The sequence below is a fragment of the Brachycentrus maculatus genome, unplaced genomic scaffold, assembly GCF_059751285.1.
Source record: "Brachycentrus maculatus isolate JH-2025_06_01 unplaced genomic scaffold, ASM5975128v1 h1tg000440l, whole genome shotgun sequence".
NCBI lineage: Eukaryota > Metazoa > Arthropoda > Insecta > Trichoptera > Brachycentridae > Brachycentrus > Brachycentrus maculatus.
The window spans coordinates 1,020,911-1,156,799 of NW_028281188.1; the positions used below are offsets into that span (position 1 = coordinate 1,020,911).

General features: G+C 32.7%; 1 protein-coding gene and 1 long non-coding RNA gene across 2 annotated transcripts; one reads left to right on the forward strand and one right to left on the reverse strand.

Annotated features, from left to right (window-relative positions):
- Nucleotides 1-15,154: 15,154 nt before the first annotated feature.
- Nucleotides 15,155-119,475, forward strand: sei (potassium voltage-gated channel seizure). Its single transcript, XM_088271397.1, has 17 exons — nt 15,155-15,427; nt 38,210-39,284; nt 54,096-54,336; nt 60,760-60,941; nt 72,825-72,845; nt 94,243-94,397; nt 96,311-96,555; nt 96,640-96,758; nt 97,006-97,196; nt 97,299-97,441; nt 98,642-98,835; nt 100,048-100,146; nt 100,925-101,066; nt 103,546-103,620; nt 107,482-107,728; nt 108,269-108,689; nt 108,776-119,475. Exons 2-17 carry the CDS (start codon nt 39,069-39,071, stop codon nt 108,887-108,889), a joined length of 2,805 nt encoding a protein of 934 aa, XP_088127523.1. The 5' UTR covers nt 15,155-15,427; nt 38,210-39,068; the 3' UTR covers nt 108,890-119,475.
- Nucleotides 119,476-119,477: 2 nt separating this feature from the next.
- LOC148302578 (uncharacterized) lies at nt 119,478-120,838 on the reverse strand. The gene is made up of 2 exons (XR_015838629.1): nt 120,327-120,838; nt 119,478-119,817 (listed from the first exon to the last, which is right to left on the reverse strand). It is a non-coding gene; the product is annotated as an uncharacterized LOC148302578 (long non-coding RNA).
- Nucleotides 120,839-135,889: the final 15,051 nt, after the last annotated feature.

The window sequence follows — 135,889 nt, forward strand, 5'->3', positions numbered from 1 at the left end:
CCGTCCTGCGCATTCCCGCTGACGCAGTACGCGAGAGGTCCCGATTTCAAAGCGAGATTTGAGCGGCAGCGCCTGCCATAGACAACTACTGCACTTTCCCACCAAAAGTTTTTCAAAAATGTCACAAAAATTTAATCTCAATAATACTCTTACTAAATCTAAACTATTTCGTTCTTATTCCGCTCATTTTCAAAACTTTCAAAACACGCGCGATGCGAAGTGACTTATTCAAATATTTATAATAAAATTGGAGTGGATTTATCGATGAACCACATGTGATATATAGCAAATTTTACACAATTTTTAATGGAAATTTTAAATCAACTAAATGTGGCTGTGAATAAATTAAACTCATCAAACAATGAAACAAATTAAAATTATAAAAAATTAAACAAAATTACAACGAAATCAAATTACAAAATAAACGTCGCGTCGTATAAAAGAAATAAAAATTACATTAGAAAATTGTGCATGATTATAATCAATAATCACAATTAATCAATAATAAATCGCAGTATTTAATAACAAGCAATTGCAATTACAATATTTAAGTAAGTATTCAAAAATAAAGTATTAAATTATTTTTTTAAATAAATTAGCATGGAAAAGATCGAATTCACGAATTAGAAATAAAAAATGTTATCAAGGTTACTGCAGCAACGCTATAACAAAGTATTAGCTTAAATAATTTAAATGTCAACTAAAGTAAAAAATATTTACATAATACTAGAAAACGTAGGTTTAAAAATATGAAAACTATTGATAAAATATAACCTTAAATTTATAATATTAAATTGAAAGTGATTGTCAATTTTTTCGTTGTTCTAAATTTGTCTGATGACATTCGTCATGGAAAATAGTGCCTTAAAAAATGGGAACAACAACAACGTGGACGCAGTCAGTGAAAAAGAGGTAAGTTACATTCATTATTATTAGTATTTCAATAACTTATTTGTACGTTTTTTATATAAGATGTTACATATATTATGTATGTATGTTTGTATAATATACAAGTATATTGATGGAGTATGGTATTGTGTTGTAAGTCGGTAAAATAATCTATTTTTTTAATGTGAAGATCCTTACAGAGTATTTATTAACGACGCATAATTTTTTTTAAATATTTATGTATAATACGTATTTACATATTCTACATACGAGCATATATCTTTACCTTACTCTGATGTAATTATATGCTATTCCGATATATATATATATATATATATATATATATATATATATATATATATATATATATATATATATATATATATATATATATATATATATATATATATATATATATATATATATATATATATATATATATATGTATATATATATATATATATATATATATATATATATATATATATATATATATATAAATATACATATTTATATATATATATATATATATATATATATATATATATATGTATATATATATATATATATATATATATATATATATATATATACATATTTATATATATATATATATATATATATATATATATATATATATATATATATATATATATATATATATATATATATATATATATACATATTTTTATATATATATATATATATATATATATATATATATATATATGTATTTAAAAAAATGATATGTTTAACATATATTTATTTCAATAACATACTTTTTTTTGGATATGATAGTTGGTTATTGTTATGTGACATTGTATGCTCATAGATAAATAAATAAATATTTTCGGATGAGCCTTTCCGGCTTGTGTTTAAAAACAAAAATCGATTTGCGGCGAAACGGCGTCGAACCTAGAACCTCTGACTAACCACCGGATTTCAACCACAGCCACGCTATGAACTCCATTACCACACAGATGGTGCTGAGGGTGCATTTAAAATTTTAAATAGAATAGAAGAAGAAAATAAATCGTCTTCAACGTCTTAATGTCTCTCTATCTCCACTCCTGAACAAAGATTTGTTTTCGCATACTTCACAATAATGCTGCAAACGTTAAAAACACTCAATTTTAAATTAATTGTTAAAGTTCGATAAATTTACGAAAATGATAAGACCTACCTACCGCAGTGTGACTGCAGAATCAAATATAATATGCGGTATACATATCTCGATTTTTTAAAATTAAAATCTCTAAAATATACCTTTGAAATGCATTTGAAATTTCCTTTTCACAAAATTTAATACCGAACACCACACCTCCTATTACTCTAAAAATATAGTTCTTCTGACTCTTATCCACACTCAAACGGTGCATAGGGTGTTGCGACAAAACAACGCGGTGTTAGCTTATTAGCGATTTACGAAGGCGGGGATATTATCAAACTGCGCCTATATATTGTATGTTTGATCGTTTGCGGATGAAGTTTGTATTGTAGTGAGCATATGGTGAAGTACGTAATTGATATAGGAGAAAAGTAATGGAGGAGGAAAAGGGAGATGAAGAATAGTAGCAATGGCTAGGTCACTCGGGGTTTCATAACCGTACTTGTTAAAATAAGCTAGAGCTCATGTACGTTATAAATTGCTAATACTTGAGACAGATTAGGTTAATATTTATTTTGAAAACATTTTTTTAAACCCTATAAATATATAAAATAGTTATTTTTGATCTCCTGTAAAAGTGAGTTTTTGTAAATACGAAATAATATAAGAGCAGAGTGGAGAAAAGGTTATTTTGCAAAAATAAATGCTTTTTGGAACAATCATTAAAAAAAAATTCATGGGTTTTAAATTTCTTTCAAATTTCTCGCACTTTTTCATGAACGACTTCGGTAGTACGAATAATATTTCATTAATAAGATAACTTCTGTTATTAATAAATGTCATTTTCTGAAATTATTCGTGGCCATTTATATACATATTTATTTTAATTTATTTGGATATTTAACAAGTTATACACATTTGTATATTTGAATATTACAAAATAAGTACTTGTACAGTTCCAATTAAGAAATACTGCAATTGTAAAAATACCTGGAAGAGGGACGGGATGGAGGACAGAGGAAAGGGAAAAGATCAAAGCTCAAGTCAATGGCAAATTGTACGAAACGAGGGACCCACCACGATATCAGTATCGAATTACAATGTCAGTGATCTCAGCGCTGACAATGTCAAGTTGAACATATCAAATTCCCCATATCCATCGCTAACCAATATTGATTAACGATAAATACATGATTTTTATTTAGTTAGAAGTGTCCCTTATTTTTCAAATCGATTATTTTTTAATGCATAGGGCGTTTTGAAATGCATTTGCCGTATTGCTTTAAAAACAATTGCACAGAATATTTCAGTTCAATTGAAATGCAGTAACCCGTGCCGACTTGTATCGGAAAATTTCATACAATTACGTTAGAGTACAAAGCGTGAGCGACACGCACTCACACCGTCATCAACCAATGCAATTAGTTGCGATTTTATTTTGCACTTACGAATAATGAAATATTTTGAACTATCTACCATTATATCTAGAATACAAGAATCACTTTTATTTTTTTATTTTGAAAATCTTTTGGGCCTCGTTGGCCTGAATAGATGATTTTTTTTAAATCAAGGGGTATGCGTTTTCATATTCGTTTTTTATACCGTATAAGGAAAACTTATACCGTATATGTACATATAAAAAAATAAAAATAAAAAAACAGAAAAACCAAACAGTTTGCCAAATACTTGAAAGTGGTCAGGTTAGGAGTCGTAATAATCGGCGGGTATGTATGAGGAGATGCATTAACGTGGAAGAGGTGAAGAATGTTTGCAAAGACAGAGTGGTGTGGCGTTATATTCTCTCTGCCTACCCGTGCGGGGAAGCGGCGTGATGGTTAGTCAGTTAGTTCAAATATATATATATATATATATATATATATATATATATATATATATATATATATATATATATATATATATATATACATGTATGCGTATCTAGGGGTGAGTGTGCGAGGGGGTGAGTTAGCGATATTAGTTGGCAAGTGTTCACCCTCGGCTGGCAGTCACCCTGCACCGCTTGGCACGCTGTAGCGCGGAGGTCGGCAGAGTCGAGCCATTAAACGCTTGACCCTAATAATCATTATTGTTTTAAATATTACATGGAAAATTCAACACTTTCCGGTCCTGAGTAGGATAATATTATATTGTATCTCTGTATTCAAGTTGTATTGATAATGTCTCGGTTTATCATTATGTTCTTCTTCCTGGCTACATCCCAACTTATCGTCTTTGTAGACTGCTGGGGTTAGCTCTCGTCGTCCTCGGGTTGTAGGTCCTTCTGTCGCGGACAACGTCACCTAGGCCATGTCTTCGATCCATGTTCTCTCTTTGCAGCATCCATGAATTTTTTTCATTTTCGGTTTATCATTATCATTGAGGTGTTTATATGACGGCTATGTAGATGACGTAAGTAAAGGACAATCAGGGTAAAGTAGATCACTACTAATGAGGAAAGAAATGGAGAGAAAAAGCAGAAAAACTGCAGTAACGTGGCAACTCGGGGTTACATGCCTTAAGTTGTGTAGGTTTAATGTAAGAGGAAATTACTGTCAAAAATATTTGTGAGAAAGTGTTCATAGTAAAAATGATTGTGACGAATCAATGTGAAAAAGTATACATAGTAAAATTTCGTGTGATAAATTATAGTGAAAAAAAAAACATATCGAAAATGATTGTGAAAAAGTATTTATAGTTATAATGGTTGTGAAAAATAATTTAGTTTTTTTTTATATAATTAGACAGGTATTTTTCGAAAAGTAACATTACTGTCGAATAATTAATGTATAATTAAAACTTCTTAATAAATTTAAAAGGAAGTTCAGAGAACAAGAGTTCAGCTAAGAAAGCTCCTTTTCCGTAGGACTTTTCTTATTATTGGATAGGGTAGGTATTAAATTTCCTAGAAATACGCCGGATTAAGTTCCTTGCCCAGACCATTACTGGCTTATTAATTCATAAAGAGCGCTTTGCAGAGTTACGTTAATATAGTTACGTATATTCTGTAAAATATTCTGTTATTTTATTTAAAAGACACGAAATAATTAATTAAATCTTTCGTGATTTTCATTTCCAGTACTCAACAACTTAGATATTGGTATTCTATTCTAAACACTGCTTTCTAATCATATAAAATAAACATCTAATTTAACTGTAGAAAGATCTATGGATATTTATCCATAAATAGGCGAAAAATATTTTTATTTAATTTTTGATTACATATTTTTCTGGTTAATTATATTCTTATTTTTATTGCAAGCATAATTTTTCGGAAATATTTTCTGATTTTTTTATTCTTTACAAGAATTATAATATAGCAAAATTCTTTGAAATTACATATATAAAAAAAATTGTATATTATCGAATTATTAACATTTCACAAAAAAAACGCCCGTCAACATTTATCAATTTCTCAGCATTCTTCCGTACAATTCTAAGAAAAAACGACGTTGGGAAAAAATAATGAAATGATCTTGTTATATAGAGCTTACGACTTTTAACGTTATTTCACAAAAATGACAATAAAGTGCGTCACAAAATATGATTTCTTATTTCAATATCTTGATGATTATTATTGATTGTTGGAGTTTCTAAATTCAGTCCTATAACTCCACCTCTTCATAAACTGCACTGGTTACGTTTTCTGGAAAGTAGACAATAAACTCTGTCTTCTTATCTATAAATCAATACATGACTCCAGAGGTCCAGAGTATCTAAAAAAATCCACTCATTCCAGACGAATTGGTCGACAGACGTCTCACGTTTCGATCGGCTACAACTACTATATTGGTAGTATATTGGTACTATAGGGCAGTGGTGGGATTCAGCCGGTACTCACCGGTTCGCTAGAACCGGTGGCTAAATTTTTTTTTTAGAGTTCGCCGAACCGGTCCTTAACTCTCTGTTGTCACACAATATTCCGATTGAGATTATGTATCGGAGCACGCTCGGTTTACTTGGTCCGCCACGTTGTAAAAATATTTGAACTTCACAAAGAGAAAAAAATGTTGGAAAGATGAAAAAAAATGTTGGGAAAATTCAGTTAAGTTATTGCACTTAGTAAAAATAATATCGTGAAAGATAACGCTTCAGCATTTGGAGCATTCTTAGTTGTTATGTAAATGTTCTGTGTATGTGTAGAATAAAAAAAATGAATAAATGTAAAAAATATTTTTATAGGATAGGGGGGGGGGGTAGTACCTAAAGGGCAAACCGGTTCTTGAAACTTTTGAATCCCATCACTGGTAAAGGGATGTTCCCAGCTCACAGCCGACGCACTTAATTTGATATCCTTTTCCCCAATTTAATCACGGTGAAGCTTGTTTGAGGTAGTTTTTTCTAAAATACCGCTACAAGAATTATCCAAAATTATTATTACATATTATTTCATTATCATCTTACCGGCTTCGTTTATAATTGAACAATATGAGGGTAGGTGGTACAAAGAAAACTTTCCCACGCATATTAGATATTCAACCTACTCCCCTTACAAACACCTACTTATGCATTTATTTCTCGATTATAATAAAATGATATTTTTCTGAGAATTCAGAATACGAAGAAACTAGCACTTCTCTGACACAAGGTTAAAATGAATATAAAATCGATTATATTTTCTAATCTATTACTCCTGACCTCCTTTCTAACAAGCTACAAAGGAGTCGCGTGAAGATGCAATTAAATTATTTTTACTAGATAAAAAGGCAATTCAATCCCTTAATATTATATATTTAGGTTGTGTGATTTACCAAACAATCGAGGAAGTCATCTAGAATATTGTACATCTTTGAGAATATAGATTGACGTGAAATTAAATGCGAAAAAAAGGAGATCATTATTCAAGGCGAAAATGTTCTAACATCCTGCGTTTATTTGTTTTATATTTCCCAATTCTTCAATGCTTGGTACACACTTCCAACATTTTCTAACAGGACTCGCAATATTTAATAAATCCAGCTGCCAAGGGATCGAGACAAGTCTATAATAGACATATGTAATATAGAGATGGTCGGCTATGGCCGAACGTCGGGGAGCAAATATTATTATTTATAAATATATTTGTTTTACTCTGTTATTTTCATATTTTATGCAACATAATTATGTATTCAAGTTGAATACCATCTTCAGACAAGCTTATGTAACTTGTATTTAATATATACTGGAGCGAGGTCGAACCAAAACCCTTTACCACGAGTTTAAAACTCGGAAAAAAAATTGAAAGAATAAGGTTGAAGTATTTTCCCCCGAAGTATTAAATATTATTTATAATTGGCTGTCGTATTTAGAAAAATATTTCTTCTACTTCTAACCTCTATCCGCACCCAATGGTACATAGAGCTCTGCATCGTATTGACGCAGTGTTATCTTAATCGTTACATGAAGGCAAGGTGATCACTGGGTAATATAAAATAAATATTAGAGTGTGAAACCACAAATATTTATTTTCGCGCCCATGGGAATCGAACCCGGAACCTCCAGCATGGTAGCTTAACACACCACGGAGACAAATATGTAGTTCATAATCAATATTATTTTTTCAGCACCTTATGCACCAATGGATGCAGAAAAGGGAGAGAAAAGAATAATAATAAAAGAACTGAAAACTGTCTTTCCACCTCGTTAATTGATTTTCAACGACTGGAGTTTGAGCAAAAATTTTCGTGATAGTTTCAGCGCTGAAAAACACCCCTTAACAGTGGACACTTGATTAAACCCATTTTGTCACCCCGCTGACAGTGGGCTGAAGTGTCACGAGGGTGCCATATTCGACCACCCCTACATAATAAATGACAGCTTTAGGGCCTCAGTCCAGGAGTTGATTATGTAAAATACACTGCGAACAGGGGATTCTAAAACAGGGAGTAGGCTCTAATTATGCTGAAAACGATACTCACTAATAAGGTTGTTTTTAACATTTGATTATCGATATAACAGGTTTTAGATTGAAATTATTTAAACATTTAATGGTATGACTTTATGGAAATACCCACCTACAAGTACAGTCAAAATGTATTCGTTCTGCAAGTTTGATTAGTTTAAGCGTAAGTAATTAAACTGGCAAATTAAATTGTAACATTATTGTACAACACATTCAATTATTATTCATTCAAATCAAGTGTTATATTCATAAAAATAAGAACATAACATTTATTAAAAATATTTTAAGCACTTTTTCGATAAATTGAAAGTGAAATAATTTTTTTACCTTCAACTAAAACTAAATAAAAGTAATTTGAAATTGATTGAGTAAAAGTAATTGAGAATTTCAATTTATTTAATTTTTATTTTAAAAAAGGCAAAATATAGTCTAATACTGCTTGCGACGATATTTTGATTTTATTAAAAACTTTAGATATTTTAAATTTATAAAACCGTAATAATAAATAATATTTTTAAAGCCTTCTAAAATAAATCCTCAAATCATTGATTATCGCTACTTAAAAAAGGTTTCATCAAAGAACCCGTGATTCTGTGACTTTTATTTATAATTTTATTTTAAGAATCGATCCAGAATATTTGCATAAAATAAATTTAAAAAAAAAACACCGGTATCGTGTCGAATCTATCTCAAAGTTCAGTCCAGGATATTGAAATGCAAATCTCATTATTATGTAAATTCGACCGATACCTTGTGCTAGTAAAGAGTAGGTACTCACCGCCTGTGAAGGATGTCAGCAAATTCCCTCGATAGTAGGTAAATAAACTAAGTTTATTGTATCTGCAATGCAACACTTACAAATCATTTTCTTCTTCTAAATGTGAGTGCTCAATATGATAGAAGTTTTATAAAATAAGCGAGTTTTAATTAAATAATAAAATATAGTAAATATTTAAAAGTATAACGTATAAGGTAGATTTTTTAACCCTCATCTGCACCTAATGGTGCATAGGGAACAGCACCGTAGTGACGCAGTGTTATCTTGATCGTTAATTGCATGAAGGCAAGGTGATCAGCCCTGCGCTTCTTGTACCAGTCTAGGGTGATATTAAATAAATATGAGAGTAAAAATCACCCATATTTATTTTGACCCCCGTGGGGATCGAGTACGGTAACTAAACGCACTGACCACTACACTACGGAGGTGTGTAGGTTATTAATGCATTAATAATAAGGGTGTGATAGAGATGAAGTATATTTCTTTGTGCGGAGGTAAAATAGAAACTGGAGTGGGGAAAGCTTATTTTTAATTTGGATGTTCAATAATTAGTCAGAATAGTGAACGTTACACGTTAATAAGTGATTCAGTTTACACTCGAACCAGATAATGCCACGCTGTAATCCGGAATGTCCATTATCCATCTTATAAAAAACGCTTTGAATCTTTTGAGACATCTATTGATGTTCATATATCGCTCTTAGGGGTTAAATACGGTGTAAAATGATTTATTTATTTATTTATTTGTTGACAAGATAGGTGCAGAATATACATTTATACAAAAATAAGATTTGTAGAGTGCCAACTGAGCGTTACATATTGAAAAATAGTTTAAACACATAAATTTAATTTAAATATGACTTTTCAAGGCATCAAAGTTAGTGTGCTGAAAAAACGAGAATAAAGTAGTGGTCACGTAAATAATGCAGAAAATTTCCAGCAGAAGGTTTTCTAAGAAATGTTTTGTAAAAAAATAGGTCAACTTTCTGCCATGTAATACGTTCGAGTTCCCCTCCATTAGAATATTTTTCATTGATCCATTTCCGGTTATACAGTTTCAAATAAAACGTTAACAAAAGAAATCAACGTACTATTAATGATTCTGAAAATGGTGGTGGTTCGTTCGAGGTGATAGCATAATGCATTGTATAAATTATATATATGCGAGTTAATGTCTCGTGATGTATATTTAGTATGTAATATGTGTCAGCATATACGCATCGGCTGCCCTAAAGCAAAACAAAGTTTGACATAACAATTAAGAAATATTTTATTTTATATTTGATCATTTTGGTTTTTAGTTGTATTTTTATTTTATATTTATAAATTCAACATAATATAAATTTTCCTCTAAATATTGTTTGAGTATATATATTTATATTATAAAATATTTTTATTTAATTTAAATACGTAAATATTACAAATATAATTTTAATATATACCTACATTTTCACATATTCGTTAAAAAATGGATTTTGTAATGTGTAATAGTTACTTGGTTTTGTTACGGGACAGCCGATGTATTAGTATATATCCGAGGGAAAAACAAAATAGAAAAATATAAAAAGCCTTTTCTACAACACACTCATACAAATATACTCATATCTACCCTCTCAACAACTTTTTTTTACTATTTTATCTTCTTCGTCCCTTTTGGGCATTATAACCCCGATTATAACACCTCTTAGGTTGATTCGGTATTTGTGTAAAACCAAAAAAAAAGTTTAAAAAAAACCCAGGCGATTTCTTAAATTGAGGTTTAAAATTTTTCGCAAGAAATATTAAAATACAAAAAATAAATGAAATTCACAAAGTGAAATCTTAAATGATCGTTCTTGTGAAATTAAAAAAATATACACACGATTTCAAAAAAATATATAAAATAATTGTTCAAAAATGCGATCACGTAAGCCAAAAAATGACATAATAAGGCTTTTCCATTGTGATTTTGTATTTTGATACTGTAAAGCATATCTCGTTCTTACGACATACTCATACACTTCAATATTTATTCCACACTGCGCTGGGATTCCATACGGAAAACAATATTTTGACCACACGGTGAAGATAAATTTAACATAACTTCTGGACATTGACTGTACTGTCATTTTTAAACGAATGTTGATCCGTAGTTGTAAAAAGTAAAAAATATCAACGACAAAAGTTTTTTACTGAACACATATACTCAATCCTCTTCTTCTTCACTAGCTTTCTGTCTTCTACTACTGGAAACAGGCCTCTTCCCGTATCCTTCCATTTTTCTTCGGTCGGTTGCTGCTCGGAGCCAATTCTTAACCCCCACAGCGCCTATGTCATTGGACCATCTTTTTTAAGGTCTTCCGACGCCTATTTTATTCTCCCAAGGTCTCCATCTTTACATTATAATGGTCCATCTTGTGAGGTCTTGTCTCGCAACATGTCCTGCCCATTGCCATTTCAGTCTTGCTACGCGATCCATGATATCCGCTATCATGGTTCTGCTCCTAATTTCCTCATTTCTTATTTTGTCTCTAAGGCTTATAGTACATATAAGCCTTATATCCAGTAATGATAATACCATGGATCGCTTTGTGCATTTGCGTAAACCTCATGTAAAACATACGTTAGCCAATAAAAAAAAACTTCAAATAAATACAAAAAAAAACTAATTCTATAATTATGTTTGGAGTCCCAGCTCCAGAGATTTAGAGGATTCTTCTAAGGACCCACATCACTACATACTTAACCGAAAAGTTCTTGGCTCAGCGCTTATGCGAATGAGATATAACGACGGACTAAGTGCATTCTCAGTCGGGTACTCAAGTCACGGTTAGAGAATAGAGGTCTCATTTTTAAAGAATGCATTCATGTCATCTCCATACTCTCTTTTCTTGAGATAAGTCCCGAATCTAATTTACCCATTTACCCAGTAACTGAGTAATTCGTTGGTTCGTTGTTAATGGAAATTTATATTTGCATTTAAATTTTTGAAAAAAATTGATTTGAATTTACGTACTTTTTGAACACGCCTCAAAATAGCTCACCATTTGACGTAACTTAAATTTTATTTAAACGTTTATTTCGTAAATGTATATAAATCCATGTCTCGCCATTAAAAATAATTTTAGACATTGTGACAAAAAAAACACAAGTATCACAAACATATCTTTGAAAAAGAAGTCAGTAACTACCAACATCTTCGCTGAACATTTTTTTTTATTAATATTTTTTTATAAATTATTTATTATAGGGTTTATTTACCCTACGGATGATATATCAATATAATGTAACATATATATATATATATATATATATATATATATATATATATATATATATATATATATATATATATATATATATATATATATATATCTATATATATATACATATATATATATATATATATATATATATATATATATATATATCTTTTATCTTTTAAATATTAATGCAATCTGGATGCTCAATAATGGGCAGAATGGTTAATGTTATACAAGTGTATAAAGTGATTACTTTAGCCAGCCAAATCCCAGGTCGTAAGCCATGAGATGATCCGCCTTCCATTTTCACTCACGTAAAATTGATCGACGTATCACAAATTGAGACACCCAAACTTCTTATGCTTGATTTGAAGGCCATGCTTTAGAAAAATCCTTTCAACTGTTATGTAATCACGGCCAAGGAATCTATAAAAGGAAGATTGTTTATGGAAGTTTGTTGTTTTTGTTCCAAAGTCTACAATTATTGTAGGTATTGACTTAGTATATAAAACTTCGGGTCGACTAATAATAAATATATTGTGTTCTTTATGCATTCTTTGCGAACAAACAAATCGAAGTTTCCCCAAAGGAATTATAAATATTATTATTTTAGTGTTTTTCCTTGTAACGTAGGTACATTTCTTAACTTTGCGTGTAGTCATATTTTCGTACGGTTTATACAAGAACATTAGTTAAGGAGATTAGTAAAATACTCCAACATTGATCGATATTACTGTTTTCTTCACAAAAATTCAGTAAGCGTTGCCTAAAGGAAATATGCGAATTGCGTGTTTTTTCTACAACACTTCGTCACGCACACTTATTTGACAGTAAGTTATTTATTGCTGGATTTTGACGTTTAAGTATAACGGAGAACGGAGTTGGTGGAAATTTTCTTTTGGTTAGAGCCCAACATTGCGAAATCGAAACCTTATTTTCTTTTGCAGAAGCTATTATGAATGCTGTTGTAATGAATATATTAAAAATAAATAAAACCGGAGATCGAAATAACATGTATGGAACCTATTATCCTTGGACATTTATTTAAATTTGTCTACCTCTGTAGTGAAGTGGTTAGTGAATTCGGATACCGTGCTGGAGGTTTGATTCCTAGGAGGCTTAAAATTAATATATAATATTGAGCACTCTACTTTTATTTATTTATTTGACAAAGCTCTCAAAAGATAGGACTCATTACCAAGATTTCAAAAAACGTCTTTTAGTGCGCCTCTTTTACAATGGATCATGTTTCCGTGACCTACGTCAACTGCTGATTGAGTCGACAGTTTTCGTCTGAACTACAGGACGCGGGACTGACTCGGATGATACGAAGGAACTAGCAGCATATACAGTTTGTAGATTCCAAATACTCTAAAAACATACATTTCTGCATTAAAAAATATTATTTTTTAAAATGCAGAAACGCCATTTATCAATTTTAAATACATAAATACCGGATTTGATTAATGTTTGAAAACTTACTCTGCATTTTTGAAGAGTTCTGAGGAATATCTGAAATTGGTTTATCTTTTATTTTCTTCAAGGGTTGTAAAAGAAGAATATGGAATATTTTATGGACAAGAAAAAGTTACGGACAAAAGTTTGCTTCCAACAGTGGGCGGAAAATTCCGAATACATAAATCCGGACTGGAAAATTTTTGCTTATCCCGTAGTTCAATCCAATTTCAACCCTTTTCTCGAATACTCGAGTACCAGGAGCACATAAAAGCCGAAGAGGTTGTCGAAACCGTTCTCACATATTCAAATGTATACTGCATTTCTTTTCATATTGGTGAGCTGCGCGCGCAGTCGATTCGATCGGTCGAGGCCCTACCTAGTTAGGTGGCAATTTGTACCCACCGGTCAGTGTGGCTATAGCGAAAACACTTTCCCCAAATTGAGGCGAATGTAGCTCGCACGCAAAGTAAAATGGTATCGTGATTTCCACGATGTTCGCTTTTTGTTATTATGTACTTTTATGTGTATATTCGGCTATTCGTGGAACGGAGCACTTAAAAGCGATCGCGAAGCTGTTGTTGGAAATAATTATGTATTCGCTTAGCGGTAATAACTAGTTTTTTCCCTTGTTTACCCGAGAAGGTTATTATACACTTTGATTTATCCAATCTTTTTATTTGTATTTAATATTAATAATGAGATTCAAATTAAAAAGCGTGACCACATTTAAATGATTAACTGAATAGTTTTTGTATTTAGTTGAAGGGTAGTTACAAACGGTCTAATAAATAAATAAATCCTAAATAACAATCTTTTAATTTGCTCGGTATGAAAATAGGTGTAAAAGAATTCATTTTTTATTAATATGATTTACTGACATGTACTAAATATAGATAAATATACAAAGATATGTATATATATGTATATATACATATATATATATATATACATATATACATATATATATATATATATATATATATATATATATATATATATATATATATATATATATATATAAATATATATATAAATATATATATATATATATATTTATATTTATATAAAAGATTTTGAAAAATCCATATTCATCCATTTTTGCTCACTCAAGACCAGTAAAAAAACGAATACAAAGGTGTCGAAATAATTAAATTGTATGAAAAAATAGGTATAATAATGCGCGTATAATACGACAGGGTTTTTTGTTAAAATCATTGAAAATAATGGGTTGCCTAGCACAAAAATAATTGAACTTTATTTAGTATGTGTGAAGTTCGTAAAAAAGGCTCATAAACGCGAAACGTTGGCCACAAAAATACGCATTTTATTTTATGGGGGCTTAAAAACACGCACAATCAGCCTTGAGTGGGGCCGAGTTCGGTGCCGAGTCCCGAATGAAATTATTAATTTAAACTCGGCGGAATACTTTTCGCGGTATGGCAACATGCGTGCACAAAATTTGCCGACATTTTCTGCCCTGCGCGGCGCTCGTACGGCGCGCCGCGATTTCCTTACTTCGCGCAAATCCCTTCGCGCGACAATGAGCCCTACACACAAGCTTAGAAATGAACACACAGGTACGGGGGTTGGAATAAATATTAGGTAGGCGTAGGCTGCCACGAGGCAAAAATGTACGTAGCGGTGAAACCGCGCCGCTAATGCGACCGCTCGACAGTTGACCACTTTTGAAAACCACGACGATTTCCGTGGAAAACTCTTTTCTCTCGTAAGCTCGCCCGTTTGTCTATGGATTTGGAATTCCTGCTGCGCTCTCGCTTGGCGCTTTGATTGAAATTGAAAACAGTTTGCAGAAGTCTCCGGTCGGGGTCGGTCGTTGTCCGACGCGCGCTCCTTCCCAATTTCAAATTAGTGTTGTTGTGTATGAGTGAACCGAAATAGCGTCGTTTGTGTAACTGTCGTCATGGCGGTTTTGGGTATATTTATTTCCCCGGTAAAATGATCAAATAAACCGGTAGAAATTTCGCTGGTTTTACGAGTGTGTAACTCCCCCGCGGCCGATTTTCTTTTGTTACCCAAATGTTGTGTTGTGTCCGATTCGGAGTGTCTCGTCAAAGGTCTGTGTTTTATTTTTATTACGTGCAATTATCGAAGCGATATACTGCAGTAAACGGCGTATATTATAACCATTATCGAGACTAAAATAAAGTTTCCGCAATTCAGAATACGTTTAATTTATAAAACTCACTTGCAGACAGCGCGGCCGAAATTCTCGCAACAATATCCCGCACAAAGTCGACACTTTTCATGTCCAAGATTTTGGGAACGCGATCTTTTGCCAAATATTTCTGGTTTGTTTTATTCGTAGTATTTAATTGTTCTATGTTTCATAAGGCGCGTGTGTTTCGTGTAACGGCAATTTAAAAATAAACCCCGGCGACATTTTTATTAATATTTTATATTGTAGCGACAAAGCGTCGCCTCTTCGCGTAGTGCTAACAGAAGCGTGCCGTGCCATTGGCCAAACTTTCGATATTGTTTTTAAAAGCGACAATTCAAATATATAAAAAACACAAATAACAATCCTTATTTATTGGTAAAAAAATCCTACTGTACTACGTAAATTAAAAACTCATTGTCTAGTCAAATACGCAATATGTTCTAATCATTTCCATTCGTTTATTGTCTTTTAAATTAGTTTATTGTCTTTGTCATTGCACAGGACATATAGTATTGCTGTAGTAATCATGTTACACCCTCCGAGTGTTTTTTATTATTCAACATATTTTCTTATTCAGTCATGACGGATAGGCGTTACATTTACGCAGGTAACGTAACTCGTTCAACCTTTTCTCTGTCGGGAGTCGAGGAACTCACGGGTGCGAAAATCGCGCTAACCTGTACACTACGAGGGGACGATATAACTTTATGTACCTAAGTTCTTCTTCCTTCTTATATTAGATCTGAAGATCTGTTTTTTTTTCAAGAAAGTGACTCCTCCTGTTATGTTGACGCACAGCTATCCTTCTATCTCTTTGATGGTCTTCGGGGAAGGCGGTGACCCGGTGCCGGTGGTATCTCGTTAGTCGTAATGTATGGGACCCTTGATTCATACATTCTGTTGCTGGTCTCTCCAAATTTTTCTTCTTTCTCTACTCCATCGCACGATGTCTTCGGTATCATAAGTCCGCCCAATATCTTCGTTTCAAATTGTGTCTCTGAGCGTCCTCCCAGTGATAACCCTTTATACTTTCATTTCCGATGTTCTGAGTTGGTTTTTGGTTCTGGTTGTGTCGGTTCTTGTCTGCACCGCATCATTGGTTTCACGCATGTTTTGTATATTCTAACTATACTCTTGTATACTATATTGTTTAGATATTCTATTACTTTTTGTGACCTCAAACGTGTCAGGACATGTATGTACTCATACAGTTAGTCTCAAAGTAATGTAAGTTCGCCATTTCTTTAGTCACCATCTGTTTCTTCATAACTGATAGTATTTGTTATGTTATATTTTGTATATTAAAAGCATTTTTAACTTTGTGGTATGGTAATATAACACTCTCCTTATCGTTCATCGTTCACTTTGTGTAATGCCACACCACGAAGTAGTGTTTTTTTTGTGGTGGTGTAGTGGTAAGTGGTATTACACAAAGTGAACGACAAATGATAAGGAGGTTTGTTGGGTTGTTTTGCCGTTCCTTTATGTATCTTCGCACATGCTTCTCTGCTTTTCTCGGCGTTTTCATGATGTTTATCTTTAAATAGCATTATCATCAACTAATTATAATTAACAACTAAGATAGTTGCTAATTATATTTTGTCTCTTTTCTACGTCAAACGATACATAGCTAACCGCGTCATGTAATTAAGAGTTTTGGGATTAAATTCCGTAAACGTAAGGTAGTAGGTAGGTACTAATCCTGGGTAATACATTAAATCCCACATGTTTTATTCACAAAGGGTAAATTTGCTAACCACTACACTGTGGAAGCAGACTCACTGGATCGTGAAGGTTAAAAATGATTTTTCTAAAATTGAATTATATATTCGAGGGCATTGTTAGAAAAAGTTTCAAAAGTTCAGAGACGAATGGTTAATTTGAATAACTAAATATTTTTCTGTGTTTTTATTTTATTTTAAATTTGTTTTTGAAGTGTGCTCAAAGCGAGCACGGAGAGAGTCTCGAGAGATGTATTTTTTTTATTTTATTAAAATCGATACTTCTTGCTAACGAAAATAACTTGCTCACTTCCGGACGGGAAATTGGAAGCTCAGATTTTCCGGAGCTAACACTGTACTTATATGCCAAACGGTATATATTTTATAATCGATGTCAAAATAACGTAAAATGTTTTGTATCCTGGGGTAAATTTGAGTGGTTGGAATATGAATAACATCTTTTATTAAAGAAATAAAACGATCAATCTACATACCTATTATATAATAAGTTCTAATTAATACAAACAATAATTAATTCCAAAAAAGCGATGATGGTTTATTTACAAAGCCTTGATATTATATCAAAATATTTTTAATGAAAAATAACTATATTTTTAATTGTTACATCGTAGTTTGGCACTCACTCTTATAATCACCGATATTTATTTTCACCCTTTCCTCCTTGGGAATTGAAAACCCAGGATCTCCAGCACGGTAGGTAAACACGCTAACCACAGAGGCGGACCTATCATATTGATATTACTCATAGATGTGTACTAGGCTTTTTCTGAGCTATATGCCAAAGTAATATTTTATTATTTAAGTTATTTTAATTTTATTATTTTTACATTTTTTCTAATCATAAAAAGTTTATTCAACATTTTTATCAGAAAGACATCTTTGATAAGAGATATAACGTTCACTTCGTCATTACATATCTCGTATGTTCTTCCTCACCAAAAACCAAATCCGACATTTGAATATAATGATAAAGTAGTTCTGAAAAAGGAGCGGTTTTATTCGAGACGCATTATTTATGATTTTCAAGGTTTTTATTTCAGCAGAGTGTTATTCCAACTGACATATCCGAGATTTATTGCATATTTGACATTGGACACTATTTCAGATAAAGTCACATACATAACGAATAGAGAACAATAAGGATTATGTTGTTTGCAAAGTTTGCGACATAAGTTATTTATAAATAAATTTTAGGCTACAATATATATTTATTTTGACCTAGATATTTTTTACAATGATTAAAGAAAACACTTGTTTTTTACCACTTGAGTTTAAAGTTTTTACTCAAGTGGTAAAAAACAAGTGTTTTCTTTAATCATTGTAACATGTCTTACTACAAAGTTAATGCCGAAACAATAAATAAAATAGATATTTTCTAACAATCGATTGTACAATCATTTGTTACAAGGACTCACTCAAAAATAAAAATAGCTCATTTCTCTTTATCCCGAGCTATTTTATTTTGAGTGTCATGAATTTATAATATCTTTCTTAAAATCCTTTCCAAAAGCGCGTCATATTCATATTAAAATATTCTAACACTCTGTTAACGCTTAACATTTCAATATTCGTATTATTTGTTATATCGGACATTGGATTATTCATCCTACGGAGAAGATATCAATTTTAAAGGTGTCTCAACTTGATACGAAACATGTAAAATTCTTTCTTTTTTATGAAAGAAGATGGAAGTCTGAGCTTCCAAGACGTTTCAAGAATTAATGCAATATAGATATTCAACACATTGGCGGAAGGGTGGAAGTGTATAAAGTGATCGCTTAAGCCAGCCAAATGCCGGGTCGTGTGCCCTGGGATGTTCAGACTTCCGTCTTCTTTCATAAAAAAGGGAAGCGCGATACATGTTTCATAGCTTAGTGTTTCCTTAAAACTCTCTTCTTTTCTTGATTTACTTTTCTTCGGCTAGTTTCCAGACGATGGTATCTTTTGCTAGCTATTCGTCAATCTCCCGTCGCCCGGGAAGGCGGCTGCTAGGGGAGGGTTCGAGACGCATCGCAAATTGGAAGTCGTTCACCGCCTGTTGTTTCTCCGTGTGCATGACCGTTTATGTATTCTTCATTCTCTCCTTTGTCTAACCACGTCCCGTATAAATTATAGGAATTATTTATGTTATGTAGTAGAATTCCCAATTTCGTAAAATACCACAAGGACGCTCTGTCTAAAATATTCTCGAGTCAGTTATTCTCAATGTGTGGGGAAGGCGAAGAAAATATTTTTGGGGGTAAAGGGGTAGTTTTAAATCATAAAAAATACATTGTTTTAAATCAGTTAGTCAACTCGGGTACATATGTGAGCAGTATTCTAGGTAGGCACATATTATTCGGGGTGTCATGTTTGTTTTCTATCAGCAGTGCTTATTGCGTCCATCAATTCACGTTATGTGGGGTGAACTTTACAGTAACTGGCCATTCAGATATTTCGTTAACTTTATTATTTTTTAAGAAACGTTTTTTCCTAAAGGTCCGAAAACAAAAAAAAAACTTTAATAATATTCAAATGTATTTTATAAATACGAATGTTATAGTATCTTCACACAAAATATTTATCCATTTTCAATTTAAGTTTTATATGGTAATACCATACCACTATTTCTTAAAATCTATTGTGACATATGCTTCAATGCGTTCCGCATAATTTTCAAACTTTTGTTTGAAAATGACGAGAAATGGAATTGTAGGTTCCATAGGGATGAGAAATAGGAGAATATCGGTAATGGCTAGGACACTCGCGGTTCCCGTACTACATAATTCTAGCGTAAGTGAGTACACTTCTATCTTGTACGAATCCTTTAATTATAGTTTATAGGTAATTATAGTTACTACGAAATACCCTTGATAGAGAATTGTTAGAATTTCCACTAAAGCGTGGCTAGTTACCGGTAAGGGTAGTGACTCTACGCTCTATCTCTACAACTTATTGATTTTGCTGTAGATGGGATGTTTATTTTCCTAGTTTATACATAAACACATACAACTTGAGTATCGACACTAACAGTAAACGAAGTGTAGATTTATAAAAATATAAACCCTATAACCTATTGGGCAGCCAAGTACCACACATGTAACTCAAAGAACTTAAAAATACATACATATGCGTAGGTTTGCGTATGTAATGCTCTTTAAGTGTTCTATTATATATTGTACATATAAGTGTATGTATCTGTATTAAGAAATTAATATAAAACGTTTTTTTTTCATTAAAATATTAATTATGATTAAAATATAAATATTAAATATTAATATGTTGAGATGGTTTGGACATGTAGAACGAATGAGTGAGGAAAGAACGGTAAAACAAATTTATGAGGCAAATGTTAGCGGGAAAAGAAGCAGAGGAAGACCGAGAAAAACATGGCACGATCAGGTATGCCAAATACTTGAAAGTGGTCAGCTTAGGAGTCGTAACAATCGGCGGGTATATATGAGGAGATGCATGAACGCGGAAGAGGCGAAGAATGTTTGCAAGGACAGAGTGGTACCCCTACGGGGAAGCGGCGTGATGGTTAGTTAGTTAAATATTAATTAAAATTATATCAAAAGCATAAAAATAACAAAATATTTTTAAATAAGAGGATTTTTAAGCTTGATACAATTATTTTTATTTAATTTCTGTAAACACGGCCCAAATTATATCGATATATCGACTCTTAATTTTAAAATTTATTTGAATTGCTAAATGTGTATGTGTGTGTTTAGGTGTATACTTATGTAAGAAAAAAGTTTTTACACTTTTTTAACGAGCAATTACCGTTTTAGCCGTCATAAGTTGAACCTATAGAGCCCTTGTATTTTATTTTTAGACTATCTATGACCCTTTAACGATTATAAATAAACTGCCGCATTTAATAAACACAATTTATTGCTTTTTTCTATATCTGGGTAACGGAGAATTAATTACTGAATAAAAATACATTGAAAAATAACCTCTAAAATTATTTTCATTTAAGAAATAGTGTGGAGTTGATTGAATATATTTTTTAAAAATGTATAAAGAGCCCGAGGGATATTGCATTTGAACGATATTTCAATAATTTTTCAACACGTTTCAATCTAAAGCGCGATAAGTTTCAAAGCTTTATTATTCCTCGTGTATTCGCGAGAAGAATATTTAGTTCGTAGTGGGGCGCAGATAATGGCTTATGAGATCCGAAACTCTCCCGCACGTTTCAAATAAAGGCATTATCACGTGCATATCATAATAGTAGTGACATTCTCATTTTATTACGGAAAATATTTATGTATTTCTCATCAGAGAAAAGTTATTATTGGAGAGGTACTGACTACTACACGTCGCCATCTTTATAATGAACTTTGAAATGGATATTCCGTCGTCAGGTTATTAACATCACACGTATATGAACGTGTGATTGGGGAATAATACTTTTCTCATCGTATAATACATATATTATATATTTTACAATTTCGACCGGTAATCTTTTTTATTTTCAATAAATCTTTTGTATATAAGATATGTATATTGTCAGGTTTATTGATATGAAGCTATATATGCCATCCAACTTTCAAATTCACATTTTTGGGTGTGTCCAAAATTTGAGTAGCGTGAGTAGAATGGTGAATAGTACACTTGTGTAAAGTAATTACTTAACCAGCCTGTGACAGGTCATAAGCCCTGTAAACACCCAAGATTCTTTATTCTCCTTCGTCTATGTTGAGATGTCAAAATTATCAGCAAATAATTAAAATATGGGCAAATAATCAAAAGCGAGATTTAAAATTCGTAGCAGTAATGAAAATTATTGCTGAATTTGTCCAAAGGGTTGGCTCTAGGAGAAATGTAGTGACATCAGTCGGAAAGTAGGATATCTTGGTCACGTGCTACGATTAGACAAGCATTATACTTGAGCTGATTCTCAGACGCCATACAGAAGAAAACGTAGCATAAGTAGAAGGTAACTGTTCAGGCTCGGGAATGGTGGCCACTAGGCTGAGTTTGGAGGACTCCAATGGGTCAAAAACCAATAGCAAAGCAGGTTTTAATTGAATGAGGGTAGGAACAAGTAAATATTAAGGCAGAGATCTAGAACGTTCAAGTTCAGAACGCAATCGGCCGCACTAGGGGTTAGACGTCTTTCCGCGCTTAATTTTTTTGGTATACTCGTATATTGGAATTTGAGTTTTTAAAGAATATACTATATATTAAGAAAATATATTTATATTTTTTTTTCTATTATATTCATCATATTTTAAACATTTACTCAATACCTTTCAATAACTCTTTTCTTTTCAAAATCACATATTTATTTCGAAGAAAAAGCGTGGATTGGCTTCACCGGTTTTCAAAATAAGGTCAAATTTGAACAGGATTCGTGAATACGAATAACAAGGTTCTATACCCGTGCATGCGGCGTTACGTGCACACTCAGTCTGTAAACAAATGGGGAAATGAAACTAGGAATTACAAAATTAGTCATAATATAGACAAAAACGTTGATACTCGGAATTTCGTAATGGGCGACCTTCTCGGTGTTTTGTAGCAATCCATTTACAATTTAAATTCCGGAGAAAAGTGAAATATGGGCTGTGCTATCGCCGTCAACATTTTTTGCTGTAACTGATTCATGCACATTATTTATAAATTGAATTTATTGAAACGTTTAGTTGTTTTTCTACTATTTGCATTTGAACATGAAGCGGAAACAGCCTTATTTAAATTAAATTCCAGTTGACCTAATTGCATATTAAGGTTTTCGAATGTACCACAACGCCTTGATCATTTATCGTGAACTAACTTAGCAAATATATGAACCTTTATGACCATTTGTCTGCTGCATTAGATATTATACGAATATATAGTACTTACATATGTACATACATATATATGAGTTCAAAAAATTTGAGGAGTGTAGTTTTCAATAATGGGTAGAATGATGAATGTTACATGTGTATAAATGATTTCTTCAACCAGCCTATGACGGGTCATAAAGGCCTGGATATACTCAGACTTCCAAATTCTTTTTCATCTATGATTACCCATAATTGAATACTAATTGAATAATAATTAAAATCTACACTCCTTAAATTTTTGAATCTCATATATAATATGTATATATTAATGTCTAATGGTATTTTTAAGGAATAACCCACAAAGCCTCTGATTTCTAGGCTCGACTGCAGGTAGGATAGTAAGGAAAGGGAAAAATACATTACCCAGACCAATTGAAAAATAATATTTCTTGAATTCATTTTGCGATTGGCGGGAATCGAACCCGCAATGCCAGTTTCGCAGTCGAACGTCTACCCGACTACGCCGCGGCGTATGTTTTGTCAAAATGTAAATGTTCAATAGTCTATATACACGAGATTTCTTTTGTAATATACATTATAATAAAACTTATTGGATGTTTTCATTGCAAAAACAATATTTAGTAAAATCTTACGAAGAACCATCTTCCTTTGCCATTCTTTTATATTTTGTTGTCAGACGACTGGTCGTCTGGAGTGAACGATCGATCAAGAAGAAGAAGAAGAATGATAAAGAATGAGCGGAGAAAATGGTACAGACATTTCAAGGAAAAGTTTTTATCATTTCGTCTTGTCATGTCAAGGCATTTATTTGTCCAGTCAGATTTATTTGCAGACGTTTTCTTGGCGTGCTGTAGCGGTTTATTGATTATAAAGAATGCAGAACAGGACACCCTGTGTTACACTAGAATACATATGTACGTACGTTATAAGAAGTAGAATAGTTACGTTTGTATGTAAATATGTTCGTGTTCACAGTGCTCATGTTATATGCATGGGTCACAGTGGCGATGGCGTCCGTGTATGACCTCCGCGACTTGCTCCGTAATCAAAACCATGTATTATTTCTAAACCTAAGAATTTATAAATACCTATTTCGGCAAATTACTGCTAAAATACGAACACTTCCAATAGACAATATTTCAAACCCGGAAACTTAAAGCTTCCGTATAATTATTTAACATTGTTGTTCTTCGTCCAAAAAGTTGTAAGCATAGAAATGTTAATGAGTTGGATTATTCTGAAATTAATTTCTAAAATTGTCGTAGTTCATAGACAAAGATGCTTATTGATGTGGAAAAATTAAAGTATGTATTTACAGGGCTTACGATTTGTCATTGACCAGTTTAAACGGCCACTTTATCCACTGTGTAACATTCTGCACTTATTCAGAACTGGGTGAACGATTGTCCGAATTTGTGGGTAGGAAATGGAAAATTCTTCGAGTTGACTAAAAATATTTTATAAACGCCCTTTGAAATACTACACACATACGTATATAGATATAAAATGTTATATCGTAGTAATCAATAAAAATCCAGTTACACTAAGGTCTTAGAAAAAAATCTAAGTCAATAAATTGTTGGGTAAAAAAGAGAAAAATTAACGATCTTACATCATTAAAATAAAACGATAAAATACACGATCTTATATCATTTGAGGAAGATTTTTAAATATTATAACCGACTAAATAATTTATTTTAAAACCAGCTTGAAATCAAAAGCATTTTTTCTCATTTTAAGGGTTTCCGTAATTAATTGCACATACATATTTTATTTTTTGTCACCTTTGATCACCTTTCCTTCATGTGTTAATGATCAAGCTAACACTACTAGCTCAGGCTAACATTGCTAGCTAGATCAAGCTAGCTCTTATATGGCAGTGTCCTATGCACCATCGCGTGCGGTTCAGGATTCGAAGATATATTTTTTTTAATAATACGATTTTTTTTATAACAAACTGCACCGCTTTTTTTCTATTTATCATTTGTACTCGAGATATATCGTTTTTGAACTAGTTTTGATTTAAAAAAGGGTCTCGGACCCCCGCGCCCGCCTTTATGCAGATGAGATTCCTTCCTGCCGTCGGAAGGTCGGCGAGGAGTTACGGCGTCACTTCCGGCGCGTGACGTAACGCAGTGGCCTACCTGTATTACCCGCGCCCTTTGCCCTATATACTGCGTGACTTGACAAACAGACCCGCCCCCTGACCGAAGATTACAATTCAATATTTAATGATCTACCCGCTTCTGTTTGTGCCCCCCTCCCCCTCGTACTCCCCTCAAAAACATAAAACATTTGGATCCTTTTTATTAGTTTATTAACTGGGCTGCTCCGTGACTTGTTTTTCCTTATTTGTATTTTTTGTACCCCGCCTCCATGGTTTAATAAATAGCGTGTTTAGCTACCGCGCTGGAGGTCCCGGGTTCGATTCCCAAGGGATTAATATAAATATTAGTTATTTTACACTAAATTTTACAAAAAATTACTTTATTTTTTCTTACGCTGTTTCTTTTCTTTATTTTTTTAATAATTTGTTTATTATAGTAATTTTAATTTCATTTTATAAAACAATGTTGTAAAACATATATGGCAGACTAAGCATGGCACCCACCACTTAGTCAAGCTGGAATAAAAAAAATTATAATTTTTATTTTAATTATTATTATTAATTTGTGCGGTTCGCTGCTACTATAGTAAATCGTTGGGGTAAGATAATTGCTACCAGATTGTTTTTACGCTTAGTTACTTACTTTTAGCTGCAGTATACTTATATATGCTAGGAGTGTGTGACCGCATATTCCGGTTGCGTGTTGCCACAGGGCGACATGCTGGACGGCCGAGCTGGCTGCTGGCCTATCACACTGCACTATTATTATTTGTTTAGCGCTTACCGACGGTCCCTAACCACCACAAGGAAACTAGTTTATTTAAAATATTTACTTTATACTTTGGCTTTCCCTCGGTAATGGCTTTCACTCAGTAATAGAAAAAATACCACTTCCGAAAGGTCCAACTCCGTGGTGTAATGGTTAGCGTGTTTTACTACCGTGCTGGAGGTCCCGGGTTTCGATTCCCAGGGGGGGTGAAAAGAAATATTAATGATTTTACGATATAAAATTTATTTAATATTGCCCTGGACTGGTTCCTGAAGCGCAGGAGCGATTACCTTGTCTTCACGTAAGTAACATCAGAATAACACTGCGTCAATATGATGCAGTGCCCTATGCACCATTGGGTGCATAGGACACGGTTAGAAGAATTGAGAATAGAATAGTAGGTAGAAAAGGAGAATGATAGCGATAGGCAGGGATACTCTGGATTGAATTGATAATCTGTTTGAGATTTATGAATATGTTTACAGCTATTTCATGCAGTGCCCTTTGCACCATGGGTTAGAAAAAGATAAATTTAGCAATCTAAATAATATAATAAATAAATGTCGTCGTAAACGCGAACAACATAACTCGACATAACTCAACGCGTGTATGTTGTAGGTTTTCCACCGTATTTCTGAAAAGCTCAAAAGCTCGTTATCCTGGCGTAATTTGCATTGTAGAAAGTTCGTCTTCTTAGGTTTCTCAGCTGTAGAACGGTACGCTAACACGCTGATAACGCGTAATTTTGCATTGTAGAAAGTTCGTCTTCTTAGGTTTCTCAGCTGTAGAACGGTACGCTAACACGCTGATAACGCGTAATTTTGCAAGTTACTAAACTTCCATCAGTTTATACAGTAATACAAGCTGGTGGGGCGATGTATTATTGAAGGTAATCATTCTTCAAGCTTTGACGGCAAATCGATATTTCGTACTAATCGTGATACTCGCGGTGCAATTTGGAATCATATGCATGATTAATATCTTAATTATATTACGTACTAGTATTTATATTTTTAAACAAATAAAAAATATAACGAAATCCCTTTTATGTATGTTAAATCCTTTATTTATCCTTTTTAAAAATACTGTACAGTCAATGAGTTGTAAATATAAGCCATGTTTAATTGCGTTCATTGTTAGTACTTGAGTTTCACTGCCAAATATTTGCATCAAATTTATTCATTATTTATGCATGCAAATTTTGGTTAGAGATTGATTGATTTTAGACATTTTAGAGCGCATATAGAGATAGGTAAGATTCAGTCATTCAGTTGATTTGTATCACCTAAGTGATCCGGTCGTACCGGATCTATAAAATAATGGATCCTTTCGGTTTTTCTGTTATTCGTTCATTAATTGATTCGTCCGGTTCATAGTATCGTCGAAATCAAAAACAAAAATTGTGATGTCAAACAATAACGCGTCTGCGCATCACAAATCCTTTCGAGGACGACAGCCAACAGTGTATCGGAGAATCAATAAGTCAAGAATCAACAAAAGATCGTTCATCTCCCAACAGATCAGCTTTAGTGAATGAAATTGTCACTCCATCAGGGTAATAGAACGGATCTTTAAAATCCGATCCTTCCCGATTCACATCCAGTAGCAATTTGGATATGTGGAAGGATCCGCTTAGTTATTTTTTTGTTTAAAATGTGAATTATTCTTAAAAATGAGACATTGAGAATCGCACCATTTTACTATGGTATAACCCTCGACGTTTTAATATTTATACGAGTAACTAACTCTTTCAGGTTAGAATCATCAAATGTTGAAATATCAAAACAAACAAAGGGGAATTAATTAAAAAATATTTTTAGAAGCACTGCAGGAGAATATTGTTTACTCAGTGAAAATTAATTACGAGCGTTGGGAAAATGAATACGGAGGAAACGGATACTTCAAAATAAATAATATTTTTATGTAGGTATATAAAGTACATGAATGGGGCGTAATAATTTACCAAATTTCCACTAAGGGTGCGAGGGTAACTTGAGGTCTCTTATTCTATTATCTTGTGGAATTTTTATTAAATAACACAGCTTGCTCATATGTGCTGCATGCATTTGCGTTATTACCGATGTCTTGAGAAACACAGTTTGCTAATAAATCGCCCCAGAAATGTCACGTTAAGTCGTGATGGAGTTTAAAAACGGCGTTCATCGACAAATTTTAAAACTGCATTTTACGAAATTTACCATAAAATTACAGAGTATGTAAAAAATCTTTAAATAGTGATTTTTGATCGAAATACGAAAATGAAGTCGAAAATGATGTCAAAATAGTATTTTTTAAATGATCCACGAACCCTAAAGATCGATCTAATAAACAATATATTTTAACATACTTCTTGTTGATAGAAAATATTTGCCAGGTGAGCAAAATCGTCCATTCAATTGTAGGTAAAGGTGGTGTAGGACAAAGTCAACAAATTCATATAAGGGATAATTTTTAGGCTAGTCGGACTGGTATGATGATGTCGGTACCAACAAAACTCGGCCACTGGTTAAATAAAATAAAAGTGAAAAAGAAATATAGTTATTGTTCCATTATATACGTATAAAATCAGTTCTGGTTGTCGCTTTTGTTAGCTTTCGAATGATTGTAAATGGCGACGCGTAAATTGACAATCTTCTAGTGAAACTTAAGAATTTGCGACGCTAGGAGACAACTCCACAGACGTAAGATAAAAATATGACTGGCTTAAAGCCAAAACGCTCCACATACCCGAAATATACAATATTTTTTGAAACGTGTAATTTCACAAAATTACAAAAAAAACTTTTGTTTAAAGTGATATACTTATTACATTTCATATTTATTATAAACAAACAGTTATCAATACAACGACAAAATCAAAGCGTGGAAGTACGCGCTGAATTCAAAAGGTCATTTTTAATTGTGAAGTTTAAATAAGCAAAATAACTTTTTTCAAATTTAATTTAATAAATTTCATGAAAAACCATAGAAAATCACCGAAGCCATCCAAACACGAGATCTAATTAAAAACGGAATAATATTGTAAAACGGTACTTCCGCCCGTGAACAAATTTAAAACAATTCGTACTATACGAATTCACGCCCAAATGATTTATAAATACAACTAGGTTTTTGAATAAAATAGTTTTGTTAAAAGTCATAACATATGTAGGCTCTTAATAAAGACTTAAATATTAAAAAAAGTGTAAGTGTAAAAAGAAATGTGTTAAAATTATTAGATTTTATTTATTTATATTGCTACATTAATATACGTTCTATAATAACAATCCTTGAAAAATTATTTAAAATTAAATCAAAAAATTTTTCATTGAGTAAAAGAAAAAGGGCAAATTTGAAAGAGCTCCAATTTTTATTAATAAATCAGTCTCAACAATAGAATCTTCTTTTATAAGTTCATAATACTTTCCTCCCGTTTCCTTTCCGTTGTGAAATTAATGATACGAAACACGAGCGTATAATTCAATACCGATTCAGAACCGATGCGATCTACTTTGGATCAAGATCATTGAATTATTTTGCCTACACGCAATTTAATCAGCTTGCTGAAAACTGCAATAAAAAGTATTTAATTTCATTAATTGTTTCGGCAGTCACTTTGTGATAATATCTATTTTTATTTTAAGTTTACTCAAATAATACTTTATTATTAGATTAAAACCAATATTTTTAGCTTTTCCACTTTTTTATATAAAAAAGTAGAAAAGCTAAAAATATTGGTTTTAATCTAATAATAAATTAAAAATGCAATTCCATCACGAAGTGTCAGTGGATAATATAAATCTATTTCAAATAATACTAATAAATAAATAAATACTATTTCTTCAAATCTTTTGTGGCACGTGTTTCAATGCATTCCGCATCATTTACAAACACCGTATTAAAATGTGAATATGAATGTTGGAATACGGTGTTTGAAAATGATCTGGAATGAATCGAATTACATGTCACAATGGATATTAAGAAAAAGTGGTATTTACCAATTTAAATTTAACATTTAAATTAAAAATAAAAATATATTTGTGTTAAGGTTAAGATCCTGTTTGCTGTTTGCCTCCGTTTGCCCCGGTAAGCACGTTTGGGTAACATGCCGGAGGTTCCAGGTTCGATTCCCAGAGGGGCTAAAATATACAAAAGTTATATTTACTCTCATATTTATTTAAAATCATCCTGCTACCAGTACAAAAAGCGCATGACTGTTCATGCGATCTTACCTTCATGTTATTAACGATCAAGATAACTCTGCTTCAAAACGATGCAACGCCCTATGCACCATTGCAGATAAGGGTTAGAAGAATAAGATTCTTCGATATAAGAACTTTCTTTTCTTATTTACTTTGTAATAATTTTATTTATTATTTTCAATCATTTAATTTTTTCGTAATTTTTATGTTTATAATACGTTAAATACTTTTAACTGCGTTCCAAGTTTATATTTTCTCTATTTGTGTATGATAAGTATAAGGTTGTTACTGCGCATGAAGGTTTTTCATTTTAAAAACACATTGATTTTCAAACGATATTATTTTGGAACACTGAGATTAATAGTACAAAATTACACTAACCTAAAAAATCAAATTTAAACTGCGGCCGAATTGGAATAATTAGTTTTTGATTTTGAGTAGCGGGCGTAAAATGTAAATTGTATGGTGCACACGTGCCAGCCATCCGTATTTACTTACTAACGATCTTCCTAAATAAATACAGCACGCATTTTTTCATGCATTGCATCATTTGCAATTCCGTAACTGGAACGTTTATACTACAGCACCACTTAATCCGATTGGATTCTATGTTACATATGGCCGCATGACACATACACCCATTGGGATAAACCCAGTCAATCTTGTCAAATATAAAAATAATAATAATAGGAAAGTTCGTTATGAATTTTGGAACAGGTTTTTTTTATATTCTTAACCTATTCAATATTCAAAGGCATTTCCGGTAACACCCTGTTCGATCCGTGCTCCTATTTAAAAATGAAAACTTGACTGTTTTTTTTTTACCAGATTATAATAGACCTATTATTTTATTATAATAAGACTACATATAATGTAACGTGTCTCAACATGTGCGGAGTCGTTTCAATTCGCTCAGTGCATTCTTTAATACTGACATATATATGTAAATTTTTGAACGCTCCTCATAGGTACTATTTTTATTTTTTGTACTTTATTCATGAAATAAATACCACTACTACTAATACCATCCATTTCTCTGCAGAGGTAGGCAGAGAGTATGGAACGCCACACTATTCTGTCCTGACATCCACCCCTAGCTTTCATCACATCTATACAACTAGTCATACATGCCTTCCGATTACGCGGACTTTTGACACTACCTTTTGACACAATTTAAAAATGATTAAATCGAAATTAATTTGTGATTTTTATCTGATTTAAGTGTCTCCTCCTATTTTTTCTTCTTAAAAATATTTAATTATGAATTCAACCGATGAATACGTTTTCATTTTATTTTAAATTGAATTGTAAAGATATTAAGACTCACATTGGTGAATGGCAGTCTTAGTTTTGTCAGTATTGGTAACTTTTAAAAGTTTCATTCGTCCCATGTCGTTAAAGGTCTATTGAACGCAAGCAATTAATTTAGCATAAATATCTCCTATTTTTACCCTAAAGTTGAGAATACACGTAATGAAATATGTCTGCTAACGCAAGAGAGCCGGTGTCTCAAAATCTAGATTTAGACTATTGATGACTCTTCTAACGATTGTAAAAGAAACACTGTTATATTAATATATTTCATGCAATTTCAGCATTTTGTTGTGATTGTTCTTAGTGACTGGGTTCTAACACGTTATTATTATTGAATTTATTTTAATAAAAAGAGTAAAATTCTTTTAAAAATGTGTTGAATGTAAGTACTTTATTAAATGTATTCACATCGCGTACGTTTCAAGGTTCCCGAGAAGAACTCGCAAACTACAGAGAAATTTTGAATACACTGGATTTGCATAACAATCTTCTTTTGTACTTTTCCATTCATCATTTTGAGAATCCTTGTTTTCTTCCTACTTTTGTAGACGAGGGATTTCTTACAAAAATCTTTTGAATTGATTGTTCGTATTATTGGATTTGTTTTCGCACGATAAACTGACGACATTTTTCCACGGTGTTATTTCAAAATTAAGATAACAGTAACATATTTTTTTTATATCGTCATTTTTTATGAGAGTATAATAAATAATAATAGAATATATTTCAAAATATAATTCAATACCAATGACAGCTATCTTGGTATGATATTTAATTTTTGTACCATGATTGTCAATTACACTACTCAAAATTTTGGAAAATGAGTTCCATATAAGTATCATAAATTTCATGTCGCTTCATTTTTGAGTTCATGGCTGTATCCATGGTTAGTTTGAGGCTCTTTTACTTAGCAGAGACCAATTTATTTAAAATTAAGTATGCAATATCCTGACCGGTTTCAAAAGCAAGATTTTAAGTTCTTATGAAGCCATTAATTTCACAGTTTATTTATATTTTTGGTATATCCAAATCCTTGTTTACAAATCTGGAACAAGGATTTGGACACACTCAACTTGTTTTGAATATTGTTGGTTGGAAAACCAACAGACTAGAATAAAACAAAAATTTAAATCCAATGCTTTATATATTGTATTTTCAAGTATAAAAATTGTTTTAAAATAATTTATTTAACAAAAACTATTTCTTTATAGGTTTGAGTATTAAATTAAATTTCTAGATATTTCGCTGCATCTAGAATCTTTTGTTAGTTTTCTGACATCTTTGACATGATTTTTTATTCATTTATCTACAATAGAATTTTCCGTATATATGAATAAGAATTTATAAAAAGAAATTCAGGCAATCAGCGCGATAGAAATAAAAAGCGCAGAACTAGCCGCAGTTTGAAAAATACACATATCACCTATACAAATGCAGTAGTGGCATGACGCGACGCCGACGCCGGAACATCGTCTCGACGTCACGGCGTCTCTGAGTACACGATGGATAATAACGAACTGCATTATTTTATTTTAGTTAAAAAATAAAAACGCGAATCTGTCAATCATTTCACTTGTTTTGTTTTCATAAATGCAATGCGACAGAAATCTTAAAACATTGGTCAGAAGTTACTTTTATGGTAGTAACACTTTATCCACAGATAAATTAAAATCAGGAAAATTCAATAAAATCTGGAATCAGTTTTTTGCTGGGAAAATGAAATAAAAAAAAATCAATTAAAAGATTTCCTCATTTTGAAAATACTTGTTTAAAATTCGGCTAAAAAAACGATATTAAAAACAACATATACCACAAACGTGATTATACTAGTATATCTTCTTCCTTGCTCCATCCCAACTTATTGTCTTTGTAGACTGTTAGGGTCAGCTCTCCTCGTCCTTGGGTTGTAGATCCTTCTATCAAATACAACTTCACCCAGGTCATGCCTTCGATTCATGTTATCTTTCTGTAGCATCTATGAATTCCTTCAACTCTACAAACTCGTTTATGAAAACATTATTTGTTTATTTAAAGACTATTTAGCCGTGTGATTTTTTTAACAGTTTACATCTACGTTTTTTTAGTGATTAATTTTTATTATCCCCCTGTAGTAAGTGGTGTTCCAATTTTATAATGGCAGCAGCTCTGTTCCAAATGTGGAAGTGACGTCACTTGCACGTCATCTGACGCAACTGTCAACAGAACGAGCGGTAGTAGACTCGGTCGCTTTTCGTTGAGTAAATATGTACTTCTCCTGTTCTTTTTCGGGTCCGCGGCCGTAAAAAGGGCCATTAACAGGCGGACAACTCGTCGGACGGGAGGTGTGCGACTTGTCAACTCGTTTTATGCCTCCAGTGAATAATTAACTTCGTTTGAACAAACATGTACACCACTCGAAATGTTCAGTCAATTGTCCGTTATTGTAAAATGTAGTTTGTACCCGCCCCGCCCCCCTGAAAAAAATCAAACCGAATGTCCCTTTTTTCAGTCACAGTTGATTTTAAAGATCATCAAAGACGGTAGGAAAAATACATCATTTGACTTAAAATTTACAAAAAAAAAACAAAAAACGTCTTTAAGATGAATTTAAAAAATCTCATTGATTTTTAACATCTCTTCAATAAATGGGGACCAGTAAAGTATGGATTAAAAAAAGTAAAATTAATTTTTACGAAAGTAATTTATTTTTTACTTTATTTATTGACTTGTCAAATAATATTACTAATACCATACATGTAATGTTTCGACACATAAAAAAAATTGGCATGATTTATTTAAACATAAGAAATAAATAAATTTGAAACCTACGTTTGATAATAATTGGGTATTCTAAAAATGCCGTTGATGATTATTTTGTACTAACGAAAAATAGCTTTAAAAACACGACCCTTTTATTTCACTCGTCTTTGAAGTTTTTTTTAAAGATTTTCGAATAATAATGACACTTTGTGGCACATTTTATAAACTTTATAAATTAAATAAAACTCAAAATTTGTTTTTAACCTCTTTAATTTTTTATACTTTTTTCTTACCGGTTTTGACAACGGTTGGAAAAAACTTTTTGTTGTTGTATTTTATTACGACTTATTTGAACTAATAACAAAAAGTTATTGTCAAAGTAATTGTCTTGAATAAACGAAAGCATAGACAAATTGCAAAATTATGTGTGTAGTTATTTAAAAAATTGTCTTCAGAAATATTACTAAGCGTAATGAAACTGATTTTGTTTATATAGATTTTTATATGGAACGATCTTTGTCTGGATGATGGTAGGATAGAGGGCCAATGGACCATCCTAATCAATTTTTTAGTATGGACTTTTAGTAACAAAGTACAATTTTGACAGGATTTTTAATAACTCCTATATAAATATCTGAATAAATCACCTGAAGCAGATGTGATCTTTTTTTTATTAATTGCGTCACTCACTCGTTGATTCTCTGGAATTGCTGTTACAAACAAATACATTTGTTTTAAAGTTCCCAGTAGAATCACCTACAAAACTAACTCTTCATAGTCAGCGCTGAGATTCTTCATCAATTGATTCGACAATAATTTAATGGCAATATCTATCCATTTTTAATTTAAATTTCACCACTGTTTATTTGAATTGTGGATGGGATTTTCCGACGATGCGAACATAAATAAATTTAAAAAGCAATTTGACGAAAAAAGTCGCATTGCGAGAACGAACTACAAAGAGAAGCGATAAATCAAATTTGTATAACATCCTTATCGAAGATCTCAACGGAAAATATAGCAAAGAAAGCAATTTTATTTTCTTTGTGTGTGTGTGTGAAGAAACATTTGTTAAAGTAAGATGTTTAATTTATGTTATTTTTTTAATTTTGTTTAATTGATGTTGTGTTTTGTCTTATTATTGGTAAATTTTTATTTTCTTTGAACATAAAATTTTTAAAATATTAGATATTGAGATATAATAGTATACGGTTGGAATTGGTAGCTACAAAAAACTTGTTTTTGTAAATGGCAATTTTTTTTAAAATTCACTCGTAAAAAGAATCAAAGTCAAAAAACAATCGGTACTATTCTCGTCGAAAATTCTAAAGAAATAAAGGAGGTAAAAATGATTAAACTGTCTATATTTCTATTGGAAAACAACAAAAAAACAATTCGCGACGTCATAAGTTTTTTCGATAGTAAAATTCGGAAACCAAAAACATGCAATCGGTGTTACCGCTTAGTTTACATACCCTGTAGTACAGAATGCGGGGGATTGAAGTAAGAACTTTTGTGTGCTGGTTTAAGCGCATAGCTACTAACTTCTTAAAAAAATGCACAAAACTAATGATACAAATGTTTCCAAATAACATAAATTTAGTATTTTGATAAACGAATTTGCAAACGGAAATAATCCGGATTCATGAACAAGTATTTAGACACACTCAAAATGTTGTTATATAATTAACTGGGCAAATTATAAGTTAAAATAAATTGAAAATTACGTTTTCAAGCGTTTCTCATGTATGTGAATAATCTCGTATAATCCAGGATTCGGACCTCACATACAAATGAAAAGATTCTCTGCTTAATACAAGCTTTACTCATCCTACCATAGATGGCTATTGTGAACTCGCGCATACTGTGTTAAGAGTTTGATAACTATATAAAAATGTTGTAAAAAACGGAAATAAAATATTTAAAAACGAAACAAACGATATTTTGGATTTATACAATTACGTGAAAACTCTTTAAAATTCTCTTAAATGCACAGTGTGTTAAGTCCGATATTCCTCTCGAGTGAAAATAGCCCATTATAATAATGGTTAGTACGTTGTTATGGAACGAGAGAGGGTCTGACTTCGATTTAAAAACGATAAAACGTTTTAATAGCGATCAACCTATTTCCGCAAATGTTCAAGAGTATGTCAATATGCAAGTTGTACAGAAATACGTACGTATGTATGTTGTTTTCAGATCTTGGTGTCTGATCAGCTTGTCTTTGCTTACTTTATAAGTTAATACTATATATTCAACAATACCTGCGTTAAAATAAGAAAATAAATTAATAAATCCACCCCTCAAATTTTTACACTACATTTCATTTGACTAGCTAACGGGTTTCGTCGTTATCGACTTCATGAGTCTGGCCATAAGACGCCAGCGTCGCAGTCCAGTGTTTATCCACTTATACCACGGCTACTGTCACAGTTACTAGAAACAAACACATATAAAACTTAAATAAATTAGAGTAATAGAGTTGTATAAAATGAATTTTATGCAAGATGAAAAATGATAACACAAAAAAGCAAGCCCTATGCAAGTCCTCTAAATAAGCTTTTATATTCCCATATCAATGAACTTCTTCATCGAGATATTATTATTTTTTTTGCATTTAAATTATACTTTATTGTTTGATAAGTTCATAATAATTTATAATATTAAACATGTATTTAATGATAAGTTTATTCGTCAGCCACTAGTTATATAGACCAATCTAAGGCCCCAATAGACTGCAAAAGTAACATGATTAAAGTTATAATATTAATATCATTTAAAAATGTATACTTATATTCTAAAATTAAAGTGTACGTACATTCTTAAATGAGGATGTTTAAAAATATCCAATATTCGGTATATTTTGCAACCAGTTGCCTAAATGAGAAGACCGATGATCTGATGATAGCGTTCACTGATTAGTGTTCACTGATCACTGATCACGCTCAAGCTGAGCGTAAAATTGTGTTTAACGAGAAAGGTATATTCGGTAGGTAGGATCCCAAGAAAACCGAAGCACCTGAGGCTAAAAATACCTCGTTCCGAAATTCTACATCACTTAATAAATTTGCTATTAATGAAGTAAATAAAACTCTTTTTGCTTTAAACTTTGCGGGATGCCAACGTAAACAAAAATGATTAGTCTCGGTATTAATACGAGCGAATGGGAGCTGGAAATCATTAGGCCAAAACAGACTTACCGACCTGTCATTCCGTAGTCGGCTACTACCAGCACCAGCAGTTACCTGTCATTTCCTTCGATGGGATATTTTTAAATCGAATATTACCCAATAAAAGAAAAAGGGCCAAAAAATAATCGAATTTTTAATTGGTCTTAAAACGGTTTTTGTAAGATTTAGCACGTTATATCATTTTTATAGTTAACATAAAATCGTGCGTCATGCGTAAAGTGACGCAAATATTTAATCAATCAATAGAAAATGAAATACACAAGGGACAATTCATGAGATATGGCACAGCTAGGTATAGATAAAATATATATTTAGAGATCTCGTTATGTTCAACGAGAGAGGTTACGTTCGCTTAGAGTTTTTTTACACCTGGGTCTTTAGTGCTGGTAATCTACAGGATAATGAGGGTAGGATATAGGGAATGGGTATCAATCTAATATATTTTATAAAGACATTTCTTTATGATGTAAAATTTTGACGCTGAATACCGCAACATATGTATATCAGAAGTTCTACGTAAATTGTTAGGTCGGGTCAGTTAGTAACCAAAAGTAATGAAATATTCATGTTTGATTTTAAAAATCTGTTTTATTTTTATGAATCTGCTCTCTTAAGATTTACTAAAAAATACATTTAAAATATTCACAATACCATTTTTTTCCATTTCATTTCAAAGTTCACGGGTAGACCTTTTGTTTTATTTTTTTAAATATATTTTTGCTGTGGTTACCAACTTTAAAAAATCAACTTTTATTATAAAATAAATATATATTTATTCCAATGTCGTCGGGGTTAAACTGATTTTTGTTGTTGTTACATTTAGATATAATAAATGACGATTCATTATTATAGTATACGGGAATGATAAAAAAACCTATAAAAAGTGATTAAATTATGTGAATTTTATGGTAAGAACCTTTTGAAGATATGAGCAAGTTTTATATTGAACGAGGAGAAGTGAAAATTCAAGTTGAATTTTCTTCCAATAAAAAGCGAGTGTAAAGTAATAACGAAAAAATTAAAATTGATAATTCAGTAAGCAATAATTAGCATACGTAAAACTGTCGAAGTCTTTTTAAAAACTTGAGAAGATTGAAGAAAATAAAAACGCACGAGAAAAGATATTAAAGTTTCACAAAGAACTTGCAGCAATAAAAAACTTTGTGCTCAAACATACCGACGGGTCAATATCTGACAAGGTTGTGATTATTCCTGCCTGTAAGACTGCCAAGCCACGAGTTACACGAGATCCTAAACAATAAAGACGTTGACGGGATAGAGTTTGATGAGAGCATAAGCCAACCAGATAAACGAAGTTGTGTAATCGCAAGAACTACGTAATGCGTATTTTTGAGTTTTTGATTCCAAGAGCGCAAAAATCTGGTAAAGCTGCACCGCACGGGTGTAAGTTCAAAGAATAATATCGGATTATAAAGAAATTGACAGAATCGAGAGATATTTGGAGTCGCGAGTTTGCAGCAAGTCAGAAACATTAGGTCGGTCGGTTCGGAGGTCGCGGTCGGCGGTCGGCGGGGCTTGAGCGTCAATAATTGGGTCCGCAAGGCTGCCAGCTCACGGAGTGTCGGAGATCTTGGAGGACAAGGGAGCGTCCGAGAGCGGGAGCGGGAGCGGGAGCATCCGGTCGTTCAGCTCGCTCGAGCCGGCCAGCCTCCGCAGTGGCGGGCGGCGGGGCGGCCCGCATGGCGGCGACATGAGCGAGCGCGCCGGCGACATCCCGCTGCTGGCGGCCGGCGCGCAGGCCGGCGGCGCGCAGGCGGGCGCGGCGCGCTGGTCCAGCGTGCGCGTGCGCGGCTCGGCCAAGTCGCTCGTGCGCCTCGAGCCCTGCAACGGGCTCGGCGCGCAGCTGCCGCTCAACGGGCTGCTGTCGCCCGGCGCGCCCGGCGCCCAGCCCAGCCTCGGCAAGGAGGTAACTCTCTTCTCTCCATACACAAATCTAGAGTTCGCATCCACCTATCTAGCTAGGATGATGGATACTGAATGTGCTGGATAAGGAGCTCACGAGTATCATCTTCTTATATATTTTGTTCTATTTTTATTTATTTTGTTTGTGGTTTTAAATTTAATTTGTTGGTGTAAATTAATCTCATTAGAATTTTCCAAATATTTTGATGTACACGAATTCTGAAATTCGGTTGTTAATTTTGATGTATTATAGATGTTCGAACAAAAATATTAATGAAGCAATCCGACAGGTGTAAATACAGTATTTGTGTTCACAGATTTATTCATACTCAAAATATGGTTTAAATGAGAATGTTTACATTGTCCTTTATTAATTATAATTAAATATAAGTATATTTTCCATCACAATTTAGAAGATAGTATGTTAGCTTAATTACGGTAAATAAAGCGTGTTACGTTTAAGTATAATTTACAGCACATTTATATTCCTAGTATCAGCACTTAATAACTAACTTGCGAATAAACAACATTACTGTCAAAATAAAGCTCTCGGGATTACATAGGTGTAATAAAACCAGAAAAATTAATGTTTTAACGTACGAATAATATTAGGTGGAAAAGTGAAACTATTAAATTATTACCATGTTAAAATTTGATAGTACATATTTACTTTAAATTACATCATTTATCATAATTAGCTACATATTTCTAACTCTTTCAAGTATACAGAATAGTCGCAAGATTTTGTTTGCCCTATCATTTATTTATCTAGGCATTATTATGGCATGTGTTATCAAATTTGGAACAAAAAAGATAAATATTTTATAAACAGTGTAAAGAAAATAGTATTTTCGCTAACATATTAGGTGAGAGAAATACGAAGTATTAGTATTAGTTTCATAGAAAGAAAGCGCAAATCCTGGCTTAAGAATTTGAGAGATTGGTTCCTCTACCATGTGCACTAGGTAGCTGGTAAGAGTGGCTGTGGACAAAGTAAAAATATGCCATGACCTCCACAGTATATAGATATGAAAAACATGTATATAATGTGTTATATACATGTATATAACGTATGAAAAACACATTAAACTCTCACAAAAAACTTGGTAAAATACTGCATATCAATCATAAATATTTCTATAGAATGTTATTTTCGTTAGTATTTTACCACTCACTGAGATTTTAGTCAAACGTTTTCGAGATGTACACGTCTCTTCGTCAGGACAATAACTACATCGGCATGCAAATAACACCACCACACAATATTATCACAGGACTCACAGAAAATTCCAAGCATAAGCATTATTATTCTTTGTGAAGACCGACATGTATGTCGCAACTAAAACAATTATACTAATGAAATTTCTGATGAAAAATATTTTTCTCTCTTAAAAAATAAGAATTCAGTTAGTTTTAATTTTCTAAAGAGAACGTTTGCCTTTGTTAAAATATCTTTGTTTGAACAGACTCGCGCTATCTGGTATTTAAAGCTAGAATTATCCTTGTACCTACTTAGCACAATACTAGTGTTACACAATTGAAAATGGAAAGATCTAATCTGCCTAGTGATTCTCCGTGTTTAATTAAATGGAAAGATCTAATCTGCCTAGTGATTCTCCGTGTTTAATTAAATGGAAAGATCTAATCTGCCTAGTGATTCTCCGTGTTTAATTAAATGGAAAGATCTAATCTGCCTAGTGATTCTCCGTGTTTAATTAAATGGAAAGATCTAATCTGCCTAGTGATTCTCCGTGTTTAATTAAATGGAAAGATCTAATCTGCCTAGTGATTCTCCGTGTTTAATTAAATGGAAAGATCTAATCTGCCTAGTGATTCTCCGTGTTTAATTAAATGGAAAGATCTAATCTGCCTAGTGATTCTCCGTGTTTAATTAAATGGAAAGATCTAATCTGCCTAGTGATTCTCCGTGTTTAATTTAACCACACTTTGTACTTCCGAAGTTACCTTTGTTTATTATAATATCCCGGCGCCGGGAAAATTAATTCTGCGAGAACAATGCACTACTTTTTCACATTTTTTTTAATTTTTCATACAATTATTTGAATGCCTTTGAAATTACGTGTCCGTTGCATTTCTTTGGATTTCAAAAAAACATTAATTCTAATTGAGTTTGTAAATCCGAGTTTAAGCGTAGTTTGAAAAGTAGTTGTATTTATATCAAGTTTTGATTGAAATTGTGATTACCAATATTTTTACTGATATCTCATCATAGATGACGAAGTTTGTTGAGTTGGGCATGTATGTGGAAGTGTGGTTGTTAACAGGGCTTTATCAGCACTGCATCGTATAGAATCAGTGTTATATTGATTGTTAAATACAACATTTCTTAATAAATTGATAAATGTGATCAATCCTGACCTTCACATGCCAATGGAAAGTATTATTTAAAGATTATTGAAATTAATTCGACCCTTCTGGGAATCGAACCCGGGACCTCCACTACACTGGAAGTGGACGAAAAATTATTGATATTAATATTACTTTATTTTGTTATGTATATTTAAACTTCACGATTGATATTGTTGATTTAAAACTGTTTATAATTACTTGTTAATGTTTAGATATTGATAAAAATCTTGTAAGGAACGTCTTCTGAAATTCGTCATTTCACGTGTGCTTGGATCTCCGACATGTGATATTGGAATTTCCTCAACATCCGTATATCTGATAAACCGGTTACATGACGCTTGGCATGAGAATATTACAGGGGTCGATATGGCGAGCCTTTCTTGTTCCCTCGTGCAAAACCATACAGTTTTTTTAATTTTTATGTTTAAATAAATAAAAGACTAACGATATAAAAATAAACAAAAAATATTCTACAGATATGTGTATTCTATCATTATAGATAAAGGATGAAATTTAAAAATGGACTTTGGTTATTTTTTTGAGAATTCGTTTTATTTTACTTGACCTCGGAAAAAGTGGATAGCGAAGAATTACGCACTCTATACGCCTTCCTAAGTGGAGCTTATGACAAAAAAGCTTTCTCCGAGCCGCCACACATGTTTGTACCCACCCTTACATAAGCCGAGAAAAGCTGGCGTTAAAATAAATATTATTAAGCACACATATATGTATATAGTGCTATAGTATACATGCTAAAATAAGTTCCATTAGCGTTCCAACCTCAGTAGGTGATATGGGAAGATTGGCGTCTTTCTATAACACACAGTGATGAACTTTACTTGGCGCTATTTTAGGAAAATGCTAAGGGGGTAGAAAACTAACTCACGGGTGGAGGTTTTTACTTTGACACGATTTTATAAAGAAAGTTTTAATGAAGGCATTTCAGATTTTTAGAGGCGTATAAATTTGAATGTGACCTAATTTTTTTGTGAATGTATTCAAGATAGGAAAATTGTATTCGTAATATGAATGGTAAACGACCAATTATCTGACCATATATATATATATATATATATATATATATATATATATATTATATATATATATATATATATATATATATATATATATATATATATATATATATATATATATATATATATATATATATATATATATAAATGTATATATATATATATATATATATATATATATATATATATATATATATATATATACATATATATATATATATATATGTATATATATATATATATATATATATATATATATATATATATATATATATATATATTTATATATATATATATATATACATTTATATATATATATATATATATATATATATATATATATATATATATATATATATATATATATATATATATATGTCGTTTTATATACGAGACATTTGCATTTAGACTACTTATTAAAGAACGTTAAACGAATAAAAGTTTATCTCATCCTTACTTTTTACTATCAATTATTATATATAAGGTTTTTTCATATATGTATACCATGTATATAAATATACTAGGAAATATTTTTTAATCCATAATTTTTATTAATTTATGTAGCATCCATTTTCCCTTCTAAAATCCTCAGTTTTATTATATATCCAAGTACATTTTGCAATGGATATGGCGATATATTATGTAACAGTCAATGCATTAATAATTTGATTAAATTACTAGCATTGTCGTATTGATTAGATTTCCACGAATAATGACAGCGTCTACTAATAGAGCCCCTTTGATGATTGACACGACATTGATTTGAATTTTCCGATCACTTCCAACTGACGCATTATTATGTGAGCTTTAGATTTCCATTCATTCTCAATCTCAAAAACGGCAAAACATTTGTAAGCTTTAAATCATCTGGATATATATACCAAATATAGAGAACCAAAATAAAAATATTTGTTCCGAGGCTTCTGGCGTTGCGGTATACTCGAATCCCTTGCTGTGCTATTTGCCTGACAACAAGGCGCGTGGCCTGTAGCCAACTGTACTATATTCAGTGAATTCACATACATGTGTAATGTAATATATACGTAAGGTGAATGCGCCTGAGAAAGTCGAAACTAAAGCCACATAAGAAAATAATATAATATTTTGAAACCCTAACTGGTCATCACGACATTTTTTTTTCCTTTATATCTTCCGTCTTGAAACCTCCAAACCATGAAATATGTACATGTAGTTTTTTCTAGCCTATGACAGCTCGTCAGCTCCGTAAATGCCCAGACTTCCATATTTTTCTTCATATTTGTTCCTAAACATAGATGAAGAAGTGTATTTAATTAGTATAGTCATCAATCTATCTAAATGCAACCAGCAATTGACCATATTTACACCAACTTGAAAAATTGTAACATTATACACATATAACATTCTCAGTATTAACTTTAAAGGCTATGTTTTATATCTATATTCAATATCCTTAATTGAGTATTGTAATTTTTAAAAAAAACATTTATTTTTACTTAAATAAAGCTACCGTACATAGGCCTGCTCCTGGGGATGCCTCGTATGACGTTTCACGCTTTTTATTGTTCTATCATTAAAATATTATTAGAAAATATATTACAGATGCATATTAATATGAAACTATAGAAATATATTTTTTAAAAGGAATACTCCGCAAAGCCTTTACATTTAGAGACTTGTCTGCAGGTAGGATAGTAAGGATAGGGAAGGTAAATGTAAAAAATGCATCACAAACACCCGGACCAATTGAAAAAAATTATTTCTTGAATTTATTTTCGAATCGAACTCACGGCGCCAGTTTCGCAGTCGAGCGTCTACCCAAATACGCCACGGCCCTGCCGACAAAAACATAAAATGTCTTATTATCCCAAATTTGCTAAGTGTTGTTATCATTAGGGTGCCATTTGTTCATTTGAGTTTAACTCGGAATATTTTAATGAGTGAGGATAGTAAGTTTTTATTTCAGAACCAACTACGTACTTTTTACAAAGTTTTTAAAACATTTGTTTTAAATTAAATAAGTAAGCTGTCTGCGGATTTTTTCAGGCGGCGCCGGCACGTTCCGCTGGCGAACAATAAAATAATGTAAATTTTGTGGTAATATATAACATTATATACATTCTTATGTACATAATACAGGGTGTGCAGTAACCCACTTGGATGCGGTCCAATATTTTTATTCCTGCTCACAAAATATAGTGTAAAATAACCACAAAGTGTAAATTAAAACACGCCGCTTTTTGTTCTGTGAAATGATTATTTAAAATGTGTAATGTTGTATTATTCAAATTGAAAGATTTTTTTTCTCAAATGAATATATAGCAGACATTATGTTTAACAAGAAAAATGTTATCCCAGACTTCACTTTAACGATGAAATATTAAACAACTTAGTTTTTTTAATGTTTTTTGTATATTTCAAATTATTTTTAAATAGAGCTTAGTAATGTAAGGCGGGATATAGATAATAAATTGCCACATTATTAGTTAATAACTAGTTATATAAGATAGGCAAGATAAGAAGATCGGCAGCCAAATCAGGATTTACAAAACTTGTGTCCGACCCATCATGACGTATGGAAAGTAGAGCGGACACTGTTGGCACAAAAAAAACGCACTTAGAGTGTCAGAAATGAAGACTCTAAAAAGCATATCAGGCAAGAGTCTCCGAGATAGAATAAGAAACGCCAGGATCAGAGAAATATGCGATATCGAAGATGTCGTTAGGTGGGGAAGGCAACGAAGGAGACAATGGTATGCGCATGTGAGGAGAATGGAACCATCCAGACTCCCCCACATCGCACTATACGGCTAATACCATGGTAGACGACTCCCAGGCAGACCACCAAAGAGATGGGTCGATAGCTGGGAATCGACATCGCAGGAGGCTAATCCCTCTTAAAAACAGGCCACAAGGCTTTTAACAAGATAAAGAAGAAGGAGAAGTAGTTATAATAGATACATGTATGATCCTGGCTAAAAAGAGTGATAGAGGGAAATATAAATGATTTTTTTCGGAGTAGTAATATTTTATTCACTCTACGAAGGCGGAAAATACATATTTTTTGATTGGTGAAATATAGCTACGAATAAAATATGTACGCAAAAATAATTATATTTAAAATATATATCGTTGACGCGTCATCAATTTGTGGAGACCGAGAACGTTTTGGAAGAGGTCTACTCTCTCGAGAGCTCTCGGGAGAATAGGAGCGCAGAAGTCGGTATTGTCCTCGAGAGTAGTATGAAGCTAAGGTTCACCTATAAATCACGTTTTTCTACGATTTTATCTGCGAACTCGAGACTCGAGAATACGCTTTATTGCATAAAGTCTACGGCTACCCGCTGCATAAAATGCTTTACTATTCGATGAACCAATATTGCAAGGAATAAAATATTGTGTTTTTCAAAATTCTATCCACTTACCAGGCTACGCCCTTAATTTGAAATGTTTTATTGCTATATTTTTTTCTTTGATTGAGTTGAGTGTTTGATTGATCGATTTTTAAGTTTAAAATTTAAAATTTTCTTAAGAGGATAGTAATACAATCATTTTTTTAATAAAAATAATACAACATAATTTACAAAATCCGATACAATTAGCCTAAATTTAAGATTTAGATGTATTGGTAGGATGTCCTGCAAACTAACGATAAATTGGTTCCGCACTCAGGAAGAAAAATGGTCTGTGTTGCCTGGCTCTAACGTGACATACGGTACGCGCTATAAGATCAGTCAGAAGCTTACAAAGAGACATCTCCGTGAACCAGGGTGGGGATTTTAATACAACTTAATTTGTCTGATATTAATTAGCTATTAATTTCAGGCAGTATTAAGTATAGTTGTTGAATTAACAACTATACCAACACTCACGATTATAATAAAGAGAAATCAATATGATACGTTTCTTGACTACGAAACTGGCATCGCGGGTTCGATCCACGCTATTTGGAAAATAATTTTATTGATATATTAATTTTCAGTCAGCCTTGAGAGTGTTGCGATGTAAGTTTTACTTTTTTTATTACCAAGTAAGGGTTTTTCTGAAAACGGTTTTTACGTTCTCCTAATTTTTGGTAGGTATTCATCTAAGACGCACGAATTTAAATGTTACTTTAATGTTAAAATTGAAATGTCAAAAAAATTAAAGGTTAAATTGAATTTGATTGCTTCTCATATATATTATGATTATGTAAGCTCTACAAAAGGCTACGCACATACAAATCAAACCTTTTCCCCAAATTATCGTCATATCAGTTAGGTAAGGATCACTCCGTTTTAGTATTGTACATCTAATCTAAATTATTTTTTATAATTTCAATCCATTTTCTAGATATTTTTACAATCTTAAAATTAATAACGCAGTTGTCCCCAATAAAAAGACCTGCAATGAAAAAAGAGAGAAGATGATATATCCTGTTATCTTATCTTTTCTATTTTCTAATGTTTAGAATAAAGTTTTTTTTTAGTTTCAGTGTTCTTTAAATCTCTTTATTTGAAACTTTTTTCCTCCAGACAAATCATTACGATAACTAAAACACCCTCCATGCCCCTTTAACATCATTCAGATTTAACTACATTTGAGTACTATTTTTTTATCATGTAACAAACCGAAATTATTCGTTAAAAACAGATCGTTATAATATTGTATTATATTGTGTAGAATACAAAGGGTAGATTTATGACTTTCATATTTTCTCATAAGGCTCGGTAAGAACTAAAAACACTACTTGAATATTAAATTACGAGGCAGTACTAGTATAAGATATGAAAAACAAAGTCTTTATTATTCAATATGGGTAGAAGATTGGTGTTCCGTAATAGAGTCTCGTGATATCATATTGTGTGGAAGTCGGTCGTGGAAGCGTGATTGGGCTTATCTCTTCACATTTATGCGTCATCCCAAACAAGATATACGAAATGCAATATTATATTTTATAAACACGAATGTGCATTCTGCTACTGCCCGGATAACACGAGATATTGGATTTTGCGAATGAAGCGTGAGATTTGTGTGGACAAATTAACTCGTTTATTTTTGTTTTTTTTTATAAAAACATTTCTTTAAATGTTGTTATTTTTGTTGATATTTCATATGACTTATAACGATTAGCGATTATCACCATAGGGCACTGCATCGTATTGACGCAGTGTGTAAAATCACTAATACATACATTTTCACGTATTTATTTGATATGATTTTCAAATAAATGTGCTCGGCCCACTAAATAAGATGTGTTTGAAATAATTATTATTATAATATTAACTTAAAAATAAACATAAAAATATATTTATATGCACACATATATATATATATATATATATATATATATATATATATATATATATATATATATATATATATATATATATATATATATATATATATATATATATATATATATATATATATATATATATATATATATATATATATATATATATATATATATATATATATATATATATATATATATATATATATATATATATATATATATATATATATATATATATATATATATATATATATATATATATATATATATATATATATATATATATATATATATATATATATATATATATATATATATATATATATATATATATATATATATATATATATATATATATATACAGTATCTACTCAATGAATTAGGGCCACGCAGAATTTCGCGCAATTTCTCAATTCAAACAGGAATAACTCAGAGAAAACCTTGAATAAAACAACATTGAATTTTATTTACACAAGAACACTTTATTACGCTTAAATTATGCATATATTTTCATATAAATATAGTTAGTATTTATTATTTCCACCTTTGGCAGAAATAACTGCCTCAATTCTTTTTGGCATACTTAAAATGCACTGTTTTATCGTGTTTTTTATTTCTTCGTCTTCTGACCTAATTTTTTGAATTTTTTTTTTAGACAGTCTACTGTCGGATTTGGGAATGAGTATACCTTATTTTTTAACATGCTCCATACGTTTTCTATAGGATTAAGGTCCGGAGAATTTCCAGGCCAGGGGAGCAAAGGCAGATTTTTGTTAGACAAAATTTTTATTATTGATTTAGCCCGGTGGCAAGGTGCCCCATCCTGCATGAAGGTGTATGGACCTTCTGTTGGGTCGAGTGTATGGTAGAAGGGCAATAAAATTCGTTCGAGGACCTGCTTATAGGAATTTTGGTTCATTGTTCCTTCCACGAAAAACAACGGCCCAGGTAAATTGTTAATAATACATGACCATATCATTGTTGCAGGGGGGTGTTTGATAACTTTAACCACACAGGCCTCATTGTAACGTTCCATTGGTGTTCTCCTGACGAATCGACGGCTCTCTGTCACGGCTTCTAACCGGCACTCATCACTAAAGATGACCTGAAAAATAATGAAAATTTAAGTTTAATTCAAATATATAAGTTTATTGACTAAAATGATATGTTGAAAATTCAATTTAAATAAATACCTTTTTCCAATCATCTACCGAGTAATTTCGATGTAGCCTGGCCCATTTTAATCGATCCGCTTTCATTCGTGGTGTCAATTTTGGTACTTTTACAGGGCGCCTGCATTTCAGATTTACTTCGTAAAGACGTCGCCTCAGTGTTGATACCGATATATTTATACCCTCTTCTTCCAATTTTATTTTTAATGTTTTTGCTGATGCACTTCGGTTTTCTAAGGCACTTTGAACGATTTTTTGATCAGTCCTCGGTGTTGTTTTTCTAATCTTACGACAGTTCTTTCGCTGATTGCTGGTGGCGGGTGACTGATTTTTTATTGATTTTGAAATTTTGTCCACTGTTTGACGAGAAACGTTTTCTTTTTTTGAAATTTCTCTATTAGATAGTATTCCTAATTTCAGTAGCACTATAACACTAGACTTTTTTTCCTCAGAAATGTCTTTACTTTTTCCCATTTTGTCCTTTTCAAAAAAAACACTTGTGTTTACAAAAAAAAATTATACTTTATGAACTAAAATTAAAAATTAAGTTTTTTTCACAAGACACGATAACTATATAACCTCTCTGAACAAAACAACAATCAAAACTCAAGAAACTTCACTAATAAATGAGATAGGGCTTTTTTTTGAACTTTCAACTATCTGTCTACCTGTGCTAATTAGGGACCTTTCTCAGAAAAAGGGTTTAAAATTTTGTAAACGCTTAAATAATCCAGGTATATTTTACATATTATTGAAGGTAATATACATGATATTAGATGTCAATAAAAAACTTAAAGTATTTATGTAAAATAAATGTAATAATCCAAAAGATTTCAGAGTATTCAAAAAAATAATGGGTGGCCCTAATTCATTGAGTAGATACTGTATGTATGTACGAGTATATCTGCAAATATATTAAATTATGCATAAAAGTTTAGGTGAGTTGCAGTGTAAGTTGTAGTGTACTTTTCTGGGAGAAGATTTTTTCGTATTTTTGAACTATACCAGTACACCTATAAAGCAGAACCATAAATGGATTATCATAAATTATCCGGAGAGTTTATTTTATAAAATTACTTGCTAACAAAACCCCTCTAACTTTAGCTGCTAATATCCAATCTAAAAAGAGATGTTGGGTTTCTCGCAACTCCGTATCTTTTACGCTAAAAACATGTTTGTTGAACCAGAAGTTACAAACCTTTGATTTGCTAATAAATAATACAATGAAAAAGAAGAAAAAAAAATGAAAAAAAATGACTCGTTGTTCTTGGGTATTTAACTTTGTTGAATTATTAAAATATACATGTTTTAAATTTTTTTCAACCTATGTAAAACACAAATACTATATCAAGTACCCATTTGTACTACATATAAATTTGTACTTATAAAACCTTGTATCGACATTCTATTACATCGAAGGATCCTTGTATTACATACTCAAAAAATAAGTTTAACGGACGTTATTAACTACTGTTACATTTTAATATTTCCAATCTCTCGCTAATGGATTATACAAAATTAAGTTCAGTGTCTTTTATATCCTTATCACTTACATAATAGTTTAATGAGTATGTTGTATATAACCTTTTCATTTTGCTATATATCTAGCTTGGTTAGTAAGATTGAACAGTACGGCCCTAAATCGCCGCACCTCGCCAGGACGCCCGACCCCGGCCTCCGGCTTAATGCGGTTCCCATTGTCTCATCATATTTTGGCAAAACACCTCTCGTCCAACACATGCAATTCAATATGGCCTTATAGTGTATAGCGTGTTATGAAAACCTTTATTTATTTTTATACACACTATCTTACCATCGCTTGTATCTTGGTGAATTACAAAAATGTGGAACTTCCCTTATAGATTTAAAGCTATGCAGAGATTTCGCTTGAGCCATGTTAAATCCAGTCTCTCTCCTCTACATTATTGTAGCGCTCACGAAAGGGATATTAATGGTGAAGAAGCTTAAGAAACAGAAACTATGCCAACTTCTTTCAATTTCTGCTTTCTTTGGACTGATGATGTAAATATAGTGTATTTAATATTAAAATAAATAAGAGCATGATAATTTCACTAACGAATTATTAAATAACCACTGGTTGACGACTACAGCAGTAGGACCTGGGGTATAATTTAAAGAGAATCTGTCTGGAAGGGTTGCAAAACCTTTTAACAATGGCTCGCGTCTGCTGTTTCGTTCTGGGATCAACTTCCTAACAAACTTACGAGTAGTTATTTCTTCAGACAGAGTCTCGGAAAATGGAAATGTTTATGAAGAAATACCTCTATAATAAGAATTTATATTAACGTATTCGTGCTCCGAAAACCTATTAAAGCGTACGAACAATTTTCGATATCGACTTCCTCTTTAAGGTGAGATTGTAAAATCAATTAAAAAAATTACGAATAAAAAAAAACTACAATTTTATGTAAGATATAACATCAAATCGAGGCCATATTACTTGTTGGATAGTTATAGAATGTAGGGTGAAGTCCTGCGCTTCAGATTCTTAGATCTAAGAGTAGAATATACTTTATGAGAAGTGGCTCAGGGTTAATCACTTTTCCACTATAAGCGAAAATACATAGAGGTGAATTACCAGAAAATTAATTAGATTCAAAAAAGAAAATTAGCAATCGCTATCGCCCTTTGGGGTTACATACCTGTACTCGTGAAACTAAGTAATAAGGTTGACAAGCCACTGCTAATATGCACGAGGCTCTTGACTACAAAAGTAAGGTAATGGTCCTTAAGTCGATCAATAAACGCGGAAAAATAGGCCCACTAATATTTCAATATTGAAATTTTGTACAGTAGATAGTTTTTAGTATTCATTAGTCTTGAAGAAGATGCTGTTTGCTTCAAAACCAGTCAACATTATAATTTAGCTATATTAGAATGTATAATGATTTAAAAGCAAAGTTTTTTAAAGTTTAGACTCCGAGTTCTCGTCAGTAACCACTGGACCACAAACGGATTATTTAACTGATCGGTACCAAATATTAAATTCAATTTATTATCTTTGAGTAAAGAAGATATCAATCTTTCGGCGCAGTGACTTGGTGCGATCGATATTATTATATGAAACGAAGAAGCTTTAATCATTAACAACATCGCTTGGTTAGCTAGCGTCGCGACGTCAAAATGCTCACACAATATCTATCCCAATTTGCCAATATCTGTCCCGATATTCCGCATTATAATATGGAGTTTATGTTCTGCCACGAACCTGTAGTCTATGTAAGATATAGTGGCGCAGTGCATTATTCGGTATAGATATAGTACGTATGCCGGTATACATGCATTCACTTGCATGACCTATGAATTCGTATGAATGATAAGTAAAAGAGTGAACATGTGGAAAATGTGAGAATTTTTTAGTTGAAATAAATTTCGTTATTAAAGATTTTTAAATGAATTTATTTTTTATGGTGTTTTATACAGATTCTTAAATATAAAATATACAAACTTAATAAAAACTGACAATATCCATGATATAATAAACAATGAGTATTTATTACATGAAAACAATTATAGTTTAGTTTCTAATTGAATTATTTAAAAAAATATATATATATTTACAGTTTATGTGAGGTGAATACAATTGATGAATACAATGAAATAATTAGTAAGATGAAAGTGATATTTGATTTGTTTTTGTCGATATCAATTTACCCTCTTTTCAAATTGTATTTTTGTTTCTTAACTGGAATCTCCAAATGTCGATAGATATGTGTGTTCATAATAAACACTCGAATGTAAGGGGCTATGTGGACGTCACAGAAGCAGGTTGTTCAATCTTCGACCCCCTAAAGCCTTTTTTAGCCCGAGAGAAAGTTTTCTCACCTGTCGGACCCTCTTCAGAAAAGAGCCCCTTTATCTACATGGGATAGCTCAAATCGGAGGGTGGAAGCAAATTGATGTTTTCTATTTGTGGAAACCGAATTGACGATTTTAAGGGATCTTATTTTTTATTCATTTTTTATCATACAAAATAAACAGGGAGTATGGAATAAGTTTTCTAATTATATTTTTTCTTCCTATCTACATCCGGTTATGCACGGGGGGCAATTGCATTTATTTTTAATTTAAGAAAATAGGCTATAAAATTATTTATTATTATTTCTTGATAAACAACGAATTTGTATAAAGATATTTATCTTTATGCAAATTCGTGCGGAGTAGTTATAACAGATATTCATTACTGTAAATCGAATTTGAGACTTTGTGGATGATGGCAGATTCGAAAAATAAATCTCAATATTTCATGTAATTGACTTTTTAAAGTTGAAATATTTTTAAGACCAGTTAAAGCAAAATTCTGAATCTTGATAAGAAATTAGTAAAGCATTAATTCCTTTGAAGTGATTGGAACTTGAGATAAAACCGATTTATTCATTTTCTGTTTATGCCGACACTTTGGAATGTCCTTCTTAAAGGCTTACTCAGCGAACGATGCGGCCTCTTTAATTCGTTTGAGATATTACTAACTCTCCACTGAGTTTCAGTCATTCATGAACGCTTTGTTATTACTTCTCTCCACACAACTCTTTTCTCTATTTAATTTATTTTACCGTCATGTTTGAAAAGGGGTTAATTTTATTTTGTATTTTGTATTCAGATTTTATGTCTTTTACTAATAGAGTTCTTGAACCCTTACAAGCGGAGTCTAGTAATGCGCATTCCAAAACCGAGGTCGTTTTTTTGATTATTTTAACTGTGGATGAAAATTTTAGAATCTTTTTCTTTGGAGCCTGTAAGAATTGGAGTTAGTAGATCGTATTTGAAACTATTTACCTCGCAACACGACACGTATATCTTCTTCTTCCTCTGGTCCAAGGGCCAAGTGCGAGTCCGCACTCTAGTAGCGCATACAGGACCGCATCGGAATTTGATGAATTTCAGAGATACAACTTGTATAGAAATACAACAAGAATATAATCCTTCATAAATACTAAAGTCTAAGTTCGGTTGTTGTTCAGGTCCTGACGCTGGGCACGCTGGCGCCGCAGTACCCCGCGCCGCCCGCGCGCCTGCACCGCTTCACCATCCTGCACCACTCGCCCTACAAGGCCGGCTGGGACTGGCTCATCCTCATGCTGGTCATCTACACGGCCATCGTGACCCCCTACGTGGCCGCCTTCCAGCTCAACGAGCCCGAGTACAGCAAGCGCAAGACGCGCCGCTTCGGCGAGGACCCCATCGTGGTCGTGGACATGCTAGGTGAGTTCTGCCCCATTTTCATACATACATACATGTCCATATTCATTGCCATTCTAATTATGTATTGTCATCTCCGCGCGTCAAGAAGCCGCGTTTTCAACTAAGCCAGGCCTTTTTTAAAAACTTTTTTGTCTGTTTTAAGTAAGCTCAAGAATTATTAAGGACATCGGAAGAGTCTCTTCTCTAATTACAAAATAAAAGGATGTCTGTTGCGCGGAAATTACAGGATAATTAGGGCTCTAGTTTCCATTGGAGGGAGCGAGAGAAATAATTAAATTATCGTCGTAGGGCGACACGACCAATGATTGGCAGATTCAGATATCATTTGGGAATTATTCTGGCAAGGAATGGGTTCGATCTTAAAATTTCTTACATTTATTTTTTTACTAAAAAATATCCTTTCACATAGAGGTAAATTTATGATCTCTTTATAGAAAAGTATTTTCATTAAATATATCTTTTTTCGATACATTTTAAGCTTTTTCAAGCCGGAGCACGTTCCTGTTTTTTGTTTGAACTTTAGTCGTCAAGAGTGTGAAATGACGCCATCTTTGAAAGAAAATCTCGAAAATCTATTTTCAAATCGTTAAAATTCAAATAAGAGAGTAAAATTAAATATTTCATTTTACCCTTGTAAAACTCAAAAATTGTATTTATCAGGTAAACTTTGCCACAAAACTGACGTTTTAACAACGTAGCTTAGATATGTCAAACATTTTTTTGGTATAATATATATATATATATATATATATATATATATATATATATATATATATATATATATATATATATATATATATATATATATATATATATATATATATATATATATATATATATATATATATATATATATATATATATATATATATATATATATATATATATATATATATATATATATATATATATATATATATATATATATATATATATATATATATATATATATATATATATATATATATATATATATATATATATATATATATATATATATATATATATATATATCATTTTAAACAACGCATAAATTCACAATCTCTTGCCCTATTATACAACATTCTTCACGACCCCAGTGCACCAATTTATCTTGTAGAAAACTTCGTTTACCTTTCTGATCATGGTCTATCGCTTCGCTCTTCCCAAGAGAGAACACTCTCCATTCCTTGCCACAACACAGCATTCCTCAGTAATTCCTTTACTGTCCAAGCGGCTAGACTCTGGAATGAACTACCTCTACATGTAAAAAATGCACCTTCTATCTTAACCTTCAAAAAACGCCTGAAACATCATTATCTTACCTTAGAACCCTAACTGTCCATCTCCTCCTCCCCTGACCCCTCCTCTCTTTCTTAAACTTGCTACCGAATTCTACCTATTTATCATTAGAATCCTAGAATACTTTTTTGTCTAATTGTTAATTAATTGTTTTTTAGTTTTTTGATAAAATCTATTACATCAGACAATAATATGTATTAACTTTTAAAAACGTCTGAGACATTACTATCTGTCATTAGAATCCTAACTGTCGATCAAACCTCCTCCCTCTACCTCCTTCCCTAAATTCCTTCTTCCTTTGCCCTCCTTATTATCGTCTTTTGTTAATTTATGTTTCTTTTTAAATGTCAATTTGTAATTTATGTTTTTTTTAATTGTTCAAGTACTATCTGCCCACTGATTGCAAACGGCTATATATGGTATCAAACGTTTTGATCAATATCACTAGTCCGTCTTTGGTCGGTTGGAAGATATTGCTTTTTAGCAATAAGCCCGCCAATGTACTTTTTATTTTCTGTACATGAAGTTTAAAATAAATAAATAAATAAATAAATAAATAAATATATATATATATATATATATATATATATATATATATATATATATATATATATATATATATATATATATATATATATATATATATATATATATATATATATATATATATATATATATATATATATACAATATATATACAATATATATATATATATATATATATATATATATATATATATATATATATATATATATATATATATATATATATATATATATAATATAAATTGTATATTCCTTTAAAAACACGATTACTTTAACTTCTAAACAAAACTGATCAACCACTGGTTTAAAAATCCTTAAGTCGCAAAAATCCATACTACATAGTCAAAGAGTTAGAGACTAGGCTTTTGCAATTTGATATAGTATATTTTTATACCGTAAAGTGGGTATACTTTGCACCATGGGTGATACTTTGCACCACCTTCTGTAAAGAAATTGTGGAGCTGGTCATCTCTGATACATGTCATTTTTCATTCTTTTTTCTATTGTTTCTGATAGATGGCACTTCAATCTACTTTTTTGTTTAAAGAAGTAACATTCGGTCGCTATTGCTTCAATGCGTATTTCCTGTCCGAACGTAAAGAAAGTTTTCTGTCTGAAAATTGTGTCCGAAAAAATCCAATGTAATCAGTATACTGAAACAAGTTACAACAAGTGAGTGGTCTCTAAATCGTAGGTAGGTAGGCCCTGCTTTTCTCAAATGTTGTATTTTTTGGTTACGTTGTCAAGTTTATGTAAAAATTATATTTTTTTAAGAACTTACTTGTATTGACTACATTTGGGGTAACATTGCACCTGGTGCAAAGTATCCACAAAGGGCCATAGTTTATCAATTTGATCAAAAGTCTTAAAACGGCTAATACAACTTGACATTTTCCTAAATATCTATAGGTTTAGTGTACTTACTTAATTCCTGATGGTATATTTTTTTCAAAAATGTCAAGAACACACAAGCAGCGGCCTTATGCCAGACGATACTGCGATTTTACACCGAAGAGAGTGGAGCAGTGTTTGGAGGCTATTCGAAATGGTACAATCAGTCAAAGAAAGGCTGAAAAAATTTTCTAAATCCCCAGAAGGACGATTAACTATAAACTCAAAGGTCAGCACACAAAACCTGTGGGAAAACCTCCGATATGTGACAAGGGCGAAGAGCAATCTTTCGTAAACTGCATAGTAGACATGAGTGAGTACGATTTCCCAGTGAGTGTTTTTAACATTCGCTACATTCTAATAGCCTATTTGGATAGATTTGGCAGAAGAGTACGAATATTAAAGAACATCGTACCAGGCTCTGAATGGATAACATCATTTTTGCAAAGACATAAAACCTTGACTGTTGCTAAAACTAGTCAGTTGCTTAATCGGTTGCCATTAAAAGCGTATGACGATGACGCGCGCCAGAGTTTTCAACAGTTTTTGGAAGAAAACAGATTCAACCCAAAGAATTCAGTCTTAAAACGCAGGAAAACGATACCGATAGAACCAGGTAAGAGCATTGCTCACGATCCAAATGTCGAAATGAACGTTGACGAGACACAAATGCCACCTGAATCAACTACATCAATGATCCCACCTTCCGCATTGAAACTTCCAGCATATCTAGCATTAACTGATAATAGTTCACACGGAAGCTTTGAGGAAGAGGGAGAAGAACAAAAACGATGACTGAAACCAGTTATCGTATTTGTTCCTCAGTGTCATTAGGACCAGTAAAAAAGAAGGTGGGAGAATAAGTCGTATTTCATTATGGAGGATAAAATTTTCCGGGACAGATTTTAGAAATAAAGAAAAATAGAGTTGTTAAATCCATGCAGGAGAGTCTCAAATCGTATAAGTGGCCCATGAAGGATGACTTTCTTCAATATTCTTGGAAAGATGTAGTGGGTTCCATAAAAGAACCGAAAATGCAATCCAAAAGAGGTTTCTTTACCGTCCCGGAACTTGACCATATTTAGACCTAATTTAATTTTAATTCCTATTATCTATGTAGAACGATATGTTTTAATATCCACCTTTTATTTTATATAATTTTAAACCTTCAGTATTGGAAAAAAAACATTTTTGTTAGATTTTTTAATATTTAAAAAAAAAATTCTATCAAGTGTCTTATTTTTCCATAATTATACAATAATATAATCTGCATTTAGTGAACTGTGAGCCAAAATCCTTCACAAAGTGCAATGAAACTTGTAGGATAGCCTTTACTTTGCATAAATTTGGATTCTAGTACGAAAACTGTAGAGAAAATATCATGGTGCAAAGTTGTACTTTACCCCGGGATACTTTGCACCAAAATATAAATGTAAAAAAAAAATACAGGCAAAATAGATAAAAATTTAAAAACGTATCAGACATGTTACAGGTATATGTGTTATTACATTGCAATAGTTGAAACCTCAGAAAAAGTAAAAAACCTGATCTGAATAGACAATTTTGTGAAAAAATGCAGTATTTTGGTGCAATGTAAACCCACTTTACGGTACTTAAAGCGCAGGGTTGATCATCCTGCTTTTAAGTAATTAACGATCAATGTAACACTTCGTCGATACGATGCAGTGCATAGCGCACCGCATCGAACTTTAGAAAAAAATATGCATCCGTAAAATATTTTTAGGTCTAAATCAATTACGAATCGTGAAATTCAATTTATTTTTTGATGACCAGAGATTTGTACAGATGAATATGATACATTACTAATGCAATGCAATTAGTTGAGGAATAGGCCTCGAAATACAATACTGTTATCGCTCTTCTATTGCGACTGTATGTCTCTGTGTCTACTCAACTAACGAGATGAGAATTTGTCGCCCGAGGCGAGTAATATTATGTATGCATTCATTTATAGCATGGCATTATATAATATAATCTCGTACATATTGTCACATATCACGATTAACGTCATGTGGATATCTGTTTTATTGGAGAGTAATTTGAAAATGTTCTTTTGTATGTGCATTTACTCGTATCATAAATTTTGCTTTAGAAGAATTGTGTTTTTCTTTTTTCTACCATATTCGTGACTCGTTCGCCCTCATTCGACCAACTGTCCGTTAGCGGAGTGGGCAGTGTATCACTCAAACTGTGATGTCTATATGTCATAGTTTGTCATTTATAATATAATCAAATGTCGCATATTGTTATGATTTATTGTATGCCAAGCAATCATTACTCATGTTAAGTTTGAATATAAGCACCATTAGTGCCAGCGAAATGTTATTGTTATACATATCTCTTTCGCATGAATTTAATACATGAAAAGTCTATCATCGCAATGGACGTCTTGTATGGTAGCTGTGTGGTTCAGCACTCTATTATTCTAGAACAATCCAATATGGATATATCATCTAAATTTGTATATTCTTATTTTACAAGCTAGGCATGCTGCATATAATTTCACAAGTGTTTTATACTTCATTTGAGTAGTCCACTTGCAAACCACGTTATGTTTTAAAAAAAAGTTTTTTGGCCATTTGCTCCAATCGGTAGAAAATTGAAAGTTCGTTAATATAGGAATGAAATGGAATAGAAAAATCAATACTCTTGCAAAATTCGCTATGCCGCCGATCCAAAATCTCTTTCTTAAATCTCTTTAAAAAAAAGTCCAAATCGGTAGAAAATTTAATATTCTACACGCTGTTGACATTGGCTAAAAAACTTATTTTTTTAACATAACGTGGTTGGCATGTGGACTACTAATTTCATATTCATACTTATTTTTCCGTTTAAATTTACGGATGTTAGTTAATTTTCGCTTAAAGTAAAAACAAAAAATCATAGCACATAATGCTGATGATGTCATTTATATGTTGACATTCATCGGATCTGAATACAAGAATATTTGTCTCATTATCTCTGTGAAAATGATTAAAAGTTCCATCATTATTTGTCTGTTCTAATTCAGGTGGATATGATTCAGCCATTCAAAAAATCCACATCAGTAGTCCTAAAGACCGGGTGGACGATGAATCTTTTTGGTTAATCCGTCAGTTAATTTATTAAATCGGATCAGTGTCGGATCCCAAAACAAAAAAGGGTTGTCGAATGTATTTGAAAGGATCAGCATCCGTAAACGAGATCCGTCCCTCAATCTGTGTAGGTTCCTAAATGGATGTTTAAATCCAGTACAAAATACGTACTACATAGACACAAACTACGACACCTATGGTTGAAAATTGAGAAAATTGCGAAGTGTGTCATCACTTGTAACATATATTCTTCTTCTAACTCTTATGTGCAACCGATGGTGCATAGGGCACTGCATCGTATTGACGCAGTGTTATCTTGATCGTTACGCACATGAAAGCAATGTGATTTTCTGCGCTTCAAGGACCATTCCAGGGTAATAATAAATAAATACATATTAGAATGTAAAATCACTAATATTTATTTTCACCCCCTTGGGAATTGAATCCGGTACCTTCAGCACGGTAGTCAAACATGTATTATATTATATTTTAACAAACTATTCGAATTAGATTAACATTGTTTTCAGTGAATGAATGACAGGTTTCTAACCCTTCAAATGGATATTTTAGAATAGGATTAGCGTATAATGGCGTTGTTGTGTTGTTCCAGTGGACGTCACTTTCATAATCGACATCCTGATCAACTTCCGCACGACGTACGTGAACGGGTGCGACGAGGTGGTGTCGCACCCCTACCGCATCGCCATGCACTACCTGCGCGGCTGGTTCATCATCGACCTGGTGGCCGCCATCCCCTTCGACCTGCTGCTCTTCGGCACCAACACGGACGAGGTACGCTCGTCCTTCCACTCTCCCTTGTCGTTAATTACTTGGATGTTTTCTTCCTAGTTATTATCTTATTCCCTCCTCAATCGTCTCCCAATCATTTTTGTAATTAATTTATTGTTGTTTTAACTGTTTTATTATCATCATTTGTTTTTTTTGTTGTTGTTTTGTCTTTGTATATTTTGTTGTTTTAAATTCTTATGTATGATAAGTTTTTTTGTTAACATTTTGCATTCGATTTATTGTTTGATCTTTATCATCTTTACAAAACTTTATTTTATAAACATTATTCAAATTATACAAATTCTTTTAAATTCAAAGATACCATTTATACGGGAAATCTAGAGAGATAATTTGAGGCACTGATAACAAATATATATATTTTTAAATAAATCAATTATGTTCATCATATTTTTATTAATTTCAATTTAAATACTGATACGTTATCATTTACCAGTTCAAAAATGACCAAAATAAATATGAAGCGATATTTACATATTAACGAGGACCATCTAAATTGGTTATTGTTGAATTGTAGAATAAAATCCGGTCACTCAGTTGATTCGATCAGTGGATCTGGATTACTATCATTTTATATTGCATTAAGTGATCGGGTAAATAACACGGGATGTATCGAGCGATGGACCTATTTATTCGTTAAATGAATGCAACAAAGGTTCCTTTAATCAGCATATTAACTATAGAAAAACGTGGACAAAAAGATTACATATACTAATGAAAAATAAACGTCGCATCATTGGATGTTTCATCCTTTTGAAAGTTTGACTTTGTATTGAAAATTCATATTAAAAATTATAAGCGAATCTTCATCGTGCGTATCGTGAGTAATTTGTAAAAAGTATATGGGCATTTAAAAAAATGTTTTTAAAATTAACAATGATTTATGTAAGCATCAATAACACTCGTGGGGAATTAGATCGCGGTGAATAATTAAGATAGGACCAGTAGACGAGCAGACTAGTATTATAGCGAAGGTAATGATTCCCATCGGAATACGTTTAATCGATGACGTGATTACCTAGAGATATAAAACCACTAATTGCCTTTTACAATGCGACCGCCATCACGAGTACACGGCGCGCGGCGGCGGCGTCACGATACGGTTAGCTTTTCGTGGCAAAACACTACCATGCTTCAGAAAAAACGTAATTTACATACACGAGCATAATACACTTCAAATCAAACCAAACCTTCCGTCCATTGACGTTTCAAGAAGCCGAATAAATATTTAATTATTGATCGCTAAAGGAATTCTTCTAAGATGCTCTTCGGATCATATCTCCTTTCACCTTTCAAATTCCAAATGAGAACTCGGGTCAAATGGTGTTTCTTGACAGAGAGATTGATAAAAAATTGTAAACATATAAATTCTTATTTTCATTGATTGATTTTTTTGTAATTTATAGTAATACCTATTCATTTTATTGAATTCTAAGCGAGTCAAATCCACTTCATTAATAATTATTGTACTGCATTACGATGCGTGTTTAAATGCACTCGTGGTGTATGTAATTATGTGTTAATTAATTGTGTAAAAAAAGCGGTCGGATTCCTGGTTAATACTAGAAGGTCTAAAAATCAGTTTTGCGGTAGACGTTCCTTAATTTCTCAGTAAATAAGCTTTAGCTTAGTAAATAAAGCACCCGACATTATTTTTTCGGTGACATGATAAATTCACATTGTTACAGGGATTTTTCTTTTTATGCTAAATGTATAAAAATATTTCATTAAAATCAAAATGTAACGCATATGCTTTATTGGATACTATTTTTGAAACAATGAGTTCGTTTTTAAAGGAGAATAGATATATACATAGTTTCGATAAAATTTTAAAAATATGCTTTATTTTATCTCTTAAGTACGAATGAATAATAAACGAATCAATAAGCGGAGTTCACGATGATTACATCGCGTAGTTGCGATTACTTATGTATACTTGACCGCAATCATTCACCCTAAGGGCCCATTTCTTCATTCCAAACCGATAAATCGTTCTGTACTGCAGAACAATATACAGCTCGGCTAGTTGTTTAGGCAGTGCGCCTAATATAATATTTATTCTTATGTGAACAAAAAACAACTCTCTCGTGGGAGAAAAGCCTTCAATACAAGTTATAGCCTTGCGGGGCGCGGGCGGCGCGGGGGCCGAGCGCTCGGGCGCCCGGGGGAGCTATAGCAGAAATCACTACCCTTTCCACAGGGTTGGATTGTCATGCTGAACTTGTATATAAGAGTGTCAATTTTCTCAAAAATAAAATAACATTTGGGGTGAGATTACGAAGCCGTATCTAAATAAAATCCATTTCATTTTGCTTTTATTTGGTAAAAAATCAACTTTAGCATTCATTTCGTTAAAATACGGTTTACAAATGCCAAAGTCATAAGAAATAAAAGTGTAGACGTATAGATACATTTATGTATACTAGTTCTTCTTATTCCTTGTTCCATCCCGACTTATCATGTAGACTGTTAGAATCAGCTCTCCTTGTCTTCAGGTTGTAGGTCCTTCTATCATGTACAACATCGCCTAGATCAGTATTCCGTAAAGTGTGTGCCGCTGCACACTGGTGTACCGTGGAGATTAGTTGGTGTGCCGCGGAAAAAAACGTCTAGTTTTGTGAAAATCACACAGCTTTATCAACAATTGCTACAAATTTTGATCGCCTGTGCTCACTTAAGCAGAATCACATTTCGAGTTGAACATATGTTATACATATATGTTTTCGCATTATATTATTTTAATAATAAATCAATATTTAATAAACTTTAGTTGTCTATTTGGTGTAGGTACCATTAAAATTTATTGATTTGGAATGTTTACCTTAAACAGAAGTTTGCAAAACACTGAGCTAGATCATGCCTTCAAATTATGCTATCTTTTTGTAGCACCCATGAATTTTTTGGTCTTCCTCTAGATGTCTTTCGTGAAAGATCCATAGCCATCGCCTGGTTTACAATATGTTCAGGTTCTCTTCACCCTACGTGCCCAGACCATCCCAATTGTCTCTCCTCAATCTTATTATTGATATTAGTTTTACCCCCAGACTTCCACGAATGCGTGAACATTTATTTTTTCAATTCAAATAAATTTATTTTATTTATAGATAATATACACATTACAAACTTCAATTTAAATCGTATACATTAACAAAAATAGAAAATAAGCAAGAATACTATTGCTATTTACATACTACGTACGCAGAAAAATGAAACCTTTCCTCTAGGGGTCTAAACTAAAGAAATATAACGGGTTAAATACGTAGTGCGAACCTGAAAATGTCCCTACGGGTTCTCTGGAACATACGTCATAGTGTAAATTGAACATGTTAACATTAATTATACCTTTCCACTTTAGTGAATTGTGAGTCCACTTTACTGATAATTACTGTTTACTTTTGATAAATAGGCTTCAATGGGAATATGGCTCTCTGTTGCCTCGAAAAAACTGCCCCGAGAGAGGAGACAGCCTCCCCGGGTAGGCAGATACTCCCCCATGTAGTGAAGGTTCTACTTTATATTACCCCCGGAAACGTTTTGTCAGACCGAATAATAAAGAAAGTTCCGAGAAATTATTACATAACTGTATTTATTTTATGGCGCACTGCTTCCCCGACGTAAAATGCTTCCCACGGACAAATATTTATTTACTTACTATGGTACATAATATTACGAATATGGCCATTAAAGTATATATAAGTTTTTTTACGTGTCATGACTTATCGTCGTTATAGGCTAAAAACCCAGTTCTCCAAACATGCTACCTTTTCCGGTAATTATGTGTCTAAAAGGATATTTTCCTATAAAAAATACTTTACGTGTACAAGTATGCGATCCTTGAGTGCCTTAGATATTGTTGCTGTTCTCCGTTTCCTCCGGATGGTTAGTACAATTGTTTCAGGACAATGTAATGTACTAGTTTAAATTTTTTTGTGGTTGCTATCAATGTTTGAAGTTTTTATGTCCTATTATGCATTTCATTATTTATTATATGTAGGTAGGTACATAATGTTCAATAATTAATTACAGAAAATATTAATGAAAAAATAAGTTGATTCTATTTAACAAACAAAAATTATTCTTGTATTTTGTCAAGGAGTCACAAAATATTAAGTAAGAATCACAATTTAATATAAACAAAATGCTTGTATTAATATATAAATACCAAATAAGAACAAAAGGCTATTTTGTGATAATATTTATTCCACAATATAACGTTCCCTTAGACTTAAACCAGAAGTTTATTAATTCATCTAAGGGTGCGGATAAGGAATACAGAAAAAGAGAATATTATTTAAATTCCAAATAAACTTTAAAATAAAATAAAGTTTTCGAATATGTTGACATTTTCTAGAAGTCTGAACGCGATTGCCAAAAAACGGTAACATGTCTCAACGTGTCTGGACGAATAGCAACCCTCAACTAGAGACTAGATAAATGGATGTATTTTGAAACGTAGGAAAATATTCACGGAAAGACGTGTACTACTATTGCTTTTAAAAGTGAGATGATGGTAAGAATATGAATGCGTATAAGTTTGTATATATTTATAAAATTGTATATTTTACTCACACAAACCGCGTTTTCCATCTCCTCAAACGTACAGCTATAGCGGTAAAATAATATACAATATTTTATCAAGGAAATTGTAGATATAACATAAATGTGATATGGTATATTAATAAAACATGAAACTAAGGATGCTTTTCCCTCCGTTCACGAGACATCTGACAGATCTCACGGGATGTTTTCGTTTATTTCATTTCAGTATAATAGTATATGTCTAACATTTATTTCCTCGTTCAGGATTTTTGACATTTATATTACTATTTTAAAACGTAGGTAGCTTCCGTTTTTATTGCGATGTGCAACAGAACTTGATTGTGAAGGGTCAATGGAATTTTCAGATACGTAGAATCAAACAATATTTTTATGATTGAAAATGACTTTATGTTTATGTAATTTGACCCCCTCGGAAATCGAATCCGGTGATTTATTTTATTGATACAACATTGGGTTAAAAAATTACGCACCGTAAGTATATCAAAAATATTTTTAAGGAGTTTCTTAGTAATTAAAATAATAATTTAGAATGAATTTCACACATAACATAAATAAAGGTTTCAGCAATCGATAGTTTTTAAAATATATTTGAAGCACCAAGTTTGTGATTTTCCATTTTATAATTAAAATGTAACTTTGTTTTAAAATCACTATAAATATTTTATTATCAATTATAATGTCTACTGGTTTCGAAACTAACCGCTTCATTATCAAGACTGATTAATACTAGTATAATAGTATTAATCAGTCGACAAAGAAGCGGTTAGCTTCGAAACCGGTAGACATTATAATTGAGTTATAATAAAATATTAATAGTGATTTTAAAACCAAGTTACATTTTAATTAATCAATAGGTTTTTTAACATCAAAATATCGCACCACTGAAATTTGTTTTGAAAATGTAAAATATTTTTGTTAAATGGATAATAATATATTTAACTTTCTAAACTTCAATCTCGGGTTGAATGATGAATGTTCGCTTAAACCACTTTATGAACAGCAAATAGCCAGTTTCTTCGCTCTTTAGGTACCTACCCAGAAAGTTGGTCAGTCCCGCGCACATATAGCTGGGACTAGTTGTAGCGATGGGCGCTCCCCGAATCAATGAAAGCCCTGTTCACAAATCTCCGAGCTCGCGGATCCTATTAGGCTGATATTACTTCGGGCAAACCCCTTTAACCTCCAATACGCAGTACTTATAGAATATAGGTCCCCATTCCCTATCCTCATTTCCTGCCTAACCTGGGAAATTGCGATATGGCGATGTAATGGAAATGAAATAAAATTATCCAATAACTGAAACTTTAAATAATGTTGTCTTCGTTTATTTTTGCAATCTTATTGTCCATTTCTGTAGAATATCGAATTGAATAAATATTTTAATAAGCTTTTGAAAGTTCACATAATCTATCTTCGGTTTTATAACTGAATTAAATTTAGTTTTAGATAAGTATTTATTAATAAAAAAAGCAAAAAATACTTCTGAGTTAAAATGATAATTTGCTTACTTTTAAATAGTCTATTCAATAAAGTACAACAAGAATATATTAGCCGTTAACATACGAGTACCTACATAAATGATAAAATTTTGTTTAATTATTATTGAAGAACTTTGGTTTCGGATTCTTGAAAACAATTCATTATTAATTATATACATCAAAACACTTTATTTTTTACAATTAGTTTTGTTTTCGTCGGCTTTTCTCCTTTCAGAATCACTTACTAACGTTATACTCTTAATTTCTAAAAATGTAACACGATAAAAGAATCCCAAACACACATACAACTCCATATCTTTTTATTATAAAAAATATAATTTCATATCAACTTTTAAAACGTCATATATAATACCCTTTTCAACAGTTATAACGCGGGTTGTTAATTCGTTTTAATCCATTTCACACGTCCTTCATTCGAGGATCTCATAAAACACACATTTTTCCCGTTTTACTGCCCCAATGACGTCAATGTTACAATACGGCACCGAGTAATAAGCGAATGCACTACCAAAAATAAAGTTATCAAAAATAATTCAATATAACCATTTTCCAAGATTTCCACGTCACTGTTTATAGTTAAAGAACTTTTACTTAAAAACTACGATAGTTATTGAGAAAAGTTTAGTTCGCCGTAAAAATAATTAAACAAGTATCAACACTTAATATTTTTACATTTATTACAAAGCTTTACTGTTAAATTAGTTGTAATTTGTATTTTTGTGATTTTTATAACTTCAGTTTTGAAAAAAAATTGCCAAGGATTTTTTGTTTTGTTTGTCACCATGCAAAAGTAAATATTTTATAAATATTTTTTTTGGTAGTCCTGAATTTTTCATTCTATCCTAGAATACTTCTCATGATAATCAAATTGAAGATAATTAAAACGTATTATTTTTTTTAATTATGAGATTCATAAATTGGGGTAATGGCAACTATCGCATCGAGCCGTTGCCAGCTCGGCTCCAACATGGATGGTCCATCCACCCCCGTGTTCTCTTGTTACGTTTCACATCCACTTTTGGCCGCAGGCAGATTTCGTTTTGGCAAATGCCACCCCACCCGAGCCCGAGGCAATCGCGTTCGATAAAAAATATTATCACAGACCGGACTCGGGTATACTCGTACCTATATTATTTATATTATTTCATTTTCTTTATGAGATTTCAAACATTCAAGAGGGAAGTAGGGTTTTTTAAAAGTAGTCAATAAATTGACGAGTCGTTAGAGCATCAGTTTTCCTCACTCGGGACTTCGGGTTTTGGAGCGGGGGTTAATGCCCGGACTTAAATATTCCCGTCTCATGAAAATTGTTCTTATGACATTCAACATTTGCTTTAAATAATATATGTACGAAGGTGTGTTTATCCATAATTATGAAATTCTGAGGAGAGAACTACAATGGCTGCCTTTTAATAGGGTGGTTTTACTACAAAACACACGCTATTATTCGTCAGAGAAGTTCAAATCATAATATTACTGTACAAACGCATTCGTTGTGAATAGAACGTTGCGAGTCGCGTATGTAGAAAGGAGTTGTTTTAATTGGAGCGAAATATCTGCGGGTCTGTGGGAAAATTAAATTTCAGTAACTGAGAGAGAATTTTGAATCCTTATACAGAGATTGAATAATTGCAGAAGGTTTAACGCTAAGTATTCCAGATTAATTCGTTTAAAATATTAACAATTTATGTAGATCATTTTTAACTCGTTCATTTATTCGGTAATTATTTATTATTAAACCGTTTAGTCTACCCGGAAAGATACATACATGGTAAAAAAAACTTACAATTTTATGTTCTACGTATACAAGATAATTAAACAATTTCATCATAAGATTGAGTTATTCCAGTATATTCGCTTTTTTACAAGTTAAAAGATCATGGTTCAAATGTGGAGTAGAAAATGTTTTACAAAATGCGATAAAAATATATAATGAAAATATTAACCCTAAAAACCGCAGCTGTCAAAGGGTCATTCGTTATTGCCTCGAGAGGTCTGTACATACAGTGTACAGCTGTGACCGCATCGATTAAGGTTTCAAATTGTTCCTATTGATGAGACGGAGGCGGTGTTGGAAAATTGTCTTCCAATTTCTATTAGTTTCTAGCTTTTTTAGTCTTTCAATGTCTGGTAAAATAGATGTTTTACATATATAGATTTTACGTGCCGAGTCAATTAATTAAACATCCGCATAAGTATGTCACCTTTATATTCAAACCCTCGTCCGCACCCAATGGTGCATAGGGCACTGCATCATATAAACGCAGTGTTATCTTGATCGTTAACGATTAATGAAATATTGAATAAATATTATAGTGAAAAAAACACTTTTTCAATTTATTTGACCCCCCTCCTGGGAATCGAACCCGGGACCTCCAGTACGGTAGCTGAGCGTGCTGATCATTACACAATGGAAACGGTATGACATACCTGTGTAATAATAATAATATTTATCTTAAAAATAAAACAACACGGAAATAGTCCATCGTGAATGCATTTGAACTGAGACGTTTAAACAGCAGCATTGTATTTGAAAGGTTAAACGAATCGTATTTGATATATTGTGTTACATCATATAATGTATTCGAGTAGCGATATTCGATATTGGGGTAGGAAGGAGCTCTATACAAACAGTCGTGGTGAGTTATGTGCCCGTAATAATGGCTTTCTGATTGCTTCACCACATCATTAACTGAAAGCGTATATTATTTGAGTTGACTTTGGGTACAGGGTGCTGTAAGTAATATTTAAGTCAAAATTTACTTAAAATATGGTTTGTGGCAGCATTATATGTTTTTCTTATTAAGTCCTGTCAAGAACTTGGACTCACTTTTTCAAAAAAAGCAAAAAAACTTTATTTCTTTCTTATTAATTCATCTTCTGCACACAATGACACAGGCAAGGTGATTAGTACTGAGCATCGGGTACTAGTATATAACAATACTTTAAAACTGTCGCGGTAAAAACCTTCCAATATTGATTTTTGCCCTCCTTGAATCGAACCAAAGTCAATGCATCAGTCAGATTAATAATTTATCGACCATTGTTTAAATTTATGTATTTTTAATAAAAAAGTTCATGTGTTAATGGGGTGTTTAAATATACGATTTTTCGTGTAACATTTGTTGTTTTTAAAAGTACTTATGGGCCACAATCAATGTGTTAAATCAAAGCGTGATTATGGAATGTCAATATATTAAAGGTGTTAACTTATTTTTACTTTTTACAACTCTAGAATAATACGATAAAATCCTGTCAGAAGTGGAGAGCACTAGAGATAATACATACTGGCTTCAAAAATCAAATATATTCAGTATAATATACTTTTTGAACCCTCTGTATTTGAATTTGATTTTAGCTCAAAACACTTTCGTCCCTGGCCTATTTATTAAATAATATAATGATCATAATAGCGGCAAAAGTTGGACGCAGTTGACGCCATGCGCCACAGGCTTCCGGAATAACATCGCTAACAGATATTAATGGCAGCCCTGATTGATATTGATGGTTAGGTACCTTGATATTAGGAAAGGCCGACGAAAAACCACTACTTTCACGAAAATATTGTATCAAACAACCCCTTAATAATGTCTTGAAAAACTATGATATAGAGGCTACTTAGTATTTGACTAAATTACTATTTAAATCTATCAGCACAGTTATATGATAGCAAGGTCAAACGATTTAATAAACCAGTAATATTTTTGGTATGAAGAAAACTATTAATGATTTTTTTTAATTATTCACATTCCTTATAATTTCCGCACCTATCGGGGTATCAAATAATACGCATCCTATTAGATGGTAGCGAGCGTTTACTCTTTGCGTAAAAAATATACACTTTGTACTAAAACGTATTTGGTAAATGGGGCGCTAGACATGCGTGTGTAGCATATATGGGTTTATATAACATCTTTTAATTTAGGTACCATTCAACCTTGAAAAAAAAGATCTTTATAACGAAACATCGCTATCTCGCTAATTTACGATATTTTTTAAAGAATTTTACTGGTTATTTTTGATATTATTGTATCCGTTTATAAAAAAAGTTCAAAATATACATATTTTTCAATTGATACATTTTCATATAATTTTTTCATTTGTCACGTCTATTTTGTTGATACTTTCGATTTGTACATTAATTTTTGTTTGTTTTTATTTGTATATCCCAATTCCAAAATCCATTTCCAAAGCTTGCAGACGTTGGACCACCAACACAGACACTGACCAACTAATCCGCATTTTCTCATAAATATTATATTGTACTTGAATGTTGTTGTTGTAACTTTTGTGTTCTGTATGTTCGATGTTATTTTTCTAGAGATTTTCGCAGAACTATCGCTTGAATTTTAATTGGTTTCCCTTTATTTGCTCCGATGTTTTCCTGGAAAATTTCGTCTGGCGGAAAATTGAGCTTTTGAAAAATGCCCGAAACGAATAAAATGCTTGAACATAATTATCATCGTTTGAGAAGTTTTACTTTAAATATGTCTTATCATATTTTTTATATATTTGAAGATTCAAGTTCAGAAGTTTTAACTCAAATTCATTGACATTTTCAAAGTGATCAATATAAAATTATTCTTATTTTAGGTAAAACTCTTTTGTTTTTTTTTTACATACTGAAGCACTAATTTTGTGATATTCATTTTTATAACCAACAAAAAAATATTTTTACAAAAACACCATTTACATAAAAATATATTAGTATGCCACCTTCTGGCATTGCAAACATTCGTTTCTACCTTATCAGCATAAAAATTGCAATTTTAGATTGGAAAATTTATTATTTTTATATAAAGTTATAAAAAAAGTGTTTTGAAAAGTATATTTTTCAAATGTAAAAAATAAGTAAAAACTTTGGGCTAGATTTATGTTTTGTTAATTATTTACTCATTCATGTTCAGACTTAGTTATTTATTACTTTATTATTCTACTATATGGTTAAATTTAAACTTAATTACTTAAAAATATATATTGTTACACATTGTTATGCGACCATTTGTGTTTCCGACATCCTCCGATTTCATGGTCAATCAGTCACCGAAAGTATGGTAAATTTTAGCCCAGCATATTAACTAACCAATATATCATTACAGAAGCATATAATTTGATAGATTGATCTTTTGTAATTATATTCAAGCATTAACTATTCGTCAGTTTTAAAATAATTTCATTCATATAAGGTAATACACTTTAGAGAGAGTTTGTTTAATCATTTACATCCAAAATGGACCAAGTTTTCAACTACTTGTTAAATAGAATTTAAAATTAAAATTTAATATCAGATTTTAAAAAAAAAAACGGTGGAATAAAAATGATCAATATTATTCATATTTTAATTTGAATAAACATGAATTTGTATTTCTTTCTCCCTTGTCAGTCGTAAGGATTGGTTCTTTTAGCGGATGATTTGTATTCAATAAATTAATCTTAACGATTAAGCGATTTTATTTTATTATTTTGAAATAATTTTTGAGCTCGAAGCGTGTCATTTGAAAGTTATAAAGGATGGACTTTGACTAACGACAACCTTCTAAAAAATGATAATAGACAGCATTAAGCCACACCTCAGAGGTAAAACATCGGAGCATGTTTTTATTAGTTCGTGTTACTGGGATTTATTTTTTAATACCAGGACAGGCGAAATTAGTGAGGGAAATCAGAGGCGGTGCGAGGGATTTGTGTAGTTTTTTTTTTAAATCTTTTTTTTCTATGTTCACACCCTTCTCTTCCCCCACTGCCCCTCCCCTTTCCATTTGATGTTTTTTTGTAGAGGATTCAGATGTTTTTGTTCTACTTTCCACAGCTGGGCATGGAGAACGACGAGGTATATAGAGATTGGATTAATTTAACTAATTTTTGAAACCTCCGCTGAATTCCGACATAAAATTGATTCTCCTCTATGAGAGAACTGATTTTGTATACGATACGTATTTCGAATAAACAGTTTTTATTTCATATTATTTCGAGAAATAAAAATACTTTGTGTTTTGATCCACTCACATCCACTCATATTTCTCGAAATAATATATCAATATGATCCACAAAGTTAATGCTTTCAATATTCAAAACAGTTTTTATTTCAAATCATATCGCTGTAAAATCTAAATTTTCAAAGATAAAAGTATTTTTCTGTTTCGATAATTCAACTTTCAGGAACACGGGCATATTAAAAAAATACGATCGACATTTTATTAAAAATAATCTATTCCTGCACTATTTTTATATAGTTCGTATTATTTTTAATTCGATATTTCCACAAAATTTCATAAAATACTCGAATCATAAGCGAAATGATATTAATTTGATTTGAAATGTATTGGATATAAATATTCGAATAATAAATATGCCCCCCTCCGTAGTGTAATGGTTAACGTATTTAGCTACCGTGCTGGAGGCCCCGGGTTCGATTCCCAGTTGGGGTCAAAATTAACGTTTTTAATATGATAGTTAACAACCAATGTAACCTCATAACCATATAACTTAACTAAATTGTGAAGCTCGTTATATGAAATCGCTGGTTTCGTGAAATCGAAATATTTATTGATTGATGTCTAATTTGAGACGTTACTTATATGAATAAATCACTGTTTAATTACCTACTGTGTTAAAACGGTATTTTACAATACTTTAAAATAATTTTTATAAATCATCTCAATAAATAATTTACATTCATAAAAATATTAAATGAGAAATATTTTTAATAAAATAAAACATAGATTTTTGATGAATATTTTTGTTGAAGTAAGTGAATAAAAATAGTTCGTACAGAATTCAGCTGGGGTTTCAGTGTTACTAAAACATTTTTTGGTTAATTACTTTTATAATTTATTTCTGATTGATTCCATTTTGTTTTGCATATTATATATATTTGACCACACGCAATTATTAACTTGTACCATAAACAATGCTGGAATGAAAACTAATTTTAAGAGAAGGAGTGAGTATCACAGGAGCACAGGATATCTGTTCTTTAGGACATGAGCAATGAGCATGGTGAGGATAAGCCAACAGAAAGATAGATAATACTCATGAACTGTACATTCAAATTCAGAATTAAATCAAATTTAATTGAGAGAAAAATGCTATATATTGAATAATGCTAACTCAGTTTATATCGAAATTTATAGATAACCGCTATATTTTAGTATTATGTAGGTGTATTATTTCGCTGAAACTAGTTTATAATATTGTACACGAAATATTTGATAAATGAACGCTTTTCACGCTATCATCTTCAGATTAATAAATACTGTAGAAATCCAATAATGTAATGTAGTACTTCAAAATTGCCATCATTTTTTATCACTCTCCGTTTGGCGCTTTTTGTGATTGGTTTCCGTGTTTTCGAATTCATAATACTCAAAAGAAATAAAGATGTCTCAATTATATAAAATGTATTATCAAATCTGTGTTGATACCATTTTTTGTGGATTGCAATAAATGTCATTCATTTGGTCTGAAGATAAGAGAGAACGACAATTGGTTGATTAGATTGTTCTACTGAACCGAAGAGTTCCATAAAGAAATTATGTTTAATACAAAAGTTATCACTACCCTTTCCGAGAAGCTCGTAGTATATAACAAAATATTAGGTATGGTAGACACACCGACACTTTAGTCTACTGGTTTCCAGACTCTCCCGTCTCTTCGTACCCATTCTCTCACAACACCAGCAAGTATCACAAATATAGCACTACTCGCACACTATCACCTACACAATATGCTAATCACGTGCGTTGTTAGTCTGTCGGATAGTCACCATGCACCAAAGGTGTCTGCCAACAAAAGTGGTTAACGATATTTTTTAACTGTCAAAAGTGAAAAAACTCAATTGGACTATTCAGTATAGTTTTGAAACTTTGATTTGAATTGTTCCATTTGTACTTACTTACATCAGCCTTCTTCTTGTGTCTAGTAATGAACAAAGACCTCCCTCTTGGACATGCACAGTGCACGTGTCTGTTGGACGCAACTTTTGTCCAGTGCAGATCCGCCACTTCTATTTGTAAATTATTATAAATGGGATACATATTTCAAAAAAGAAAGGCGTACAATTTTTTCCTAAAAAAACTTAATTTTTTGAGTAGGTACCTACTCTTCCCATACAACAGTCTCGTTTAGTGGTTCAGTTGGCAGCCCTATGAGTCTTAGATTGTCAGGTCTACAATATCATATTTTGCCACGCATATTAATTTTAATTTATTTGTAAAATGCTGGAAAAGAAAGGAATGAATTAGGTATGAACAAATTATGAATGAACGGTGAAGTTTCTACTTTGCAAGGAAGTTTTGATGTTTTTACTCCTACTGAGGTATATCGAAGAAGACATAAATAATAATCTATCGTTTTACTAAACATAAGACATGGTGCATATTATAATGAAGTCAATGGGACATTCTCAAATTCATTGGAAATGGAATTTGAACATCTTTTAAGACAAATGTATAAATTGTAAATTAATAAAATAAAATAAAATAAAACAAAAAAAGGCTGCTGCACTTTTTTATTTTTATTTTCAATTTAAGTATAAATCGCTCATTGTGATTTTTCTCTCATATAACTTTTAAAATAGCTACCATACTGGATTCGTTTTAATTGAAGCGCGAAGTTTGCCAAAACACGAGCAATTAACACTCAATTCCCATTGTTTACGAAGTAATTTATTCGGGATAAGAAGAAATTATCGAGAAATTGTATCTCGGTGAGTATAAATTGTTTCTGTTGGCTTATTTTCTTTGCTAAATACTAATTACAAAGCATTTTAATCACGGCATTACAGCTTTTAGTATTTTTATTGCGTTGATATTTTGAAATATTGATTATTGGATTTTTGTATTAACAGCTGCACATATTTGACTAATATTTGAAAGCGTTGAGTTGTTAGAGCTAATGCTTCCAGTGAAAACATTTTAAATTTACGACTATACCAATCATTTAAAGAAGGTTGCAACTGTATTTGGATTTATTATTTCGTGACTTACACAGGGTGTTTCACGAAATAACATATATTAAAATTATACCGTACCACGAGGGTGCTCACTTAAGATTAAGTGAGCACCCTCGTGGTACGGTATACCCCATGCGTACGCAATTAACTTCCACCAACGAATCGTTAATAAGATTCGTACTAGGTGATTTTTGTCGAGATAGTAGTCGGGTACGCAGTTCGATATCGATTATTTAAGGAATGCGTCGGGCATGAAATTGATCAGGTAGTTAATGGAAAAATTTAGATAAACTAGTTCAACAATCAATATAACAACCCGTCGTCTAAATAGAACTGTCAGTCGCCGGAAATGATCGACTCGTCCACTGATCCTCTATTGTTTATTATGTGTAGCTTCGTGAAGGCCTCAAGGCCGAGAGGGTATATTCTGGTAGGGAACTCTTCCACTGTGTGTCGGACAGTCGTGGATTACTAAAATGAACAAATAAATAAGCATTCTACAACCAGGAAATTATTCGGATTCATAACTCTGATGTTAATTTTTTTACGTATTATTATAACATATTTAAAACTGACGACTTTTCATAAATTTTCAAAGTTAAAAATGTTACGTAAGACACCCTACACAATGAACATTCTCCTTTAACAAAGGAAACCGTCCCGTAATTGACTACTAAAAAACATCATTATATCATTGAAGATTTAGTGCAATTTACAAAATAAAGTTGATTTAAAAAACAAAATACCGGTGAAATAAAACTTGGTGCCAGTGAATTCTCATCTAAGTAATTTATAGATGAATTTTTATTGGTTAGTTTCATCAGTGAATTTCGTAATCACTTTAGAAAACACTAATTTTTATATAATACCTGTTGTTCCTATATATTTTTAATTATGGACTGCGAAAATTGCAAAAATTATATGTATATTGAGTTATAGTTTAACTTAAAAATCTTACTTACACTCCAGCGTACTTAAATATTATATGACAAAAAGTTTGATCGTAAAAAAATCTACTTGAGATATTATTACTTTCTACAAAGAGATCAAATTTGCGTGGAATCGGAGAAACTTTTGTAATTAATTAGTCTGGGACTTCTAATTGATTACTAAACTTATCTAGAACTTAATTTGGAATCATTTACTTCTTTCCTCAATTAAAATACATAGACTTTCCACTTTGCCTTTAAACAATAAAATTGAAAACTGTTAGCATTAAAAATATACTATACTTACGTACCTACATTGATTTACATAAATAAAATTGGAAGAATCAAATACGGTGGTGGATTAGGATTACTAGATGTATTGCAAAGATAAAATGGATAAAACTATGATGTGTAGGGTTAGAAATACGTAAAATGTGTTGTTTTATGTGTTTTATTTGATTTTATTAACCAATATTATAAATACGTCTCGAATTCCAAAAACCGGGTTGACCGATTCAAACGCAATCTGCAAACCGTGTTACGCATTTACTAAGGTACCAAGTTTATTCACGTTATCTTTTGGAAAAACATTCTAATGTAAACCGATTCTAATCGGAATTTCTATCTTTGATAATAAAAAAAATAGGGCTCAAAGCTCTATGTATGGCCTCAATTTATTTTTATTCGTTTTTCAAAATAAATTATCGCAATATTTAATTTTTTTTACTACTCTAGTTATCTCTTTTGTATTATGCAACTTACGATTAAAATAAAGTTAAACTTATTGAAAAAAATATGTTGAACATATTATTTCGGTACAGATAAATTGTTTTGACTGAATCAAAACTAAATATTGAAGCTGATGTTTTTTTTATTTTTTTAATTATAAAATAAGTTTTTCTTTCTAATTCTTCAAAAGTCCATTAGAAACAAAAAAACATCATCTACGTAAAGGATGAAATATTTATCGATACGGTTATAAAGTGAATATATTTATTTGAATAACATTAAGTAAAAGATAAAATAGATTAATTTAGGTGCGGTGTAAGCGAAATTTGATTAAACAAGGACACGATGAGATGATAGTGATGCGATTTGACAAGTAATTTTGCTGGCGGATGGTGTTTCTATAGAGGGAATAGCATACCCTTTATTTTCTAATGTTAGTTTCTCGCTCGATTGTTTGTATAAATTGTTGATTTTAAATCAATCAACTAGTGCGGAGAAGAATAAAGCGAATTTATTTTAATTTTAATTGAATTTAAAAAATACAAATATCAAAGTCAACGCTGAAATCTGGCAGTCAAAAATGGAGTGAGTGATTAGAGCTTAATACAGGCTTCGTTGTCATTATAATTGTATAGTCTGCAAGCTTCTAGGGGATGTTGATAACCGGGTAGGTACTTTTATATAAAATAATGAGCTTTAAGGATGATTTAGTAACCCGCGTGTTAATTCGGTTAACTAGGAGGGTCGTGACGTTATTCTCCGGTTTGTCGCATTGCCGTAATTCAAAATTATCACGAAATATATACAGTTTCATTTGCTTTTTATTTGCACATAACAACGGTATTTTTTCATAAATCATATGATATATTCTCACGCTTTTGATATACTATCAGGCAACCTCGAAAAAGCACGTGAAGTGTTATTTAGAGCAAACAACAATCAAACCGCTGAAAAATATTTACTAAAGTGCTTGGAATCTGTATTCGCAATTTAATACGCGTTTAATTGTAAAATGAAATGATAACGGCCCGAATCAGGATTGTTTCTATTAAATAATTACTTTGAAAAATACTCTCTGAAAGATTGAACTTAACTATCAAATATTTAACAACTTTTATTTTATTATTTTTCAATATTTTAAAGCTTCGAATAATAAATTTAATTAAATATTGCTTTAAAAAAGGCTGTTAATTGTTTCTTTATTTTCCCCCAACCAAGTCCATAAATTGTTTCCACTTGTCACTTTTTTCTTGGTTTTTATTTAGTTTTCAACTATTTAACGTATTTCACTTCTAACGTGAAGATTATTTACAAATAATTTTTCGATTGGCTTTCTAAAACTAGAAAACTATATGTAGATTTCCTGATCACGTGGTTGGATAATAATTAGGATTATTTCTATAATATTATTTTGCTACATTTCTTAACATGAATTATTTTGCTTTGCGGCTTCTCTACTTTTTATGACTATAGACAACAAGCTTTAAATTTTTAATAAATCGCTTATCTTTACACAATAGATATGTAGACATTTTTTAGTTACTAATTTGGTAATGTTGACGTATCTTACATTGTCTTCCAAATAGGTACAGTGACAATCAGCAAGGTAATCCATGTTATTAAATAACACGTGATAATCAATGTGATTTTTTTTGTAGAAGACCCAACCCCGACGGATAGAAAATTACCATTTATATTACAAAATTTATGATGCATCCAATACGATTTAAAGATATATCAATAACTTTTTTGAGAAGGGAATATTGAGGTCTAAGCATAACTAGTGCTTAAGACCCGTTATTCTTTCCATAATTTACTTTGATATTTATATTAAATTTATATTTTACTTTGATTCCAAAACTTGCTAGAGGAATGGAGATTTTTTAATGCCTAGACTTCTTCGTGTCTCTTGATATAAACTAATAATAATAATAAATTATTCCGTAATTACTAAGCGGTGGGTACAACGCTTAGTTAAACATACATGGTGTATATTATAAATAAAATGAATACAATATAAAAGGATAACATGAGAAAATCAAGAATTATAATAACAATTTTAATATCAATCCTTCTAGGGTAAGGATTTGGACATTCCTAAAATGTGAAACATGTATGTATGTATATTTTACGCTATTATGTATTTGCTTTTGAATGTTCAAAGTATATCGTGCTATGTAGGTAATTATTATATCGTATAATTAGGTATCATTCCGTTTCCAGTACACAAACGAATAATGTGACAGCCAACACTTCCGGTCGTCTTTCAGGAAACTCGCCACTTCCGCAAGGTACTCTAACCCGTCACGGCCTTTGAGGGTAGCTCCAATTAATATTTAGTTATTTCTATTATTTCACTTTTGTGAAATTTTATTTAAAAATACTCTACATTCTTAGGTTAGGTGGTTAAATACAAATGAATCAAATGATGAGATACAGATTGCGCGATCAACGGAAATTATTATGAAAAAGGAAATGGAAGAGGATCAGTGTGAACGAAAAGGTAAAAATAACTTTTAATTCAATTGGGAATAAGATTTTTTAAGCGTGTATTTCCTAAAAATATTGCAAATAATTCATAAATATTACTTACTACTGTTACTTATAGTTGAGTATTACCACTCATTGAAAAACCATCTACCGTTTTTTAAAGCAAAATCACAAAATATTTTTAAAAAATATATGATTTTACGTGTACAATTGTAGGTACGTGTACGTCCTACAGTTTGAATTGGCTAAAACATTTACCATTTAAGAAATAATTATGTCCATAATATTTGTTTTGTATAATGGATATACTTTATTAATGCTCATACATTTTTAAAAGGGCCATCTTGAAATTCCACTTTATCGATACTTACACCATGACGGCTCTCTATTTGTAAGCATCTATCTCCTCGCGTGTCGGTCACTGGCGTGGCGGGGGTGCACAGGACGGGGGCGGGGGCGGGGACGGGGTTAGCGTCTTATCCGAGACATTTATGGGTTCGGGACCGCCGAGTGTCGAGTGTCGAGCGCTCGCTGTAAGGGTGGGCTCTCGAGGCGCTGCGGGATCGAGAGGAATTGGGCGCACAATGGCGCCCGGCGCTAATCCGCTCTCCGACTGACAATGCCCGAGCATTACAACCTATTGTGAATGGATGAATAATATTCCAACTTCGACACATCGTTAGCCTGTCACAAATATGAGATATGTATATTTAACGAAACATGTTTCGAGATGTCGAGGTTTGTCGGTTTATAAGTATCTTACTAATAAAGCGAGTTATCGTACAATGCGAATCTTGAATTTTTTTATTTCGGATCGTTTCGTTATATATCGTTCGTTCGGATGCTAAATAGCATGAATAATACATGGAGTAATTTAAAAATATGATGTTATATGACTAGAATAGTGAGGACCGTTTAAGAATTAAATCAAGCGAGGATACTAAACGTCTTTACCTATCAAGTTGAATTGCAAATGAGAAGTTGAATTGAAATTGAGAAGGAGTCTCTCAATAACTCGAGCTTTTTTATTTACAATACCTCCCCATCCTTACACTGAACTTAAGTACGAATTAAAAACGAAGTATAAAATGAAGCAAGTTTAAAAAAATACACACTAAAAATCAGAGAATACTGAATGCAGTTTTCAGCAAAAGATGAACAATTTTTAATAGAGCCATTTGAAGTAAAAAGTCCTAAGTGAGACACATATATATCGCAGCCTTTAAAATTTCACGAGATTCAGTGTTCCTTATAGAAAATACGGCCGTATTTTATACGTACAATCCACCCCGTATATCCTTTTTAGTACATTGACGTCACGGGGAGCATTCATCGGGTATTGACCAATATGAGTACAATACGGACGCAGACTTTATACAGAATTCAATGCCTTTTCATGGGATACTCGGACGTTTGTATCCTTTATCCGACCTAGGAGCCAAAAGGGATGGACTTTCTGTTTTATCAATAAACGAAAACATGAATTATTACGCGAACTTTTATGCGCAGGGTCTAAGAACGGGATCTTGGGAGTCTCTATGACTGACGTTTGACCGGGAATCAGAAAGAAATATTTGGTTTCATCGTAAGAGCTGGCAGATCGTAAATCCGTTTCGAAAAGTCCGCAGAATAAAACGAACAGTTTTATTAGGATATGGTTATATAAGAACACGAAAGTGTTGTGTTCCCGTCCTCTTACAAGTTCGTGTAAGTTGATGATGAATACGACTCCCACGAGGAAAAACATGTTTGAAAATAGTTCGTACGTGTGTAAAAACGGTTTTACCCGATCGTTCAAAATAAAGCTTTCCTACTAGTTTAGTAGTAATAAAGCAAATGCAATATTCGTATTTAATACTGACCGTGCTGGGAAATAAAGCAGAATAGGATGGCATACCAACTCCTGCAGCACGGATAGCGGCTACAACCTACGCACGATGTAAATACATAACATACTCGAACATTATTATCCTCGTTACTTTAGCCTAACCTTCGTCAACATTCTCTGGGTTACTATGCCGTGAATATAATGAGCTGTTCAGAAGCTGAAATAAATGAAGACCGTGGATTTTATAACCCAATTTGCATAATTTATTACTCCGACCGCTGGCTCCTTTATGTTGTTTTGTGGGTAGGAACTGCCGCTTTTTTATGTCGCGTGCGTAGATACTCCTTTATCCTGAAATACCTATCCACTACCCACTACCCGCTACCCATTATAATTAATATTCCTGTTCACGTGGAATATAGACGCAAAAGTTTAACAATTTCGTTAATTGAAAAACGAATAGTAAGAAAATGGAACGTATTTTTAGCAAAAAAGACTACGTAAATCGTTTCGCTTAAAGTTGAACTTTGCAGTCTTCTGGGATGGAAGGCGTAAGGTACATGATTCGTGTCCATTCCTCCTTGTCAACGTAGGCAGAGTTAAAGAGGACTCCGTTAACTACTCTATTTAGGAGACCTTCAACTCTCCTGTAACTACCAGCTTCTGGATACTTACTCTCCTCGTTCCTTCTGGCAATTTGCCCCGAGTAGGATAAATCCCTTTTCTGGATGTAGTCAAAAGTCTTACTGATAATTCCTGGAGCATGTGTATCTTGGTGGGAATGCATTTATTACCAATTGAATACATATTGGAATGTACAATAAGTCAAAAAAATAATCAACAATAAAATTCATTTTGGTGGTTGCAAGCGAGTATTTTAGAGTAATGGAATTTGCTCGATTCTTGATGTTGTCCCTTTTTCGTGCACTGGGATTATTATATATGTAGGTACATACTGTTATATATTTCCTTATCATTATGTGGTGGTACTTAGGGGAGGCTAAAGTGGAGTTGGTAAGCTACAAAGCGACAAAGGCGTCAGAATTTCTGCGGACTCTTTTAAAGTTTTAATTAAGTCTACGTAATCACTTCTCCGACGACTCGGATGGATTGTAGATATGCCCTGTAGCCTGTAGCTATAACGTCAATTGGGTCGTTTGTGCTGTCTTGTATTTTTATACAGAATGATAAAATGTCTCTAGTGTAGGAGATAAACAGATTTATGTAATATAAATTATGCAAGACCTTCTGACTTTGATATCCGATGGGGAAAGTATAGAACGATATTTAGTCTAAAACCCAAGGTAGGTGCATCATCTTGTTTTCACGTTATTAAAATACTCATAAATCTGAATTAATTTGAAGTTAATTGTGATAAAAATATCTTATGTATAAGATTTTAAACATGTATTTCTTTGAACGCTTTCCGCATCTAAATGATGCATAGGGCAGGGTAAAACATTATTTTATTTACGGTGTATAGAAAACTGAAAAGGAAATAAAGGATAAAAAATTCCTTTAAAAATACATAATACTTTCAATATAATTATATAATATGTAATATTGACATATAGCACATAAAATTTTGAGGAATAAAATAAAGTATTAAATAGATTTATATTATCCACTGACACTTCGTGATGGAGTTGCATTTTTAATTTATTATTAGATTAAAACCAATATTTTTAGCTTTTCCACTTTTTTATTTGACCAGCGACCGGGTTTCGTCGTTACCGACATCCAGTCTGATGATGTCGGTAACGACGAAACCCGGTCGCTGGTCAAATAAAAAAGTGGAAAAGCTAAAAATATTGGTTTTAATCTAATAATAAATTAAAGTATTAAATATATTTCCTGTAAAATATTTTTAAAAATCAGTATTCGTACGAATTTATGAACATCTGTGAACAGAAAAACGTTTTCACATTTCCCAAATTGTTCCCATTCTGTAAAATTGTAAACATTTAGCCTTTTTTCGGTGGAAATGTTTTCCCTGGCAGCACCTAAAATGAAGATTTAGAAAACTTCAAATCGCTTCTTCGTAAAGTGGCCATTTTATAAATTACACTTTACATTGTTTAGGTTTTAACAACATTTTTTTACAAAATTAGACATTTCAACCGGATGCTTTAATAGATATCAAGTAAATTAAAGGCGTAAATAGAGAATAATTAACATCAATATGAATATTGAATTACCGCTTTCACCGTAGTTATATAAAGTTACAGCCCTAATCGCCTTCATTCAGCCCGTGTAATAATCCCCATTATAAGGAACGTTCGCACAGGATTATTAGCCGACTACAGTATCCGTCCCTATTACTCCACGCGAAAGGAAGACACAGACCCGTTTATCAAACAGTTCATTAGCGCGAATAATCAAAGTGTTACTCATTAACTTACTTACTATGTACATACATGTATATCGTGGGTGTACTGGCAAAAATCGTTAACTCCAAAATATGCAATTTTGACTTGATGCATATTATAATTAATGTTTTTAACGTTCTTTTGAAAGATGCCGGTTGACCGCCAAAATACACTAAGTAGTTTGAAATGCCATATATATGTGGTTTAAGTAACAGAGAGCTTTAACTAACAGAGATTGTTCAAACAGGGATTTTAGAGTTAACGTTTTTTGCTAGTATACCCACGATATATTAGACTCGTAACTGTATCCACGATGGTATATCTATAACAAAATAAGATCTTTGTTTCGACTAAAATATTATTCTATCATAATTCAGCATTATTTAAATCTTTTTCTTCGAGTGCCTTGCCTAATCACCCGGACGTTGCCTCCCAGTGAGGCTACAGCCTTTCTGTGCTCGGGAAGGCTTTCACTGGTTTCTTTAACCCTGGTCCGCGTTCCTTTCCGGACTAGCCTTACCCCAACCTATCTCACCACTGAGAATCGCCTGAGAAGTATTGTGATATACTTGATTAAAGGCATTTTGCTAAAATCATTAATTCTCTACCAGGGGCAGTTCTCCCGAAAACTTGGAATTTGCGATGCAATATGTGTGCAGTAAACCAAACTTTATTTTTTGAGATCGCACGAACTGTAGGTAGAGTGTAGGTAGAGTGGCGGTACCAAACTCGATTAATTTGTATTGTATTATGTAGTAGGTATTTGTCTTCTATCCTGAAATCCTCACTTGTCTTACATACCTACGTATATTTTGCGGTGGATATGGCGATATATAATCTTGCGTAACAGTCGATGCAATAATTATTCCACTAAATTACATTGAATATATTCGCATTAACATATTGATTAGATTTCCACGAATAATAACAGTATCTACTAATAGAGCCCCTTTGGTGATTGGCACGGTAATTTAAATTTTCCGATCACTGACGCAAAATTATGCGTAAGATGCAGTTGATTTGCATTAATTAATTAATTAATTGCACAATCTAAATGGCGCAATATATGCATATATACTAGACTTTGACACTTCATTTATATTACAATTGACGGGAATCGAACCCACGACGCCAGTTTTGCAGTCAATTTTATCAATTTCGCAATAACTCATCTTGATTGCAATTTTTGATTGAACAATAAAGTCGTTTATAAATTGATTTAAATCCAATTCAAATAAACGAGCAATACAAAATTGACGTGCATTTTCCTATTGGTAAGGAAATCGCTCGCTATAACAAATATTCCAATATGCATTACTTACATTAATTTACTTCATTGAGAGACGTCTGTATTGTTCGAGTTCTATGGCTTATTGCAGCTGGAGGAATGAGAAAGATCATCTAATAAATGCCATCCGGTAATGGCGTTTCGCAGTATTATGGGGGTGCCTATGTATAATTTATAGGAAACCATTCCCAAGGGCGCTTAAGTTATACTGTAAAATATCCAGATCTTTTATATAATATTGTGTTCAACTCTTCGTTCACAAACTCTGGGTTTGTCCCCATTTGGGACTTATATATATTGATATCTTATCATGGGTGAAGAAGAATATGCAAGTAAACGTATGCAAATATTGGCTATGAATACTGGCTGTTCCAAATATTGTGGTTAAATATAAGTTTCATTTAAATAAAAAATGAGTCTCCTAAAACACAAATTACTCATCAATAGATAGTTCCCAAGAAGAAGCGTGCGCGATAAGGTGTCATTTGTAGCATAACATAAGTTCCCAAATTTGAGTAGTTTAGTTGTTCATCATGGTTAGAATGGTGAATGTTATACGCGTAAAATGTTACCAGCTAAACCAGGTATTGACAGGTCGTTTACCCTATAAATAACCAGACCGCCAATTATATATGCATATTTGGGAATCATATATTTTTTCTATATGTGTATGTACATACATACATAGTTTATTTCTTCGGTAGTTTATTAGCAAATCGATAGGGTTTTATTACTGAACCATTCACGTTTCCGATATCAAAGGCCCTATTCGCTGACTCCATTACTCGATCGATCCGAGACCAAATTACCACGACACGGCCTTATAGTCTTATCGCTTGTCGTAGCTCTACACCGATAAAAGAATACTGTCTTTCTTTGCCAGCATAATAATATAGGTATTTCCATTTTCTCCTCGAATGATCCGAATAGATTAAAAACTAATTAAATTTTTGAGTAAACAATATTGTAATTATCTAATTAACCAGCTAGTAGGCTGTATCCGCTCGAGTAGTCAAAGAGGATAGGAAGCTATATGTAACCCATTCATTACCGTAAATTCATACAACACTAGCGACATCCTCCGACCGCTGCGATTATATTGCCTCCTAGGCGATTGAACGAAACGTTTAACTTGCTGGCTATCGGGCAGTTCTGTGACGCAACGCCTTAGAAAATTTAATCTCACTATGAAAATAGCTGATGATGTCGCCTGTATAAATTTTTCCATGTACGATGTATATATCAAAATATCTTATGTACGATGGCCTCTCCGAAAAATATGGCAAGCGTGATGCAGGACTCATACCAAGATCATTTTGCTTTGTGTTTCGGCTTATCAACTTTCATTTATGGCGTTTACATCAGTATTTTAGAATTTTGATGTACGTAATCCTTACTAAAGATTATCCACGCTTATTACCGAGAAACTTTCTTTTACAATGGGATTACGTAACTCAAATATCTCTTTACGTATCCATATCTTTTGACATTATGTAAATTTGGAGAACAGATCATTTCGGATAGTGGGAGAGAGGAAAATTATGTATTTATAAATCATGTAATTTTTTACGCTTTGTTCACAGTAAAGTATCCTAATTTTCTCAGATAAGCCTGAATAGGAGAAAAATGTAACTTTATTTGACAATTTAAGATCAGTTTGTGTTCATTAGCTTTTTAGGGTTTTAAAGAGGCCATGAAAAAATGATTTTAAAATGATAGTCACGAATAAAGACATTAAAGAATAATTAAAAAATTGCACACGTTTTTATTTTTTTACCTGTATGCAGTCGGATATTGTGTGTATAAAACTAGTTTAAAATATTTCGACTAACGCTGAATTGTCCATTTGTATTTTCCAGGATCAATATGGCCGGTTTTACTTTGCGGGCTGAAAATATGCAAAAATACTATCGTAATTCTTCGTCATAAAAGATATACAGATAATAATACTGAATGACATATACATACGTAGATCGCCATTTTCGTGAAATATTACCTGCAGGGCACTTTAAACATTTTAATAATTATAAATAAATCTGTGATTCTATTCGATATATGTACATGATAACTATATAATTATTTGTTGATTTTTTAAATGGCTGAAATTGTTACCTTATCTGGCCGGGAAATATGGTCGCATTTTTAGTTAATTATTTTTATTGAACCACTGTAAATTTGTATTATGTATACACTTGTTATTCAATGGTGATATTTGATTTGACGATTTGACAGGTGTTTTGTGATTTTTTGATAAATATGTGTTCCTCCCTTTGTTCCCCATTGCTACTTCTTTTGGGTGAGTGAAACAGAATGTATTTATTTTCTTATTCTTACGAGTGCACGAGTGAATGATTTCTTAGTTTTGTTTTTATATACTTAAATGATCGGGCGATACTAGAATTGACTTATCACTTTAAGTGGATTTATGTATCAACTTGTCAGTTTATTCGTATAAATTACTTTAAACTTTCACCAAGAAATTCTATTATTGCACTCTACCAAAATTTTACACATAGTCCATATTCAATTATATCTTTACGATGTTCTGTTTGGTTTTCACTGATCTTTTTGCATTAGCTTTGCTTTCTGTCATACTGCTAATATAAAAATAAAACTAAGCTTATTTTAGATACTTTAGATTTAAGCATTTTTACAGCTTAGGTAAATAATAAATGGTGTTTATGATAATACTGGCCACTGGTAAATAAACAATATATTTACAATATGAATAGAGCCTACGGAAGTCACGAACAAAATATAATTACTTTATTTTGTTGAAACATTCTGTTAAAATATATCGTTACAAAGAATATAGATATGTTTATTGATTTTTTTTAATATTACTTACTCCCTATATTTCCAAAAGGCCTAAATGCGCTTAAGTTAAGTAAAACATTTTAATTTATAGAATATTTAGGTAGGTATGTTCATCGTGCGAATTAAGTAAATAATGTAGGAAAATAATAATTTAAATCGTAGCATGATACGAAACATTACTTATTAACTTTTGTAGCAAGTTGGAAATTTTAATCTCGTATTTATACTAACTAGGTAAGATCCATTGTGAATTTTCTTGTAACCTAACGCTTATTAGTTCAAGATTTAGTCGCCTATTTAAATATGACATTTGTTGTTAATGTTTATCAAGTTCATGTCTTCTTGTAATGTAGTTTTCATGTTTGTAGGTAGGTACTTTGGATCAGTTATTAACATTTAGATAATTTAGGTACTTACCTGCATACGAATGTGTCAAACAAGTTATTTTTCAAGAAAAATTAAGGTGTTGATATTCTTATACGAATAAGCCTTCGGTTATTTTTAATCGATTAGAATAGTTGGGTAAAAACCGATAATGAAACAAAATAAAATCACACGCTTTGGTTTAATGCAAAAATTAAATGTATAAAGCTAAAAACAAATATTTTACATTTTAAAATCAAAATCAACGTACTATTCTATTAGTTGCGCTCATTTCAATGGGCTGTTGTCTTGTACGGGTGGTCTCAAACGCTTTTTCTGCCCTTTATCCGCATCTAATGGTGCACTGGGTACCGAATCGCATTGACGTGGTGTTACTATGATAGTTGACTCCAAGAAGGCGCGTAAATCGGCCCAACGCACCAAATTCAGTAAATATTTTAATGAGATATTTAACGACATAAGTGGAGGAACATAGGTTGAAGGACGTAACTGCTATTTAAGAAAGCAAATTAGGAGACATAGTGGGTAATAAAATTTAAAAAAGTAAGCCTGGGCTCAGGCCTAGGGTACCCGGGGTTGAATAGCCGGATTCGTAAAATCTTTTGTTATACAAGCTTCGAACCCCTTAGAGAAATAACATAAAATAGGACATCTCAAATTGTTTTTACAGCATCTGCATTGTCATTGATAAAAAAATTGTCATTAGAATCACAAATCCATTAGAATCATAAATCGTGTTTCGATTGCGCGAAAATAAATTAGATTCTTCTACAATGTACTGTGCGTATAATTTAACCAATACCTTTTTGTAACCCTTATCCGCACCTAGTAGTGCACAGGATATGACACAAGTCCTGCGCTTCTGATTTATATTAAAAACATATCTATGTGAAAAACATGTTTATATTTATTTTACCTCCCTGATAATCGACCCTGGGTCCTCTGGCACGATTTTTAGACTATGGAGGAGGACAGACATTATTATTTCTACATACCTTAGGTTTTATAAAGACTTGCGAACAAAAAAACTACATAACTGTTTGTTATAAAAACTCACCTTTAACTCAGATGGTAAAAACCGAACGTCTTTTGTGCAGCATATTGTTCACACCTGATTTTTAGGGACACAAAATGTATATTTATTTTTCTTTTATGTATACAATGCATATATTTTTTAAATAATGTAATTGAAAAATATCACTTGATTCTCATCAAAATTTTTCAATTCGATTATCATGGTTTTTGTTTTTGATTACATTTTAATGTTTAACTGTGGATCACTAGTATTCTACACAAAAAAGATTCATCTTTGATGCGTCTTTACTTGATATCTCTGGATTACCCGTAATAAATAAGAAGCGAGTTACATATGCTAAAATTGTTTTTTTTTCCTTGTCAATCCGGTTGAGAAAGACATAAAATATGTCATTTATGTACGATAATTTGAAATTGTATGACAGTGCCCATTTACTTGAATGCATTCGACCCACTTTTATCATATTTTTACCAATATGAAAATATGTTGACAAATACATAAAAAACTAATGACATCATTGCGATCACAGCTTAGCACAATAGGTTGGATATAACATAAATTTTCTTTATTCGAATAATGTTGTTACATGTACTGAGCACAGAACACTTAAACATTAGATATTTCACAGCCATAGTAGCAATTATCTTTAATATTTTTCACTAAGATTCACCAATCACCTATTCTTAAGTCTATAATCATTTCTTGGTGTTTATTTCAATAATCGAGATAAACATATTGCTGGAAAAAAATACGCTTTCATTTTTTAAATTTTCTATTTTTTCATACCTACCGATATTTAAAAAATAAATGCAGTTAGCGCTCTTGATTCCCATAAAACTGCGCTTCTATTTTTATTAGGTAGTTCACAAATAGGATGACCGATGGCCAGCTTTCAGTGCTTCAGGTTTGGTAATATGTAGTTTCCGAGAGCTACGCTTGTTTGATAAAAATGTCTAAAGCTGATATAGAAATACAAAAAATAAGATAATATACAAACCCTTATCCGCACCCCAATGGTGCATAGGGCACTGCATCATATAAACGCAGTGTTATCTTGATCGTTAATACATGAAGAAAAGGTGATCAGCTCTCCGCTTCAGGTTACCAGTCCAGGGTAATATTGAATAAATATTACAGTGAAAAAATCACTCATATTTATTTTACCTCCCTTTGGAATCGAACCCGGGACCTCCAGAACGGTAGCCGAGCGTGCTGACCATTACACTACGGAAGCGGGCAAAATACATATTAAGAAAATATCTTTTGTAATTGACGCAAATTTTGCGAATGAAAATCAACACAAAGGCGAAAGAAAAAAACCTTCTTAATCCCCTATTGGCACCCGGTGGTGCCTAGGGCTCCACGCGGTGTTAACTTGATGCGTAATTATATAATGGTTAGTATGACCAGTTCTGTGCCTCAGATTCGGATGAAATATATTTGAAGGGAAATATTGCATGTATGCGAAGAAGTAGAGGGTGGAGGAAGTTACCGCTACATGGGAGAGGGAGAGGGAGAGGGAAAGGGAAAGGGAACGGAAAAGGAATAGTAAATGGGAAAAGGTGACTTAGCAGAAATGGCTAGGGGATCCACTCGTACATGCTTAGTAAGGCCCCTGCTGATGTGTGAGACTTCCTTGAAGATAAATTGAACACCGTAGGATCAAACCACGCACGTCACAAAACCAGGAGATAGTAAAACAAAATACTTAATTTACATATCCAAAAACGCAACTTGTTTTTCCTACTAGATTTATAGGCCATTGGTTTTTTTTAAATCCCACAGCTGCAAGCTGTGGGAAATTAAAAACGAGGAGCTTAAATATTGAATTAAAAAAATGGATATATGTAAATTGTTATTGTCCCAAAGTCTTCAATTACTCTGCACAGATACGGTTTAAGCGCCATAGTCTTCCTAAATACTCGTATTATATGCACAATGAAGAAATCATTCGTTTATTGATTTTCTTATTAGAACTCTCAAATTAAGCCAAATTAATATTTTGAAGTGGGTATTATTATTTTTTTTATAAATTATATTAAAGTAACAGATGAAAGGGTTTAAAACTTCGAGCGAGTAGCAATAATGGAACTAGTGTAAGATAGTTTGACTGACATAAACTAAAAAGGAGTCTTGCCTTGCATAACTAGTTAAAATGACCTATATTTGCCGATATACCAATTTTTCCGTTGGTTTTTTCCAAATATTTAAAATAAAAAATCAATCAAAGTTTTTTTTTAACCAGACAAAAGGAATTAAAATAAATCTATTTAAGGCAGCACCAAACTTCTTCATTAAGTTTTACAGAAATTGGCAGATAAAATTAGTATTCTTAACGCCAACTGCTACTACCACTATGTAGAATGTTCTTCAATTTGCAATCCTTTGACGTTGAAAATCTATTAAAAGTTCACGCGAAGTTTTCTAATAAAGAGGGGAAAATAAATGACAATAACCAAAGTTGAAGTTTTCTAAAACTTTGTCCTTCTAGAATCAATATTTTCGGACTGACATCTACGGTAAAAGGAAATTGAAGGAGGAATGTTAATAAATTGTGTATCGAACCATCTACAAGTGGTCGTCTTTTTACAACGTTAAACTTAAATGCCGATAAACTTGTGTATTAGATATTTCTACACTGCTAAATACAAAATAGCAAGTCGATAGCTACGAGGGTGTGTGTGCATGTAAATATTCCAAGTTATAAAATTGTAATGCATAACTTGAAGGTGCGATCACCGAAGCGTCGTTTCGGTTACCTTGACCAAAGTTAGCGAACCAAAATGACCAATCTTATAATTCAATTCTCAACCTCGAGTGTCGTCATTTTATAGGTTGACCAGTTAGTATTGAGAGACGAACACTATGAAAAATGACAGATTTTTTCATCGCAATTTGATTAAACCGTGATGAAACTAGAACCATTTCAAAGTATTAAATGTCTATATTAGGTTAAAATCGTTAAAAACAATAAAAGATGTATTAAAAAAGAACTCCACCGACAAGACACACAAGGTGGCTTGGCTTGGTGGGTGGGTATCTGCAAAAAAAAGTTCTAAATATGTAATTAATTGTGATTTAAATAAATGTATACAAATAATAAAAAAAATCTGAATTTATAGAATGAGATACAAAAGAATTGTTATTAGAAAAACCACTTAAAACAGCGTAGATAATAATCGCGTTTTAATTATTTTTACCCCTCGAGGAAATGCAAATAATCAAACTGCATACTATTCGCAAAGTGCTCATTCTAGGAAGGTCATTAGACATATGATATTTCTCAATGCTCCCGGTTCTTGGACCACAGTTATTATCAGTTTCTCGAGCCTCTTCTCATTCTTCCTGGCAATGTACCCAAAGCTCCGTAGAGCTTGAAACAATCAAGACACCGGACTCTACCTATACTGAGAAAAACTGATGGTATAAGTGAAAAGTATCTTCAAAGTTACGCGGTCTTCTTCATTGTACTGTCCAAAATGATGCTGTTGAGTTCCTACTGTAATATAAGCGAGGTTTTTAAGCGACCAGGTGTAGAGCCTGTGAAGAGATTGCATGTTCCGGAAAACGATTGTTCGTTCTTATGACGGGTGAAAACATGTACCTACCATATGTATGGAGACTTGGAATTTATTTAAATAAAATCGATAAAATGAATAATGAATTGTACGAATCGACAGGGCGACAAATACTCAGTTTATATAACTTGTCAGTATAAGTACTTGTAAAGTCATAAAAAACAAGGGAAACATGAAATCCTATTCGTTTTCAACTCGACACAGGACTGTAATTTTACGGAAATAATACCCATTTCGATGTCACATTTTCATGTATACATAAATTAAACATTTCAAGCGTTAATATTCGGAAGTAATTAAAAATCAAAACTTTATTAAAAACAGCACTCAGGAAAAATTAATATTGATATTTTCTTTCTTAAAAATATATTTGTTACAGAATATGTTAAATAAATATTTTTTTTTAAACTTAAAATAAAAAGTGTACCAAAAATATTTCGACTTGCAATAAATTAAAGAAAACTGATAGATTAAGGTAAATACACGTGATTCAGGGGCGTCATAGCAGAGGGCAGAGTTGGCCGATAGAGTCCTCGCAATTTAACATTAAAATTAAACGTAACAGAAAGATTACACTATCTCCATTTTTAGATCAACATTATTTGTGTTTTCGTTCGTTTGGTCCTTAGTGTAGTTTGAAGCCGCTCGGTACTAATATTTAGTATAAATAGTGGCCTGTTTGCCCCCTGGGCCATGACGCCCCTGACTGTTGCGACTGCCCGTGAACGGGGATCGGTCCGGAGTAGGAATAGGGAGGTCGGGAGGTCGGGAGGTCGGGAGACCGGGAGCCGTGGTGTGCAAGCGTGCCGACTCTGGACTGTTTCAGACGACCACCCTGATCGGGTTGCTGAAGACAGCGCGCCTGCTGCGGCTGGTGCGCGTGGCGAGGAAGATCGACCGCTACTCCGAGTACGGCACGGCCGTGCTGCTGCTGCTCATGGCCACCTTCGTGCTCATCGCGCACTGGCTGGCCTGCATCTGGTGAGCCCCCAATACCTAAGCTCCTTACAATTACTCATTCGCAAATCTTCTGTTCAACTGTTCCTATGTAATAGGTATGTCCTTTTGTTTTAATTATAATCGATAATTTTAGCATTGTTTTAAACGGTGTCAAGCACGACTGAAACGGAAAATAAATTAGTGACAAATAATCCGTTATTTTAACCCCCTGGGACCTTATACATATACCCAAACACTCTAATCACTACACTATGCATAATAATTTATTAACAGTAGGATTAACTCGTCATTTTTCATAAAAATCAATTAAGGAAATGTTCCTGAAAATTAACGAGATACTAAGAAAAATATTTTAAAAAATCAAATATGTATAATATGAAAGAAATCCAAAGAAACGTTAAGTATAAGTACACCATGTTCGAGTGCGGAATATTTCTAAAATGGTACGTATGGGAGGGGTTAGGTGGCTCATTTTTATTAATGTTATGAGTTCCTTTTTGCAATCAAAATAAGTTTTTTTTTATATCTTCAGCTAGCGAAAATGACTCGGAATGAGTTTAAATGCTCTTTTGTATTTATTATCTTATCGCTAAAAAACATGAAAATTGCACGTAATATATTTAATATTTAATATTGTAATATTTTGGTGTAATTTATGTTCGTCTATTCCTTACTAATTAAAAAATAATACTACTTTTATTACTCACTATTATAATGTATTATTTTTTTAAAGAATATATAGGACCTAAACTTTAGATGTAAACTTTGTTTTTTCTTCTTCTCATTTATTCAGATCGATAATTTGATAAATTTACAAAACTTCGAGCCATTTTCGCTAACTAAAGATGATTTTTTTAAATAACTGGATAATTTTTTGCCTTTTTGCTTTTATTGTAGCATTAAAGAACTCTATGATAGATCAATATATTTAAAAAATTGATTCAGTGTGAATAGTATGAAGAGCCTTATAGTAAAGGAGATTTAAAGTAGGTACCTAAAAGGCATTTTCAATTTATGCATATTTTAAGTAATTTAATGATATCATATATAATACGGAACAAAATCCTAGATACAACAGAAGTCTACAATTTACTACACAAGTACACATAAGTGGGGGAGCGAAAATATAAAATAGTATATAACTCGTGTTCTACGGATTAATTCGTCATTTTGTGTGTGAAACATGTTCAAGGAGTGTAAATTGTAATTTGATGAAATCGAAGATCTATTTTTTGTTTGTTTATTAAAGTAATAAATTAAAAATATATCATATTTAAAATCACAAAAGTATTTTATCCAAAGGTAAAATTATGCCGGTAGTGAATTAATTGCCTTTCCTTAACTGCACCAAGTAGTAATGAATTATTATTAATGGTAAATTATATAACAATAATTCCTTACTACTTTTACGGTAAAGTAAGCGGTAAGCTGCGTAAGTTTTAAGTTTCACATGACAACATTAAAACAGACTTATTGCAAAAGTTCATTACTGGCCTAATATTATATACACGCAAGATATGTATTATAGGTAGATACTAGATACATACATGTTTATGTATTATATTAATAGCATTTTTGTAAAGAAATATGTGAATATTGATATATATTCATATGAATTCGTTATGTGTCTGATGTGGTAATAGCATCCACTGTGGGTCTAATCCTCTTAGTGTTCCCTTTAATCCTGGTATTAAATTATAGGATTAAGAGCTATTTGTAGGAATGCGCTGTTTTTAGTCATATTAAGTAAGGAGTTGGCGCAGATCCAAACAGTTCTTTCCTTAATGCGAAGATATAGATTAAATTTAGCCGCGGCTCTCGATACGAGTATTAATAGTTCGGGTCTGGTTAAATGTAACCGGAGTGTGTTTACGAGTGGGTGGTAATGTGAAGTCGGAGCGGCGTGGCGCGTGTACAATGTCGGGTTGATGCAGGTACGCCATCGGCAACTTCGAGCGGCCGCAGCTGACGTCGCGCATCGGCTGGCTGGACAGCCTGGCGCGGGACATGGACATGGAGTACTACCCCAACATGACGGGCGGCGGGCCCACCATCCGCTCGCGCTACATCACCGCGCTCTACTTCACCTGCACCTCGCTCACCAGCGTGGGCTTCGGCAACGTGGCGCCCAACACGGACGCCGAGAAGGGCTTCACGGTCTTCGTCATGCTCGTGGGCTGTGAGTGCGCTCTACTACTCTCCGACCTCGCTACTCTACTGCTAACTCTACTGCTACTCTATAATCCTTACGCTCCTATTCCAGCCCTCATGTACGCCAGCATCTTCGGCAACGTATCGGCCATCATCCAGCGCCTGTACTCCGGCACCGCTCGCTACCACACGCAGATACTGCGAGTCAGGGAGTTCATTAGGTTCCACCAGGTACAGTCTTAATAAATCCCCATCATTTATAATACCTATCATTAACTAAACCACACCGTACATCCGATATTATCAAACTGTTACAATTATATGTAATGGAGGATTATAATTAAATGCTATTATAATCTCCAATAACTTCATTTATCTTAGTATAACTTAATCAAAGTGTGGACCAGTTTAGGAGTAAATAGATTCTCCTATTATATTGGGGACAATATTGTACATATATTGTGATGTCGATTTGCAGATACCCAATCCCCTGCGCCAGCGGCTAGAAGAGTACTTCCAGCACGCGTGGGCGTACACTAACGGCATCGACACCAGCAGCGTGCTCAAGGGGTTCCCCGAGTGCCTGCAAGCGGACATCTGTCTCCACCTCAACAGGAACCTCCTCACCAAGTGCTCGGCCTTCGAAGGAGCCAGCGCTGGTTGCTTACGGTGAGTATTTCTCCGTTCTCCCGTCACGCTCGTCATGGTATGTATCGCTGATGTCCTGTACTATACTAATCGTGTGATATCACTCGGTGCTTTATGTTTCAGAGCTTTATCGTTAAGATTTCGCACAACACACGCTCCTCCGGGGGAGACTTTAGTTCACCGGGGAGACGCTCTCGCTTCCCTCTACTTCATAGCGAGAGGATCCATAGAAATAGTTCGGGACGATATTGTTATGGCAATATTAGGTATGTTTCAAAACACATCTTTACTTGTCTAACCCTATCACCGCAATACGTATAACCCTTTATCTACCAGGAATTTTTGGGTTACTATGCAAGAAATATCGCGATTTCGGCATAAATAATTCAAAATTAAAATGTGTTGGATAATTTATAAACCCTCTGTGCCATTGTTGAAACAAAATTATTTTTAGATTTTAATTAACTAAATGTATGCAGCCTTATACAAAATCTACTAAAATGACATGTTTAATAAAATGGGTAATTACTACAAACGAAAGATTTTTATTGCGCATCCCTCTCACTCTCCGACTCGACGCGACGCAAACAAGTGGCCGGACCCATTACGGCGGGCGCCGAGATCAACATTGTATTATGTAGTTAACTAAGGATATTTCTCATCGGAATTAGGTATTATAACCAATAAACTAAAACATTCTCTACTAAACTAAAAATCATTACGATGTCAATACATCAGAGAAAATGTTATTTAAATTTCGAGTACTGTACTCGGCTGTCCAAACTTAAAACACAGTAAAGGACATTTTTTGTAGTACGTTTTTTTTGCATTTTTGGACTAAGTAGATTCTACTTAGTCCAAAAATTAAAAAAAAACGTACTTCAAAAAAAATGTCCCTTACTGTGTCTTAAGTTTGGACAGCCGTACTGTCATAAACTGCGCGCAAGTATGCGCAGTGAGCGTTACCAAGTGTCACAGAGAGCGCTAACCGTGGGTAAAGATTTATATCTGAAACATTTATATCTGTATGTAAAAGTTTACTTTGATGAAAGCAAAATTATCTTTTGAACGCTTAACGGATTCTATTTAGAATCATATTGCAAGACTTATTGCTTATTTATTAATACCAGAAAAGAATCCAACGTAATTATCCAACAGTTGCGCAATAATTCAGAAATGAGTGAAATATAAAAATTAACAAATAATGTTTACTATATAATAGTAATTAATATCAATGGAGTGATCAGCATGAAGAATATTGTTTTTAAATTGAAAAATATTACCAAAAAGATGTTTCGAGTAAAAATATTACTTTTTTATTTGCGTAATTCTTTAACTATTCTATGGATGAGTAAAAACCTGTCTAAAATTACGTAAATCAATTATTAGTATTATTCTGTGTTCTCATACAAAAGTAATTGAAATTAATATTACTATTAACGAGCGGACCTCTGTAAACGTTTCAGGGAAAGACGATATTTTCGGTGAGAATCCGTGTATGCATCCCAGCATGGGGAGGTCGGCGTGTCGCGTGCGAGCGCTCACGTACTGCGACCTGCACAGGGTGCTGAGGGATGACCTTACCGACGTGCTGCAGCTGTACCCGGAGTTCTGTCACCACTTCTCCATAAACTTGGAGCTGTCTTACGATCTCAGAGATGTAAGTCATATTTCATTTGGTTAACCAAAAAATAAACAAAATTTTCAGTATGCACGATCCCCGCACACTTATACTGGATTTAACCGTCGAGGAATCGTCTTCGAGATTTTAGATAGCTTTGGAGATAAGCTTTCGTTTACATAAAAATAAACTTCCAAATAATTTCACCAGATGCTCACGAATTAGAGCTCACATGCGGTTTCTTCTTTGTCACGCGAAATATGAACAAGTGTCAAAAAATCAAAACTAGTATGGATGTGATCATGGCGGAATAGCTAATATTACTTCCCTTTAAAAATATATCTTTCGGTTGAGATATCGTTATAAATCTTGAAAAATAAAATTATTTTCAAAGTTTGAGTTTTGTTAAATTTCGTAACTGTTTAATGTAACATGATCCATGTAAATGACATTTAAAAGAAAATAATAATTGATAGTTGAAAAATAAAATGTTTATGTAGCATCATAAATCTACAAACAGTGTGCATACTTAACAACTGTATACTTAACAAATAAATAAACAGCGGCATGTTTTACAGTGTTGAAAAAAGCTAAATCAATATACAAATTGGCCATTTCTCGAAACATCAGATAAATACTTTAATTGTAGGATCGAAGAAAATATATTTAGAATAATAATGATTTGATTATATGCGCTTTAATTAGTAGTAACATAATAAATTTGATCACTAAATTCTTTTTGAAAAATTGTGTAGAATTTTCTAGCAGAAGTGTGTGATTAAACTAAATGTATATTGCACTCAATATCTGACATATAAATGAGTTTTTACATACATCAGTGTTCTCAAGTTTGAATGGGAAAAAACATTATTTAATGTAATTAAGATCTAACAATTTTTTTTTAAAAACTTACAACTCACACCACTAACTTATTGCATTTTGTTAAAGATTAGCCAAGTATAGTAGTTATGCCAAATTGAAAATATCTACATCTTCTTCTGACCGTTTACACACCCAATTATGGCACTGTATTAGATTTGCACAATGTTAACTTAATAATTAATTACACAAAGGCAAAGTGATAAGTCCCGCTCTTCAGATACCAGTTTAGGGTAATGTGGAGTAAGTGTTTTATATATTCATTTTGATCCCATGGGAATTGAAGCAGAGGCCCTCTTGCACGGTACGCAGGCCGACAAGATCCTATACATGTAAGTTGAGATGTTATCTCATGACCGTGTCTCATCACAGGACACTCAACCCGGAGTGATCACCCGACCCAGAAGGGTACGAGCTCCGAAGGAAGGAAGGCCGGCAGCCAGTAGAGGAGATAGTTTAGCAGATAGACAGGTATTCATTCATCACTTTTTTACTTAAATTAAGTTTACGTATTGTTTTTCGATTGTTGTGCGGTTTATATCTTCCTTCTAATAATGGCTATGCCGGTTGGAAGAGCTTCTGCTATCCCAAACAATATCGCTTCAAACATCGATGAGTTCCATGTCTCCAAAGGAGTTTGTGGAAGCCATAGTAATAATATGGGCCGCAATCTTATTTTTTTGTCAAGTTGCGCTATATTTGTAGATTTTCTATCAGCCAGCAAGTCAAATTATGTGAAGCAAATCTCTCCTGACCTCAGTTTGCAACTGAGGTCAGGAGAGCATTTTTAACCAAAGTAACCCATTGCATTTTTAAAATGTAATGTGACTTTAATCGTTGATTACATGATACAAGGTTCTACACTACATGTTTCAAATAAAAGTATGCAGTAAAAGCTTGTTGACGGGAAAAACAAATTTATTGAAGTGTACCATAATTGTAAAAATATATAAGAGTCTAAAAAAACAAATGTGGTCATTATTCTTGGTTATAACACAAAACAAAAGAAATAACATAATACATTTTTCATTTATTGTAACTGCAGATAGTTGGTAGAATTCCATTTTTTAAATGTTAGATAAAGGTTAATTTAAGGTGTTTGATACTGTCTTAATAAGACGAAACGCAGCATACATATGTGTAAATTAAAGTAGAATTCAATCCAAAAACCTTGTTTAAGTTTGGATATATTCCCCAATAATTATACCTTTTGTTTTGTGTTAATAACCTCTATTACAATATTTTGCAGGATTCCAACAGCAGTGACGAGTCAGAATCGGGGAGGGGAATCCTGGAGTTCTGTCCCGACAAGGCGGGGCAGGATGTGACTCCCATGAACTTGCAGTTTGGGCAGGACAAGCAGCGCAGCACGACGCTTCAGTCCATCACGGGTAACTCCGCATTTCCCCAACCGACAACTGCCACAGCTTGCATCACAACCCCTACTCTGTGATGTTAGCCAATCTACATTTTCAACCGCAGCAACTATTTTGGATTTCATTCACATCATTTTTGAAGTGGTCAAAACTGTTTCATTACTTTAAAAAAAATTGTTGTCCGCATTTCTCAGGGTTTAATAAATGCATATTAAATTTTTTTTTATTTCTGCTTTCTCGTTTTTTGCAGAAACCTGACTATTTAAGTGGCACAGATATCTTATCAATTTGTCAATGAGTATTTTTTTTTACTTAATTATAATTATTTTTTTGAAATATTCACATAAACTAGCTAAACAAAAATGTATTTGACGCTCTTCAAAGTTATTTTGAATAAAATCCCAAAATTCTTGCTAGTAATTTGAAAATATAGACTGGAGCTTTTTATATATATATATACATAATAATATTTTAACGACTTTATAATTGATTTATTTTGTTGTCCCCATAATTTCTGTAACCAGTTCTTTCTAGTTTAAAAAGCTGTCCTTGGATGTACTTAATCGATGTTATCTTGATTTCATGTTTCTTCTTAAGGTTTATTATACGACTTATCAATCTATAATTTATTTCACGTTAAAATAAAACACCATAATAATAATGTAAATTCAAGCTGCATATTATATGATGTGGTAACTATCTATTCCTACAGAAATTTTTACTTACACACGATTGAAACATTAACTTACAAACTTTCGAAGATAGCCATAAAATATAATTGAATGTAATTCAGTGAATACTGTAAGCAACATTTATTTATTAGAATTCACGAGGATTAGTCACAAGTTTTTCCAAACACAGATATAACAGCTTAATTTTCTTTAGAACTTAACGTGAAATAAATTAAACGAAATGTGTTATTATTTTGTTGTTCGTCAGGAGCCTGTACTATACCTAACTGATAAACTCTGTATTTAAGGAATGAGAAATTAGATTCTCTAACTAAAACATTATTAGTGTGCATGTATTGAATGCCTTAGTGAAAAGGTTATAACACGTCTTTTCAAAATTTATGTTTGATAATAACATAACCATTGGCTTTTCAACAAAAACATATTATATATATTAATTTGTAGATTTGTTAAAATTATTTCTTAATTACTCCAAACTTCTTATTCTTCTCTTAATATTGCATTCACACTTCTTTTAATGTCATGAGCCTTAGATATTATTTATCATTTAAGAAATTTTAAATTTGAGGGCTACCAGATGATTTATAAAAAAAACAGATATCTAAAATAGTAAAATGAGTGGTTTTAGATATGTAAAATTGTTGTTGTTTTTTATGTAGTTAAATGTATACATAATTCATTGTTGTTTTTATCAAAATAAATTTGTGCGCAATGGGCAAACCTACAAATCCCCAAAATTTGTCAGTGTCGTATTGAAGTAGTATTTATCTAGTAGCCCTTCATAAATGTTTAGCGATATCGAATCTAGCACCTTTAATTATTAGAAATGGAAGTGTGGTCTTGCTGAAGCTATTATACTATCGTTCTACTACGGTTGGCTCGTGTCAATGTGCATAGTAAAGGTGAAGGTATGATAGAGCTCCGAGGCAATATTGGAATATTTTACTACACTTCTTGACAGTTTTTTCTTGTAATCTTTCCATTCCACTAATGCGTACTCGTATGTTGATTCAGAGACTCAGTAGAATAGAATAATTACTATCCCTTTTCATCTGTCTTTTATGTTCGACTTTTGTAAATGTCCATTATTATTGTCCACCTGTATATGTATTGCGTTCAAACTCTTGTCAGAACTAAATTTAGTTTTATTGATCATAAAGACATTACGCTTTTCTAACAAATGTCCCACAACCAAATTGATCACTCGTATTGGATATCTGTCATCTGTGTTGCCTTTTAGCAACCTCAAACTCTAATATCAGAGGGTACATCAAAATGTCTCTTCAAAATATAACCAAAAGTCAAAAAATTACTTCTTATTTCATTTATTTGCGTATATATGGTGTAACCTTGGATTTGAAAGTCTGCCAAATGTGCTCTATTTCAATCAGTCAACAATTGCTACAGCAAAATATATCCCGTTTATGTTAATTTTTTTGGTGATTTTGGTTGTATGCGCAAGAACAAGTAATACATAATTGATCAATATGAAACCTTCTTTTGTTGCGAGCTTTGAAAATCAGTAAACATACAAGTTTATCTCGCTATGTATTTTCCTTATAAAATGCGCAAGCCAAAACATCAGCTTTGGGGGTAAATTTCCATAGACACAATTAATGTTCAGTACAAAACAATACTTAGATGTGAGAGTTTCCAAAAGCTATTTCTAGTCCACATATTCAATATAAAATGTAAGAAAAAATGACAGATGTCGAATAGAAAGTGAACCTTAACATTGGCCAAGCTGACAGAAGTGAGTCGCCGAGTGCAAGTTTTTTCTTTTTTCCATTACTGACCCGCAGGCATGATTGCTCAGTTGAAACGGAGCTTCTCCGATCTTCACCACAAAACTCATCAGCCGTTGCATAACACATACTGTGAGTACGGACAACTATCGGATGTATTACTTTCAAAACCTGTTCAACTTTTCCTAATGCTCCGATCGATGTATTCCCTCGATGGTCCTTTACGTCAACTACTAAGTCATCATGAGATGGGGACCGAACATCAACATATGTTAGCTACAGAACAATGCTCGTACCTTAAGTTGCATTAGTCAATTCAGTTCATGAATCGCAAACCATACGTTATAAACAACTGTGTATGGAATTGGATGCAAATGTGTATTTTACTTCATTTAAAAAAAGAATATTAATATGAAATGTGTTTATTATTTAAACATACATTTATAATAATATAATACATCAACATTTATTAATACAAAATGGTTTTACTCATTTGAAAGTCATATAAATTTTTAATAAAGTATTTGAAAGCTAAAATAAAAAGGAGATAAATATTACAAGTACAAGATATACTATACTACACAAAGTGTGCAGCATAGAAAATACATATTTTTTTACCATGCTTTTTTGTTATAATAATAAATGAAATGAGAAAATCAAGGGAACTGTCAAAAATCAAATAATGCTTATTGTTTAACTGCTTTTGAAAGTAATAAATTCAAACGCGTCAATGTATAAGAAATGAAATTAACCTTATACGTACTAAAAATAGCCGAAACCACGTTTAGTATTTTGATATAAAACTAAATGTTGCTGGACCATCAAATGTTCTAGTCTTCGGTACATTTTGAATAATTTTACTAATTTTGAACTAAACTCATTTTCATTACTTTTATAATGACGCATTTTAGTATTTTGTACATAAATTTTATCAATCATTAAAAGTTATTTATCAAGTTATACTGCGCCTTACTTAGCTAATGAATACAGAATTATTACCCTATTAGGAAGATATATGTATTGTGCAAGTGTCAATAAAACAAATGAATAAAGTTACTAATAAGGGCTGATATTCAAAATATGTTTTCAATACTCACAAACTGGTTATAAGTTGGCAAAATTAACAGCATAGAAATCAAACTGGCGGATAGTATTGGGACTATTACTTACATTTGCATACACAATTTATGTTCTCCTATAAAGCTGATCATATACTATCTAGCTATCATATAAATTCAAGGTGAACTGATATTTTCCACGGGTCCTTAAAGAATTCATTTGTGTGCTGTGAATATTTTACATAAGAATTTATAGAATTTTAGAGTCTCAATTTATGTAAAAAAAATATATTTTTTAGCCATGGTGATATTGTTGTATTTAAACAATGTCAAATATTAATGAATATCAGCTCAAGTACTTTTACAAAATATAATTAAAAACATACTTTAAACAACAGTAATAATCATCAAATCAGATTCGACTCAGGGTGAAGTTTATATTTCTTTGGAAAAACTTGATTTGCGCATCTTGTTGGTATTTAAATCTGAACCGGAGTGTTTTTGCAGTGAAATGTGCTACTGCACCACAAATTCTAGCTTTACATTGCTTTTTTTTGTCCTGAATCAGAAAGGTTTTCATTTTTAAATATTGTTAATAAATTCACTTGCACATTACAGAAAAAACTATATTAAATGGCATCATTAAAATAATGTTTCAAGCATGAATTATAAAGATTATTTTAATATTACATTTTTTAAAAATATTTACTTAAATATAATTGAACTTTCCATTCATAAAAATACCAATTGAATGAATAATGTTATACTTAAGTATTTGATAGGGCTGTAAGAAAGATATTCATTATTGATTTATTTTTTTAAATGTACAGAAATAATTTTTAAAATATATTTTGTTTTCTATTGTATACGAGCACTTTTTTTCAAAATACCAAATATGACTGGTTTGAAATCACAACTTGCTTTATTTTTATATGTATTTACAATCCCCATATTGATAATTGATGCCTTGCGTGCAGCTATTTTGTAATAATTTTTTCTTCTCACGCTAGGAACGAGCTTTTTCTGTCATTCTGTGTAAACTATGTGTACCGTTCCATTTTAAAGAGTTGCAGAATGTAAACCAATCTCACCCCACCTCTCTACCCTCTCCGCCTTGCCTCCTAACTTCCTGTCAGTTGTAGTTCAACAAATTTGGTAATGTGTACAAGAATGAAGCAGGGTGGAAAACGGTGTCTGTTTACATCACTGGTTGTCAAACTTACCAATTGTTGAGTTGTTAGCATTTATAGCATTCACTTTGGTGAATTGAAGAACCCATTGCCACCTTCAACTAGCGCCCTATCTTCAAAAACAGACTTTAGTTAATAAATTTTGGCACTTCCTTTATAATATGGTTCCCTAATGCTATCAATATATTATAGATATTGGAACAGTACTTTTCTGAGAATAAAATAGTCATTGGCTAGTTAAATATGTACGAATAACATTCACCGTTCTACCTGGGAAGAGGGGCGCCGTGAGTCGATCCTCTATCATTATCCGAAACCACAAATATTCTCTGGTACCTATAAAGCAATTTATATTTTGAGAGCTAGCATCTTTCTACCCAACTACTATTATTGTAGGTACCTATTTCTTTCGACTATAATATAATATATATACATACATAAATAAATAGTCACATTATCTATTCCAAATAGCTTACTAAAGTAGGGAGCCGTGACCAAATACTAAACTTGTAAGTGCGCCGCGGGCTGAAAAAGATTGGGATCCCCTACTCTATAGTATTCATCATTCAGACCATAATCGAGCATATTTTAAATATGTACCTTGTAAAATATATGTATTTTATATATTTTACCATATTTTATATAGATGCGAGACTGCCAGCTATTGTAATTCTTGTGAAATAATAGAGCTTAAAACATATATTAGACAAGCCTTGTAAATGTCCAGGCTTCTATGTTCTCTTCCCTCTAGTTAGGAATCTCTGATTTAAATTCTGTGTCTCTTTAAAATGGAAAAGGAATATTATATCTGTGTTCAATGTTGTTTTGTTTGAAATTCAGTGAATTGAAGAGTATCCACGCTGCTTATGATCGATGTTGTATCACTGCTGATTTTACAAAAAGTTGTTAATATTTATCTCACCCTATCCACCAAAATACATTTATGTTTTGTAAAACAAAGATTGGTCGGCACGTGGAGTAAATAAATGATAAACAAACAGTGAAGTAGAAGTAGAAGGTGAGAAAGTCTCAGGAGGATATGGATTGTTAGTTAGATAGTCAGAGTTTCTAGCTTCGACCCCACTCTGGCACATGATTATTTTCCTAAGGCAACAATAATTTGGCAGGGAATAAGCCGCCAAGCGTCTATTTTGGATACTTCTCTGCAGGTAGGATAGTAAGGATAAGGAAGGTAAATGTGAAAAATACATCACAAATACCCAGACCAATTGAAAATAAATCTTTCTTGAATTCATTTTGCAATTGGCGGGAATGGAACCCGCGACGCCAGTTACGCAGTCAAGCGTCTATCCAACTACGCCACGGTGCCTGTCAATAGTCAACAATACCTGAAAATAGTATCAAATAGATATGCGTATTGTAAGAATATTGTAAAAATTGACCTAGTAAAAAAAAGGTTCCTCGATTGAAAGTTTCATAGTTTCTGAATTATGTATGGTTTTAATTTTTTTTAACCCTTTAAATGATTAAATATAAATGAAAATAATTACAGCCACAATGCAGGTATATAATAATGATAAAATAGTATTTTTCTTTATTACAAAAAAAGTGAACACTAAACTGCAAGTAATACAACATAATACATTTTTCATTAAAAATAATTTGATAATACCATATATCGAGGATTTAAAAAAACAATAATGAAATTAAGCGGGTAGTTGGCTGTTTTGATTTTACAAGATTATCTTCTTTCTCATATTGTGTACTTGTTCCATTGCATGTAGCTCAATCCACCCCTCAAACGGGGTCGTCACGTCGCGCGGGCGTGCGCCGCCAATCCTCCGTGGGGCCCCTCACGGACTGCCCGCCCTCGCCGCCTGGGGGGCTCAGCCCCCTCGTGTCCGACATCCCCGAGACGGAGGACGGCAGCCCCCGCGCCAGCTCCAACGGGCGGGACGTGCACGTCTACTGCAACGTCGGCGGCCTCACTCAGTCCCGCTCGCAGCCGCACTCTGTCAACACTCTTCACCGGTACGGACGTTCTCTTTCTGTGTGGAATATTAGTCTGCTCGGCACACCGAGGGATCCGTAGGGCTAATTACACTAAAACTGGCTACTTTAGCAGATAGATTGGATGTTGTGACTGAATATATGTTGTTTGAGCGGAGGGAGGGTTAATTTACTGTTTCGATTCATTATTTGACTGTACATTTTGTATAGAGGCCACTGGTACGCAACGCCTCACACTGATATTTGGCCGCTTGTGGCTAGAAGTAGTATGAGCTCTCCTCACTCATCATAAATAAATTATTAAACAAACAAAATATATTATAAATTTATAATATTATAAGTATAATAATCAAAATAATTTTGGAATAGAAAAGAAGAATGTATTTTTAAAATATTGTATATTATCCATTATTGGACATATGTACATGATGGAGACCTTCGCCTGAAAGTGGGTAAATACAGATGGAAGGAGAGCGGAGAGCTTTTTTTACCCTCCACTAATATTCTAAGACAAGACGAAGAGTCTAAGATTCAAAGAGTCCGCGATATGTTTTATTGCAGAGTCCACGCGGCGCGGGCGCGCTCCTCGGAGGACGGCGGGCCGGCGGACAGCTTCCCCGCCTTCCCGGCCGTGCCCGCCCTGCCCACCCGCTCCGTGCATCTGCGCAACTTCCCGCGGAACCTCAACTACGAGAGCGGCGACTCGGCGCCGCTCAAGGGCGTCAGCCACACCATCCTCGTGCAGGACGTGTCCCCCCAGTACCAGAACGTGGCGGTGCCGTGTCGCTGCGGCGCGCCCGACGCGGCGCTCTCCGACAAGCTGGACGAGCTGTCTCTGCGCCTAGCCTCGCTGGAGCGCGGACTGGCGGCCGACGTCAAGCGCATCCTCTCCCTCCTCGAGAAGGCCAGTCCGGCCGCCTCCTCCGAGACGGAGTTCGTCACCACTTCTAGCTCCATCGCGGTGCCCCCCGACCGTGACTCGGTATGTATGTAACTTGTCACCTCGATCTGCGCCAGTTAGTTCCGTCGTCCCGCACCAACCGATCTCTAAGCGAGCGTGTATTTCAGAATGGAAGGTCGGGACTGCGTCCGTGCACCGTCCAGCGCTCCGCCAGCGAGCCGCCGCCCCCCGCCGCGCCCGCGCTGCCCCCGCCGCCCCACAGCCGCTCCTTCCACAGGTAGTGGGCGGTGGGGTAGCCCGCTCCTACCGTTACGAGACACTCGCTAGAAACATTTCTTATCGACTACTATTATGGACGAATATCATATGTAAATGAATTCATCTTTTATATTCGCCGTGTGTATTAATCGGAATGTATATAATTTCTTTCTTTAATAATTTGATATTATTGTTTGAAAGGAATACAATTTTCTCAAACACTCGGAGAACTCGGTGCATAACTCGATAGGACGTGATCTTCACCGAGCCATGTTGACGGTGACGGAATTTTAGCGCTGTGCGAAGTACTCACTTTGTTAAGAATATCTCGTAGAACAATTTAAGTTTTTTCACAATTATCGATAAATAACACAGTTAATTGGATAATAAACTTATACGAAGTATAGCGCTGAAATAATTTTCATTTGTTCAGATTACCCGACAAAGTTTGACAGGAACTTACTCCGAGATATATTATCGATTAACTTCAAATCCGCTTTACGTTTTTGATGATTTAGATCCAAAAGAGAAAGGACCAATTTTTATTCCTCGTAATGAAATTTATACCTCCAAATTGTATCTGGAACGATTTTGTTAAACTTATTTGTCGATAAAAATAATAATTGAATATACACCGAGTACTTCAATAACCGACAAGGAACAATACACACTCTCCATCCTGTGACGAGTGACCGATGAGAACTCGAGTCATGTGTATAAGTAATGAGATATGAATTAGTGACTTTTAAACCGATTGTAGTGAGTCCGAAGCTAAATTACTAAAATGAATCTCAATGTTCACGCCTCTGCATTCAAAATTGTGATTTGAAGATTTTCGTGTGCAGTTTCTAGCGACGCTTTAATTACATAAATACGTAATTGCGGTAAATGCCTTAGTGTAAGTAGTGTAATGACTTGCTGGAATAAAATGCTACAAGATAAGACGAGTAGTACGTATTACTGTACGGCGTCCCATTCCAATGTAAAAATGATTCAAACCAAAAATGGGCCGCTTCCATTCCACCAATCGCATACTCGCAGTGTAACATTTACATCTTATTCAAAATAATTATCAATAAATTTACCACTTTTATTTTTATGCAATCTCTAAGATTGAAAGTTTTTTTTAAACATTTATAAATTATAAATATTAATCGCTCGTTATAAAGATGCAAAAAAATATTACTCCATCGAAACTATTGAAAATGATTTCTGAGCACAGTTTTCGCTTGTCCAACTATCGAGACTTTAAACAAAAAACATAAGATTTATACAGTTATTAATTGCAGTTATAAAATTAGTATAGTAATATTAATATAAATATAAGACGCTCCATAAAAAGGGTTTACAGTAGAATAGAAAATGGAAATTAGTTATAAAGTTTGTGTAAATATTAATTTGTTTACATGATGATTTAACTTAGTATTTAGTGACGGTAGATACATTTCCCGAAACAATTATTTGCCAATTTTTGTTGTATATTGAACAGCGGGACAATTCACAAATAATGTCTCGAATAATGAGTGCAATAAATAAATATACTTGTATAAATTTGTTTATAAAATATCTTTATACACTTTTTAGTTTCAGAATAATTGTAGAATGTAGTTATTACAAATAATAAAATAACTTTGTGGCTGTGGTCCAGTGAGTTGCGTGCTCCGAGACAGAGTTTCTGTGTGAACCCACTCCGACATAACCCATTTCTTATATTTAATAACAGGCCGCTTAGCCCTACGAAAATAGTATGAAATTTAAATATTTGCGCATATGATAAGAACACAAAAATTTATCTTAGTGCACAAATATTTTAATTTTACCTAAATAAGTCTCATATTATTCGCAGAGGCTTCACTTTTCCACTAAAACGGCCGAGGCATCAATACAAAACGTGAGTTGCCCGTGTTAACATTCTGATTTCTATTTTTTACATACACGTGTATAATCAAATATTTTAAATAATTTTATACAATCCTTAAAAATAAATTACAACTCAAAAAATCACGGTTATCCAAAAACTTTTAATTTTCGCATCGGGGCAGCTATCTACAATTAACCATATCTGATTAGCGGAAATATGCACATGGGTTGAATTAACATATTTCCATAAATTGTAAAGTCAAAGGAATGTTTTTTCGTGATAAATTGTGGCCTGAACTGTAAAATTCATATTATGTATTATTTTAAGTGTCGGAATGTTAGTCTTGTTATATATCAGCATATGAAATAAGGTGAACATGAAATGTAAATATTAAGAAGGTGAAATTTATTATTTATTAATTTACCTCACCGCTTATATCGTCGCACCCGATGTATATTGTCAGATCTGTAGATATACTTTATACTGAACATTATACAAATAGCTGTATTGTATTTGAATTCAATACAGAGTCCTATGTTTGATGTAAATTGAGACAATTTTTTGTTCGGGTTGTGAGCTGGATAGCGCTAATTATGTTCTTTCAGTTAGTCATTGTTGCGGTTTATGCAGATCTGAATTTATTTATTGGATGTATTGAAATTACTGGTGTAAATTTAAAAGATCTTTACCATTTGGTCTAGATTATTTTTGAAATTAATAATTTTGAAATTAATTTATAATACATAATTTTAAAAATGCATATTGTGTAAAATCCTCAATGTTAACATTTTTATTAACTTGTATAAAGTCATAAGCAAACGTGAAAAATTAATTGAGCTCATCAAATTTGCATTTGTAGAAGATATCTTTTATGCGAGAACAATGCCACATTGTATGTATTGTAATGTAATGTGAGATTGTGTCAATGAGCCTTCTATCAAGTGTTCTGGAAAAAGTACAGCCAAGCCACGTGACAAAACCACATAAACCTTATTACAAAATTATAGCGTTTGAAATGCGTCTCCTGAAAAATCACAAATTTTGAGTTGTGATGTTGTTCTCACGAATTAGCAAAATTTACAATATTTTTTGCTTTGTAAAAATGAAATCACGCATTCAAATACTATCGGGTTTGGATTTGGTCACGTACCAAATTAAATTCTTCCAACTTCCCGTAATATTTGTATTTCCGCTTTTAACTTATGGCTGTTCTTTTTACTGTAACCCCTTTATTTGTATTTAAATGACATAAACTAACCGACTTGTTTTTATTTAAATGGCCTTAACCTCCGAGATAAAGTAATGAATTGTATTCCAAGCAGTCCTCGCATGATGGTCAGCTTCTGTTTCACTAAATTTATTGTAAAATTGATAGGTCGGAAAACCAACTTTTCGTTGTCATACTTTAATGACCGATGAGTTTCATAATTTGTCCCTTCCCTGAGAGTGACGGGTATATATCAGGAGAAATGACGGATTTTTAACTTGTCAGAGGTCACGGTCACGATGAACCCTATCGTTTATCTGAAATTGGTCACGAAGGTGTATGATGAGATGACAAGTGCGCACTTACAATTCAAGTACTGTAAAATTGATTTAAAACAACAGGACCTGAAGTGATATCTGTAGACTATTTTGCTCACTGTCGTGAAGTTTTAGTACCATTATCTGTAAATCGACTTCATGATTTAATTTTAATAAAATACCTATTCGTTTTGGGAACATCACCCTTATTGCTAAATCCCCGTATTAGTTTTATCATGGTGTGAATAACAGATACTTTTTTTTCTCAATATAAGTTGATTTTTGGTATATATATTATATTGGAAAAGAAAGAGTAAAAATAAAGATTATGTACATCAAAAACCTCAATCTTTAGACACAGTTTAATTGATACGAACTGACTCGCCGAGGGGTTGTAATGCGTAAATGAGATGGTCGTTAAATAAGAACCATATGTGTATTACTTTATAAAATGTGATGCGTTACTTTTAAGTTGTTAAATAATTGATAAACTTATTTTACATTATGTGTATTTAATGAAATACGGGATTGCCTGTTAATAAAAACAATAAAATTGTGGCGTATGATTCCATATAAAACGTATGTATATGTTTAAGCTATGGTTGTGAAATATTTTTATTATTTACTATTTATTTTTAATTAAGCTATTTATCACTGTATATATATATATAAATAATGAAAAATAATTTTATTTACATCTAAAACATCGTCTGAAATTAATTTTATATTTTTAATGAAGTAAAATGCATTATTATTCAAAAGTGCAATAAGTCCATATTATCTAACAGTCAATGTAAGTCTCTTTATAAACTGCACCATTTTCTAAACAGCATCACCACACTGTGTATTGGTTTGACATTCTCTTTTAATACACACGTAAGCACACACACACACACACATATACAGACAGTTTGATGTAGTTATATTAGAATTTAACATTGTAAAATTAGCATTGAGATGCTACAATTGAATTCATTCATATGGTTGGATATTGATTCCTACTATGCCGTATAGAGCCTTAAACATATGAGATTGTATTAAAACTAATGTCAATATAATTTGTATATATGTACTTGTTCGTAGAACTCTTTGTGTTACATGCTCTTTTTGCCATTTAGGCTCTTACAGCACTATTGAAACATGTATTGCATCAATATCATCCATTCAAAATTCATCAAACTCAATTAACCAATTTTTTTTTTATAAATTTAGATATATATTTTTTGTTTTTGTGGCAGATTTTAGATACATTTCTGGAATATTATATTTTATAGCATCGAGAACCCGAGGATTATTCGTCGATGATAACGTTTGCGCATGACTAATCTTTAAAAACTTAAATAAAATATAATTACAAATAATAATGAAACCCAATATGAAGTTACTGATGAATCCAGTGGAAATGATTACTTTCTATGTTCTTTGGTTATCCGGGAGGTACAACGATAGAGATGTACTAAGAACTTTATTCTCTTTCGCTCCTTCCATCGGATTCTGCAACATCCAGGGACAGGTGAACTTTCAATTTGTTCAAATGACTAGCATATTTTCTACTGCTGGGGGAGAAGGCAAACCATAAAGAAGAACAAACGAATGTCTCCTCGAAGTGATGATTAACTCTACAAATGTACATATATATGTAATCTCTTCATGTCACCATTCGTCCAAACAGATCCCAGTCTTTTCCTATTCTATTATGACTTATTATTATGACCCTCCAATTATTTATAAACTGAAATCAATGTCCGAATGTTGTCAATTGTTTACACTACACAATCCCTCCCAACCTGATTAAATGCTTTTGATTCGCAATAATACTAAAATCTAGTATATTTATCTGTTTAAATGTTCGGGATTATTTTGTAAATAATACCGGAATATTTTTTCAAATCATAAATCACGCTACATTTTTAAATCTTGAAAGTGTCATTCTTTTACGATAATCTCTAAATATTAGGCTATTTTTTTCTAAATATTGTCATTAAAAAAATATAAAAAGAATTTACTCAGTAATTTGTCAACAATTATAGTTTGCGTTCTATGATAAGTTGTTTTTTTGTAATTTTACATACCTTAGGGTAGATGAAATATCTATATGATGAAGATAATCTCCAAACAGTGGAAAACTACGTAAGTCTATACAAAAAAGGTTTCATTTACACAAAGCCATAAATGAGTAAATGGGTAATGAATAAATGAGTAAATCTACTCACTTATTTGCTGCAATAACAGCATAATAAAAAATATTTGTTTTATTAGTTGTGACTAATTAAATATATTTTTAACCGATAAGTGATATTATATATTGTTTCACTCGAATCTGTCCATGAGAGAGTGTAACTTTAAAGTGTTTTGTATTACAGGTTATAACTTCGATTACCTCTTCTGAAAAAATGCAACTTTTATATTCGTTTTCAGTCTTACAGCAAATGAGCAACGTACATACATGTTTCTAATAAATTATGTATATTTGAAATACAAATATATTTTACGATGAAGTTCACAATATAACCGGTCTAGTTTTTATAGAAGCAGGTTAGTGAGAGTGGACTGCGGCTGATACATCAACGACATTTTTCTTCAGCTTTGAATTTTCAAATTGGAAAGTTGTGTCGCAAAACGTCCAGTTCTCAATACAGAAAATAATGCATTTGTATTTTATGTTTCATTCAATAAGCACGCGTCGGTACTTAGATTACCTAATGAATATAATTGAAAACAGAATTAACTTAAAAGCAATATCTTTACAGTGACTAAAATTTCTAGTTACAAATAATGTCGGTATACTAATTTACTAACTTTATTTCGGTTTAGAATCAGAATATGAAATAATCGATTGATGATTTATAGGTGTAGAATTCAGTATTCGAGTGTTCCTCGATAGATGTCGTATTCTGTTAGTGCCATATTAAAAGGGTGTGAGTGGTTATATCGCCTATATGTTAAAGATTCTTTCGGATACCTCTTTCTGACTCCCATTCCAATTCTCGTAGCAATAAGTGTTTTAAATTACATTTTTTTACTAATTTAACTTTTCAGTTGTAAATCTATTTGACGCAAAATATTTGGGTGATTGAAAATGGCAAAACAATTATATGAAATTGAGAATTATTACAGTGAGAATCGGTATACATATACAACTTGTCAAATACTACCGAAAATCTGTAGACTAAATGTGAATTGTTAGAGTACAACCGAATCTTAATAGGTGACCAGTCTTAGTAAACTGATCACTGCGATATGGATCCACTGATGACGATCTTCCGAATGCCGGGACTTTACTCGCTTCTACTACTGACTCGGAATTCGCTTTAATCAGGGTAGTAAATAAAGTAAAATGCGCTCAATTCTTCTTTTTAAATTTATTCATATTTACAGTTTTCTTTGTACGGGGTTGGTTGCTAAATTAAGTAATTCAATCTAGCGGAAGAAAATGAATTTTTATGTATCCATTCCGATGAGCTGGAGCATTATCTATTTGTATAATAAGCTATTTCAGAGCAAACTATCTTCTCGGTGAACCAACCAGACAATAGAGAAAGCAGACTGAATGAGATATTTCCGAACCTTCCCCATTCTTACTATCCTACCTGCAGACGAGCCTTTAAAATAAAGGTTTGCGGGTTTTTCCTTAATAAGAAAATATACTAAATACAATCGGACCTTTTTGCATATTACATACATAGAAGAGAGACTATTTGTGCAAGAATATTCTCAAGTCCTCGAATATTATGCATCAAGTGATAGCTGTATACAAATTATTGGAATAAAACTTGATAAATACACATATTCCTACCAAAATTCTAAATTATTTTTACAGTCGGAGTGAAAATGTTCAAAACATAATTGTTTGAATTGAAATTGCAATATGATTGGTATCAATAGGCCAAAAAATACCCTTAAATTATAGTTGGAATTTCTTTCAGTAGAATAAAAACTTCTTCGTATTTGCCTTAGCCGCTTAATGGTAGGAAATTAATTTGTTATTAATTTTAGGTATTAAATATAGACTCGCAAGAAAACTATTAGTCTATCTTAGGTGGTGTAAAGTGTTAGAAGAAATGTATGTTTAGAAGATATATATATGCAATTTGGACAAACACAATGTATGAAACGTTTATCAATCGAGTTTGTCTATTTTTTTCATTGTCTTCTGAGTTTTAAATTTCTAAATGTAGCGACGATGTATTACGAAATCACCAGCAAAAAATAGCGAGTCTGGTTTAATATATGTTTAATTGGTTCACATCGCTCAAATTGGAATCTCCAAGAAGCAAAGCTGACGTGCGATGCAGTGTCCTCCAGTTGAACCGAAATTGATTTCCATCCACTAATAGAGATATCACTCGACTTGTAAAAGACGATAAAATGTATTTGCAGCTTTATATAAAAAACATTTCATAAAATTCATTATCTGTACTTAGTTGAAAAAACCATAATACATAGTATCTAGATCAGAATCCTAAAATGTACAACAATATTTTTTTTCTATTGATTTCGTGAAATACTGTTGTTGATTTGTCTTTGCGCTTATTTATCAACTATATTCCTAACTTTTATTACCGCGCACAATAATAATAGTGTACAAATTTTATATTGAATAATAAAAAAGCAGTTATTTTAAGAACTTAATATATGGAACCAAAATTCCATTTGGCAAAGCAATCAAATACATAATCCCGCAGAGGTTTATCCTACTCCTCGAGCGGAGCTGCTTTAAACAGATGTATACAAATTCTTTTTGTGATTGAATGTTACTCGAGTTTCATATATTAAGTGTCTTTATTAATTATGGAGTTCTACGCTTATGAATAAACACAAATGTTTTGTTGTACCAATGTAATGTTCCTCGATAGGAAGTTATTTTGTTTTTATTATTATGGAAATGTTAAAAAAACATAGTTTTAGGTATATTATGATGTTAATACATATGTAACTTGTGTATCTGATATTGAAAACTGAGATTGAAACAAAATGTTTTATTAGTAACCTATAATTTGCGTAATGTAATGAACTCGCAGCCATTACATTTGGCAATTTGATATATCGGTATTTCAAATAGATCAGTAGTAATAGCATTTTTGATTATTATGTTATGCGGCACATCATCTTGCATTTAACTTTAAAAGGTTTTAAAATAACAAACAACCGCGACACACAGAAAAACAACAATGATTTTAGGCAATAATTACTCTCCGTAATTAAATGGCTAATAATGTTCTCCAGTGCTAGAGTACTCTTATGTGACTGCTGCGAATGAGGTATACATATTATAAAATAACAAACAACCGCGACACACAGAAAAACAACAATGATTTTAGGCAATAATTACTCTCCGTAATTAAATGGCTAATAATGTTCTCCAGTGCTAGAGTACTCTTATGTGACTGCTGCGAATGAGGTATACATATTATAAAATAACAAACAACCGCGACACACAGAAAAACAACAATGATTTTAGGCAATAATTACTCTCCGTAATTAAATGGCTAATAATGTTCTCCAGTGCTAGAGTACTCTTATGTGACTGCTGCGAATGAGGTATACATATTATAAAATAACAAACAACCGCGACACACAGAAAAACAACAATGATTTTAGGCAATAATTACTCTCCGTAATTAAATGGCTAATAATGTTCTCCAGTGCTAGAGTACTCTTATGTGACTGCTGCGAATGAGGTATACATATTATAAAAATATCCTGTAAGATTATATGATCCGTCTACAGTGAGATTGTAATTTAAAATAACAAACAACCGCGACACACAGAAAAACAACAATGATTTTAGGCAATAATTACTCTCCGTAATTAAATGGCTAATAATGTTCTCCAGTGCTAGAGTACTCTTATGTGACTGCTGCGAATGAGGTATACATATTATAAAAATATCCTGTAAGATTATACGATCCGTCTACAGTGAGATTGTAATTTTAAAAAATTGTTTATTTTTATGGGTCGCATACTCATCGACAATATAAAAAGCTTAATTTACATGTTCCGAAAAGGATGCGGGATTGAATTTCCCATAATTTATATGTGTATGTAATTAAAAGCTCGCCTTTCTTCTTATGCACATTTCGTAAACTCCATTCTTCTTTCTGATGTTCAAACTTTTATATCCTCGGAAGAGTTTGTGTTAGTCAATTTGTCACCTGACATTTCCTACATATTCCTTCTCTGCAGAAATCCACATGTCACCTCATCGTGTGGCATAAAGATATTCCGATACAAATAGATTAAACACAAGCCAGGGCACTATAAATAATGATGCGATAGGCCTCTACCGCAGTTCGTCAAATATAAGCTTATTTTAGTCTAAATAAAAAATATAAAGATCTCTTTTACATGAAGTGCAATTAAGGTAGAATTATGATAATTGCAGGTATACCTCGCTAAGTCCGTACAATTTGTTCCGCTAACTTTGAAACCGGTCTCATTAATGAATCAAGTGTACAAATATACAAGCTAATTGGTTAAATTCATTATTTTGCTTATTTTGTGGAGTAATTATCTACATGTAAATGATGATTCATACAAAATCTGGATTCATTGTTTGAATTGAATTCAGTCGAAGAAAAGGTTACAATAAGCTGTATGTGCAGTTGAAAGTGGACAAATCCGGGTATTCCTCATACATTATTCGCTGCAATGGAAAGGTAGTTAGGAAATTAGGTTGTACTTTGATGGGAATGCCCGAGCAGCCGAGTGCTAATGCACTAATGTAATGTATAACCCGGTGGCTTATGAGCGTGGAGAAGGTTGAAGCCCGAGGCTTCTCGTAATATGTATAGAAATTTGAATAATAAGCACCCGACTACAGTTCTGCCGAGGAACTAATCGCATCGGAAAAGACACTGTTATTAATATTATTATTTGGGAACTGATATTTATAAGCTCACGTTACTTTAATTTGAAGTCTGAAGGGTGAAGTCTTCAGTACTGTACCGTAATGCTACGAAATAGTCGAGCCGGTTATAATGCGCAACGCGGGAGTCGAGTGCGTACCGAGTGACCGGCCACGTATATATGGATAGAATATCGCTTCTGACGTCTTGTGATTTTATAATACAGCGGATGAATACTCGTACTCGCTTTGTACTTTTTATACAAAGTAAAAATGTATTTAATATAATAATGCAATGTTAAAATATGTGATTTGCTAATTTTTAAGGATTTATTATATACATTTGAGATTTCAATAAAATAATCACACAAATACAATATACGTTTTTTTTATTTTTATAATTTGACCGATTTCTTAAAAAAAGTTGACAATATATTTACAATAACACATCGTATCCCCGTATGTATCATGTCGAGCATCCAGTAGGGTGAGGTAGTAGCGGTGAGGGAGCTGTCCGGTTTACTTTATGTTTAAAGGGATAAAGCAAATACAAACTTTTAGTCATATTTCAGAGAATTCTGCTAATTGAGAAATTATTAATAATCATTATACTTTAGGTGTTGTCAGGTTTCCCCAGTTTAGTAGTTGTCGGTCGGTAGTGGGAGCTCCACGGGATGAAGGTCACTTTCTATGCGAGGTAAATCCACCCTGTACAGTTCCTGTAATGCACATTACATATTCAGTAAAACTCGACACAATTCTAACAAATACAACGGGCACATGTAAACTTAGGAACACTACTTTGACTACATTTAGATCGAGTGAAGTCTTCGAAAGTTACAAAAATAATGATTCAAAAAATTGCAGCAATATCTGATAAGTACAAATAAAAGTCTCCATTTCAAAACCAAAGAAAAGACATGAAATGATTATTAAATCATGCAATGGTAACTTACTATGTAACACAAAAATCAGGAAAATACTGATTGATTTTTCATTGACTTTGTGTGATTGTAGATACTCCCTTTATACTCATACAGGAGTAATGCGTTTAGTAAAGTTCTCGCAGGAACTAAACATTTTAATGCAATTTTGGAAATATATGGAAAAAGTAGTAGTGTTATAGCATTGTGCTAAAAATGAGTAGAAGGAATATTCTATTGCAGATCATTTGGAAGCAAATTTCCAGAATAATAGTAAATACAATAAATAATTTTAACTAACTCACTCGGAAATTTGGGTGTTTATTTAATCGCTTTGTGGTGGCATTTCTAAATGGATCATAACTTTAATGGGCGGTCGACTTGACTTTTAATGAAAAACACCGGGGGTAATACAGATTCACCGCAACAACATTTCCTTCCGGATACAAAATCGAAAGATCCTATTTTACTATTGCAATGTGTACAGTGAAGTTTCCCTTTCATCCAAGAGCTCTCTTCTATTTTAGATTTAATCCACCCTGGTAGCAAATCGTCTTTCAAATATATTAACTTTTCGTCTAAAAACGATTCGCAAACGGATGTATCGATATCTTGTCTACAATCTCCGTGTGGATTCAATACCATTACTTCAGTCGGATTTAAGAGGAGAGAGCGACACTTAAAACACTTAATGATACTCATCTTGAGTAAATTTATTTTGATATATATTTACTGCCCACATGTCAAAGATGTTGGAAGATATACTAAACGTCAATATGACAAACGCACGTTGTTGATTATTCGTACCATAGTCAATAAAATGCTTTTTACCATAGACATTGATAGTAAAATATAAAAATGGTTAGTCGTGCGCAATCATGAATCAACTTACAAGAAAGCACATACTTACCTACATGGATACATTGTTGTTTTCAATAAGTACAATAAATAGAATGAAGAGGTTTATTTTTTGACAAATGAATAAGTCCTTATGAGGGATCTCATATATGTGAACGTGATAAGTGTCAACGATCTCCTCATTTTGTGAAGAAAAGATTATTTCACATGAAGTGGTTTGAAAGTGAGGGCAAATGGGCTGAGTGAAGAATATGTTAAAAAAAAGTAAATGTACATACACACTCGTGCATATGCACATATGTACAACGCACACGTGCACACACACGTTCACATGCACACCTGCAAATACACGTGCACACGTTCGCGGACACACACACACGCATACGTGCAAACGTTCACTTGCGCACACACGTGCACATGCACGTGCACACGAACGCTTGCACGACGCATACGTACACACGTGCACTGTGAGGGTGTAATACCGTAATATGTGATGATGAAATAAATATAAACGGATGAAAAAATAACAAAAAAGAAAACGCGGTGTTTATTTTTTAATTTAAATTATTATGCATAATTTATTCGTTACAAGTATGATATAAAATAATAAAAAATAGTAAGAAAAAACAATCGCAATCACAACACTAGTGTTGAATCTAGATTTATCAAAATAAACATAAGGCAATGAGTACATTGATGTTAAATACATATCACTAACTCCTTTCAAGAACGTCATAAATAAAAAAACTTGATTTTTCAGGAAAACGTTTTTAAAGTTTAAAAATATAATACAATGTTTTAAAAATAAATATCAAGCCACTTATTGAACTTTTTACTGTAAATAGTACTACACTGCAACATATCTTTTTAGGTAAAACCTGAATGTTTTTTCTCCATTTGAAAATATTCAGTGTGTTAAAAAAATAATTAGCAATACCTTTTCTTAAAAATGCAAAAACAACACTTTCTGCCCTGTAGCGAGTAAATATTAGGTTAAAAATTTGCCTCTTTTGCTGAGATATAGTACATTTTCTGGGCATTCCGAAAACATGCATAACTGAAAATCGACGATTTTTTATTTATGACGTTCTTGAAAGGAGTGAGCGATATGTAAGGCAGTGTAGTACTATTTACTAGTGTAGCAATGCCGATCGCAAGGGCAGACTTTTCTAGTATATAATCTTTGGGCAGACTGTTCTGGAACTGAAAATAAATCAGAGATTAAAATTATATATTAAGGGTCAAGTTTAATTGGAATATACCCATAAACCAAACTTAAAACGAAAAAGATTTTAATGTTTTTTTTTACATACTGTCACAGTAATATTGAGGAATTAAGAAAGATATTTCTTCCATGTAAACAATATTTCTTCGGATGTTTTGAGGTTATCGTTTTCTTAAATGCCTAAGTTGATTACAAATAATGGCAATGAATATCGAGACAGCGGATGAGGCTTTCCCTATTGTTGAAAGTATCAATTGAAAGGTAAGGAAAGCTCAAGCTTCTGCAAGGAAGCCGACACAAAAAGACACGCGTTGAACAGAATCAGAGAGAAAATAATAGTTACATCAATAAACAATAAACGCAATGAAGGCACTTTGCAAATCAATCCCGAGCAATACAAGTTTTGCAAAAAAGGGATAGTAAATTTTCATAAAATGAGAGCGAAGTTAAGTTACGAGTAACTACGTGCAAAAACTGGTTCATACATTGCTTCGACCCTTTTGCAGATTCGACGTTATGCACCATGGCATTTAAAAAGGAACATTTTTTATATTTCTTTCGGTTTACAATTCGAAAAGTGTCGGTGTCAGATATGAGGATTATTATATTGCACTGTTTATTTACATATTAAATTGCTGGGGGCGAATATTTTAATTTTTATTGCCAAATTAGAGTTATTTTAATTAAAAAAAGAGTTATATTTACGTTTTTATTATTTACACAAATATTTCAATTTCATACTATTTATGTGAGCCTAGGCGGCTCATTATTAGAAATAGGTATCAAATTGTGGTAGAGTGGGTTCAAACCGAGAAACTCCGACATATCCCTTTGACTACCAAAATCCGATATATCGGCTTTAGGTATTCTAGCGAGAAATGCCGGATCCTTTTTTTTGGATTACCTAACGTCCAAGTGACTCTGAAATCTAGCTACGGCTTATGCAACACCGTTTATCATGTCCCTACTCAGGCTTCAACTTTATAAGTTTCATAGCCTATGCCTAAAGTTACTTTAATTTCATGTAATTCATGAGTGAAAATTCTAGGCAAAAACACTCGCTTGCCGGATCCGTCGGATCTGACGTCATGATTATAGTGAACTTCTAATGATTCAAGAACAACGTTTCCAAATTGGTTCATATTTTTAGAACTTCAGAGAATTTGAGTAGTGTGGTTGTCAATAATGAGTAGAATTGGTGAACGTTTACACGTGTTTTAAGTACACTTAAACCAGCCTATGACGTTTACACTTAAACCAGCCTATGACGGTCGTCAGCCCCGTAAATGCCCAGACTTCCATATTCTTCATCATCTTTATGAGATGTAAAAAATAAAATAAAAAATGGAAATTAAATTTATATTAATGCAAATCCGAAATTATAAAATATAAATATATTTTTTTAAACAATGTTTTGAATGCTCAGGAAGAAAGGCCCCATGAACACCGTTTTCGCACTGCGTTCAGATAGTATATTCTTCAGTGATATTCTTCAAATAAATACATTTTCAGTTGTCAGGGTTAATCAACAACATGCAAATTGATACAAATATAATACACAATTAACAAAAAAAATAAGCATGTAATATACAAAATAATAATTTGCATTTAGTCATTCAATATAAAATACGTAACTAAATACAAATTATTATTTTTTATTACTGGCAGCCCTTGTGGTGTTCTCTGTCCAGCGGAAGTGACGAGCCGTTTCAGTTGCAATATTTTGAGAATTTGTGCGCACAGCGTAAAAAGTAGTGAACAATAATCGAGTGGCGTTAAGTTGTTAGTCGTTGTATTAGACTTTTGTATAATGTTGCATAATTTAGTTAACTAAACTCATATATTTTCATCATATATTTTTGTTGCGCTGAAGATGTTTGAAACATTTCAAAAGATAACGAATCCTATTTTTAATTTCTTTAAATTATTGTCAATTGATTGTTTTATTTATTATCCAGTTTACTTTTTATCGCAAAATGATAGTTTGCATCAACTAAAAGTCTTTTGTTGTTTTATTATTACATATTTGTTTGCACATAAAAATCGGATAAAAGTACATGGACATGAAGAAAAATAATTTCAAACATATCGTAATTCATTCATTTTTCAGTCACCTATTATTACACAAAGTAATAAGGTTAAACATTCTAGGACATAGTTCTTTAAAATACACTTGGGTCTGTTTTTATGCGGATCTTTTTTATGCGATTTTGAAGTTATGCGATTTTCAAATGTAATGGAACCTAGGTTTTTTCTATGTAGTTCAAGTATATTTTTATGCGAATTCGCATAAAAAATCTAACGTGAAAATAGTGTTTATTCCACCCAACACGACATGCTTAATTCAGTCATTAGATCAGGGCACAACTTTTACTTTTTAAAATTTTTTATATTAAAGTGACCATACGTCCCGTTTTTAACGGGACCGTCCCGTTTTTAGATAGCCTGTCCCGTTGTCCCCAAGTAAAGTTTCGGGACGTCGAAATGTCCCGTTTTCAAAAACAGAGCATCACAAGGTGACAATTAAAAAAAAGTGTTAAAAATCGCCGGTAGTTTGTAGTATGGCCGTTTCATATAACTTTGCTCAACAAATCCTAGCTTGATTTAGTCTTTTCACAGATGAATCAGTGTGGACGACAGAAAAAACACAACTACAAGTCGGAGTACTTACAGCGATGTTGTTAGTTAAGATAATTTTTTAAAAATTCTGCCAATAATTCCATTCTTATTTAAAAGTAAACCCACTTATAATATTTAAAACAACAAGATAATTATGTATGGAAAAATATAAAACAACCTAATTTTTTTTATATTTATTCCTCTTATTTTCATTATCAACATTCCTTTTCTTTTTATTAATGCATAAAAAGTATCGAAAAATACTTGTTTTCTTGAATTTACATACTTTTACGAAAAAATTGGTAGATGTCCCGTTTTGAGGACAAAAATAAATGGTCAATTTATACATACTGAGAAAAGATTGATCACCAACTGCAGATATCTATCTGTCTCGTCAGCGCAGTTAGTAATGATATTGATTTTAGAATTATGATCGAATTTCGCAACAACAAAACCGGCGGCCATTTCATTCCTGTCGTCAAAATTTGTATTTGCACTTGTGTGCAAATACAACTCGGAATTCTTGGGACAAATTTGCTTTTAAAAATTTTACAGTAAAATTCTAAACAAAAATGAGATTGCGAAAATAATTTTTGAATTACCTATCATCCAAGTGACTCAGAAATCTAGCTACGGCTTATGCAACACTGCTTATCATGACCCTACTCAAGCTTAAACTTTATAAGTTTTATGGCCTATACCTACTCGTGAGTGGTATAGGCTTTTTAAACAATGTTTTGAATGCTCAGGAAGGAAGGCCCCATGAACATTTACTTATTTATTTTTTTACAAAAATGTTAATAAAATTAGTATATAACCACTCATCGAGATTTTTACGTCTACCGGTTTCGAGACGTAGCCGTCTCTTCGTCAGGACAATCACTAACACAGCATGCAAACAATACTACCCTTCACCACCATAGCACCATTTACACACTCAAAACTACACAAAATGTCTAGCACATGCGATTTTTGGTCGACCCGAAGACCAACATGCACTATAGTTTATGCACGTTTAACCTCGGCTCGTAACGCATGTCTGTATTGAAAACTATAGTGCATGTTGGTCTTCGGGTCGATCAAAAATCGCATGTGTTAGACATTTTGTGTAGTTTTGAGTGTGTAAATGGTGCAATGGTGGTGAAGGGTAGTATTGTTTGCATGCTGTGTTAGTGATTGTCCTGACGAAGAGACGGGTACGTCTCGAAACCGGTAGACGTAAAAATCTCGGTGAGTGGTTATTTACTAATTTTATTAACATTTTTGTAAAAAAATAAATAAGTAAAAATGACTAACCACAAAGTAAATGCTTTAAATATTGATAATATTGAGAACATTTACTCTTTATGTTTAAAGGTACTATAATTTCATGTAATTCATGCGTGAAATTTCTAGGCAAAACCACTCGCTAATTGCAAAAAGATATATATTTTTTAAATTACCTAACGTCCAAGTGACTCTGAAATCTAGCTACGGCTTATGCAACACTGCTTATCATTACCCTACTCAAGCTTAAACTTCATACGTTTTATAGCCTATACCTACTCGTGAGTAGATTTACTCTTTATGTTTAAAGTTACTATAATTTCATGTAATATAATTCATGCGTGAAATTTCTACGCAACACCATTCGCTAATTGCTAAAAGAAGTGGCACCGACAACCTTACCTATTCATACATGATTTATTATTACACTACACACAGTCGCCAATACCAGTTCCCTTACCTTCGAGCGAAACGTCCATACGGCATACTTACATCAACATTATTATACATGTAAACATTAAATACAAATAACCCTTGATGAAACCGGATGGTAAAATATGTCAATAGGTATAAAAGATCAATGCTGTGCCTTGTATTTTCGATTTTGATCGAGGCAATGTTTTATCTTTTTCTGTGGTCTCTCCTAGCTTAATTTATATTTCTTCCCAAATGTCGGAGATGTTATTTACGGTTTTTGCAAAATTCTAAATATGTGTCATACGAAATTCAACCTAATAACCACAAAAATGTTTGCCTATGTGATCTATATTCGCACGCATTTTTAATACGCGCTAGTGCTTATTTTTCTGCACTTTGGTCATTATTACCCTACAGAAGTGTACACGGATCATGCATGGATGTCGTGTTTTGTAAACAATATTTATTTTGACAAATTTATATTACGCAATCATCAGCTTCTTTATTCAATCGTGAAAGGAAAATTCACGTCAAATTATTTTTTTTATCTGACATATTTTATTCGTAAAACTTATATTAAAAAATAATGTGCATTGTATTTTTATTACAGTAATATTATTTGTTTTTAAAATGTTTAATGTGGATATAAAAATAATGAATTACGTAGTGATTTTTTTTTTCATTTGTTATTTATTATATGTATTCAAATTGGACAATTTAAACATTTTAAGGAATTGATTACGAATAATTATTTTTAAGATACCCATGTGTATATTGTGTGATTATAATAATTGAATTTTAAAAAAATATATATTTATTGTATATTCCTATTATTATTATTGTGTTTTGTGTTGATCTAAAAATTGATTTAAACATCTGATTTTTTGTAAAATTGTCGGTGTGGAACAAAAATTTTCCACGTGTGAAATTTCAGTCGCATGTCGCACGCGGCACGCGACACATACGCGGAATAAAATACCACGCATGTTGGTTCCTATAGAACTTCACATTAAGTGCTACTCTTACATTTATCCGCAGATTTTAAATTTCATCAGCACGTGTTACGTGAAATGCAAGTCATTATTGTATATTTAGTTGCAACTCCAGCAGTAACGAAAAAATAATCCTCATTGCTCCTACATAATTCCGTTGTGTGCTCATGAAATTTAGATTATTCATGTTTTATGATTATCTTTATTGTGTAGCATTTAATTCATAAGTACAATGCCTACAGTCAATAATATTAACGAATATTGAGTTATTTCTCAGTTCAAATCATATGCACCTATTATAACCGATTTTGATAGTTTCGATTTTGATGTCCCACATAAATTTAAATTTTTCTCGATCACCGGCTAAATTCGAGTAAAAACGATTTCAACTCGCTAGTAAATAATGCGGCAAATCGAACTAGGTATCTAGAAGAAGAAGAGGGTGATACACACCAAACTAACAAAAAAGTAGTAAAATTACGTAAACAAATAAATATCTTCATTGCAATTCAGAACTTAACTCTGGAGGTGACGTTTGTCCGTGCTTGTTCCGAATCGGAACAAGAACAGACATGCATCGCGTCGCCGCATTGGCCGTCCGACATCCTCCCGGCTCCCAGCAAACGACGAGTCTCCTATCATAGTTGGATATTTGCGTTCGTTTTTTGTTTATCCGAGCCGTAATCATTTAAATGTCAACATTACGTCGGACTCGGAGATGTTGGGAATTTTTTGAAGTAGACAACTAAACCGTATAGATAAGCTCAACAGCGACTTTGCAGGGATCGGTATACCGTCGACGGTGACTTGTAAGCAGGGTTGCCAAGTCTTTTCCAAATAAATACCGAACAGTGAGCATTTTTTTAATCGTGTACATTCGAACTCGGTTATTACGAGCACGGTTATAGCGAGATAGAGCGAGGAAACATTCGTTGACATTTTGGTTTCTGATTTTCTCCATACATTTATTCACGGTTATAACGAGGAACTTCTCGGCTATAGAGAGCAAAAAGAGATTGTTTTTTTTTTATTGTTGAAAATATTTGAACGCTTTAAAACATTTTCGACCTAAAGCAATAAAATCCGACCGGGCAATTAGACCGTTGCCGTCGGGATCGGATTACGTTTATGAATCTTAAGTACTAATTTGGTGTTATCAACGACATTAAAAAAATGGTTTCACGCATATAGGTTTTGAATTGCATGTTGCAAATTGCAAGCTTTGTCATGTCTGGTAAGGATCTACTTTGTTACAATAACTTATTATATAGTTTTTGAACGTCATGCTTGTTTCGGGGATTTTTACTATAGTTTCCATGTTTTGTATGTTCTATGCTTACTATGGACATTGCATAATAAACATTACGAGGTGGAGAATGTAAGATCAATTCTAGAGCAGGTCAGTTAAAAACAAACCCTCGAATTATCAACAAATGTACTAATAAGAAAAGGCGTCTCTCGTGAACAGGCAGAAATTAAAATTGAAGTGTTTAAAAAGTTTTCGTCATTCTCAGTGTCAATACTGTATTTTTATCTGCATTAAAAAAAACATCACGGACTCAAAAAAAAACATATGGGAACTGTGATCGTACTAATTTTAATCAAACTGCTACAATGGTTTTGTACTCAAGCAGCACAAGATTTTCCATTTTTTATAGGAAAACTGGATTAACAGAAAAAAATGACATGTGTGTAATGGGTGAATTGTATGAATTTTGTTTCAATTGTGACATATTGTGTTATGTGACCGTTCCAGATAAAAAAACTTCATGTGATAGGTATTTAAAAAAAAACATATTCTCGGACATAACGAAGAACAGTAAACGAGCGAAATCAGTCGGCTCTTTCATCCTCGTTATAACCGAGTTCGACTGTATTTATATTATGAATTTAAAAGAATTAAGTACTTACCACAAGAGCAATTAGCTAACCTACCTTTATGCACTGCATCTTGATCAATACTTATATATGTGATCACTCCTGCGCTTTAAAGACCAGCCCAGAGTAATATTAAATAAATACTAATAGTATTAATAGCATTAAAAATAGAGAAAATGTTTGTGAAATATCAAATATAGATGACCCTTTAAGTGATCACAACGTTCTAGTACTTATTTATCACATCTCACTCACTACTTCATCTCCGTATACATCACCGTCTTCATCTCCGTCTTCATCTATCTTCATTTTATCTTATTGTTCATTTCATCTTCCATCTCCATCTTCATCTCCATCTCCGTCTTCATCTCTGTCTTCATCTCCGTGTTCATCTCCGTATTCATCTCCGTGTTCATCTCGGTCTTCATCTCCGTGTTCATCTCCGTTTCCGTGTTCATCTCCGTGTTCATCTCCGTTTTCATCTCCGTTTCTGTATTCATCTCCGTGTTCATCTCCGTGATCATCTCCGTCTTCATCTCTGTTTTCATCTCCGTCTTCATCTTAATTTTATCTTATTCTTCATATCATCTTCCATCTCCATCACTGTCTTCATCTCAGTCTTCATCATCGTCTTCATCTCCATCTTCATCTTCGTTTTCATCTCCATCTCCGTCTTCATCTTCGCCTGCATCTCCGTCTTCATCTCGTTTATCTTAATTTCATCTCCGTCCTCATCTTATTCTTCATCTTCATCTTAATTTCATCCTATTTTTATCTCCACCTTTATCGCCATATCTTAATTTCATCTTATTCTTTATCTCCATGTTCATCTCCGTCTTCATCTCCGTGCTCATCTCCGTGTTTATATCCGTTTTCATCTCCGTCGTCATATCCGTCTTCATCTCCGTCTTCATCTCCGTCTTCATCTCCGTCTCCATCTTTGCCATCATCATGATCATCATCTTCATCTCCGTCTTCATCTCCGTCTTCATCTTCATTTCATCTTAATCTTCTTATCATCTTCCATCTCCATCTCCGTCTTCATCTCCGTCTTTATCTCCGTTTTCATCCATCTTCTTCATCTTCTTTATCATGTTCCTCTCCATCTTCGTTTTTATCTCCGTCTCTAAGTTCAAAGGTCAAAGTTCAAAAGTCAAAGTTCAAAGTTAAAAAGTTTAAAGCTTAAAGTTCAAAGTTAAAAGTTCAAATGTCTCAGTTCAAAGGTCAAAGTTCAAAGGTCTTAGTTCAAAGGTCAAACTTTAAAGGTAAAATGTAAAATGTCTTAGTTTAAAGGTGAAAGTTCAAAGGTCAAATGTCAAAGTTCAAAGGGCAAAGGTCAAAGAATATCGGAGACGACAGATGTTTTTTAGATATCGGGTTTTTATTTTAATTTGAAACATAAATTTTAAACTTGCAAAGCTTTTAAGATTAATTTAACCGATAATATAAAACGCGTCAAACGGAACTGTCAGTGAGTGCAATTACACGTGCGATTACACGTGTAATAACACGTGAAATTACACGTGCACTTACACGTGAGATTACACGTGCGATTACACGTACAATTACACGTGTCATTACTCGTAGATTTACACGTGCGATTACATGTGCAATTACGCGTGGTTTTACACGTGAAATCACACGTGCAATTGCAATTTGTGTAATTACACGTGTCATAACTTGTGGAATTACACGTGTAATTACACGTGCGATTAGACGTGTCATTACTTGTGGATTTACACGTGCGATTACACGTGCAATAACACGTGAGATTACACGTGTCATTACTTGTGGATTTACACGTGCGATTACACGTATATTCACACGTGAAATTACAGTGCAATTACACGTATAATTACACGTGCAATTACACGTGTCGTAACTCGTGGATTTACACGTGCAATTACACGTGCAATCACACGTGCATCACACGAAAAAAAACACGTGCAATTACACGTGTAATTACTCGGGTTTTACACGTGAAATTACATGTGCAATTACACGTGTCATTACTTGTGGATTTTTTACACGTGCGATTACACGTGTATTCACACGTGTAAGTACACGTTCAATTACAGTGCAATTACACGTGACGTAACTCGTGGATTTACACGTGCGATTACACGTGCAATTACACGTGCGATTACACTTGCGATTACACGTGTCATTACTTGTGGATTTACACGTGCGATTAAACGCGCGATTACACGTGCGATTACACGTCCGATTACACGTGCAATTACACGTGTCATTACTCGTGGATTTACACGTCCGATTACACGTGCAATTACACGTGTCATTACTCGTGGATTTACACGTGCGATAACACGTGCAATTACACGTGTCATTACTTGTGGATTACACGTGCAATTACACGTGCAAGTACACGTGCGATTACTTGTTATTACTTGTGGATTTTTTTTTACACGTGCGATTACACGTACAAGTACACGTGCAAGTACACGTGCGATTACGTGTTATTACTTGTGGATTTTTTTTTTACACGTGCGATTACGTGTATTTACACGTGTAATTACACGTGTAATTACACGTGTCGTAACTCGTGGATTTACACGTGCAATTACACGTGCAAGTACACGTGCGATTGCACGTGCGATTGCACGTGCGATTACACGTGCAATTACACGTGAATTAACACGTGCAGTTACACGTGCATGTACGTGCAAATCCACGAAATTGAAAATGAACACACACTTGTGCAAGTTCTATTCGTCAAATCTCTCTGGGCAATCCACCGATCCTCATCGTTTATAAACCCAACATGAGTTCTGCTGAGATAACCATAACGTGACACGTCCACATCTACATGTCACGTTATGGCACGGTGTCATGTTGGGTTGATAAACGATGGGGATCGGTGGATTGTTCAGAGAGATTTGACGAATAGAATAATCTCGAAACATGACTGTAATAAATCTGGAAATGACTCCAAAAGGAAACGTAAGAGAATACACAGTTTTCACGGGCACAACGGAACACTGTTGCGAGGATAATATAATCGAGAAAGGTATTCTTCTGTGGTAGAATCCTTCATTGGGAGTTTTGAGGTTATCGTTTTCTGAAACGTCCAAGTTGATTGGAAATCATTATTTCCGTTACAACGAATAATCGAGACGACGGATCAATAATGTATTATTGTTAGAAACCGATTTGTCTTTTTTTTTAATACAGTATTAATTAACAAAACTTTTAAACCGATGCACTGAGAAACTGATTTAGAAACCGATGCACTGAGAAAACAACGAATCAAAAGGAGCTGTCAGTGACATCGATAAACACAAATGAAGTTAGCAGCAAAACGATCCTGACCAAAACAAGTATTGTTAAAAATAGCAAGTAAATTTTGCATTTCTTTGCACATTGCTTTGATCTTTTTGCGCGTACGTTCATTATAATGATATTATAATATGAGTTCATTTCGATTTATGTACCTAAGGTATATATACATCATCGTATACGTATAAAATCGTATTAACGTACATACATCCATCATCGGGTACTTACTAACTTGCCAACGACTAATAAAAATAATAATAAACAACGACAAATGTACACGCATAAATACGCATCAGCAAGCATTTTTCACAAAGCATATTCTTGTGGGCGGTCGCTATTTTTCATCAACCTATAATCAATTAATATACGTACAAAGCAATTAAACAGTAACAGCAACAGCAATAAAGCAATGATGAATAGGGTTTTTTTTTTTTTTTTTTTTTTTTTTTTAAGTCCCTGACGTTTCCCCTTACAGGACAAGTCTTCTACTATTCTTCTCCCTCGCCTCTTCGAGTCCTCCAATCACGCACGCATATTCCTCCATAGACTATAAAATCATATGTTTTTCGATCAACGACAATAGTGAAAAATAATGAATTCTTCTCACTTGTTCATTTCAGGCACACTACCGCCACCTGTCTACCGGTAGAAAGCAGAAAGCAGATTTCTTCTACCATACATCGATACGGAGTTTCCGACTATTCGTCTACAGGTGACAAAATATCTTCATAAAATGGTATGTTTAATTCATTTAATTATTTTTTTGTTCTTCGTTCATTTTTCGCTACTTAATTTAGTTTATTTAGTTTATTCTTTGCGTACAAGATAAGAGTTTTGTTGAGTTTCTTCTTGCTGTTTATTTATTGATATTTTCTGTTTGATTTTTGACAAATTTCGTGTTTACTTACGATCTTACGTAAATAATTTCATTTAACCTCTTTTGGCATTCTCAAAGGCGAAACTTAGACATTTTAACTTAAAAAATCTGAACTTTGACAATATTCCGTTGACCTTTGACAATATTCTTTGACCCTTGACATTTTTATTTGACCTTCGACATTTTTCTTTGACCTTCGACATTTTTCTTTGACCTTTGAAATTTTTCTTTGATCTTTGACACTTTTCTTTGACCCTTGACATTTTTCTTTGACCTTTGACATTTTTTTTTTGACCCTTGACATTTTTCTTTGACCTTTGACATTTTTCTTTGATTTTTGATATTTTCCTTTGAGCCTTGTCAAATGTCTTTGACATTTTACTTTGACCCTTGACATTTTTTTTTTCTTTGACCTTTGACATTTTCCTTTGACCCTTGAAATTTTTCTTTGACCTTTGACATTTTTCTTTGATCTTTGATTTTTCCTTTGACCCTTGACACTTTTCTTGACCCTTGACATTTTTCTTTGACCTTTGACATTTTTCTTTGATTTTTGATATTTTCCTTTGAGCCTTGTCAAATGTCTTTGATATTTTACTTTGACCCTTGACATTTTTCTTTGACCTTTGACATTTTCCTTTGACCCTTGAAATTTTTTTTGACCTTTGACTTTTTTCTTTGATCTTTGATAATTTTCCTTTGACCCTTGACACTTTTCTTGTCCCTTGACATTTTTCTTTGACCTTTGACATTTTTATTTGACCCTTGACATTTTTCTTTGACCTTTGACATTTTTCTTTGATCTTTGATATTTTCCTTTGACCCTTGACATTTTTCTTTGACCTTCGACATTTTTCCTTTGACTTTTGACATTTTTCGGTGACCTCTGAAATAATTCTTTGACATTTTCCTTTGTCCTTTGACATTTTTCTTTGACCCTTGACATTTTACTTTGACCTTTGACAATTTTCTTTTGAACTTGACATATGAACTTTGACCTTTGACCTTGTTCTTTGAACTTGACCTTTGAACTTGACCTTTGATCTATAAACTTAGGTTAGGTTAGGTTAGGTTAGGTTAGGTTAGGTTAGGTTAGGTTAGGTTAGGTTAGGTTAGGTTAGGTTAGGTTAGGTTAGGTTAGGTTAGGTTAGGTTAGGTTAGGTTAGGTTAGGTTAGGTTAGGTTAGGTTAGGTTAGGTTAGGTTAGGTTAGGTTAGGTTAGGTTAGGTTAGGTTAGGTTAGGTTAGGTTAGGTTAGGTTAGGTTAGGTTAGGTTAGGTTAGGTTAGGTTAGGTTAGGTTAGGTTAGGTTAGGTTAGGTTAGGTTAGGTTAGGTTAGGTTAGGTTAGGTTAGGTTAGGTTAGGTTAGGTTAGGTTAGGTTAGGTTAGGTTAGGTTAGGTTAGGTTAGGTTAGGTTAGGTTAGGTTAGGTTAGGTTAGGTTAGGTTAGGTTAGGTTAGGTTAGGTTAGGTTAGGTTAGGTTAGGTTAGGTTAGGTTAGGTTAGGTTAGGTTAGGTTAGGTTAGGTTAGGTTAGGTTAGGTTAGGTTAGGTTAGGTTAGGTTAGGTTAGGTTAGGTTAGGTTAGGTTAGGTTAGGTTAGGTTAGGTTAGGTTAGGTTAGGTTAGGTTAGGTTAGGTTAGGTTAGGTTAGGTTAGGTTAGGTTAGGTTAGGTTAGGTTAGGTTAGGTTAGGTTAGGTTAGGTTAGGTTAGGTTAGGTTAGGTTAGGTTAGGTTAGGTTAGGTTAGGTTAGGTTAGGTTAGGTTAGGTTAGGTTAGGTTAGGTTAGGTTAGGTTAGGTTAGGTTAGGTTAGGTTAGGTTAGGTTAGGTTAGGTTAGGTTAGGTTAGGTTAGGTTAGGTTAGGTTAGGTTAGGTTAGGTTAGGTTAGGTTAGGTTAGGTTAGGTTAGGTTAGGTTAGGTTAGGTTAGGTTAGGTTAGGTTAGGTTAGGTTAGGTTAGGTTAGGTTAGGTTAGGTTAGGTTAGGTTAGGTTAGGTTAGGTTAGGTTAGGTTAGGTTAGGTTAGGTTAGGTTAGGTTAGGTTAGGTTAGGTTAGGTTAGGTTAGGTTAGGTTAGGTTAGGTTAGGTTAGGTTAGGTTAGGTTAGGTTAGGTTAGGTTAGGTTAGGTTAGGTTAGGTTAGGTTAGGTTAGGTTAGGTTAGGTTAGGTTAGGTTAGGTTAGGTTAGGTTAGGTTAGGTTAGGTTAGGTTAGGTTAGGTTAGGTTAGGTTAGGTTAGGTTAGGTTAGGTTAGGTTAGGTTAGGTTAGGTTAGGTTAGGTTAGGTTAGGTTAGGTTAGGTTAGGTTAGGTTAGGTTAGGTTAGGTTAGGTTAGGTTAGGTTAGGATAGGTTAGGTTAGGTTAGGTTAGGTTAGGTTAGGAAGGTTAGGTTAGGTTAGGTTAGGTTAGGTTAGGTTAGGTTAGGTTAGGTTAGGTTAGGTTAGGTTAGGTTA

Excerpts from the sequence above, each read along its gene's own strand:
- sei (XM_088271397.1), top strand. The coding sequence starts at position 39,069 with ATGAGCGAGCGCGCCGGCGACATCCCGCTGCTGGCGGCCGGCGCGCAG. Across the intron at positions 72,846-94,242 it reads TGGGCATGGAGAACGACGAG|ACGACCACCCTGATCGGGTT; the intron begins GTATATAGAGAT and ends GGACTGTTTCAG. Across the intron at positions 101,067-103,545 it reads GACGCTTCAGTCCATCACGG|GCATGATTGCTCAGTTGAAA; the intron begins GTAACTCCGCAT and ends ACTGACCCGCAG.